Raw genomic sequence first — 121,896 nt, 5'->3', positions numbered from 1 at the left:
TTATGAATTTATGCAGAAAACAGACTAGGCAAAACGACCAGGGACCAACGAGACCAATTAATTCATTTGCAACGTGGGAGAAAGTCAGAGTACCCAGAGAAAAACCCATGCATGCACAGGGAGAACCTGCAGAATCACCCCGACTTGCAGAAAGAACCCAGGAGCTTCTTTCTGCAAGGCAACAGTGGTACCAGCTGCAGCTCATGAATTAATATTATCCAATAATCACAGAACTAGCAACCTGCCTCAGGAACAACCACAATGCATTGAAAGAGCTTTATTCTAAAACAGGTAGAGTACATCACAGTCTGGGCTGCAGACAGCATCACCCACTGACAACTTTACACAGACTGAAAATTTAACAACCGAGTCCACACGGTCCGAGTTTCAGGAGGAAACTGGATGGTGTACAGCGCCACCTGCTGGGCTCCCCCTCCCCACATTTTATCAACGTAATACTGAACATCATGCAAGAGATCCGTCTCAGGCTTAGCAAACATAAGCTATCATTTAATGGAAACTGACAACATATAAAATATAAATAAAGACAACTTTGATGCATTTTTCATTTAAAATACAACAGAGTCTTTGCAAATCAGCAGACACGTCTTCACCGCAGCAATCATAGACCTGCTTTAATCAGAAGATAAATGGACTAAAGTGGATATATATTCAAATATATAAACTAATGTGTCAAAAAACTGATCGACGAGTCCATCTCAGCAAAAGTTTGGACTCTGCCTGCTTCATGAAACATGGAAAAACACTAAGAGGTTGGATTAGTGCCAATATTTATTGTCCATAAGTCTAAAAAAGAAATATTTAGATTTTCTCATCAAATATTCACCACTTTTGTACAGTTAGGGGTGAATTTCATATCCAAAAATGGAGCTAATTTATCATTTCCCCTTCAAAACATATTTCTGTTGGGAGCAGCAGGAAAAGAGCTCAGTGCAGATAAAAACCTGGGCTTCAAAATGCTGCCATGTATTTTTCTGCTGATGCTCAATGAATCTGGATTGAGTAGGTAAACATAACTGGGGAAAAATATCTTTACATAAAATAATCTCAATAACAAATCAAAGCCCGTGTACAAGATATTCAGAATAATTCAAGCAAAAAATACAAATCTGACTTTGCTGCAGCTATGCAATGAGATGCATGAAAAACTTGGACAAAAGGGCACATGGAGATGCACCTGATATATTTATTTAAAAAAAAAAACAATAAAAATAATGCACATAAATTTGCATAGGCAGAAATGAGAGGTGCAGTGAGAGCAGGCGTTAAGGCAGCCCCCAGGTTCTGTTTCATTTCAGTGTCTGTAGCTCTTTGCTCCTTTTCTTGTCTTTTTATTTCCCGTAGAATTTCTTGTTGAGCAGAAAGATGAGCAGGTTGACGTTGACGGTGGCTTTGTCGAAGAGCTTCATCACAGCCACGCCTTCGTACTGCAGCTGGAGGAGATCCTGGAAGGCAAACGAAGACAAAAACATTCAAAAGATTGAAAACGTTCACAGGGTTTTCTCAGCACACATCAAATTTATGCAGAAATTCACATTTATATGCAATATTCTGACATCTGATGAAATTCTGAATGATTCTTGTCTTTATTGCTTGGAATGGTTCACAGTTTGTCCACATGCTTTACGAGATCTGACCCCATTTTACTGAAGATGCGTCCAAATTGGCAAAGCTCTGATCTTTTTCTCTGCATCCATCATGCAGAGAAAAACATCACCAGATTGTTCCTGACTTTTGTCTCAGGATTTTTTTGGAGATTTGACTTTAATCATGATGCTTCACTAACAACTGCTCACACAAAAGGACACTGACTTCACATCTGCAGAGAGATGTGGCGTAAAAATAATCCATATCCAATTTTAATAGATTTTTTTCTCCCTTTATTTTCCAAGAAATAAATTATAAATTATTTTGTATTTTCAGAAAGTGGCTTTTATTTCAAACATCCCTTCTTTGAGTTGTTAAACTGAGATTTGGGAATTTTTGTATAAATACTAGAATATAGTCATAATATTATCAGAAAATGATGCAACTTTACCTGAAAACAATTTATAAAAGTTACAAGAAAAGTTTTCATTAAAAAATCTTCTCTAAAGTTCTTGACCTGATGTGAGCAGCTCAGTCCGAGTTGTTCTTTCTTCAAAACAGAAACAGTTGTTTACACGACTGTTTCAAGCTACTGCTAAAATTAACTTCATTATGTGTTAAAAGATTAAGTATTTGTAAAACCTAAACTACAAGATGCTCCTCCATTGTTAGTTTTCATGTTGGATTTCTTAATAAAATCACTTTATTGTCCTATTCTTGTCATATTATGACTTTCTTTTACTAGTTAAAACGATTAAATAAAATTGCAGCTTGGCCCAAATATTTGACTGCTAGCCTGAATTTAACGTCCAAATAAAAAGAATCTGCAAAACAAGACGGCTAACACGCTGAACTACGGAAATCCAAAAAGTGCATTAAAGAAAAAATAAATCCAGATTTTTGATAAATGGAATCCTCCAAAACCAAACATCTAATTAATCCATAAAACTGATTTATCTCTAACCCCCGACATGGAGCTAGATGGTCATTTTGGGTCATATTAACATAAGCAAAATTAGTTTTTAGGCAACAATATTTTGAATTAATCTGCTTCAGATTGTTCTGCTCAACAAAAGAAACATTCACCACCAAAACCGGATCAGCAGAGTTTGTAAAACTCGGTGGTTTCGCTGCCAAGCCTCCTGGTTTGCTGAAATGCAGAGCAGTACCTGATATTCTAACGGTAACGTCTCCAAATGTACGCCCATGAACTTGGCCTTCACGTCGAACACGCCAACCGTCTCGGAGGGAGAGATCTCAAAGATGGCATTCTTATATCTGTAATGGGAAAATTAGATTCATTCATGAAGAATCTGATAGAAAACACAGTGAAGTACTCGTTTAAACTCTTTTAAAACGGCATGCAATAACCAAAAGCCAGACTCATTGAGACTCATTGAGCTGCAGTTCGTTACTCACTGGTTGGGCTGCAGATCATCTATTGAGATCAGAACTCCTTTCTCCTTCAGCCGAGCTGCTGTGTATTTCTGGGCAACCTGCTTACTCTTCTTGGCCTTGTTGTCGCCTGGTTTCCTTGACAACCTGAGAGGAAAACATGAAGTACGCTCTCAGAACAAAGTTTATAACAGGTTTTATAGAAATCCTTATCATCCTTATTCTCCTACTGGCTTTGTTGTAAAAGTTTCCAAATTAAACATTTTTTAGAGTTTATCAAAAAACAGCATTACACCTGATGGCCACTAGGAGGCGAAAACAACACGCATTTATGCAGAACTTATTTAGGAGTTTATGACTTTAAATCCTATTTGTCTGCAAATGAGTATCTCTTTTGACCTTCCACAACGGCTCTTAACGCTGGACAAACATTAAAAAGAACTAGCAAATATTTTTAATTTCAGATATAATAAAAACACGAGTTTTTAACAATTTTTCATTTATTCCTGCAATATTAGCATTGAATTTCCACAAAGAATAACACTAAAAGAACTAGTAAAATGTTTCTAGATCTGACTTGTCATTAGGTTGGAATCTATGCACTTTGTTATATTTTTTATTTTTTAATTTTTTTAATCTCTCAGAAAAAAGGTCCATCCTTTTTTTTTTTTGCTAAATTTTATCATTAACTTTATTCATTGACATAAATAATAAGTGATAAAAATAAAAATAATGTTTAAAAACACTCTTCCTCTAGTAAATATTTATATAATCTTATAAACTGTCTTTTTTCAAAAAATCATGTGACATTTTAATCTCTAAGCAGGTTTTTTGTGGCCGGCCTGAGAGTAATTATTAGTTTTTTGGTTATAAACATCTGATCTTTAAAGACTAAGTACAAAAAAGTACTGTTCTAAAAATGCTAAGGTACTGGACTGAATACTGTTAAAAAAACCCAAAAAGAAATAGAGAGAAAAACTAAATCAGTCCCACATACCCACAAAAAAAGTTTAAACACTCGTAGAAAGTTTGAAAAAATGGCCGCCAGAAAATCAGTTTCAGTCTGCTGGGGTGGTTTAAAACTTTTGCACAGCACTGTAGATGGATTAAAACAAAATTCTGCTCCTGGTTGGCTCTGATCTGGATGGGTCACTGACCACATCGCCTCAAATACAGGTGTAAGACTGGGGTGTCTACAGTCTGGCCCGGGGACATTTTCGGCCCTCTGAAGGATTCTGTGCGGTTCCCCAACCTCCACTTTTTCATATTGTAGAGCAAGATTATACATAACATCTTAAAAAAAACCTCTGAGGTACCAAAAACTAACTTCCCATTTATTAACGTTTCTATTTTGTCATAACTTTGGAGTAAAACCACCAACATCAACAAATAATCAGAAACTGTGGGCCTGTAACGCAGTCTTGAAAAATCTTTTTCTGTTTTGTATCTACAATGATTTCAAGTTTATTCCTGAGCCGATAAACTCTACAAAAGGAGCAGAGAGATTGTTTTAAATCCCTTTTGTGGCCTCTGAAGTACTTTTGGCCCTCATGGCTGGAGGTTTGGCTTTCAGGAGGATCACCTGGAGGACCACAGGTGTGGCGTCTACTTACTTGCCCTTGCTGGCCAGGTTGTCCATGCACGTCTTGATGTACTGGTTGTAGGAATCGATCTGCATGTTGTAGAAGGTGGTTTTTGAATTCAGGCCTGAGTTGGTCTGCTGAAGCTTCACCAGCTCGGCTTTCCTGCGCTGCCGATACCGTCTCTGGTTCCTGATGTCCTACGGCGCGCGCGCACACACACACACACACACCCCCACACACACGCACACACACACACACACACACATCACATTACAACCAGGGTAATGATGTGACCCTGGTCTTTAGGTGGCTTGCTGCCGCCATTTTGGAGACTAAACATAAACTGCTTGTGTGGGGAAAAATTTAAATTAATTTTACATCAGTTCAAAAGATCAATAAATAGATTAAAACACTAAAACAAATGACATTATAGCTGTAATTTCAGTCGGTTTTAATCTTATAAAAGCACAACATAGTTTTTCCACCCATTCATTACCGTTTTTATTTATTTCAGAAAACAAAAATGTTTAATTTCAGTTTCCATTATTTTGTTAGTTTTAGTGGACTACACTAAAACTGTTTTTTAAACCCCACAGATAAAGAGTTATTTTTCCAACCTTGGCGATGTCGTTGATGAGGTCCTGGTACCGGTTCTCTGGTTGGACCTTCCCAAGCTCGGCCAGCCGCTGCAGATTGCTCTTGATCTTGTCCTTTTTGCCCTGCAGGGTCAGGCTGTCGTCCACCACCGGCTTCACCTGCTTCATCTTCTCTGGGGTCTTTGCATCCCTGATGGCCCTCCTCTGCATGGCGCGCTGGTACTCCGCTTCCTGAAAGCACAAAAACAACATGGCCTCAATAACTACATGAAAAATGTTATCTTGGTTGCAACTTTTGGTCTTTTAAGGCCTGAAAACACAATGTGCAACTGCAATAATTGTTAGAAATCTCTTGGATTTGTTCACTAATGATGGGAAAGATGAAGAGGTTCTACAGGAAGGCCTTCCCAGAATCTGATTTATCCATTTCAGAACCAGGTCAAATGTGTGTTTTGAATTGTTTTCCTGTTGGGACACGAAAACACAGCACAGCATTCTGGGGGATATAGGCAGAGAAAAGGCTGTAGATGCTCAACCTCTCATAGCCAAGTAAGCTAGGTGGGTGGAACCAACTAACTTACTTGCTCCTTGGTCACCTAGCAACAACCTGTTGAGTAGCTTCTGGTCACTTAGCAACAACCTGTTGAGTAATTTCTGGTCACCTAGCAACAACCTGTTGAGTAATTTCTGGTCACCTAGCAACAACCTGTTGAGTAATTTCTGGTCACTTAGCAACAACCTGTTGAGTAATTTCTGGTCACTTAGCAACAACCTGTTGAGTAATTTCTGGTCACCTAGCAACAACCTGTTGAGTAATTTCTGGTCACCTAGCAACAACCTGTTGAGTGACTTGCGCAGCAGCAGTTTCAGATTATGCTACTTTGCCTCAAACTACTTAAAAATAAAAATCAACGCAGTGGAATGAAAATTGTGGATAAAACACGAATGGTCACGCCACCAGTTGGGCTGTGTTTCAGATATTTAAAACACAAAACTTATCAATAATTATTGATATCGGCTGAGAGGCAACGCTTATATCTAGACACGTTTTTCAGCCATATGGTCCAGCTATAATTGCTACTTTGTAGTTTTAAATTGGACTCCTCCAAATGTACTCGTCAATCTATGTCTTATATGGCTACCAAATCTCTAAACTCCGATTGTTCCAGCATCTTCTAGTCCACTGTAGACCAAAGTCTTGGTGGTTCCTAGGTTGTTCATGAACATCCTAAAAATTTTCTTTTTATCTGAGGTCAGTTTGAGTCAGATGTTAAAAATCTAGACAGAGCTCCAACTGAAATCCATCTAAACCTTTTTGATTTATCTGTATTGGAAAAGATGAATCAGGCCAACATGATGCTTCTAGAAGGACATTAACATCATCTCCAGTGGTGGGCACTGCTAGCTGGAAAGCTACTTCTGCTAACCCTAAAGCACTACTTGTAAACCTCAGTGCTACTAAAGCACTAAACCAACATGGTATTTCATGGAAGCTTGTTTCTGTACGTTTGTTTTAAATAAAGTTATCGGAGAAAAAAAGAGAGAGAACGTGAGGAAACGGAAAAGCTGCATAAACAGCCTTCACCCCCTTCAAAATAAGAGCATGAATATAAAAGTCTAATTTAATTTTTAATGGTTGACAACTAAAACTTCAACACAGATTTCAGGATTTATTCAACTGAAACTTTAAACAACAACCAAGTAAATTAGCGTTTGAGTTTATCTGAAAGAATTTATTCAAAGTGAGGTGCACTAAACGTTTTCAAAACTAGCAAAAACGGGGTTGTGCTAAAAGAAAAAATTGCTCATATTGGCTCATTAGCTAAAGTAAATTGCTGGATACTTATGCATTTATTTAGCCAGATTTTAGTAGAGGTGCTGGAAGAATAATTGGATTTTCTGAAGGTGTCTTTTCTTGGACTTTGGTTGCTTTCATGGTTTGTTTCCGCAAACCCTGATAATATCCGGTGTGCTTAAAAGCAAAATGAGGAAAGAAGACACGTCAGTCTTGAATGAATAGGACTGTCTGGTTAAAAAACAGAAGTTATCAAAACATCAGGAGTTGTTTTCTGCTCAACACAGTGTGGATATAACTGATTTGATGAAAATTTATAGTAGATAAACAGCAGAGCAATCAGGATTACTAATGACAGAACGACTCCATGAAGGAAATTCTCTGGGCCTTAAATTTTTAATTTTTAAAAAAAGAGGATATTGCCAAACAGATGGGAAGTGCAACTCTGTTTCTGTCACAAAGTGAAGACACCATTTGTCTTCAAGCATGTTAAGTTCCCATTTTGTGCCTCAGTTTAACGCTGTAGTTTTCCACTAATGAAAGAAAAACGCTGCGGACATGGCTAAATGCTGGGCGCTCTCTGGTGTCCGTTTGAAGCAATGACTCAAATCATTCATTTTCACCACATCCAACCTGCTCTGGAGACGCTGTTAAATCCAGGATCTCAGTCAGCGTCTCTCCGGGTTGGAACCGGATGACATCCACAATGAGCCTCTTGGTGCTGGAAACGATAAAACGAAGATCAAAATGTTTCTGATTACGCATCAGTAGATCTTCCTGTAGGGGCCAAACTCACTTGAGCAGGAGAGTCTTGGCGTCCATCTCTGTATTGGCCTCATCGGGAACGTCAAACTTGTTGGTGAGCGTGAGTGAGACCTCTGTCTTTCCCATCAGCTCTTTGTTGGGATCGTCCGGAGGAAGGGGATTTTCACCTGACAGGCAGATGGAGGGCAGAAACGGTCAGAAACTGCTCTCATCACCAATGTAGCCAAATCATGAAAGTAAAATGCTGCTTATTTCATTAAAATAAAATAAATAAAATCAACAATTTTGGTTCCTTCTGTGGTTTTTACCCTTACAGGAGACATAGTATGCTTCCTTGAACTAGTTAGCATATGTCTACGAGCTATACAAAACATATTCATTACATTTTCTTTGTCACAGAATCTGTCTTAGATAATGAGATTTTAGTCTGCTCATGTCTGCCTAGTTTGAGCTCCTTTCAGAATAACCTATTTTAGGGCGTCTTATCACTTTAAATCCAAATAAGCTGCTGCTAAAGGTGTAAATCTTTAGTTAAACCCCCAACTAAAGGTTTACACTCACACTGCAAACAGATGCACAATTATACAACCGTACATCTTTAAAAGGCAGAAGTGGAGCCTCCTGCACAACTAGCAAGAATGCAGCACGTAGTTTCTGGATAGTAAATTAGTAACAAAACACTCGTCTTTTCCAGCAGCCATTGTACAGCAAAAATAGCTGAGATACCAGCTGACCAAACAGGCTGCCATTCAGCTTGGGTTGTTAGGTAGTGAAATGGGCTTCACTCATTTTCCCAGCACAAAGAAACATGAACTTATTGCCAAAAACTGGCTGAGCTTTTTATTTTTTTGTTTGTTTGCTGTTTTTTTGAGTTTTTGATCTGTTTTTAGAAGCAGTAGAAAGACAAACTGAAGAACAAAAACATGCAAAATGTCAATTTTTGCATAATATGGCCACTTTAAAAATCTGAGTCAGTTTAGGGCCAGAACAGATTAGAGACATTTTAAAATAATCTGGTCATTTTAATCCACTCACCAATAAGAGACTCCACAGTGGGGACTTCCCCCAGATCCGTGAGCAGCTCATGGATGGGGTCATTGTGTTCAGGTGCGATGGCGTCCTGGTGATCCAGCAGCAGCTAACAGAACACAAAAGATCGCTTGTTTTAATCAAATAATCATGGAATAATCAATCAATTTTAGAACAGAGTGATTTAAACTCACAGTGTGAGTGTTTATGATCTCTCCAATGGAGATGTAGATGACAGGTTTGGTGACCGTGACCAAGTCCGAGTACTGGTCCACATTGAATTTGTCTTCAAGTGAGGGAACGTCACATGCAGACAAAAAGAAACGCCTGTGAAAGAAGGAGAAAATAATGAGTTTGAAAAAGAAAGGGAACATTTTTGGCAGCAGTATTCAGAAGTATTAAGATTTCAGACCTGAACTTCTGGTGGGAGGAGCTGAGATATTCGTTGATGGGGTTGAGGTGAGCGTTGTCTCCCAGGAACATCTTGTTGGACGCAGCGTGCTGAAGCATCTTGGCCACAGAACCCAGGTTCCTTCTTTGCTCAGTGGTAAGCTGACCTCCAGCAGACACCTCGATAATGTCGAAGGCATCAGGTGCTACAATAGCAGGGTTCATGTAGCGGTAATACAAAAGGTTCCCCACAATCTGCAAAGTTCAAATGGCTCCATCACTTCAATGATGATACTCAGAACAAGTGGTATTTGTGCAAATAATCTCTTTTCCCATTTTACAAGACCTTTGGCATAAATATGAAGGAAGTGGGGATTTAACAGTTCAGTCAATGCTTCAGAGAGATGCAGAAATGTCTAAATGATAAAGAGAGCAGCATGAAAGAAAGCCTAACAAGGTGGCTTGGCTCACCTCAGTGTCAGCAGAGATAAGGGAGCAGCTGAAAATCAACAGAGAGAAACTGGAGCTGGTTGGAAACGTGGAAGGAAGAGGGCAACACCAGAAGAAGATAAAGGAAAGAGATGTGTAACAAAGAAAGGCAGAACTGGAAGAAAATGGGCATGAAAAGTGTTAAATGAGTGGCAGCAGTAAATTTAAGTCAATGGCTCTTAAATGAGATAATGGGTCAATTAAACACACTTTATGTAAAAATCCTTTAAAAACTAATATTCACAGTTGATTACTCTGATAACATCCTTAAATATTGTTACCATATGATGAACCACAGTTCATCATTATGATTAAAGCAAACATTAGCATAAAGGCTTCAATAGTTACCTAGTGATTAATTACCATAAGATCATCCATAGTTTGTTATGATTAAAGCAAACATTAGAATGCCAACAATTATAATTGACGAGAGGATTCCAACATTCATGGTAAATTGTGATAAATGTTTGCATTAGCATGCTGATGTAAGCTAACAGCTTAAACACTGTCAGTACTGACATTAGCATACCAGCTTCCTCAGGATTATTATGATTAACAGCTACTAATATATATATATAATCATTTTTTTAATGCTAAAATCCAAAGTTAATCATGATCAACTTTAGCACGCTAACTTCCATGGTTAGTTGTTATGATTAAACTTTAGCATAATAATGTCCATAGTTGGTTATGTTTATTGCTAACATCAGAATGCTAGGATCCATCATTTTTACTTTGGTTGACATTACAAGGCCATCAGCCCTAAGTGATTATTGTTATTAGTCCCAATATTGATTTAGATTAATGTCAACTTTAGCAAAGTTAAGATCCAAAGGTTTGATTAATGCTAACATTGCTATGCTTTAGTCTACAGTTGATTATTACAATTGGTAGCCAGTCAACATCTAAAGTTGGTCATTATGACTAACATTAACATGCTAATATCCATGTCTGTTGTTACTATTAGCCTATTATGCTAACATCCTCAGTTAGTTATTGTTACTATTGCTGAAATCCATGACATCACCTAACCATAATTAATTCTGACATTACCGTTTTCCAAAGTTAACCGTTTTGATTTCCCAACTCATTAAGTAAGTAAATCTGAAATAATTTGTCATGCAGCATAAATAAGTTTTTGTTTTGTGGAAACTGACAGAAATAAGTTAATAAATTATGATGCAAACCTTAAGCAGCTCATCCTCCGTAGAATCTGGGAACTTCTCTTGTAGAGTGTCTTTTAGCACCTTGGAGATGAACCGCATTCCATATCTGAGACACAAAAATAACAAAGTGATGTAAAATTGAAAAAAATAAAATACAACAGATCTTTATTTTGATAAATGAGGAACGTACGGAATTTTATCCACAGAGACGATTATCGCTGACAGGAATTTATCAGTGATGCTCTTCATGTGCTTGATGGAGGCCTCCAGTCTCGTCCTAACCTCCTCATGAGACATAGCTTGTTCTGGAGTGACGTCATAAGGCAGCTTACTGTTAACAAGACAACAAAGAAACAAAAAAAATCAACAAGTACAACAAGGAATGGTGGAGTTGGGGAAAAGTTAAGGCAAACTGACTAGTAGTTCTTAAAAAAGAAGATTTTCCAGAGCAACTCTTAGAAACAGCTGTCCATAACTATTGAATGTTCATTTTGAAGTGTTTAGATATGTTTCATATATCTAATGGCAATAAAGACTTCTCAATTGAGAAAGCTATAAATAATTTGACAGCAAAAATGTTTCTTTGAAACACTGATGCAAATAAGTGGTTCAACAAAATATTTTTTTGTTGAACGAACAAAAATTTGTTCAGAAATGTCAGATATCTTGTAGCTGAATACCAGGAAATAACCCTGGACCATTGAACCGTAAACATCTTCCTTTTCTCAAAAGAAAGAACAGACAACATAGATAAAATAGAGGAATGAGACATTCAGTGCTCAGTGGTTCTGCTGTGTTTAATCAGAGTGAAGAGAGATAATAAAAAAAGAAGTGAGTGTCATCAGCATAGAGGGGAAACAACACACTCCATGAGATAACAAGCTGCTTTTTTCATCTTGCTTTATTACATGACATTCAAGAGGAACTGATCTGATAAAGACGTGCAACTAAACAAAAAACAAACAAGTTAAATCAACTATACCTAGAATGAAGAAGGACTCAAAACGAGCCCCATCTCATGATGCAACCCTCTATCTCACCTCGCTTCTCCAGTCTGCGACTCCATCTGGTTCACCCAGCCTTTGTAGATGTCCACTGGGTCCGTCTTGATGTTTAGCGTTTTGTCGTCCATAATCTCTTTGACCACAGGTGCCAGGATCTGCCTCAGTGCGTTCTGTCCTCGTGCGCCTCTGTGGAAGCTCACCACCATCTTGATTACTGTTGGATTTCCTGTTACAATCTCCTTCATCTGGTCCACTTTTGACCTACAAGCAGTTTAACAACACAGTGAGTTAGATAGTGATGTGTGTTGGAATATACAGTGTTGCATTAGGTTAACCATATAGGCATTCATCTGAACAGAAAGGCACTCTTTAAAATCACAAAGACAAGAGAACATGACATTTGTGTGATGCAGATGTGATTTCAGTTTTGTAAGTTGGGAAATGGTTACAAGATTGTTACCTGCATAAACTTGAAAAATTGCAAGGATTCAGGAACAACTGGAACTGTGACAAACGGGGACAAAGTCTCAAGTATACCTTTCCCCCATCCACTATGAGGGCGTCTCCATGACAACCCTTAGGCGCCAGCTACATGCTACCGGGTTGTTTTGGAGGGATGCCAGGAAAAGGCCTTTTCTGACTTACCATCACAAACGTAATGACATACAGCTTGCTGCCAGGAAAAACATACAACTTAACAAAATGTAGAGATTGAGACATTGTTATGAACAGTCACATAATCTGTTGAAAGAAACTCCAGATGTGATGATTCTGAGAAACTGTGGTGAAAATCCAGACTAAAGCAAGTCAACAAATCGACACAGGTTGGAAAGCCAGACTGGACAAAACTTTTTTGTTAAGATTGATCAATTTCCAACAAAGTTGGCACCCAACGTGGGACTTTACCCGCAACCCCAACATTAAAAGTCTCGAGCTCTACCGAGCTAACTGGAATGGAGATTATAATTTTTACAGAGTGCAGAGCAAGTTGGACGTCAAGTCTTTCACTTCATATGCAGACAGCATAATAAGCAGAATGGAACGACCGACTCATAATGCTCCTCAGCATTGACTGACCCATAAAAGAGCCTCAGTTAGACAGAAGCATTCTTCTCTTGTAAAACTAATAGTGTGAGTTATGACATCAGGACTTTGACTCTTACTTGATCTCTTCCTGCAGAGCAGTTTTGAAGAGCTTCAGGAGCAGGTACTCCTCCCTCTGGTTTGAGGCATAGTTATACAGGGTGAAGATGACAGAGTCCATGAACTTTGTAGATTTATTCTGTGGCATCTGGAAGATTAACTTGGCCAGGTATGTCGGGTTGGTCTACAACGAATCAGATGGAAAGAGAGGTGTTATCAGGCAGACAGGTGGATTTGAAACAGGAATTCAGCAACAGACCAATACTGTGAAGGATTGTCACCTGTAAAAGGTAAAAGAGATGCTGATAGGCCTCAAGCTTGACTCTCTTCTCCTTGCTGAGAGCCTTCAGGCCCCCCCTCTGCTTGTTCATCATCATCATGTCGGACAACTGGCCCTTATTCTTCTTGGTCAGCTTCTTGCTGTGGGACACCACCTCCTGAAGGGTGATCTTGTTCTTCACCAGCAGGCCGATCTTGATGTCCATCAGGTTCAAGTCGTTCTCCAGCTGCTGGTTGGAGCGGATGTTTGTGACCACCTCCTCACGGAGCCGCATCAGCTCTAGCTCCTCCTGGAAGTCCTGGTCACTGTGATCCAGCAGGTGGACGAACTTCCTCACCACCGCCATTGGGGGATTTTCAGCATTAACTGTGGAAAGTTTGCAGAAATGTCACATGACCACTAAACTCAAGAGGCCATTTGACAAAGTGGGTGACCAACTTGGCCAGGCTATCCCACCTTTCATCTCTTACTTACTCAGAGTCTTGTAGTCATCCCTCGCCTTGTTAGCTCTGATGAACGCCTGGATCTTCACCACATCATCAATCTGCAGCGCAAAACATTAATCAGTGAGTCACAGATTTCAATCCACATTGATTCAGAAAGTAAAGTAACGTTTCTGATGAGTTGATGTAGGTTAAAGATCTCAAAACATTGAGGAACAATCTAAAGATATTCAAAATCAGATAAAGTAATTGACCGGAAAAGGGTTGCCAAGTCATTCCTAAGGGATTCCAGGAGAACCATCAGCCAAAGTTACCCAAAGAGTTCATCAACAACTCATCCAAGAGAAATAAGAGCCAAGAACAACATTTTGGTGAAACTCTCCGAGAGTGAATGAATTTAAACAATCAGGGGGCGATTACTTTTCATAGTCTCAGGTTGGCGTAGAACTGCAGGTGAAAAAGACTCACGTGATCTTCAAAGTACTTCAGACGATCTTTATACTTCTTACGAGCTTGATGCATTCGGACCATGGACTGAATCTGAGACAAAGACAAATCTATCAGTTTTTAATGCTTTTGGTCTACAGTCGGGCGACAGATCACTGGAACGTCTTCCCAGTTTTACCTTGATGGCTTCGTCGGTGTGATCTTTCAGGTGCTGCTTGCGCTCCTGGAATGCCTTCCTCTGTTTGTAGCCTTTCCAGTGAGCCTGACAAGAAAAGGTTGGGTGTCAAACTGTCTGATAACATCTGGGTTTAATCTAGATGTTTTATAACAAATTTCTCACCTGGATGCGCCTCACAGCCGGGTCCTGAGATTTCAGGAAGTTCATCCGCTCCTTCAGGCCGTTTCTCACCAGGTAGCCGCGACATCGTGCTTGAAGCTTCGCGATTAGAGTCTCGTTAGCGAGCCAGAGCTGCTCCCGGTTGTAGGCCGTAGTTACCCCAGAAACGACCCCCTGATGGGAGAAAATAAACGGTCAAACGAGGCGTCCCACCTCAGGTGAGGCCCATACCTGGCAGAGACCTACCTGGATCTCCTCCTTGTTGATCTGCATGTTGTTTGGCTCGAAGGCGTTGGGCTCCACCCACGTGCCCTCCTTGGTCTGCAGGTTGTAGTAGTAGTTGTGTCCACCCTTCACCCAGTGTTTGACCCACTCACTGCCATTATCACCTGGACAGACGGATTGTTTTCATAAGAAAAATGTCTTGTTGTAAATAAAATTGTCTGCCAAAGGAACCAGAACGTAAAACAAGCAGCTACAGCTTGCTTAAAAGTTACTTGTAAGTTATTTTTGTCTTAATTCAAGTGAACTAAGCAAACTAAAAACTAAACCAAAATATCTTAAGATTTCATGTTTTTGCAGTGTAAGTGTGCTTTACTTTTGCAGTTATCAAAAAAATTTGTAATTCAGTACATTTATGTCTGTGTTTAAAACAAAATGTTCTAAGTCAACTGAGCACTGATTTTTCTGTATCAGATATGGGAAGAGAAAAACACTCTAAAAAAGCTCCTGCTGAAAAACTGCAGGCTGTTAATGAGAAATTCTCCTGTATTTAATCATAATTACATATTTCTACATGCTGCTGCTTCATTACCTCCTAATAATGTTCTTGTCTTTCCAGGATTCTTGGACACTCCCTTCTTTGGGTGGTTTATACTGTTAGCCAACAGCTGCATGCACCTGTGCAGGTGTGCATGCATACCTGTTTGTCGAGGCTTAAACTGAATTGTTTGTTCCTGAGTTGCAACCTATTGTCTCTTTCTCAGATCATTCTGTTCTTGCTAATTATTTTTTTAATCAATCTCCACTTGATAATTACACAGAGAAAAGACAAAAGCAATGACTCAAACCAGGAGTAGAATGAATCATTTCTGCATCTCCTCACCTTCGTTCTTCTTCTCCTCTTTAATCTTGGCCAAGTCGTCCTGATAGGTCGGTGCGCACTCCGCGGTGACGCCGTACAGACCGGCTCCTGGACTGCGCAGAGCAGCCAGAGTCCGAGCTGAATCTCCAGTATCCACCGCCTCGTTAATGGCCTGGATGGACTGGGAGACTGTGGGAACAAAACCAAACGTCAAGCATTACAGTTTCCCCGACATAAACAAGAAACGCTGGAAAGCAGAGGGTGTGTGTGTGTGTGTGTGTGTGTGGGTGTGTGTGTTTTCTTACAAAGCAAGGCCTCCTTTGTGTCTTGATTTGCCTTCAAAATGGCGTCCTGGATCTCATCCAGCCACAGCACCGCGGACGGATCCTGGGTTTCCTAAAAGATAAAAAAATAAAAGCAAAATTATTTTTAAAAAACACAGCAACAATAAAACCAAGACAAATGATTTTTAATGAATGTCAGCAATAAAGTTTGTTCTTAATGCACAAAAGCTACAAATATAATAATTCCTAATGAGAAATTTCACAACCTAAAAATAAATCAATAAATAGATAGAATTATCAGAGACAAAGAATACCCAAAGGTGAGACAGGGTGTCCCAGCAAAATGAGCGCAATGTCAGAACGTAGCAAAGCTTTCTAGAGTGAAATGTAAAGCCACAAACCAGCCTGGCCCAAACCTTGGGTCAGCAACAAGTCAATGATCAAACACCTTCAGCAAATCTTCAACAAATTGGCTAAAAAACAAGGAAATTAATCAAGACGTTACAATGGCCTAGTCAAAGTTCAGACTCAAACACTGTGGTGGATCCTTAAGAGAGTCAGACTCACTTCATTGACATTTGACAAATCAGAGATGCACTGCAGAACAAAGTTTCTATTAATATTACACTGTAAAAAGTATTGTTGGTCTCTTTTCCAGTGAAAATATTTTAGGACACTTGAAATGAAACTTACAAGCAACTTTTCAGTGAGATATAGGAGCTTATTTTATGTAAATTATTCCTCAATATTGATGAACAAGTTCCAGTTCCACTGGCAGATTATTTCACTTATAACATGGAAAATGTTTTGTTATAAGGGAAATAATCTAAAACTTTTTACACCAATATTAAATAATATTAAATAATTATTGACTTAAGGAAGTTCCAGTTTCTTGCTGTAAAGTTACTTGTAAGTTGATTTGTCTTATTTCAAGAGTTCCTAGATATTTGCACTGGAAACCAGAGCAAAAATACTTGTTAAGATGTTGTGTTTTTGCAGTGTATGTCACAAAAACATCTGGATGAACTACACCAGTATAAAAACAATATTATAGAATAAAATAAGATAAGAAGGAAGGCAGTATAAATACAAGTGCAATTTTTTTACAATTTGTTGCTTCTGCAACAGTTGTGCACAAACGTTTGCAAATTTGAATGAAAATTTGATAGCTGCCTAATCATGGGGTTTACTTTATTTTTTCACATTGCATTTTTACATTTTGGTATTTATTTTCTACAAGAATCCTGACAAAAAGCAAATACTGTGTATTTATAGATGAAGTAATGCTTTTGATTCATCAGAACCCGCACTAATTTTCCACTGCAGTGGTGCCAACCCGCCACCAGATGGCACTCTTTCTGCATAAAAGTTTATTTCTAGCGCTTCTCAGGTTGCAACGTCCCCTTTCATACCTCCCACCCCTCAGGGAACATGGAAGGAGGCGGGTAGAAGATGAAGAAGAAGAAGAAGAAGAAGAAGAATTAGAAGTGTGGGTAAAACTGACACCTGATCTTCATCTCTCAAGCAAAGGGGAAGAAAAAAACTGGGCGTGTTGGTGGATAACATCTGTAGACGCGTGCACAGAAAGTAGTAAACAAACCTGAGTGTAGGTTAGTGTTTGTGTGTTTGATTTGTAGTTTGAGGGAGGCGGTCGACAGGGTGTGGCCGGAGCAGGCAGGGGCCTGGCTGGAGGAGGAGGAAGAGGAGGGAGACTGTGCAGCTTAAACTTTATGACTGCATCATGGAAATAGAGGAAGTGAGAGCTGGGGCGGTTGAGTTTTCTAGAGGTGCATTAGTTCAACTATCTAACATTTTATTCTGCACTTCATCTCACTTCCTTAGAATCTGCCTCTAGAACACTGCGTGGGATGTTTTGTTTTATTTTTAAATTTTCTCAGTTACAGCAGTTGGAGAAGTTGAGCTAAATAAGTTTATTGAGTTCAACACTGATTGAAGATTTTTTTTTTCTGGACAAGTTAAAAGAAATACAAATGCAAATCTTTCAGTGTCAACACTATGAAACAAAATCTTGCCAGTAATTTTGGTTTGGTTTCCAGTGCAATTATCTTAGTACACTTGAAATTAGACAAAACTAACTTACAAGCAGCTTTTCAGGAAAATACAGGATGTTGTTTAAAGTAAATAATTCCTTAATATTGATGAAAAAGTTTTGGTTCCACTGGCAAGTTATTTAACTCAAGACATTTTTCCTAAGAGGAAAAATCCTCCAATGGAAAAAGTAATGCTTCATCAATATTAAAGTATGATTTACTTAAAATAAATAATTCCACCTTTAAAGACACTTTTAATGCAAAGTTGCATAAAAAGTCCATTAAAAGTGTCAACTTTGCATTAAAAGTGTGATTATTTACCAAATGACACTCCATGACTTCAGTCATAAACCAAGAAAATGATGTTCAACCCTGAAACATCGTCTTCATGAGACTGTCTTCAGTCAGAGGCCTCTTTAGATTCGCTGTAATACAGACTGCTACAAGAGGTATTCCCTCTGCTAACAGACATCCACATCTACAATAACACCTCAAGAATCTGAATTAATAAGAGTTATTTCCCTTTGGGATCAATAAAGTGCTTCTGAATTTTCATTAAACATTTATGAAGACTCCTTCATGTTCATGACAGGTATGTTTATAACAGTGCAGTTACACCCCTTCCAATAAGGCATTACCTCCTCTTGCCTTAAATAAACCAATAAATAAACCAATATATTGCAAGAACAGTTACTGCTTTATCTGTAATTCTGCAAAAACAATCATCTTCTGGTGCGTTCCATAATGAATGAAAGGTTGGATTTATTTCCAGTAAAGGATCAATTTAAAACCTGAGTATGCGCCGAGTCTTTCCATCCTTGGTTGGATTGCTACAGCAACAAAATAACGGAATAATAATCTGAAGAGAAACATGATTGAGTTAGTCGGTGGATTCTGGGCTGGACTTCAGCGCTGAGCTAACTTCTGCTTCCCGCCTCGCTAACCAACAGCTCTAATGAGACCAAAGCGAAACGCAGCCCCATGAGGTAAACACACTCGCTCCTTTGTTTCTCCAGCTCTCCTGAACGCAGATCAGCTGCAAACTCTAACTTCCAGTTTCACTTCATCTCGGCCACGAGGCTCGTCCTCCCGATGGTCCCGCGCTCTCTCTCTCTCTCTCGCTCGCCCGGGGAATACCTCATCAGAAAACGACAGGAAGCTGCTGTAATCACCAACTCGGTCTTCAGCCCAGGGATCGGTGTGTGTGCCCATGTAGCATTCAGCTTTCTGTCCTTTTAAGGAGTAAAGCAGCAGAGGTCCTGCTTGTTATTTCCTACGCATGTGAAATCAGCAGAAAAAACAGATTTGTGTTGTTCCTTACCATCTCTGTGGAACCGTTACTAGAGTTCCCCCCAAATAACCTACACAAACATGTCATGCTAAAGCCACTTTTTTAGCCCCTAAACACATTTTGTTGTGTACTTTGAGTCTGTAGGAGTGCAGGAAAGTTCATTTCCCTCCTGGTGCTGTTGAGAGCTTTAGATTTTGTTTGAGTCATATTTTTCAAATTTGTTTATATTTCTGTCTTCCTTATTGCAGTTTTTGAACAATTAGGTCAGACAGTATCTGCTGCAGAACTGCTAATCAAGGACTTAAGGCTAACCAATACAGAGCTCTCATTTGACATCACACTTCCAGGACTTTTGTAGTTGACAGCAATGCGGGCTAACTGTTAGCTCCTTGAGGACAGAACTGTATGGCGTGTTAAATACTACTATAATAAACAGTTTGCCATTGTTTTTGTCTTGAGGAACACATGATCCGAATGGAGGCAGTGACGTTTTAGTGTTAGCTAACTCGCTAGCTATGTTGAGATCTTGTTTGCAAGACCTGTTCAGTCGTGTAGCTGTAGCATTTTCTGTTTCAGACATGTAAGGTTTCCTTAGATTACAGCTGTTTCATATGAGTCGATATCAATAACTATTGATTAGTTTTTTGTTTTAAATATATGAAATACTACCAAACTAGTAGAGTGACTTTTCCTGTTTTATCCACAATTTTCACTTTACGGCATTTTTTTATTATTAAGCAGCTGTGAGGAACAGTGGTGAAACCTAAAACTGCTGCTGCGCCACTTACTCAACAGGTTGTTGCTAGGCAACCAGAAGTTACTCAACATGTTGTTGCTAGGTAACCAAAGAGTGAGTTAGTTGATACCACTAGCCTAGTTTAGCAGGCTGTGAGAGGTTGAGGCCTACATCTCCCAGAATGCTGTGCGGTTCTGGATTGAAAATTTTCTATGTATTTGATATTGTGTCAGGTGTAAACCTAACCCGCATGAGACAAAATTAACTGGGAAACATGCACCACTAACACAATTAACACAACCAGAGACACAATGGATATTTTATATGAAAGCAGCAACATAAATGCAGGTTGGTTTTGATTTCTAAACATCCCCAGTAACTGCAGGGACAACTATAAGGTTTTCCTTCAAAGTGTAAAATGTTAACTATGCACTACTTTGAGGTGGTTAATCACATAAAATCCCAGTAAAACATTGAAGTTTAACGCCATTAAAAGACAAAGTGTAAAAAACCCTCCAGGCTGAATGATTCATTATGATTACATACATAACAAAATGAGTGGCGGCTTCGTTTCTACACAAACTACGGACCAAAAGTAAAGCTGCAGCTAACACCTGCATGCCTATCTGCAGCTTGCCCTCTGCTTCCCCTCCCTACGACGAGCAAAACGGCCCAAATAAGGAGCTTCTGCTCACAACGTCACACACAAATGTGCCCTGCACTCGCTCTGCTCGAAAGAACCGCACTTTCCCTGATAACCCAGGCAAATGAGTCGGGGACAGCAGGAAGAGCTGCTGTCCAGGCAGACGGAGCTCCGGTCTGCTGTGTCTCAAGATTCACAAGCCGAGGAGGAACGGCTGCTGAGCCAAAGTTACACATCCTGTTTGGATATGGGACAGGAAGTAGAGGGGGAGCTGGGGAGTGACAACACCATGACATCAGCGTCTCCTGCAGGCCTGAGTCACATGGAGTCATCTGCACATTTCTACCAGCCCCACTGAACGCATTCACAGTAAATCAGCCTTTCCAAAGTTCTGTCACAATAAGGCTGGAACAATTAATTGACTTCATTGTGATTAATTGGAGTCTACAGAATCAATAAATGGCCGTTTAACCCAGAAGAGTGCAGAAATCTAAACACTTTGAATTTCTTAAAAAGCTACTTTGTCTTTCCTCAAGTGGCAGTTTTAGTTTCACCTGGTTCAAATAAACACCTTTTGCTATCAAATTACTAATCCAAAAAATAAAACTGACTAGTAGTCAGTATTATTTTTAACTGCAGATCCATCCTTTGTTGCAAATAATCAAGCATTCACCAAAGAAATGCTTTAGGTAACGATTGCAACAGTTTCCTAAACTGAAATACAATTATTATTTAATCATATAAGAAAGTTATTAAATGAAGTGTTTCTTTGCATGTTTTAATACATTTCTAATGTGTAAGAAACACTTTTGTGGCTAAATAAAAATCTGCAGAATGTGCCAATTTGATTTTATCTGATTGATTGTCAGAAAAATTAACATAATAAGTTTCAAGCCTAATCATGAATGAAAACTGGTGAAAAAACGGCCACAATGCAATACAAAAACTAAATCTTACCAAACATTTTGGTCTAGTTTTTAATGTAAATATGTTAGTACATTTAAGTGTGTACTAAGACATTAGCACAACAAAATAGACCAAAAATACTTATGATTTTGTGTTTTTCCAGTGTAACTAACACAAACTCTATAACATTGCAGCATATTTCAACAGAAGATGTGAGATAAACACCGAATCTCACAGAGCTGCATGTTTTTCCTCCTAACATCATTTTCACACCTGACCTGTTCATACAAGGTCTTCAGCTGGAAAATTCAAATAAAGTCGCGTCAACGTGAAAATGTGAGCAGCAGTAAAATAAAGTAACTGTAGTCTGGCAGTTTGCATGAGCCGTTTGCATAAAGCTCACTAAGAAAACCTGAAGAGGCAAATGATGAAGAAAGACTGGTGAAGCTGGAGGTAACCTGAGCAGGGAAGCATTCAGAAAGTTCATTTATTTACAGCTTTCTTCACAGAGAAAAAAAATACTACTTAATATTCAGCATAATATCATACAACTGCAAACCTCAGGCTACGAGCTCTTTGTGAATGTTATTATTGGAGCTAACAACACTACTGTTAATCTGCCAACAGCGAAGCTCATTTTTCATTTAGCCCAACCCTAACCTTTGGGTTTCCCTAAATTAGCTTTTACAGATTCATTTATGTGAACGTTTTGTAAAACTTTCAGCTGAACAAAGTTCAACATCTTTGTTGAAGTTTATTGACTGTTAACTTTTCTTCGCGTTTGTATTTATGCTCTTATTTTGAAGGCTGTTTACGCAGCAGCTCCGTTTCCTCTCCTGTTCTCTCGTTTTTTTTATTCCCAATGACTTTATTTAAAACAAGAAACAAAATAAAACAAGAGGTACACTCCACACCATGTTTGTTTAGCGCTTTAGCGTTAGCGAAACTAAGTATTGAATTATCAGCGTCTACTGTTGTAATTTTATGACTGTCAAATTATTTTGAGCCTTTTGTACAGATTTAGCTAAAGAAATTGAAACATTTTCTGTCTTTTTGACAAATTAAGTTCAGTTGGAGGCAGTGATGCATGTTTTTCAACTAAATAATTACCAAGTATTTTTTAGGTTTCTTTTCTGGCTGAAACCAACAATTACAATTAGAAACCCTTTTTTCTGACCCATTTACACCTGTCAGGTGGTTTAGCGAAGCCCAGAGTCAGCATGCTTCAGAGACATTTTCTTAAACAAAAGACAGAAGAAACAGCCTGTGGATCCTGATTCTAAAAAGAAAACAAAGCTGCAACATTAGCCAGGCATAAATGCAACAAAACGCCTCATGATGTGCTGCTGTTTGGGTAGAAGGTGCAGAAAAGATTTGCAAGTTTGTAACATGACTCCATGCAGGCTGCACAGAAATGCAAACATGTGCAGGTGGTGGAAACTGAAGCTTCCTGCATCATCTCAGCTACCAATTTCAAAACCCAGCTGTTAATATGATTAACCCTGCAACCAAGACACAGAAGGGAAACACATTTCTCCTGGGATAGAGCTCCAAATTCTCATAGAAAGACTGTTTTTTCTCTGAAGCAGGGATGCCCAAGACAGACACTTCTACTCACTTCAACTCCACTTTTACTCAAGAAAAATACACATAAAAGTGAATTTTTTCCAAAATGTTATTCAAGTAAACGTAACTGAGTAAATGTAACTAGTTACCAGCCAACTCTGGATACAAATCATGGCTCCCAGAGAGGAACGTGGATTTGTTGCATCACAATATTCATCTCTAATATCTCAGAATGAGATCCAGGCATCAAGCAGCTGATTTGATGACATTTATTTCTGCAGATTTTAATTAAAAAGTAGCATGAAAAGCAAACTGAGCCAAAAATCTATGAGGTAGAAAAACCAAATCACTATTTTCCAACCGTGTCAATTTAAAAAGCTGGTATTTAGCCAAGCTGTCATGTACTATGCATACACTGCAAAAACAAAAAACTAGACAAATATAATTGGTATGATTGTATGTCAGCTTTAAAAAAGCACTTTAAAACTAGCTTTTAACTGCACCAAAATGCAGTTTCTAGAGCAAATATATTAGTACACTTGGAAAAAGACTAAACCAAGTAACTTTTCAACAAGTTAAACGCAATTCCTTAATATTGACGAAACATTAAGGAGCTTGGGGGACCGGGGCCTGGCTAAGGGGACCGGGGCCCGGCTAAGGGGACCGGGGCCCGGCTAAGGGGACCAGGGCCCGGCTCGGGGGACCGGGGCCCGGCTCGGAGCGGCGCCTCTTCCTGCCGTCTGCAGGATGCTTCGTCTGACTTACATGAGCCTTCTCCCTGCGGGCCTCCAGCAGCTTGTCATGGTAGTGCTGAGCGATGGACGGATCCACATCTGTGAGCTTGGCGGACGGGTTCTGCAGCATGTCCAGGGTCTTCATGGGGTCGCCTTCGTCCAGCGCCTCGTTGATCAGTCCAATGGCAGCAATTCCTGCATGGACAAAGGAAACAGTTTACTACAACAGACTGAGATAATTTACCCTCGTTGTTTATCCTCATCAGCTTGTTGATGGTTATTATTTTTTCATGTTTTTATATTTCCATCTGAGTCTCAACTGTTTCTACATTTTTCCCGTATTACAAGTATTAATGCCTTGTTCCACTGGTGGATTATTTCACTAACATCAATATTGAAAATGAGTTTGTGCAAGAAAAAACAAAATGATCATGTTTGGTATAGACTGTAGACCAGTGGTGTCCAAAGTGCGGTCTGGGGGCCATTTGAGGCACGTGGGCTGATTTTGTGTTTTTGATCTACATTGAACAAAATTTCTCCCCTACAATATGAAAAAAACTTAAAAAGAAAAACTTTATTTTCTCCATTTGAGATTTTTATGTTTTTGGCCTGCAAAGATTTTTGACCCGATAATTTGGACCCTCATTGCAAAACGTTTGGACCCATCCTAACCTGTTCATGGAATCAATATGGGTCACCTTTAGGTGGTTTGGCTGACCAGTTAGAGGTCTAGTCAAAGTTTTTCTGGTGTGATTCTTACGTTCGTGTTCCTCCTGCACGGCCAGGTTGACCTGGTCGATGCAGGCCTGGATGTCGTTCCAGGTCAGATATTTGCTGCCCTCCTGTTTGGCTGCGGCTTTCAGGCGCATCAGCTCGTCCATGTACCTGAGCAGCAGAGAAAGCAAAACACGTCAGCCTTCCGTAAACGTCTGACTGGAAACGACCCGGGCGCGTGACCTTCGACCCTGACCTCTGCGCGTACTCGTCCTCCACGTTGCTGAGCCCGGTGACGGAGCTGGCCAGCTGCCTCCACAGGGCGGCCCGGTCTCCCACCTCCAGCGCCTCGTTCATCAGAACCACGGCGGACAGCATCTCCACGGCAACCAGCAGCTCAGGGTGGGCCAGGGAGCCCTGCAGGACGGGACGCGGCGAAAAGTCACATGACTGATGATGTCATCACTGGAAATATGTTACAGTTTGATTTATCAATTTTGGATGGACAGATGAATGATGGATTGATAGATTAATAAACTGATGGATGAAACGAGGCTTTAGTAAATCAGGAATTTGGGATTCGTCTGAAGAACTGCTGACTGATCTCTGCAGGTTCCTCTGAGGTCAGAATCGCCGAGTCATGCTAGTTCATGTTATAAAGCATCAGTTTGTGCTGAGGTCAGCAGTTTTCATGGAGCCTCAGGTCGGCGCCGTTTGGCTGCTGCAGGTGCGTCTCGTCACCTCGGCGCTCTGCTGCTGCAGACAGGCCAGCTCCTTCTGGTAGAGGTCGGCGGCGCCGGGGTGAACCTCGGGCAGCTGGGCGTCCGGGTTCATCAGCTCCTCCACCGTCTTCTCCGGCACGCCCGCGCTGATGGCGCCGTTGATGCGCTCCACCGCCTTCAGCACTGCAGCAGGCAGGGAGCGGACACAGGTGGGAGATAAAATGAATAGATTTTAGTGTCACGTGAATTATTGTACACCAATCAGTAATGAAACAATCACACAAAGAATCTGAAAAAGATTATATTAATTGTCAATATTAAGACAGTTAGTTGATAACGGGATCTTGTTTGTAAAGTTTGTAAAGTTGCATATTAGCTAAATGTTTAGCTAGCACCAAAACATTTAGCTAGGACCTAAATATTGAGCTACTAGAACTAAACAAATTTATGAGCTAAATATTTAGTTGGAAACCTAAATATAGCTTGCTTTGTAAAATAAATGTTTAGTTGGGAAAATAAGTTTTTAATTTGGAAATAAATATTTATTTTGAAAACTACATATTCAATTTGAAAGTTGAATATTTAGTTTCAAAGCAAACATTTAGCTTGAAATTAAATATTCAGTTTGGAACGCTGACATGTATGAATAAGAGAATAACAAAATATGACTGAAAAATTAACACCCACACTTAGTAAATTTACAAACAGCACAAAAAGACCAATAAAAGGTTTTATTTTTAAAAACGGTGAGGAAGCAGGTCAGTTACGACATCTTGACTATGATAACCGTAATGCTCCGCAGTTCGGTGTGTTTGGGTTCAGTTCACACCAACAGTCGGTGTGTGAAGCTCTTACTCTTCAGGTATCCGGCGGCGACCTCGTTCGCCACGTCCACGCCGCCCTGCAGCTCATCCTTCGTCAGAGGTTGTCCAGGAGACACCTAGCATGGAGAACTGATGATGAGGAGCCAGGAGAGCAAATCTGGGACAATCTGCGTGTGTGTGTGTGTGTGTGTGTGTGTGTGTGCGTGTGTGTGTGTGCGTGTGTGTGTGTGTGTGTGCGTGTGTGTACCTGCTCTTTGTTCTCCCTCTCGCCCTGCAGCTGCTTCAGGTACCAGTCTTTGTTCCCAGGCTGCAGGTTCTGAACTCCGACGGCCTTCAGAGCCTCGTACAACTTATCCTCGTCTCCTCCAACCAGAGCCTGCTCTGCTGCACTCAGGGCGTTGCTCACTGTAGGACAAGGGTCAAAGGTCAGCCAATGCATCAGGACAAACAGGGTATATTCATGAGCCTGTGCATGCAGCGCCTTGCAAAGGTTCTAACAACCCTACAGGCAAATACTGTGAACTGTGTGGCATTGAAAATGTTGAGCCCAATAATACTGTCAAGGAAAATGTAGAAAAAAATTGTGGAATGGAATCGATTATTTGGGATTTATGCAAAGAATAGAGGCTGTTAAAATGATGCTGATACTTTATTCAGATGACACCGAACCAACACCAAGTTAAATTGATTTAGTCAAAGATTTAAATTTGGTTTTGATGGATCTTACCGTTCACCATGTTGATGTTGCCCTGGATTTCTGCCTGAGTCAGAAGCTCGTCGTAAATGTCTCGCTCTGCCTCTGTATTCTCCAGTTGCTGCAACACAGACGACAACATTTTATTAGCTTTAGACAATAAAAACTGTTACTTCGAAGGCGGGGCTAGGTCCAACCTGCCGTTTTGGTTGTCATGGAGATTAAAGTATTTCTCAAACATCCAGGTACGATAAGCTACGACGTTGATTCTACGATTTCAGTTTTGCCATTCTTACTCGTTTTCGTGAGCTGGCCACCTTCTCCCCCTTGGCTTGGTAGAGCGTGTCGTGGTACGTCTGGACCGCGTCCGGGTCCAGGTTGAGCAGCATGGCGTTGGGGTTCTGCATGGCGGCCAGGGTTCCCTCTGGGACTCCCTGGTCGATGGCCTCGTTGATGGCGATCACTGCAGCGTGCACTGAGGACGGAGGAGCAGAGTCAGAGGCCGTTTCACTTCTAACTAAAGTTAGAATCAACTTCGCTGCTCTGAAAGTCTAATAAACACATTTGGACTCCCACAGAAACTGTAATGATGGTTAATTATTTAATGTCTAAATCAGATAAGTGTGGTTTATTAGTGAGCTGCAGCAGCTACACTACAGAGAAAAACAAGAAAAAAACGGCTGTATTTTTGTCGTTGTTTGGACTGCATAAAAAAATATTAGTATTTTAGGGGTGCAAATACATTAGTGCACTTCAAATAAGACAAAACTAACTCACAAGTAACTTTCAAGCACAATACAGAAGGTTGCTTTAAGTCAATAATTTAATATTGATGAAAAAATACTTGATTGATTGGCACATTATTTCACTTATAACATGTGAAATAATCTGCCAGTGAAACTAGTCATTTTTTTTCCTTGATAATAATTGAATTAAAACAAGCTCCTGTATCTTCCTGAAAGTAACCTAAGCATCAGTTTTGTCTTATTTTAAGTTTACTGAGATATTTGCGGTAAAATGGAGAGCAGTCTTGTTAAGGTTCTGTGTTTTTGCAGGTCAGATTCTCCCTCTGCTCACATGCAGCTTCGTCCACCGACAGCTCACTGGCCAGAATCCCTCCGATCTTGCTGAAGGCGGGCATCTGGATCCCATACTTCGCCAGCTCGTTCTTCATGTTGTTGATTTCCTCCTCTGTAGGAGACGGCACAGAGCAGAAGCAACACATTCAGGGACTGCAGTGGAAAAACCAAAACCAGTAAGAAAAAGCAGGGAGGCTGCAGAGGCGAACTGTTCCTGGCGACGTTTGACAGTCGGATTCCTGAAGCTGCCACAGACAGGAAAAGCTCTCACTGTTACTAATGACTTTCACATTTCCAGCTGCTCCTTCTGGCCGCAGCTGCTCTGCCCACCTTGTTCTCCTCTCTCAGGGTTTTACGGTGTGAACAACTCCGCAGTATTTAAACTTTCAACTGAACTTTACAAACAAGGGAACATCTGGAATGCTTACGAAGACACGGTGAGGTTAAAAATAGAAAGACTGACGGAAACAGAGGCAGAGATTCCTTCACTCACCTGTGAATGCTACTTTTCCATAAAGATCCTGGATCTGTGGAGCCAAGCCCAGCTTGAACAAGTACAGACTGTAGAAATAATAGAAAAACACAGAAAGAGGTCAATTTTATACAGAAACTATAGAACAATACATGCATCATCATTAATCAGATTAAAAATTAACACATTCTGCAAATTTTCCATTAAACTGCATAAAAAGTTTTTGTAAAATATTAGAAATACATTAAAAGGTGGAAATAAATAATTCAATTCCATTTTTAAATAAAATAATTAACATTTTATTGCCAAAAATGCAATAACAGCAGTCCTTAGTGAATTTGAAAATGCCACGTGAGGTTTCTTATATATATATATATATATATATATATATATATATATATATATATATATATATATATATATATATATATATATATATATATATATATATATACACACCAATCTGTATAAAACTCATCTAACAGACAGTAACAAACAGAAAACAATTACTGACTGTTCTTGATGGTAAGGAACCTTTTAAAAGCTGTTAAATTCTTCGTGTTTCCATACAAAGTCTTTCCATTCTGGCTTAAATGTTTGTTTTGGTTTCCACTTTTCAATACCTGCATTGTTCACCTCATGACAACATATTTAAACAGGTTTCAGCCCAACAAAGCTTCAATGGAAAGTTTTTTAAATAACTCCATCTTTCACAAACAAACAGCCCTTTCTGAGCTCAGCGCCTGGTAGCCAGAAAAATCAACCAAAAGGAGGAGAAACCCAAGCAGAGCTGTGAGTTTGACGTCAGTGTTTGGCTCTTAAACGTCTCTGGACCAACAGGCGGCGAGCGAACCAACCTGAGAGCGTGGATACAGTAGACGCAGCGCGGCATGTTCTTTCGGTCGTATATGTCTGTGGTTTCTGGGTAGAAGATCTGAAACAAAAGCAGTGAGGTAAGAAAGTCAGCGTCATGTTGGAGCATGTGTCCAGAAGATGAGCTCAGAGTGAGAATTACACAATGTTAATGATCATTTACACACCCAGCAGCAAAGCTCACTGCTTCTGCAGTCAAAAACGTTCTTTCTACTGGAAACGGGAAGCAAAGGCCCCAACTTTCCTCTATGTTACCAATCAGAGGTATCCTCGTGATGTTAGCGATTGATTTCCACATTTTTGGGAGCAATTATCAATTATCAGCATTTAAAACTCCACTCCTTGGAAAGAGTTGTGCTCACCTTGGGCAGTCCCTTTTCTGCCATGGCGTTGAGCCACTGGATGACGTTATCTGTGTGTCTGAAATGGAGGCCGGTTGCCTGCAGGAGAGAAACACAATATCAGACCTGAAGAAAACACCATTTCTGTCTTTTGAAGAGCTACCGTTACAATATGAACTGTAAGAGGAAACCTTATTCAGCAAAACGTGTCACATGAAAATGGTACAGGGTCTGGCAAAAGGATTTACATCATGAATCCTTTACACATTTCATCTTGTTGCACAGAAATCTGTGCATTTCACTGGGTTTAATGCTGCAGTCCAACATTAAAAAAACTGAGGCAAAAAATGAAGATTCCAACAATTAAAAGTGATACATTATACTTCTTTGAAACTCTAAATCCAAATAAGCTGCTGCTGGCCGCGGCCCCCACCTCAAACTCGCATGAGAATGGCTGAAAAAAGTGCAATTATACAACCGCACATCTTTGAAAAGCAAAAGTGGAGCCTCCTGCACAACCCACAAGAATACAGCAAGTGGTTTCTGGATGGTAAGTCAACAATCATTTGTCTTTTCCAGAAGCCACTGTAAAGCACATGCAGCTTGGGTTGCTAGGTAACAGGCTGAACTCCGCAGGGGTTGCTAGGTAACCGCACCAAGAAACATTAACTTATTGCCAAAAATAGCTTGGTGTTCTTTGGGCGTTCTTAAAGCGCTCAGATTGTTTTCAGAAGCAGTAGAAACCTACAAAATGTACATTTTGAATAATAGGTTTCCTTCTGGAATAAAAATTGTTTGTTTGTTTTTTTTACTGAGATGGAGAAACTTTAAGGCCTGCTGTCATTTTTAACAGATTACAATTCACACTCTCGGTGGAAATATTTTCTTCTGACTACTTCAATTGCAGAAATGTTCCCTGATTTCAAAACTTTGGCTGAAGTGGTTTTTGTAATTCCGGTCCAGAGCAGATTCATCCTTCAGACCAACATCAAAACCCCCAGAGAAGTCGTCTGAGGTAAAAGTCCAAATCTTCATGACCACAGCTTCTGCAGCAATCCTCCTTTAGATATGTGATTAAACTCAAACTGGGTCAGCAATTCCTGTCCATGTGAACCAGGAGAACTTATGAGAGAGTTCAGGCTGCAGCAGGTGAATCATTCATAATTTAACTGCAATCATTTAGTTTAATTGTTTATGTGCAGTTATTGGGGCCACAGTCAGCGGTTTCTGTCACTGCAGAGAAAATGTTACATTCATTTAAGAGCCACATTGTGAAATTACACATTAAGCAGATACATGATGCGTGTTACAGCTTCATCTGGTTGAATATTAATGAATATGCAAGATAAGCAGCTAATAGCATTGAATGACACAAACTAAAAGCTGTTGAACATGGGAGAACTTTTTCTATATTATTTATATAGTTTGTACATATAATAACAGATTAATCTCTTCCTGCTGCCACTGGTGGGAAAATATGAGACATCAAACTTGTTTACTGAACATTTTGTGTTTTTCAAATCTAAAATCTTCTCACCTTGTAGCGCGTCTGCTCACGATCGTAGATCTTCTTGAGGGAAACCGTCTGCGGGGCAAAGAAGTTGCCCAGTTTGGCCAGATAGACGCCATTTCTCAGCCCCTCCTCCAGCTCCGTTGTCGGGGGCAACTCCTCGTCCAGACAGGCCTCCATCCATCTGCGGAGGGAAGAGGAGGCACGGATGAAGCCAAACAGCAAAGATGACTTCCTCCACAACCAGGGGGACTGAGCTTAAAGGCTGATTCCGCACAAACATGAAGGGCTTTAACAGTTAATCAGATTAATCATGAATAATCAATTAGTAAAGTAATCATAAACTCATTCAGTGACTGAAGTATCCAGACTCAGAAAAAGGCCATTTGTTGATTTGTTGTTAATTGAAACAAAAATGTACAAAAAAGTAGAAATTGTGCATTAAAGGTAAAATAAAAAACTGAAATGTCTCCTCATGTGGCAGTTCTGTGAAAGTTTTTCTTGTCAAGCACTTTTTGTCATCTATTTAGTTTTTGGCTAAACTAAAACTGAAAACATCAGAAAAGGCTGAACTTTTCACAGATTGACATTAGAAGGATTTTTTTGTATCTTTTGCTTTTTGTATATTTTAGGCAATAAAATGTTAGTTTTCTTATTAAAAAAATTAATTAATTATTTGTTGATATGCATCTTTATGTAATATTTTATTATATAACAAAGGCTTGTGTTTAAATCTGCAGGATGAGCCATTTATTTGATCTGCTTAATTCATCAGAATAATCGATTACTAAAAACATGCAACATGAAGTCCGTAAAACAGCGAACCTGAACCTTAAAGTGATGTTCTGCACGTTCTCATGAATTCATTTTTATTTCTCATTACAGCTCCGTGCTGCTAACCGCTGGCCTGCAGCACGCAGTCAGGATTCCTCAGGCGTGACATTTCATTTCTTCTAGGTCATGTTATGAAATGACATTCCTGCTGAGTCAGCCCTGGGCCACAGAGGAGACGCGCTGCGCTCCCTCACTGGGAAGGCAGGAATGATCGGGTCTGGTCCAATAAAACCGCTCTGATAAACCTGCTGCGGTTACAGAAAGTTGGGATGTTTTCTTTGAGAGTTTCTCTGTTCATGCTGAACATAAGACCATGATTGGTTATCTTTTAATCTTGTGGTTCTCTCATGTAAAACTCTGCACTCACTCAGAAACCTTGCTGCTTATAAATATGCTAAACTCTCAAAACTATGCACAAACTTTCTGTCCTGTTTGAATCATTTGAAAAGCCAGAATGACATCAGGTCAGTTCTTCTGTGCAGAACTTATTTCCTGAACAATATCTGAGATATATAAAGTTTAATTATTGCAGTAGAAAAGACTTCTGAGATTTATTTTGATTTTCCACTTAAAAACAAAATCTTACCGAGTATTTTTGTCTAGTTTCTAGTGCAAATATCTCAGTACACTTGAAATAAGACAAAACTGAGTAATAACTAACTTTTTAGCAAGATTCAGACGTTTATTTTAAGTCAATAATTGCTTAATTGTACTTACAATACAGGAGAAATATCGGTGGATATTGTCATCAATTTGATGGAAATGTTATATTTAATGAATTACTGACCTAAAACAAGCTCTTATATCTTGCTGCGAAGTTACTTGTAAGCTATTTTAAATCATTTTTAAGAAAACCAACTAATTTAACTAGAAACTAGATGTTTGGTCTCTGACAGGAAAACTAGAACAGATTGGCGTTTCAGCCAATAGAATGACAGCGTGTCACTGTGACATCACTATGGCACGCTAGTTTCACTAAAAGTGTTCACTCCAGGCGGTTTGGATGAGACGATTCAACCAACTGCAGCAGTGAAGACGCTGCGCCCCCGGCGGACGCTGCTGCGCCCCCGGCCGACGCTGCGCCACTTTCGGTTTCATTCACGTTTGTTTAGGCTCAGTTGAAGAATCAGACTTCATGGTGACATCGTCCACAATTGCAGCAAAATTGCACACATATATATTGTGTTATACAACAGAGTGTCTTCAGTCAGAGGCTTCTTCAGAACCGCTGTAATACAGACTGCTACAGGAGATCCTTCCTGCCCATAGCCATCAGTATCTACAATAACTATCTGGAGGAAGTTGGATAATACAAACACTGAGTTAATCCTGAGGGAGATTTAAGTAATTCTACATTTCAAATCTTTTTTGAAATTAAAACAACTACTGTTTGCCAAAATGATTAAAATGCAAATAATGATTAAGATAATAAAAAAAAATACAATCAAATCTATTTTTATCATCATCATAAATAATAAAATTACAATTGTACACAATAAATATAAGTTTTTTATTATAAATAAATAGAAAAATAAAATCTACATTTACACACAACAGATTTTTACAGTTTGAGCCGAAACCTCGGCTCTCACTGGGAACGCTGGATCTCCATGAGGAATTTCCCAGTGCCAGAGCAGATTTAGTGAAGTCCCATTAAAAAAAAAAAAAAGAGAGAAAGAAAGAAAAACAGCCTCTCCTTTAATCTGCTGAGAAAACTCTCCCACTCCCCTGCAGCCTCAGCAGGTTACCTACATCCTGGGAAAGATTCCTCTGCTCCTGCAGACCTGCCTCCCTCTGCATGCACACACACGCATCTCTGCTGCAAGAGCTGCAAGAACAAAACGGGGCTTCTGAAGGTTTTACTCATTAACCTCATCTTAGCTACAGTTTCAAACAAAAGCCACACCCCAAACTAACCAACTGAGCTGCTTTTAATCTGCCTTGAACAGGACATGAAGGTCCCAGAGGCACTTTAACTCCCAAAGGACTTAAATGATTAAACGGATTAAATGTAATAAATGGATTATTGAAGTGATTGCCAAGTAATTTAGTAATTGATTAATCGTTAACTAGAGTAGGCCATTTGCTGAGAAAACACTCAAAAAGCAGTAACTGAGCATAAACTATACAAAAATATAAATATTTAGCATTTTAGGTAAATTAAACCCATTTGTTTGTAAATATGTTCAACCCAGAACTCCTGAAGTCACTTTTAGCTTCATTTAAAAATCTGTAATAATAACAATAATAATAATTTCCTACTAAACCTGCCATGCTAACTAGCCTTTGCATTCATTACAGGCTATGCTATCAGGAGGCAGCTGCACCGTTAGGAGTGGTGATTGGCAGCGCTAAGGCCCGCCTCCTGGCTCTGATTGGTTGTTTCTAGTTGGCACTGAGAGAAAGCAGAGGGGATCATTTTTTTTCACAGAATATCCGTCTCATATTGTACTGCCACAACATAGAGGTAGTTTCAACAAATGCATAAAAAATATTTACATACTGCAGCTTTAAAGCAGCTGTACAAACTGTGTCTTATTCTCAACGTGGCGCCTCAATTTCAGAGTTTCCCAACACTTTCCTGAAGTCTCTTGGTCTGCAAACAAATGTAAGGGCAAGCGGCTAACACCAGCTGAAACAACTTCCCTCTCAGGAAGTCGTGACACGGGGGCTTTCAGACAGGCCTGCCATTGAGGCCGGGGCGACCGAGCCGTGGCGCGGGGCCGGGGCCCTTCTCTCAGGAACAAGCCCCCACTTTCACTCTCTGCTGGCGCAAAGAAAGGCTCCATAAAGACTCCTAAGTAATGACTCTCTTTATCAAAGCTACACACTCCTTCCAGCCGAGCACAAACACGGTCACACCCTCCACTTAACCAGCAAGATCTGCAGCTATGAATGGGATTTCAGGATGTCTCTCTGAGAACAGCTCAGGAAACAAACGTACAGTTGTGTTCTCGACTCCAACAGGCATGTCTGCAATTCAAAATAAACCCACAGATATGAAAGTAACGACTGGAATCCTGATCATCACTCCAAATATGAAGGTGTAGCCGTCTAAAGGTTGCTGCTCCAACTCATTCCACACATTTTAAAGCTCTGAGCTTTGCAAAGAAAGAAATATGTGCTTTATCTCTGATGCCATCAGAAAGTTATTTCTGAACTTAAAATAGCAAGATATGGCTTTAAGATCATAATTACGTCAAACAAATTTAAATAAAATGTCATGAAAACTATTGATTGAAATTAGTTCCAATAGATTAACCAATAATATATTCTGTTTCTGTTGTAGTTCGGCCGCCATCCAGCAGAGGGCACTACTGGTTGGAAGCCTATTTAAAACAAGATGCATCGCTTTACAGGAGAGAAACTTTCCTAATGGAGTCCAAAAATGCTCCTTATGAGTTCTGTTCAGAAATATAAAAACTTAATAAGAGCCTTTAGTTATCGCCCTGATAAGACGACGAAGTAAAGACAGAAACGCGGAGCGGAGAAAATAATACCGAAAAATAGTAACTTGATCGACAACAGACATGATATGCCAATAAGGACGGTTGATTCTGAGGACTTCCACGAGTTTATAAATACATCCAAGTTTAATAATCTAAAAAAAATAATAATAATTCTGTATTTAATGCAGTTGATTTTTTAATGTGTTTTTAAATATGGCATGAAAAAATAGCCCTTCACTTTATGGAAAGACTATATTATGGAAAGTATTAGGGCCATTGTAGACAAAAAAAAAAAAAAATTCACCAAAAATTCTCAGATGTTTTCTAGAAGACTCAAAAAATTCTCAGATATTCTCAAAATTTGAGATTTTTTCTAGTTAAATTTCAACTTTTTAATTTAAAAATTAATTGCCTTTTCTATCGAAAAATTCTTTGACTAATCTTAAAATTTCTGAGTTTTTCTTTCAAACAAATATTTCACTTCAAACTCAGAAATTTCCAAGTTTTTGTCTAAAAAATTTCTAAAATGAATCAAAAAAAATTTTAGGCCTTTGGTCCAACTCCAGAATACAAAGAAAATGTAAGTTTTAGGAATCAATTAATCAAATTTAATTAAGAGCTACATTAATTAAGAGCTATTGTAGAAAACTATTATTTATTATTTTCTCAGATAGAAAATATTCTGGAAATAATTGTGAAATAAACTGACACATAAACAAACAAACAAACAAACAAACATATTGCAGCGTAAGGGAAATGTAGAACGTGCTTCCAGATTGCTGTTAGGAAGCTGTAATAAAACCAGAGGTCAGAGGTCAACCTCATAGGAAGAGATCTTCTGCTGACCATCATCTCTACAGGAAGACGCTCTGACTTCTTGACAGGAAACTGACGCGCTGTAGCCAAGTGCAAAATAAAGATGTTACATAAACTCTTTATTCAGACACAAAATAAATTAAAACAAATGACACAAAAATAAAAGACATTTTCCTCCAGGAAGATGAGAAATGTTGAACCTTTTGTGAACAGCTTCTGCTTCAAACAGTGAACAGATAATTAACAGACCGCAGGCCGTTTCTGTATGACTGTAAAGTATTGTTGTCCTGCTAAAGGGAGCGGCCCAAAAGGTTTGACTCACTGATTAAAAATAATTTTAAAAAAGACAACATCTTGTATCTTTTTCTTAAAGATGAACAGGGATTTTAATAGATATGATGCAACAGTTTTCAAAAAGCCACTGTCAACGTGTGGGAAACATTTTGAAACTGTTGCACCAGAAAACATTTGCTTATTCACACGATTTAAGTTTATGTTGGGCATTTTATCGTTTATCAGAAACTCCTGCTTCCAGTAGGGCAAAGTAAAAACCAGAAAACCAAAAGAACATTCAAGATAATGTTCGATACTGATGTTTCTGCACAATGTTTCTCACAGGATGCAGATTTATTTGCAGCACATTTACCAAAATAAGTGGATATTAAAAAAAAAAAAATTAGAAACAAAGCAAACCTGTATCACATTTTCTCAACTCTAAACTACATGAACTTTGCTAAAATGTTGACAATAGATCCAAAAATGTCAAAATAACAGGAAGCTGAGTCTAAAGGTTGGTCATGGTTCAGATTAATTTAATTTTAGAAGAACAAACTCCAACTAAACCTACAGTAAAACTGATCACTTCACATTTTTTAAAGCTAATTTCAAATATGAGATTTAAAGGAGCAGTGTTGTATAAAAATTGACTTTATCTTTACTGCCCCGTTAACGAGGAGAAGCAAAAGCAAATGAGGTGGATTAGCTGTTTGTTATCCTGGCTATGATTACTAAGACATATTGAACTTATGCAGCTGACTGCTTCTTAACTGGAAAAGGTCAAAACTCTTGGATTGTGGGTAATCAAAGGCTAGATGAGTCTCCTTGGACACCAGCTTAGACAGATCATCAGATCATCTCTGCTAGATTTGCTTCAGGATCATAGAAGGAGGTTTAGAGATTTTCTGGACCCGTTAGACAGAGAGCTGGTCAGCGGTCAGTCCGTGGATGTTGTGAGGTTTAGGGCGGGGCTGGCTGTTGCGTAACAACATTAACATGACAGTCATGAGAGTCTTCAGTCAGAGGCCTCTTCAGTTTCGCTGCAGGACTGACTGCTACTGCATCACCATGCATCAGTCTCTGATATGAGTTTGATAATATGAGTTAAAACCGCCATTTTTTCACGGATAGGCAATAAAATCCAACAGTTTTGGGTGCAGAGAAGGTTTTACCTTAATACATGTGCATTACAGGACGACTTCAACAGTTTGCCCACCAGCTGCCTCAATCCGTTTCTCCTAAACAAATGCAAAGCAGCGCTAGCTTTAACCTGGGAATCCCCTCCGATTTACATGCAAATACGAACACACGCATCACAAAAGCAAACACACAGTAACTCTGGGCAAACGGATAAATCTTTTCTGCATGCTGAGTGAAAAAAGGCGGAAGTGCGATCACTGAATAGCTGGAAAGGCTGATTACATGTGGCGGCGCAGACATCCTTCTCCTGCTCTTTTCATTTCCTTCTACCGTTAATTTCAACCCTGATTAAACCGAATGACTTTACCAAAGCCTGAATAAAACAGTGGGAGGAAAGTGAAAGAATGACAGCCAAGTTGTCCATTACATGCTTTACTGGAACACTGGAATCTGACCTTGTTCTGTCTGCTGGGCCTCCAGCAGCAGCTGGTTTAAAGAGCCTCTCGGTTTAAAGTCCTAACGATGCTGGGCGAGCTGGAAAAACCAAGACATGTTCTCTGCACAGCCTCACACATTCCCAGACTGAAATCTGAGACGTTTTCCAGCTGTTTCAATGGTTTCCATCAACAGAATGGCTCAAAACTTGAAAAAATAAGTCATTTTTAGTTTGTTCCCCAAACAAACATCCTGAAAATTCAAAATAAATATTAAAATCAGCTTCTGCTCAGATTGGGTAAAGGGCTTTTATTCTGAAAAGCTGCAGTTTTTAGCTAAATGTAATCAAAGGAAACAGACACTTTTTTTTTATCAATGAGACAAATTATCGTTTTTTTTTTATCAACAATGTTTCTAAGATTTTATTTTTCTATAAAAATCTGACTCTTAATGCAAGATTTTTAAATTATGGGGCCAAACGAAATTATCCGATTATCTGTTTTGGCAGCACGTACATGAGGATGATTGGCAGCTGTCAGACCCTCCTCCTGGCTCTGATTGGCTGATTTTGACCAGAATCTGTGCATTTTTGTCTCTTAACACACAGTCAGAACATGAAGGCAGTTTTAATCAATATGAGAAAAATATTTTTTAAAGTTAAATGATTCACATGGAAACGACATTTTTAACCTCCAAAGTAAAGGAACCCTCACAGATTACAAGTAGCCAGAAACCTGGAGAGGTGAAAGGTCGGAACAGAGACCGACTGTTGCTGCTCTGACAGGTGAATAGTTTCATGTTTCACCGGCCGCCAGGTGAGATCCAGGTAAGAGGCGGGGGGACGGCTCCTGATCCCTCTCCTTTCATTTCCTTTTGTCCTTCCCTCCCTCCGTCCAGCTTACCGCCAGCCCGGCTGACTCACGCTGACATGTTTTCCCGGAGGCGTCCCCGTTTCCACGGAAACAACCTTTACAAAGGATTACACAAAAACCACTAAGAGCAGCGTTTAACAGCAAACAAGCTGGTTTATGAGGCAGATTAGCAGGCAGACAAAGGTCAAGGTCACAGCAAACCGACTCAAACATGAAGGAGTTTTAAACATTTCAACAAATCTTGTTTCTTTTTGTTTTGTTTTGTTTGAACTCTTGCAGCAAACCGATAAACTGAAACAACCTGAGATAATCTGGATTGAAATCACTGGGAGAAGACAGATTAAGAATATTTTATTTCATGTTGATCTAGTTTTAGATTTAAACAGTTTCAGGTTTGGATGCGGCTCTTTGCCCAGGGTGCCTGTGTGTCTGGGGGCAGCATAAGCACATAAAAAGAAATCAAACCTGCTTTTTTTTTTATCTGCTAAAGCCATTATGGGTCTGAGGTTCCAGTTCAGTGATAAATTAAAGTGATATTCCACCATTTTTGAGGAATATTAACTGTAATCCAACCTGAGCTGCACTAGAGAAGAATCTCTAACACACAATCTGATATTTGGAGAATTTACGACAAAAAAAAACAACTGATGGCCCGATGGCTACGCCTGAAACCTTTAGATGTTCAAGTTCTGTTTGAAAATAGCTAATCCGGATTAAAAGAGATTAGCAAAGTAAACATAAAGGGAAAATTACATCAGAATAATGAATCTGCTCAGTGAACGGTCCGTTTTTTTCAGCGTGTTTCAATTTAAATGGGGAAATCTTTCTTCTCATCTTGAGTCTTTGAGTCTTTTCCACCAAAAAGTGTCATTACAGTTACACCAGTTAGCAATAAATCAATTAATCACATGACAAAATCATTTGCATAATTTCTTTTTCTCTCTTTCTACCAAAAACTGGATGATAAAAGTTTTCAGTCTGGTGCTTCTTTAGTCTTTTTTGAAGGATCATTTTGTTTACAGAAACGTCCTAATTGATTTTCTTTAGTTGTTTGTTTATTTGTTTTGTATATTTAAAATGTCTTCTGGTTCCAGTGTTAAATGTTCACTACAATCTAAAATGTATTGATTTTATGCTACTTGAAAATGTTCTGAGAACAACCAGAATATTATTTATTGCAATGATTTCTTCAGGGAAAAACAACAATTATTAAACAGTTTCAATATTTTTGCTCAGTTCAGACGGACTTTTCTGAGTGAAGGGGGTCAGAGGTCAGATGTTATCTCCCTCTGAAGGTTTTCAACACGTCAGTCTTGAGCCATTGTTCCCCATCAAACCAACACAATGTGGGCTTACATAATCTCCCCTGCAGCGGCAGCAGCACAGGAGGGTTTGAGACTTTTTCAAAAACAGGAAATTACAGGCAAACAGCTTCAGCAGGAACTGGGCTGGTCAGGCAGCCAACAGAAAAACTCTGAATGTTTCTAAAATAAAAGCCTCCATTTAGAGTCAAATCCTTCAAATCCTCTAATCTGTGTTTTCAGAGAGGATGAGTGTCATAATAAACACTTCAACATGCATGACGGATTAAAGATTAAACTTTTTGTGGCCAGAGATTAAACATCTGATCATGCAGGAAAAATACAGACGATTTGATTAAAATGAAGAAAACTGATTTTTATAGGATTTTATAACTTACAAATAAAATCAAGATTTTTAAAACCAGATCCATTTTTAGTCAATTTGTTTCTAAAAAAGACATTTTAAATGACAAAAAGTGACTTATTTCAATCATCCCTTCTGTTAGTTATATGACGGAAAATTACTATAAAAAATGACAATATTTTATTCTCTTTTAGAGAATTAAGATGCAATTTTACCAGAAGAAAAAAATCTTGAAAATTGAGAAAAATAATATATTTTTAATGAGAAAAAAAAAACTAAATAAAAGTGTTTTTATTTCAATCATTCTGTTGATTATATAACAGGAAAATGTTACAAGAAATTATCTCAAATAATTAAAAATATCTGAAGTTTTCTGAAACTATAAGACCAATTTGGTTTTCCAGATTTAGTTTCTATTGTTAATAGAAATTTGTGAAATATATGTTTGAATGATAATTTTGTTTATTTTGCTTCATAATTGACTCTATTTATTGTTTTGTTTATTTATTTTGGATATTTAAAACGTCTTTCAGCTGCAGTGTTAAAATGTTCACAAGAATTTAAAGTTTATTAATTTTTGAGAATGTCTTCTTGCATTATATAACTAAAAACAAATTTAAAAACAACAATATTATCGTTTTATCGCAATAACTTCTGGACAATAATTTATCGTCCAGCAACATTTGTTATCATGAATCATTTCTTCCTCCAGAGGCTAAAAATAGCTAAATAAATAACATTTCTAATTATCTACAACTGCAGTTGCATCTTTGACACCTGCTGATGTTTTCACACCATCAGGACATTCGTGACATTTACTGTTTTAGTTTCACTGTAAATTCTTCTCATTATTCGGTGACGGCTCACGTTAAACATCCCAACAAGACAAGGAGATTTTTGTAAAAGAATGTAAATGTTAGAATAAAAAGCAGGTTGTCGTCGTGATGCAGAACCAGAACAATAACAAACTTAATATTTCAGCAGGAAGGGTAAACCTTCAGTATTTTAATGTCGTAACCCGACTTTAATAAACGTTCTGCTCTGGAACAATAAAGATAAACTGAGTAACGACCCGTCAGAATAAAAGCTTAAGGTCAAAGTCGCCTGAACGGCGTGGGGGGGGCGAGCGGGGTTCATGACCGGAGAGTAAATATAGACTCAGTTAAATTCAGTCCCACACAGTTTTAGAACAATTAACACAGATGTAGCAGGAAATGACATCAGAAACTCTCACATCCATTTACAGCAAGAACTGGAGAAAAATGTGAGTCATATTTAATATTTAGTTTAATCAAGTAAGCTACTAAATATGGAAAAATCAAATAACATTTGATTTTAAGAATTAATTCTGACTTTAAATTGCTTCATATAAGAGCAGCAAACAAAAACTTGGTGCTGCATTTCAGGCAGATCTTATAATTTATTAGTAACTACGATAAACATCTCAGACATTTGAATAATTTAACTTTTAATCTTTGTTTGATATTTATAGGCATAGATTATCATTGTTATCATTTGTCATGATAACAAATTTTTTTCAGACGGTAAATTGTCTGGAAGTTATTGTGATAAACAATAATATCGTTGCTTTGACAATGTTCTCAAGTTATATAACGATAAAGGCATAACAATAATAATACAAACTTTCTAATAAACATGCAACACTGAAGCTGGAAGACATTTTAAATATTCAAAAATAAACAACAGAGAAAGTGAATTATGAATCTCTGTAGACTCATGCAAATGGAAATTATCTAAATTTATCATATGATTAATTTACAACAGGCCAGGACATGCATCATGCACTCTTGGTATAAAACAAAGTAGAAGACTTTTATTTTCATGTCAGATTGTTCTTTAAAAAGGTTTAAAAAAGGCCAATAAAACGAGACAAAACGTCTCAAACTGAAACTAAAAATAGCAGTAAAACTATTAAAAAGTGAGAAATATTTTCCCCTGAAAAGAAAATTTTAATTCCTGGATTCTAGTTTTGTCTCAACTGAAAGAAAACTCAGCCTGCATCAACCATCTGCTCTGAGGAGACAAATCATCCCAGGGCCGCACAAAATCAGTCCAGGGGCCGCAGTTTGAGCCCCCCTGCTCTGGAGGACATAGAAAAATATTTCCCAACTGAGATTTTGGGAAATATGCCAACATTTTCAAATCCAAGATATTCAGAAAGGCTGAAATCTCAAAAGAATAAAATCTAAAACATTTTTAACCATCCACACGATGCGTTCACTGCTCAGGGAAAAACTAGATTTTTGAGTCAAGCTTAAAATCTTGATTTCAGACTCAGAGGTTTTTGGAAACTGATTCAGGATTTGGTTTAATTTAAGGAAAAATCTCAAACCTAAAACTTTGAATAAAGCTGCTTGATTATTCTAAATAAGTAAAATTTTTATGTATTTTTGTCAAACTTTTCCCTTTTACATTATACTTTCTTTCTTTACTTAAGTGCTTTGAATGCTTCCCTGCTGTTTCTGCACTTTTCCCCTTTTTCTGTTTGTTGAAGCTCCAATTTCAGACTCAGCTGACTTGGAAAGATCAACATATTTTGTCAAACTTGTTGTTGAATTACAATCTTTGAAAACAATTTGTTTCAATCCTAGTTTCTCCTTTCAGACGACAGATTTCTTTTCTTCTTTCCATCAAATGTAACCGGACTTAACTGCACATTCTGACATTTTGTTTAACTCCTTCATGTGGAAATGCGTGAAAAGTTTCAGGTCAGTTACGTGAGGAAAACTTCCCTAAACGTATTTCATATCTTTTGATAGAAGAAGTTGCATATTTTCCAGTAGATTTTAATCTTAGCCGCTCCAAAGCTGCTGGATGCCGAGTTGTTTTGTTAGCGGTGGATGAGACAGCAAAAAATAAATAAACACTGATGATGTAATCTTCTGTAAATGCAGAGGCAGAGCTGGATCAACTACAACCAGAAGAGAATAACTAAAAGCAGCAGAACAGGATGTCCAGAAATAACCGACTATAAACTCACATGGAAATATAAATCTGCACCAAAAGACCTGGAAACATCCGTTACATGTTTTCATAAAAACCCCACAACCTCTGTTTGTTTTATATCTTCACATTTTCTTGTTTTTTTTTTAGCCCAAATTTGACTTGTGAACAAAAACAGCCGGAAACACGAGGAAATCATGTCAATGCAACTAGAGGTTGCTGTGGCGACATCGATGGAGAGGGACGGCTGCTAGCATCATCCACGGATCGATAAACAGCAGATTTCTGAAAACCCTTACAGCTGCATTCCCAGGAGGACTGGCGTGTGAGAAAAAAATGAAAACAATAGTAAAGAACATTTATAATTAGACCTGGAGCAGGAAAGGCATCCAAAACGACTGGCAGGTTTCAGTAGAGAAAACATTTGCTTTCATGTTAGACTGATTCAAATCTACTGAAAGGAAAAGTGTTGGAGGGGATCAGGTTCAGAAATGGTTAGAGTCAGAACTGCTGGTGTCCAGTTATGACAATTATGAAATTACTTGGAAGAATAAGTAGGATTTTGGATCTCCATAGTTACATTAATGACCTCAGTTAAAATCCATAAAATTATCAGAACTACAAACAAGGTAAAAGGATCAATAGCATCAATATTTGAGGAACGTTACAATACAGAAAAAAATTACAGATTTAATACAGACTGTTTGGAGAAACAGCTTGATGTCAATAGAGTTTTACACTAAAAAAAAGACTAAAATATTTGACTTAAAGAGATTATGTTTCCATTTATCCAAGTAGAAGTGATGCAGATCATCACTAATGAGGGATCTGTTCTCAGATTTTAAATTTTTTAAACATCATTAAAAATCTGAAGTCTCCCCAAAACCAATCCCAAAATCCAATATGGCTGCCGCAGGTACCGCACTGCAAAAAACACAAAATCCTAGTAAATGTCTTTGTACACTTGAAATAAGAAAAAAGAAACTTTTCAGCAAGAAAAAAGATAATAATTCATTAATATTGAGAAAAAAGTTTGAGTCATAAGTAAAAATTTGGCAATAAAACCGGAACTTTTTTATTACTTTAATGAATTATTGTTTTATATCTTGCTTTAAAGTTACTTTTTTGTCTTATTTTCACTAGAAAATAGAGCAAAATGCTGCAAATATTAATATGACTATAAAAACAAGAGCTGACATGTTTAGTCATAAATATAAACCTTTTAGATTTTAAATTTGTTAAATTTGAATCCATTAACTACAGAATCTTTTCTTTAAATCACCTAATCAACTCCAGCTGCACTTTTCGCTTCTCATTTGAAAAGTCAACAGACATGAAAATATCAGCGATCATTTAAATAAAGTTGTGATAATGGCCGCCCAAAGTGACTCGAGCTTCACTCCGTTTCTGTTGGCAGGAAGGTAATATGAAAATAAGAACGATAACACGGTTTGCATCTGTGCGCTGCGGCGGGCGTCGACCAGATCCACGACGATACGCCGACGGCCGTCAGAACGAGCTGCAGGGCATTCCTGCAGGCGCGGCTCGCGCCCGTCGCATGCATTCCCCTCGTTCCACACACATCAACACACCGTCTCACCACATGGTCTGGGTCTACCTGAAACTCTACCTGACGGAAAACCACAACACTCAGGGAGACTCCTGACGAAAACACACTGGATTGCCTTCAATAAAACACACAAAACCTGCAATTCATCCAGAACATCAACATTTTCTATTCCTCTCATCAAAACTGTTTAAAAATAGTGAAAAGGAGAATATTTCCCAACTGCTTCAAAAAAAAACCAACTAAATCTTACCAAGTATTTTTGGTCTAGTTTCTAATGTAAATAACTTAGTACACCTGAAATAAGACAAAGTAACTTTACAGCAAGAAACAGGACAATAACTAATTAATGTTGATGAAAAAGTACCAAGTTAAATAATTAGTACATTTATTAAGAAATTATTGACCTAAACAAGCATCAACATCTTTATGAAAAGTTACTTGTTAGTTTTATTTTAATGAAATATTTGCTCCAAAACTAAACCAAAAATACTTTATTTCCAAAACCACTAAATATCGTTTTTTTTTGTTTAGTTTCTAGTGCAAGTATTAAACTATTACACTAGAAATTACAAGTAATTATTCTGCAATAAATAGGAGTTAGTTTTAAGTCAATAACTCTACAAAATTTAAGTTCATCAGTATTAAGTAAATATTAACCTACATATTTTTTTAAAGTTACTTGGAAGTGAACACTTTGTCTAATTCCAGATGTACTAAAATTAGACAAAGTGTAATTTTGCACTAAAAATTGGTACAGTAATAGTTTGGGTTTTTCCAGTGCAGGTAACAAAAAATATGCAAACAAAGACGATTTTACTACATCAAACTGAGATACAAAATGTTGCTGCCTTTGGCATAAACTGCGTGTGGCTCATGAAAAACTCGGTGCTGAAAACTTCCACATGGAAATGATCAGAGGCGCCGAACACCGTAAGTCAGCGAAGGGAAAACAGAAGCAGCCAGCGGCAACCAGGAACGTCCAACACAGGAAGTTTTAACCAGCATCTGAAAAGTTTTAAATCCTCCACAAATACAAAAAAAATCCTTTAAAAAAAAACAACACCTAAAACTGCCCTAATCTTTCAAATATAAATTAACCATCGTTTATCATTTATGGTGATAAATTTTAATTTATTGTGGTCATAATAAATTCCAACTAATTAGGTTTAAAACTCCCAGAGCTGTCCTCACTGTCAGGATTCATATTTAATTATTTTCTGCAAAATGAGTTCAGTAGAAGCATCAATAAATTTAAAAATAAAAGTTACCATGTGCAAATTTGTGATACAAATCACCATTCTGGAGAAGAAGTGCATTACGAACAGAAATGTTTTTCAGGAGCTTTAATTGTGTTTGTTGGGGTTTACCTGCTGCAAAAACACAAACTCTTAAAGTATTTTGACTCATTTCTGGTGCAAACATCTTAGTACACTTGACTTAAGACAAATCTAAGACATTTGCTCTGCAAACTACACTAAAAATTGGTATAGTAATATTTAGTGCTTGTGCAGTGGACACTGATACGAGTTTGTTCAATAAAAACTGAAGTGCAGACATAATTCCTTCCCTTTGTGCACTTCCACATTTTCATCTGCAGGAAATATCATCACATCGATTTCTCAAAGAAAACAAAAAACGTGAACTGAGCAGCTGTGGAGGTTTATGTTTTAAATCCTAAACTTGAGATATTTAACACTGGAACCTCAAAACATTGTCCTGAGCCGTATGCAACGAAAGTTCGTTCTGTATACACCCTGTGCATGCAAAATGATAATAAAGTCAGTCTAAGTCTATTTCTACCACCTGCAGCAGCAAATGGAGCACAGAAATAAATCTCAGAGATCTCACTGCTGGGTGAAATGTGATTTTTTTTTTCTACTCCTACTTTGGTCAGGAAATGGCCCAATTTACACAAAGCATGAAGATGGAGTTATGATAACTTCCCTCAGAGTTCCTGCAGAGTTTTCCAGGAGAAAAAAAATCGACGTGGCTTCAGCCGGAGGGAAACCGGAAAACCAGATCAACCGAATCATCCAGGGATTTCCTGAACGTCGCAGATGGACGATAACAGGCCAGCAGGCGACGGAGCCGCCATTTTTCTTCTTCAACAGGCTTTGCAACAGCAGCCTTCAGCTTGCACCGGAACCTGTCGCCACGGCAACCTCAGGTTTCTGTGGCAACAGTGTGTGTGTTGGGGGGGGTTGTGGGAGTTATACCAAAAAAAATCAGCAATGACTGAGTCACTTCCTGTCTCGAGCGATCCTTCCTCTTTTGAACTTGCCGATATTTTTTCAACTGCGTCTGCTGACTGAGCCGCCGGGACGCAGACCCGACCGCGCCTACTTCATCACTCACTGCTGGTCCCGTTTTACATCAGGCTGGTTTTAAATACATGAAATATAAACCTAAGTTCAAACTCAACATTTCAAGATATCTGCTGAACCGCAACATTAACTTCTCAGAGAGAAATGTGAGAAAATATTCAGGAAACTAAAAAGAAACTGGGAATGATTTCAGGCTGAATATGGGTCAAATACACTGCAAAAACTAAATCTTATCAACTATTTTCTAATTTTAGTGCAAATATCTTAAGCAAGATACAGAAGCTGGTTTTAGGTCAATAATTCCTTAAAGTTGATGAAAAAGTTCTAGTTCCACTTGCAGATTTGATTTATAATATTTATAAATATATTGTTATAAGTTAAATAATCTGCCAGCAGAAGCAGAACCTTTTAACGATATTAAGGAATTATTGACATAAAACAAGTTAAAGGTCCCGATATTTACTCTGTTTAAATGCAAACAGAAAAATCTGGATAGATTAAATATACTTCAGAAAGAACATTTAATCTGCTAAATATGCTAGATTATATATTTTCAAAAAAGTTTGAATTTTTGCACAAGTTTCCCTTTCAGTGAGCTGCGCAGAAGAAACCGTGAGACGCAGATTTGAGTGGTGATTCTCTCTGTCGCTTCCTGCAGATTTCAAATCTGAAACCAACTCTTGGTTTTTCCAAATATAGATCATCATTTCACACCAAACACATAATCAGAGCCATTTATTTATCTGAAGTAGAAATCCACAGAAACTGCATGGATTTCCAGTTCACATCAAGTCCAGCATGAAACTAAAAAAATAATCTGAGATAGACTTAAAGTTTTATCTCGGTATTTTGTGGTATTGCTGTGATAAAACCAGAAAAACTATTTATTATTTCATTTTTACAGTATTTACAGCCCCACAAACACAAACACTGCTCCTAAAAAACATTCCCATCTGCTTCTTTAAGACACCAACCGCATAAAGACGTTTGATTTAAATCACTAACATGGAAAACTTGGTTGCATTTAGTCATATTTTCACATTTATTCATACTTACATTGAAGAAACAGTGGGAGAAAATAGTAAAGTTAATCATTTGGAAAGTTTGGACGGGTTTTAAACATCATTAAATAAAACGCCACCAACAATCAGTAAATTAACCATTTTCAATTTGCCTTTTTAATCCACCAATCACATAAAGATCATTAAATCTTAAATGCATTTAATCAGATTTTCAAATCTATTTGTTATTAATTGTAAAACGATCCATTTAGAGATTTGGGACCTTTAAATAATTAATTTGACGTTTTTGTGACAATAAATTAAAATTCTTTTCTTAATAAGAAATTTATCACAATAAATAATAAACGATACAATAAATGTCCAACTACAATCAACACCAGCAGCATTCCCTTTTGTAATTCCATTAGGACACAAATAAATCTGATTCTACCACTAAACTGCGTTTCGTAACGGCTTCTAATCATATTTTCAAATTCTGTGACAATAAATCAAAACTCTCATCACAGTAACAAATTTATCACGATAAACGAATCGTGTCTGAAATCTCAATCAACTCCAACTGACAGAGGGAGACTGGAAAACCCAAAACCAACAAACTCCCCCAGCCAAAAAGTCCATGAAAATGACTTTAAGATCAACGGATCATGAAGAAGTTGATCGTCATCATGGAAAATGAAACACAGCGGTTCTGGTTCTGGTTCTGGTTCTGGACCGGCCCAGCAGCCTCTCACCTTTTGGCTTCCTCCAGGTGACACAGATATTCGTAGGCCATGTTCTGCTGCCGCTGCTCGTCCATCTCCTCCGCCGTGAGCCGCTCCACGCCATCCAGGACGGCTGCACACAGAACACAGCGTGTGAAACCTGCAGGCCAGGGCTGCCCAAAGTGAGGCCCGCGGGCCTTTTGTGGACCCCGGACTCATTTAGCGCGGCCCCCCAACTGCAACTCAAAAATGATAGAACTTTTCCCCGCAGACGGAAACTTTGCAATCAGGGTAAAAATTGTTGCCAGCGGGCGTGCTGTGGTGGCGCAGGGGCTAAGCACAACCCACACATGGAGGCCTTAGTCCTCGACGCGGCTGTCGCAGGTTCGATTCCCGGCCTGTCAACCTTTGCTGCATGTCTTCCCCTTCTCTCATTATCCTGTCAGTTAACTATCAAATAAAGGTCACTAGAGCCAAAAAAAAAATTGCTGCAGAGGAAAATGTAAAGTACAACACAACCAAGTTTTAACAAAAGATAAAATCAAGTTTATCCAGAATCTTTTACTGAAGTCGACTTTACTCCAGAAAATTTTGTTTCCAGAGACCTAATTCACTTTATTAGATGTTTTATTTATTTTTGAATATTTAAAATGTCTTGGCGCTCCGGTGTTGAATGTTTTTAGAATTTAAAGTTTTTGAGAACGTTTTCCTCCATTACTATTATGTCACTTTATTATCATTTATCGCGATAACTTCTGGGACGATTTATCGTCCAGGAACATTAGTTATCATGACAGGCCGAGAAATGGAAACACAACAGAAAAAACTTCTGGAGGTTTAACTTCAACTTTGATTTTGACTGAATTATTTAGTAATTGATTATTGGGATGATTAATCAGACTTTTAAAAACCGACACATCTTTCATGTAAACACCAAAACTTTTTTAAAATAAGAAAGTCATTCATTTGTAGCAAAGGAGGAATCTGCAGTTTAAAAATAATCAAACATTATTATATTGATTATCATATAATAATATGAATTTATGGTTAATCTAAAAACAATTAACCAATTAATAACTGGATAGCAAAAGGTGCTTAATAGGAAATTATTATTTTTTTAAACTGAATTTAAACCAAGTGAAGCTAAAACTGCCTGTCAGGAGTTTTGTTGAAACTTTTTTACAGAAAAATAATTTATTTTTATTCTAAATGCAAAATGTATTTATTTATTGTTCAGTTTTGGCTTCATTTCTGCTCAGTTTTACTTCCAGCAAACGATCATTTCTGAGTCGGTGTGCTCCAGTTAATTTATCGATTACTAAATTAACTGACAACTATTCCAATAATCAATTGATCTGATTAAACAAATATTGTTAAAAAGTTTCAGATTCTTTGATGTTTTAAATCCAGATAAAGAATTAATTTAACTTTCCCGCTTTTAGACATTAAAGCTCAAACAAAAGTTTTAAAAAGTTGCTGTTTGAAAAACACAAAAGTTTGCAACAAGAAATGCAACAGAAACAGCTGAGCTTTGCCAGTCAGCTGGCTGAAAGCAGGTTGTCCTTTTACAAGACAAAAACCTTTTTATCCATGTTTTTTATTTTGTGTTTTTTCTCTTTTTGTTGATAAGATTGTGGGAACACGATGTTTTTAGTCAAGGTTATGATCCCAGCCTTCTTTAAATCCAGAAAAACGATGCATCAAAGTTACATTTTAACCAAAAAGATTTATAGTTTTTAGTTTTGTTACATTCAGTGACCAAAAATAAAAGTCAATTTCTCACAATGTCAGGAGAAATTGGAGAAATCGGCCCAGTTCCGGTCTGAGGAGAGAATCCAGACGATGATTATTTAATCTAAACGCAGCGATAAGATTCCAGAGTGGGAAAAAAACGTTTCCATCCAAGAAGGTGGTTCCTCCAAACATCTTGCACAAGAAAACGACCTCATCCATTAGTCATCTGCCAGTCAACACACGTCAGCATGCACTGCAAAAACACAAAACCTTACCAGGAATTTTACTGCAGACATTGTAGAACTTTTAAATAAGTCAAAACTAACTTAAAGGGAAAGTTTCAGCCCAGTGAGAGACTGTTTTAAATCAAAAAATCCTTTATTTTGGTGAAAAAGTTTTAGTTCCACTGGAAGATTATTTCATTATAAAAATACATTTTAACCCACGTCACAATTAAAATAATCTGGCAGGAACTGGTACTTTTCACATCAATATTAAAGAATCATTTACTTAAAACAAGCTCTCATTTTTTACTGGAAAGTTACTTTTAAGTTTGTTTTGTCTTATTTAAAAGTGATGTAAGATATTGTCAGTGGACACGTGACTAAAAGTACTTGGTAAGATTTAGTTTTTGCAGTGCAGCACTGATTCCTGAAGTAATTAACGGTTCATTTGTACTTTTAGCAGATTTGATTAAATTCAGTAACCTTGGTAAAAAGTTACTTGTAAATTTAATTTGTCTCAATTCAAGAGACTTAAAAACTTCAACATCAGACGACCTGCTATATTCCTAACTTAAAGTAACTTATATAAGTTTGTTTTAAGTCAGTAATTCCTTAATATTGATACAATGTTCTTGTTCCATTGGCAGATTTACTTTCTCAGTAACATTAAGGAATTGTTTGCTTAAAACAAACTCCTTTAAGTTACTTTCAGTTAGTTTTGAACATATTTACACTAAAAACTAGACAAACATACCTGGTAAGGTTTTGTGTTTTTACAGTGTGCCAGTGAGACAGCAGCTTTAAAATCCCAAATTAAAGTGAAGGGAAATATTTTAGGGCTCAAAGCCAAAAATGTTTCACCACAAATGTAGTTACTGGGGAAAAGAGAGAGAGGAGTGACATGTAATTGCGTGAGAACGATTTTAAAAAAGAGTTAAAATGACTTCGAAATGTTTCCAAAAGCGAAATAAAGTTTGGCTTTCAATGTGTGTTATGAAGTTGTAATCAATAGATCTGGGGATATTGATGTTTTATTGGTGGAACCGGATCAGTTCATTGATTTTCTCCAAACTTTGCCACCTGGTGACCCAGCCGCCGACATGTAGGCGGTGGAAACTGGTTTCCTGAGAATCTGGGAAACTTTGATCCTGACTCATGTCAGTATTAAATGAATCCATAGAAATTAAAAACTTGTAAAGGAAAAGTTGTGCAGAGTGTGAAAACGGGCCTCCTCCCTCCGCACTGCTGAGGAGAAACGCGGAAGTCGTAATAAAAGCTGTGAACACGCTGTCAGAGGTAAAAGCCAAACCTGGAGGGCTGGAGCCACTTTTAGGGAATCTGTTAAGAGTTTGCATGAGCAGGAAACGAGCTGGAGCGCCAAGCGGCTCCGCTCTGCGCCAGTAGAGTCTGAAAACTGCGCAGATTCATTCGAAACGAAGCGTAAAGAGTCAGAAACTTACAGCCATATCTCGGCCGCTGCCCGTCTACGTCGTCTGAAGTTGACATCCTCCCGTTCAGAGAAACTCTCCGCGCTCCACGGCTCGCCTCACAAGAAGATTTCAAACTTTGCGCACGGATTGATCCGCTCTTTCCAGACTCTGCACTGCGCCAAATTCCGACAGAAACCCGTTCAGGACCCTTCGGCCCTCTTGTTTCCTCTTCTGCACAGTTTGAACGGAGACTCTCTTTTTTTCTGCTTCTTCTAAGCTCACTGATGTCACAGCAGCAGGGTGTGTTCTTAATCCTGAAGTACGCGTTTCAGGAAACACGGCGGCGCGCAGCGGCTGAAGAAGCAGCGCCTCCTGCTGCTCATTACGCGAACTGCACCACAAAACTTCCTAAAGTTAAAATTTACAATCATAAAGCATTTATTTTATTTTTAGTGAAAGACCAACAACAGGGCAAAGATGTGAAGTAAATCTGCTTTTAGTAAAAAATAAGTCCGTCCCATTAAATTAAATCCAGTAATATAATAATACATTACTGGATCTATAATACTAATTATATATATTTAGTTTTATACTTTGTGTGTATTTGCATAAATATGTAAGTATACAATTCTATATGTATTTAAATATACAAAAAATATTAAATAAATATTTCAATATTCTTTGTATATTTAATTAAATATGAATTTATTTTTTATATACTAAATAAATATAAAGCATTAGATAAATAGGTTTAAATCTATAGTGGGATTTTCTCCCTTTCAGGGTAAAATATCTTAGAGATTTATAGTGTCAATGTGTCATAACTTATTATATAAAGATTACAATGAAACAACAAAAATACAGTTAAAATTAGAAATTTGCATACTCCAAATAAAAAGACACATGTTTTCTTTTTCTCAGTAACTCAAGATAATTAAGATAAATCAAACCAAATGTATTTTTATTTTAGTTCAGTAAGAATTTCCAGGAATAAAATATCATTTTTGAGATTATAACTTCATTTTTGAGCGAAGGGGGAGCTGCACTGTGAATATTGTGATTTTCCAGTGTAGTCTAACATTTTTAGAAAAGAAATCAGTGTTGGTGCAAAATATAAACACGTCTTGGACAGTTGCCACATTTTAAAAACTTACACACTTCAGTCGTGCAAAACATTTAGTTGGACTTAGCTCCGCCTTCGAAGCACAGCTCCTCCCCACTCTGCTCCTTCCGACTAGCCAGCAGCAATTAGCAAACACCTGGTGGAACTGCTGAGTTCATTACAGGAGCTGCTGCTCAGAGCAACGCTGGTAAAAACATTGTTACAGGGTTGATGGAGGAGCCATGTTGGGATGGATCTTAAAGAGACAGAAGCCCAATTTCAAGATGTTAAATTATGAGTCAATTTCTCTTAAGCTATTTTTGACATATGTAGAACATTTGTGTGACACGTTTTTCTTATCTTAAAAGTGAAATAATCTGCCCGTGGAACTAGAACTTTTCCATCAAGATTAAGGAATTATTAACTTAAACAAGCTGCAATATCTTGCTGAAAAGTTACTTATAAGTTATTTTTGTTTTATTTCAAGTGTAATTTGATTATTGCAGTAGAAGCTGAACCAAAGTCACTTGGCAGTATTTTGTGTTTTTGCAGTCTGTCTTTCCTTTTGGCCTCTCCCAGGCGGAGCTTCACCGTTCTGCATAAAACAAGAGAGAGAGGTTCTGCTGTCGAAGCGGCCGGGTCTCTCCGTTCCTCCATCTGATCTGCAGCCTTCCTCCTCCTCCTCCTCCTCCTCCTCCTCTTCCTCCTCCAGCACCATGGAGAGCTCCAGGTTGCTCCAGGCTCTGCTGCTCCTCAGCCTGCTGTCGGCCCGCTGCCACGGCCAGGCGCCACCGGACAACTTCCAGGATGAGAAACTGGACCCAGCTGCAGACCGAGACCTGGTCAGTGACTCCAAAAACACCAAATATTAAATAATGAAAGCTTAGTTCCTCTGGCAGATTATCTCATTTGGAACAAGATATATAAGTGAAATAATCTGCCACTTTTTAAAGATATTGTTTACTTAAAACCAGCTCCAATATCCTCCTGAGAAATAACTTGTGAGTGAGTTTTGTTTTATTTATTAACTGAGATTTTTGCACAAGAAACTAGACCATAAATACTTGGTGAGATGTTGTGGTTTTGCAGTGGGTGTAATAATATCAGCTGTAATGAGTGTGAAGTGCAAATGTGGCTGGATTTTTATTTATTGTCTTATTTTTCAGAAATGCTGCTTGTTTTAAGTCAATAATTAAATTAAATTGAATATTGATGAAAAGTATTAAATCCTCTGGCAGATTATTTTCTTTATAACATGGGAAAATGTCTTGATGTAAGTTAAATAACTGGTGTATTTTAAATTAATATTAACGAGTTATTAACTTAAAACGACCTCCTATTTCTTGCTGAAAAGTTAATTTTTAGTTAGTTTTGTGTTATTTCAAGTGAACTAAGAAGCTTGATAACAAAATACTTGGTAAAATGTTTTGTTATTCAGTCTGATGAGTCTATAAATGATTTGACATGAAATTTGTTAAATTATTATTAATATTGTTTATTTGGGATCTCATTTTCAGAGTTGTTATTTCTCCGTGCCTCAGGTTTTAAAGCTGTTTTCTACGACAAAATTCACATTTTGCATAAATACATTTTAATTATTTATATATTTACAATTAAAATTTATCTTTCAAACTGATCTATATTAATAGTTTTATCATTTTATTTGCTCTGGTTTCTCTGGCTGCATCAAGCTTTTTGTTTTTAATTTATTTATTTATTTTTTTTTTAACTGTCAGTATGAAAACAGGAACCAGCTACAAAATGACCAAAGGCGCATTATAGATATAATTTACTTCACAATCTGAATAAGATATAATAAAGTATAATTCTACTCACACCCCAATTCTGTGGTCCATAAAGAAACTGATTAAACTAATAACTCTTCAATAATTACTGAAGTGACCAGACATCATGTCACCACACTGTGGAGGAAGATTCAATCTGTGAACATCTGTTTAATAAATCAATAAAAACGAGAAAAAACTTCCAAACAAAAACAAAAAATATATAAAAGAGATGAATATTAATGAATAATTTGCATTAGATTGAAAAGAAAAGAAGAACAGAAACAAGAGACGTTTATCTAAAATATGTCACTTTTTAACAAAGAAATATATACATATTTTTTTAATTATATCTTGATATAAGTTAAATAACTTATATATATATTATATATTTCACCAAAAACTTTTGCACAATGATGAATGTCCGTCTTTTGTGCAGCAGATTTATACCAAATGAGTTAATGAGGAAAAATGTTTAAATTTACAACAAATCCATAACATCTCCTTTACATTTTTCTTCTCTTATTCAGAAAAATAAATTTCTCTAAACCGTAAAAATCTTGTTTTGTAATCTTTGTTGCTGGTTCTGCAGGTGGAAGCTCTTGAGGTTCTGCTGGGTCGGATCCACAGCCGGGTTTCTTCCACGGAGAAACGAGGGAGCATCCCGCTGGTGAGCGCCGCTTCCTGCAATAAACTGATGCAGTGCAGCTGATTTTAAAGCTCCATTCACTCATTTATAACGTCTGCTGAGTCATTATTCTGTGCTGCAAACATCTTTCTGCTCGTTGTTCATTAAAAGCCTGCAGAAAAGCAAACCTGCTGCCACTAATTAAAAGATAACAATCCTCTAATTACGGCTCAAATGAAGATGAAACTCTGATTTCAGGCCATAAAAACCTCTCAGAAAATCAATCAACTCTGGAACTACAGACTCAGTTTGAGGTAATGAGCGGGATCTAATTATTCCGATGAAAAATGTTCAGCTGATTTTCCCTCTTCTGACTCTGATTTATGCTTTCAATTTATTCAGAGGAGAAACATTTGAAAGTTTAATCAAAGGTTGAAATAATAGACAGAAATGACTAAAGAGGTCAGGCTTCCTTATCGCTGCAGCATGTAACTTTTATAAAACAATGCTTTTACATATTTGTTAAAATTCTCTTCATTAGCTGTAGAAATACAGCACTATTATTGACAACCAATCAGGGCCAGGAGGCGGGTCTTAGTGCTGTCAATCACTATTGTGCCACAGCTAGTTCACATTACATAGCCTGCTACATATGCTAAAGCTAATTAGCATAGCCACTGATGATGGAGGAAACAGTTACGGTTTCCCTGCAATAAGTTAGCACATTGAGCAGCGTACAGTAGGATGATTGACAGCGATAAGACCCGCCTCCTCGTGTTGATTGGTTGATTTTGACTGGGAGCGATGCATTTTTGCAGACTGCGATAGTAATTCAGGACGGAGATGGAGGAAATCATTTTTCTGCCTCACAACAAACTGACAGAAATCTTCTAGAAGAAACAAGTAAATATCTGAGTTTGAAAAATATTTAAAATCCGCTTTAAAAAAGCTCAAAAAATTTGAGAATCATCTCAAAAATTTTAAAAACTGGAAATAAAATTTTTAGACTAATCTCTGAAATATTAGCCTCAAAATTTGAAATATTTTGAGTTTAAAAACTCAAAATATTTTACTTTTTAAACAGATTTTTCAATATTTGTTTTATTTCTCTCAAAATTTCAAAGTTAAAATATTTTTACTTTTCGATCTCAAAAATGTTCATGTTTCTTCTTGAAAATTTCTTAGATTAATCTCAAACTTTCTGAGTTTATTGTCCTAATACACCAATAAGTATGAGGGAAAAAACATATTTTTGTAACAGATGCTTTAAACATTTAGTTCTGACTCAGTTTGGAAAGTTTCACCGCCTGTCTGTCCCCCTCAGTGCGGGATGGGGGGCCGCTGCGCCGTGAAGTTCGGCCCTCGTATCGGGAAACTCTGCGACTGCGGAAGAGGCGCCAACTGCAACTCCTACCTGCTGAAATGCATCTGAGGAGCGTTTATTTCTCCTGACTTCCTGCAGGGCCGAACATCCTTCAGCTTCAGCTTCCGGTCGCCCAATTACCGTCCACATCCGCCGTCATTTGTCTTCCTCCGTGCGCTGCCGCTGCTGCCTGAGGACTAGCATGTGTTTTCCGCTCCTGACAGCGGCCTGAAGCATGCAGATGCTTCCTGTCCAATAAACCCATACGTCAACATGCACACCAGCAGCTTCCGTTCCTTTTATTTCTTACAGCAAATTTCTTTTTCAGGTTTTGGTTTGGATTTAACTCCAGAAACTTGTGTCCATAGAGATAATTTAAAGATCATCTAACAAAAAATTAAATGTGTTTTTGTCATGAAATCAAGCTGGAAAGAACATCTGGAATATTTTTTGACCTCATCAATCTATAACCCATAAAATCAGTTTAGTCAGTTTACGTAATTATTTAGACTGGACAAAACTACAATTTGACAATCTTGAATAATAATTTAAAATATCAGAATTCACATTCTGGCTATATTAATTTAAGATATCATCTTCAATTGCATTTCAACGGACGAAAGTTCCTTTCTAAATATTTCAAATGACGTCACAAGACTCGTCAGACATCTGTGTTAAATATGGCGATGAGTCAAAGTTAAAGTGTTAAAGCCCTTTCAGCTCAGCAGCTCAGCGCGTGCAAAGAACCCAAAACTTTGTCAACTTGTAGACTGCTTCAGAAATCTGCAAATAATTTCAGTTTTATTTTCTTCCAATAAACACAATTCTCATAAAAACGGCTTAAAGTGCTGCTGCCAACTCACTCCAGAGCTACAAAGTAAATGATGTAAAATGAACCTTTTTGAGCGTTACGTCATAACATGATGTTATTCCACCATCAGAAACAGACCTGTTTGCCTCTCAGACCACCAGTTTCCATGTAGCCAGCAGCTGGTTGCCATGGAGACCAGCTGCTGGCACCAAGATGCCTCTTTCTGTTGCCGTTTTCCAACACTGGCTGCGTTTCCATTGATCTGTTGTTTGGCCGTCATTTGGCCGCATCGAACCAGCAATGGAAACGGTTTTTCAAATCACATGAGCCACATGATCAACCAGATGTTGCTACTGGCGGAAGCGGCAAAGAAGACGACAGGAAGTAGCTGGAGGGTGATGCTGCAACATGTTTTTAATGACTTATTGCGTGAACAAATTTACTCAAGTGTGATTTTAGTTGCGTTTCTTAGTTAATGGAAACACAGCAAATGCAAAATTGTGCTTTTTTCCCCCCACAATTTGCGGATTATCAAAAAAAGTTTTGTGTACATTTGTAAATGAAATCCAGTTTCTGAGTTTTTGGAGATAATTTTATCAACTTGAATGTTCTCTCCTTTTTCCAATTTTATTCATTTATCTTTCTGAAAACTGCAGATAACGAAGTTTAAATTAAAGTATAACTTCAGTTACATTAGAAGGACTGGATGACTGTTTTTGTTAATCATTTGTTAATTTGTTATTTCTGAATATTGGATTCTCTTTTCTCAAATTAAAGGTTGGATTTTTTCATATGCCAATCTGAGATTAACCTGTTGGAATGAAAACAGAAACTCTTCTGTCTTCAATGGAAGTTGATCAAAACCGCTAAGCTCATCAGAAACATTCAGTTTGTTACACTGATAACTAATTAAATATTTCCTCACTTTACAGTAAAACTTTTGTTTCAAAGACAAATTAAAAGAGAAGTTTTGCAGCGACCATCCTGTGAGAGGATGTTTTATAAACGAAGTTTGAAGTGTTTTTACGTCGATTTGTTTCGCCTTTTTAATGGGTTTGAAACTCCCAGAACAACTCGTGTTGCGTCGGTTTGGCACTTAGCTTTAAATATGTAAAATATGTTCGTCTCATGAGCGACTCAGAGCTTATGAAACAGATCCATCACGCTCGTCTCCGGGCAAAACGCAAAATGAGCCTCTGTGTTTTCATTATGAATGCTGTGAGTCCATTAATTTAAATATAACTCAAGGCTTTTAAACTTTCATCTTCAGATCAAACCAGATGGATGCGCAGCAAAAAAAGAAAAAAAGAAAGTTTTCCTTTTTATTTAAGGCATCAACTACTCATTCCGGCCAGAAGATGGCGCTGTTCCTTTAAGAAACGTTTCGGTAAAGTTGGCTGGTCATCGGCAGAAATGTGCAGGAAAACATGGCGCACCGCAGCAGGTGACTCCACTAATGAAGCCCCAGTTTAAAACACCAGTTCACCCATTAACGCATCCAGAATCCCAGCAGCGGTTTTATTTGAGATTTTATGCTGAAAAAAAAAAAAAAATCACATTAGACACAAAGCTTAACGACTCTTTGACCTAAAAATGTGAAACTGTGAAGCTCTTTTTAAATTATTTCTTTTGGAAGAAACTGGTACACTTTATTTTCTCATTTTGACAAAACAGAAAAGATACATTTCACAACAATAAAAAATAATAATAATAATTAGTACCTGATTAAACCTGAGATGGTCAGTTGGTATCAACTGATCAAGAATTTAAAAAATATTTTTTCTAATACATTTCTTTTTCTCTGTCTGTCTATTTATATTTAGAAACAGTTTTATAATAAATCTTTGAGAAGCAAAATCTACATCATACAGAAGATAAATAAAACAAAATCTATCTATCTATCTATCTATCTATCTATCTATCTATCTATCTATCTATCTATCTATCTATCTATCTATCTATCTATCTATCTATCTATCTATCTATCTATCTATCTATCTATCTATCTATCTATCTATCTATCTATCTATCTATCTATCTATCTATCTATCTATCTATCTATCTATTTATCTCATTTGTCTCCCATTTGACTTGAATTCAAAATCATAATCAGCTTTTAGAATGAAAAAGATCAAAGAAAGAATTATTGTTAAGATAAAACATCTTTCAGTTCATTTTAATGTTTATGTTTAAAACTGGTAAATTGAATCAATAATAAATCTTACTTTTTTGTGTAATGGATTCCAGGTTTTTCTAACTGTATCTGCAGAAAACGCAATAATAATGATAAAAAGCCAAAGTTTCAGATTTATCTCTGTTCAGGATTAAAATAAAAAACCCACACATCTAAAAACAGACTCTGCTCCGGACTGAGTCAGTCTGATATCGGGTTATGGTTGCAGTTCTTCATGCAGACTCACATGAAAATGTAGAAATGTAAGCAGCAAAATGAGACCTTTTCCTTTTCAGACCCTAAACAAAGGCACGGGTTACCATGGCAACCTCAGCTCCACCAAAGGGCAAGGGAAGTGACCAATGCGTTTCCTCTTAAAGCTTTTTATCGACATGTTTTTAATGTCAAAGCAGCGGCTGAATAACGACGGGCGTCCCTCAGGACCGCACTTTGTGTTTGGACCTCACCTGGACGCAGGTGAGGCTTTTGTCAGAGAGTAACTGGGACCGGAAGCAGCTCTCTGGTGGGACATAACTCCACTTTGAGTGTCGAACAGAAATACTTTCCTCAGGTCCGGCAGCGGGTGACGAATGTCCTCATTACATCAGCCGCCATCTGGGATTAATTATTCAGGGCCTGTAATTGGTTTTGGATGCTTGTTGAACAGCGTCTTATTTTGGTTTTATGTGTTGGTGTGAAAGATGGTTTTAATGACTCCTGATGAATGAACGACTTTTACTAACTCAGCATTCTGCTGCGATTGCAAACTGGCCCCATAACTGAAGGGGCCACATGAGTGTTGGAGCCACAGCCTGTAGACAGAAAAAAGAGAATAAAAAGAGAAAAAAGAAAAAGTTTCTCACAATCTCAGAAAGTTTCTGAGATTTTTCTGAGATAAATCTCTTAAATATCCCAGATAAAGACCTAAAGAGTTTAAAAAGTCAAACCTTTGCAAGAAAAAAAGCCAGAAATTTTGAAATTTATTTCAAAAGTTTTTGAGAAAAAATATGGAAATATAGAAGTTTGAAAAGTCAAAAATTTTAAGAAATAAATAAATTAAAAATTTAAAAAAATTTTAGAATAATCTCAGAAAAAAATAAAAATTATTTAAAAAGTCAAAAATTACTTAAGATTTGAAATGTCCAAAATGTAAAAAATTTGGAAACAGTTTCAAAAGTCAAAAGTTTCCAAGGAAAACAGAGAAATTTTGAGAATAACCTCAGAAAGTTTGTAGAAAAAACACTTGGAAATGTTTGAGTTGGGAAAGTCAAAAATTTGCCAGAAAAAAAAAAAAACATTTTGCAAAGTCAAAAATTAGAAATTAATTTCTAAGTTTTTCAAACTTTTATCTAGACTTGACTTTCAAACTCGGACATTTTCATGTTTTTTCTAAAAAATAAAAAAATAAAAAAATAAAATCTGAGTTTAATCTCAAAATTTCATTTTTTACCTAAAAAGATTTTGAGTGTTCATACTCAGACAATTCCATGTTTCTCTCTCTCTCTCTCTCTCTCTCTCTATATATATATATATATATATATATATATATATATATATATATATATATATATATATATATATATATATAGATCAATCTCAAAATTCCGGTTTTTTTCCTAGTAATTTTTCCAGTTTTCAATCTCAGAAATCTCCTTTTAATCGTTTTCCTCAAATTAATTGAGTAGCTAGACGTTGCGACAACCATAATGTTAGGTTTTACAGTGCATTTGTTGGTTAAGGATGAGCTCTTTTATCCTGGTATATTTTATAGTGCAGTGACTCAATAATGATGTGAATAATTTAAGAGTATCAAATAAAGCATGAGTGACTCTGAGTCGTATTTCTTCCAGCTGCCCTGACATTTCGGGCGTCTAGCTGAGGAAATATTACAGTTTCTCCTCGACCTTTTCCTGCCCAGGTGAAGGAAAACTCGGTTGTTCATCAGCAGCAGCAGAAACAACCGCCAGACACACATTTAGGAGGAGGATGAAGCCGAAAGCAAAGCCCTGCTGTGCTCACAAAGTTTCCCCGCTTTCACTGAGTCAGCATGTTTTACGAGTTTCCCAAACTCAGATTAGAGTTTGACGAGCCGCATTAAAAAAGCAGAACCTGCGTTCAGGTTAAATATAACCAGGCCTCTTATTTATTTATTTTAAAAATACATTTATATATTTTACTAAGTTTCCCCTTCGGGGAGGTGAAATCCTCCTTTCATCAGACGGAGGAAAAGCTGACTCCGGGTTTCAGCTGCTTTGATAATTATCTTCTCCATGTGGAAACAGCTGCTGCTCTTCAGTCTGGACACAAACCCGGAGATAAACACGCTGCTGCGCGCGCACCGCGTTCAGTGCTGCGCGCGCCGTGCAGCGATCACTGCGGCGCGCGCAGCTTCCGCGACTCACAACAACAACAACAACAGTAATAATAATAATAATAATAATAATAATAATAATAATAATAATAATAATAATAATAATAATAATAATAATAATAATAATAATAATAATAATAATAATAATAATAATAATAATAAAATCCACAACAAGATGAACAACTTGAATTCTTTCACCAAACTTCATTATTTTTGAGGCTCACGAAAATCAGTAACAGCTGCAGAAATAATATTTTATCTATTTATTTACATATTTACAGTCCAGTCGTGTCTGTAGAACTGTTACAGCATCATGCGTTGGATTTTCTTCCTTCATCATGAGATGTGCAGTGATGTGAAACATGGTGTTTGTGTAACATGACAGCTAATCTGCGGTAATTTGACGCTTTCAAAGCTTTTATTTCTTTGAGCTTACATTTGGCAAATGAAAAGGTTAAACATGTTCTGGAGGTTTTAAAATGTTTTAATAAGCTAAAAGCAAAAAGTTGCTGCTAAATGAATCTTCTGTACGTTCCAATTTATTTATTCTTATATGGTAATTACCATTTTATCTCAGGGTTCTTAATTTTTATGGAAACATTAGAAAATATGAAGAACACAAACAAATTTATTATCCAAAAATAACCTTACAGCAGTAATATTGATTATTTTTTATTTTTTAAACATATTTGTTAAAACTGTCACCATGTTGTGACAGTTTAATGAGAGATCGATAATCTGTGACAAGATCGATGTCCTCCAATCGCTCCCGAATGAAAAGCAACCAACCAGAGTGAGGAGGAGGAGGGTCTTTGTGATGCCAATAATCCTCATGACCACGCTGCTTAATGACCATTTATCTGCAGTCATTGGTTGCTATGCTAACGAGCATTAGCATTTGTGTCAGATTCAATAAGAAAGACGCTGTAACATAGCAGAGAGCAAGCTGGGAAGGGGAGCAGCGCTTACATGAGCATGATTGACAGCGCTAAGACACGCCGCCTGGCTCTGATTGGTTATTTCTAGTTAGAACTGGAAGAAACCGGAGAAGACTGATTTTTTTTAAACTATCTGTTTCATGTCACGACATGGTGACCGTTTCAAATATGTTAAAAAATATATTTGATAAACGTTACATGCTGCAGCGTTAAGCATCCATGTCTGAGCACTTTTGAACATTTTTAAATTGAAAGTTTCTAAACTTCTGGCTGAGTATAACAAGATGGTGTGGTCACATCTGAACCAGAAGTGATCTGCGCCATCTTGGTAGGTAAGTGCAGCGAAATGCAGATCCAAGGCTTCAGACTAACAAAAGAGAAATGTGGACACTCTTGAATAAAAAGAAAGAAAAATACATGATCATGGTTCTGATGAATAGCAAAGTAAGTGCATGTAGTAACAAACATGTAGGCTACATGTCCATCTTAGCTAGCAGACAAAAACTACATTAGCTAAGCTAACTTTGCTAGTTCGGTAGTAAGTACTACGGTAAATATCACTGATATTTATCTTAGCATTACACAGCGGAGGGCAGAGAGTAGTTATAATGTACTTATGATGTTTATAGGTTAGACAGGAACAAGGTGAGAGCTGTTAGTTGTTGTCACAGCAGAGGTGTGATGTTACATGAGAATGATCTATTCTTTAAATTGAACTCACTGCGACCTCCATGTGTGTCGTATGTAAGATACTGACTGCTTCTGATTACTCCACACAATCCCGTTTTCATTAAAACTCAAAATAATTCTTATTGGAAAAATCCCAAAAAGATTAAAAATCTGATGAAGCAGGGACTTAATTCAACATAAAATGATGATTATAAGAATACATGAAAACCTGCCTGGTTTGTTTTTCTTTTCTGGCAGGTTGTTTTTGGTCCTGGTCGTCCATCCGCAGTGAATCCAGGTATGACGAGGTGTTTTAACTCAGCAGGAGGCATGCAGCTTTTCTGTTCACACAATTATCAGCAGAGAGCAGCTTTCTGTTTGAGCTCTAACTGCAGCACTAGCATCTATAAAATAAAAATATTCATCTGCAATTAAAAATGTAATCACAGCAAATTTTGGCACTTTTTCTTCCATTATTTGTCCTCAATCAGAATATTTTCCACCCAATCAGCTGCAGAAGGAAGGAAATCCTTTGATATGAGTCTGACTGTCATTAAAGTCTCGTTATTTGACATGTTCTGTTGCGTTAACGTGTCGAGAGGTGTCTGTTGCAGACCTGAGTGGGTGGAGGAGATAATAACTGCATAACCTGTCACTCCTCACCAATAAATAATAAGTCCTTTAAAGGCTGCCAGGCGCGATGGGGACTCAGGATGTTTCTGCAGAGCATTTCAAGCCTGTTAAAGGGATGATGAGGCAGCTTTGATCCTCCGTCACTGGGATTAAGATTTCAGCTTTTAAGGCTAGAAATTATAAAAGAGCAGAAAAATAACTGACTTTCTATGAACAATAAACTCTTTTTGGAGGAAAAGTGCTGAACTCCACCCATTGCTTTTGAATCCAGGGGGACAAAGGATGAGTAAATAACGTTTCGCTCTGTCAGCCCTGTGCGTCATTGTGAGGTAATTAAGGGTTGCGGGTTTGGGACCTTTTCGCTTCTGTCTGCCTACACGGTGAACATTTGTCCTTAAATAATGCACACTGTTCATCCTTGTGTAATTGCAGTGCGCAGAAACTGTAGTGACATTTTTTCCCAGCAATGAGAGGAATTTTTTTCCTCATCCCTGCTGCTTCTCTGCATAAAACGTTTGTGTCCAGAAATACAAAAATACACCCGCCTTCAGTCTTACGCGCAAACAAAACCTACAGAAGCAAAGGAAAACATACTTTTATGCTGTTTTTGACAGAGTGGGAGTGTTTCGCTTTCGTAACAAGTGGCTGTTAACATTTAAAGAAAATGTGAGGTTCTCAAAAAGGGCACATCTTTAGGTAGCGTTTAACAAAACCAGAAAAGTTGAGGCTGTTTTATAAATTCTTTCAGGAAATCTTCTTTTCAATTATTGCACATGTGCAAGATGATGCTTTGCCTTCCCAGTGTTTTCTTTGCAGCGTTGACATACAGTCCAGAAACATGTTTATAACAGCCACAGCAGAAAGGACCTACTGACAGCTTAGTCCACCCAAAACTAACCTGTCAGATATATCTTTAATCAGTTCTGTCCCCACAATAAAGGCACATTTAAAAACTAGTAGAATACCATAATGTGTTTTTATTTAGAAGCATATTACTTATTTATCATTAGGCTTCATTTAAACAGCTGAGATAAATCTTCTCTCCTCTCTGTCCACCTGAAAACTCCTGGTAGCATAAAGTGCAAAGCTTCAAGCACTGACAGATTGAAACCACAGATTATTTTATTCCCATTCCTTGTTGCAGCTGCAGAGTCTTCTGTTCTTTACAGATTTCTCCATATAAGTCTGTAAAAAAATCAAATTTTCAGATTAACTGTAATGTCTGCAGATGAAGCTCAGCTGCACTGCAAACTAACAAACAGACTAACTAAAAATAAATAAACTAATAAATCCAAATACACAAAAAAACAGAACACAGGAATAAACCAAGAAACTAAGAACAAAGAAATGAAATAAACATAAATGGAAAAACAATGAAATTATCAAAAGGGTTTGAAGAAATCTGCCATTTTCTTTTGACAGAATCTTGTTTTGTAAAGTTTAAGGATCAAAATGGATCATTTTCATTTTTCTTCTTTGTGTTTGAAATGAAGAACTGACAACGAGGTTTTTCCTGGATTCTGGAATAATTCATGCAGTTGAATGAAATATTTCCATTAGAAAATAACAAACCTTCATTACTGAATCCACAGATTATTATTGATCCATTTTAAAACAACCTATCAGGAGTCACAGTTTTTTCCCCCGGAGAATGTTATAAATTAAACAATTAGGAGACAAATCTAAGATTTAAGCTTAAATTTATTTAGTATTTATTAGGTATATGAATAATAAATAATTTTGTAGATGAAAAACAGATGAACGATTGCTGCAGGTTAATCAGTTCAACCCGTTACAAAACAAACAAAAGAATCCTGAAACGTTTGTGTCCAAACTTCACTCCGACTCAACTGGGAATTAAATCAATTCCAATCTGCCGTTTCTGAGATTGTCCGCAGATACGAAGCCATCAGTTGCCAGTCAAAGGTGCAAAAGAAATCAATACCGCAGAAATATTTCAGGCTTTTCAGAGCCATAAGTGGGAGGTCAGCTGGACGAGACGAGCCTGCAGGCTGCAGAACGCCACGTTCACTTCATCATTCAGACAGAAAGAAAGAAACGGTTCAGATAATGAAGAGGAAGATTCTGCAAACCTTTAAGAGAAATATAGAAACTCATTTCACAACCAGACGAAACATTTCTCTACTTTTAATTGGAATGCAGGTAAAATAAATAAAATAATAAAAAGGTTTATGTTTCATATCCACATGAACCTTTATTAACAAGAAACTCTTTAAACCTTAAATGAATTTATAAAGAACCACGGTCAGATCCAGAAGAAGTTCAATAAAGTATTTTTATTCATTCATATTACGTCACTGATATTATGGGAAAGTCTTGCTTTTGGTGAAACATGTATTGTTGCAAAAACACAAAATCTTAACAAGAATTTTTGATCTGGTTTTTGGTGCAGGTTGTTTTAATACACCTGAAATAAAACAAAACTAACACGAAATATGAGGTTGTTTTTTTGAGTAAATAATTTCTGAATATTGATTAAAAAGTTCTGGTTAAAGTGGAAGATAAATTCACTTATAAGATAAAAATGTCTACAAGTGAAATAATCTGCCAGTCGTTCATTAATATTAATGAATTATTTACTGAAAACAAGACAATTTTTCTTGTTGAAGAGTTATTTATAAGTTATTTTGTCAAAAGAAGACGAAACCAAAAACTCCAGTTTTGGGCAAAATCCTAATATTATCAATAATCCCCAATCTGGTTCCTCTTTTGGAAACTTTGGGGCGTTTTAGGCTGATTCATGATAAATCCATCATGAAGGAGCTTCAAGATATTAATAATCAAGTCAAACTTCTCTCAGTTTTGCTTCCATGAATACTAAATACATTTTTAAAAAATGATATTACGTGGAAAAAACTCAATTTGTGCTGCATAATTCAGCCTGTGGTTGGAATTTCCAGGTCTGTGTTCATTTCACGCCTGTTAATGGAAACTTTTAAGCATCCAGTTGAGCAGCTGAGTTGTTGGCGCCTTGGGTCACAAAGAAAGAAATGACAGATGAAATGACAGATGAAATGACATCTGCTGGAGGTTTATTTTAAATATTTATTTTAATTCTTGGAAAAGATTAAAGGGTGAAAACAAAGAAAGAAAAAGGAAGAGAGACAGAAAAATTAAATCTGAAAGACTGACATGAAGTAGCTCATCGCTGTGAGATGGAAGGAAAATAATGCATACAAAATCTGAAAAGTGTGGTGTGTATTTGTGTGTAAGGAATGGATGGATGGACCGGCGGACGGACGGACAGATGTTTTGTTGGATGTTTGTATTTCCTGTGAATCTTTATTGTTGTTCATCTCTGTGACTCCTGGAAACATAACACATCTTTTCCAGACAAACCAATAAAAACACTGATCAATAAAAACACTGATGAAGGCAGCCAATCAGAGGGAGTGTTTCTTCCACAAAGATCAGTAAGATAACTTACTAACCCAGAATAGTTTTGATCCAGACATTATCTCAATAATCCACTAAAAAACATAAAAGAAGAAGAAGAACCAGAACCGTAACATCCGGGTGTGAATGGCGGCCAAAGCCTTGAAACCATTTTCTGCTTTCATGGCAGCTACACTGATGAGTCACTCAGTCATGAAATGAGTTGTGACGGCGGCCGGTGAAGTTTGCGTTGCGGCGACGTGACACCGGCGCTGTAATGATGCTCATTAATCATGCTGGTCTGATTCCTGCTCAAACGACTCGTGGGACTCGAGATGCAGCAATTAGTGATGAGTCACCACGTTAACGGCCGACCTCGACCCGCGCAGCGCCACGACCAATCAGAAAGGACGACACTCTTCCTTCCTATATGTGACATCCGGTGGGTTCATGCAGGACGGCTGACGCTCTGCTTTCCCACTGCAGGTGTTTTCTGCTGGACGGCTGCTAACAAGAGAACCTGCCAGACGTCAAATCGATGTGAGAATAATCCTGGAAGTCACTGATAAAATCTAGAACTTTTAATCCGCCATCTTTCTCTGCAGGTCTAAATCCAAACTTTCCCATGTAATAGCCCTCAAACAGGGCCGGTCCAAGCATTTTGGGGCCCTAGACAGGTTTTTTGGGGGCCCGTCATACCAACATGTGAACAGCAGATGCTTCTTTATTCCTATGATGCTCTATGAGTAACAAAACTGCCATCATTAGCATAATTTGTAATTAGCTTACATTATACCAGATTTTAACGTTTTGTCTAGTTTCTTGTGAAAATATCTTAGTACACTTGAAATGATGCAAAACTAACTTACAAATAATATTTAAAATAAATATTTAAAGCCTTTGACATGCATACTAAAAGACTTAAATATTTAGTTTGAAAAGCTAAATATTTACTTTTGTAAACTAAATATGTAATTCTAAATATTTTGCTTCAAATAATTCTTTTGCTTACTAAATATTTAGTTATTTTGTTTCTAACTAAATATTTAATTTGAAAGTGAAATATTTAGTTTGGAAACTAAATATTGCATGTGCATAATGTGCATTCTGGCATAACTGACCATTTAAGAACATTTATCATTTTAATGTGGCACAAAATGAAATTATTTTTCTTCTCCTGTTTTAGGGAATCAAACATGGAGGATTATCTTCTGCATTTGACCTGCAACAACACAAATACGTTTATAAAATTAAATAAACTACCTGGAGTATTTTTGGTAAATTCGGTTTCTTTCCTTCCTCGTTTTTCACAAACAGCCACATCACAGGTCAGGCTGAATGCAACCCACGTTTCTTTTTTTTTTAGCTTTGATAGAATGACCTTTGTGAGATCTGAGGTCAAAAATAAAGCTGTTATTTTTTCGACACTGGAGTAGTGGGTGTTGATGTCAGTGAAGATCAAATGGGAAAAAAAAGACAAGGAGGTTTTATTTTCGCTGCAGCATTCACCCAAAGTAATTCAACGTGTTTTATAGATGTGATGCAATAAAACACATGAAGAGTGAAGATTTGATAGATATGAACAAATCTAAACCAAAAGTTTCAGTTTTCAGGGAGTTTGTTTCAGAGTAGATGAGAATAGTAACTAAATGCTGCTTCACTTTGTTTAGCCAGTCCAGTGATTTAACAACAAAGGTTAAATATTTAATAAAATATCTCATTTTCTTGGTGTTGTAAAGGAAATCTCATCTCCAAAAATAAATACATCCACCATTTTCTCTATTAGGAGTTCAGATAGAAAACATTTTATTCTGGCAACATCTAATGGTTTGTATTAATTGATCTAGTAATAGACATTGATTAGTTGATCAAATTAAACTCTGAATCCAATAATGACACCAATTTTTTTTTTAGCTTTCTGGTCTTTAGCCACATTTCCAACCTCACATTTTTAGGATCATAAACCAGGTATTTAGTCCATTCTGAATAAATGCTTCAATTTTTATCCAAATGTTCAGAACATTTGATGCCAGTCAATTTCTTAGAGATTACACATTTGAACACTGTAAATTTCATAAGCATAAATTTAGGTATGATGCTAAGTAGATCCATTGGGCACTTAACAAATGAATCAGACTGTTCTGTCTATAATATATATCTTTATATATATATATATATATATATATATATATATATATATATATATATATATATATATATATATATATATATATATATATATATATATATATATAATATATATGGTGGTGCAAGAATGGAGCCTTGAGGACCTCCAGATCTGATTCTCGTTTTGTTTTCTCAGGTTTATATTTACCAAATAATTCAAAATAGACCAAAAAGTTTAGTTTTTATGGTGAAATGTCTTAAAACTGTTTGGTCAGATATGTGGCTGTCATTACTTATTATGGAAGCACTAGATTAGGTTTCTTTAAAAGAGGTTTGATTGATGCAATGAGAGGCAAAGCAGTTGTAGGTCCAACATGGATGAATGAATGTATGACTGCAACACAAACACAGACTGACAGACAAACAGCTTGATTGGATGCTTTTGGGCTAATGGCTGCTGGAGATGCTGGAGGCAGAGAGCTCATTAGACTGTCTGTCAGTTGGTGTTAACTCACCAGCCTCAGACACACGGAGCCGCAGTAAGCAGAAGAAGAACTTTAAAGGATTTAAGGTCTAATAAAAGGGGGAAACAGCTGTGTTTAATTAGAAATAAAATGAGTTATGATTATATTTGTGTCACTGGGCAAAGTGTCAGTCTGGGGGAGTTAGAGGAAGGTGAGCGTTTCTCTTTTCAGGATGGTGATGATCAAACAGATGGAAACGGTAAGCAGAACGACGTATCGGAGCCATTATAGACATTATAGACATGAATACGTTTCCTCCAAAAAAGTCTGAAAATATGAGATCAATCTCAAACATTTTCTAGAAAAAAATTGGAAATCTAAGTTTGAAAAGTTGAACATTTGCAAGAAAGAATCTCAGAAATCTTCAAGAAAACACTTGTAAGTTTCTAAATTTGAAAAGTCAAAAAATGTTGAAGTTTGGAAATCTGAATTTCAAAAGTCAAAACTTTTCAAACTGAGAAATAAAAAAAGAGAATAAAGTCATAATATTATGAGTAAAGTTATAATATGAGAATATAATCATATATTTAGAAAAAAGTGAAAATATTATGAGAATATTCATAATAGCAACATTTTATGAGAATAATCTAAAACAAATATGAGAGTAAAGTCTAAATAACACAAGAATAAAGCCATAATATTACAACTTTAATCTCTGATTCTTCTTGACGCTGCAATATATTCAATAAAACTGTTTAACAAAACATGCAATCACACAAGAACGTTGTCAAAACAGTAAAAAAAATCTACGTCAAAATATCAGTATTTTTTCAATCTGAATTTTCAGTAAATGTCAGCTTGTTGTCAGTGATAACTCCCAGGTTCTTACAGAACTCAACGTTCTCCACGGGTTCGTCTTTAATGGGAGCTGAAGGTTCTGCTGAGTCTCAGTGAGAGAAACACCAAACAGCCAGAACACAAATCTGTGTGCATGACAACAGGAACACATACAGAAAGTTTAGTACAAGGAAGAAGACCAGTAAAAACACAAAACCTGTAAAAACACAAATACAATAAATAAATCCTTCTTAAAAAGGGCATGTGTGATATTAAAACTTAATATAATCTGCAGCTGTGTCTGGTGAAGTTTTGGTTTGTTTTTCATCCAGTGAGTCAAAAATCCAGAAATTATATTCATGTAAGAGAAGAAATACTTCATAATAAAATTACTCAAGTAAAAGTAAAAAGTACAGCGCAGTAAAAGTAATTTTTTCAAAAAGTTGCTCAAGTAAATGTAACTAGTTACTACCCAACTCTTCCCAAGAGACAACATCAAATAAACTCTGATTTATCACAATTTGTCAGTGAAGGCATAAATTGATGGCATTTAATATATTAAAGAATAAAAACACCAGATAAATTGAAGGTAATAAAAGGCCAAAATGGAAATAATGTGTTTAAAAGTGGAGCTGGACTCTCATGCTGTAACACGGCGAAGGCTGCATGTTGTCATGCTGTTGCTCCAGTCGTGTCCTTCATCCTGTTCTGGACTGATCCAGCTTTAAACCCGCCACTGATTGCTGGATTCGGAGCTGATGCAGAAAGAGGAGCAGGAAGCTTTGATTGTGCCTGAAGCTGCATGACTCACGTCTCCCTCCCAACACCGGCTTTAACGACTGAGACTCCAATTTAACGTTTCATTCAGGACAACCGGGCCATTTCATTCACAAACATGACTTCATTAGTTTTTTGTGCGGTACGTCGTTTACAGTCAATGGCTCGGTTCTGTAGGAGACGCTTCCACGCTCTCGTTTGCTCCTCTGCACCGCCGAGGTCATTAGGTGATTAGACTCGACTTTCTGCAGACTGCAGTCCTTACAATAAATGATCAGAAAAGAAAACGTCGACTTCTCTGAGTGAACGCTTCACGTGTAAACAAATACAGGCTGGTGTGAAGTAAATGAACTCCTTTTCATGGACTAAACGTCACGTCAGAGGAAGGTAAGCAGCAGCTTTATGCTCCAATAGAGGCATACGCTGCAAAAATACTCAATTTTACCAAAAAATACTCAATTTTACCAAAAAATACTCAATTTTACCAAAAAATACTCAATTTTACCAAAAAAATACTCAATTTTACCAAAGAAATACTCAATTTTACCAAAGAAATACTAAATTTTACCAAAAAAATGCTCAATCTTACCAAAAAAATACTCAATCTTATCAAGTATATTTGGTCTAGTTTCTACTGCAAATATCTTAGGCCACTTGAAATATGACAAAACTACCTGATAAGTAACTTTTAAGCAAGATATAGGAGCTTGTTTTAAGTCAATAATTAGTTATGATTGATGGAAAAGTTCTAGATAAACATGGTGATTATTTCACTTATAAAATTAAATGTTTCCCATTTTACAAGTGAAATAATCTGCCAAAGGAATTAGAACTTTTTCATCAATATTAAATTATTGACTTAAAACAAACTCCTGTATCTTGTTGAAAAGTAAAAGTTATTTTGATCCTTTTTCAAATGTACTAAGATATTTGCAGCAGAAATCTTACCAAAAATATTTGGTAAGATTTAGTATTTTTTGCACTGCAGGAAAACAGATCTATAGAAATCAGAAAGTTACGGCAGTCAGATGCAATTAATTAACTGATCTTCATTAGCAGCTGCATTTCCCTTGACCGAATAATTATACAAATTTCAATTATGAAAATTAATTTACTTAATGGAAACACAGGGATAAAAAAAAAACTTACATTTTCCATAAAAATTTGAGTTTCACAAAACTGCAACAGAAGCACAAACAGAAACTGCACAAACACAGAAACAAACAGGTGTTACTACTGAGGGAAACGACAAAGAAAACGGCAGGAAGTGGTAGGAGGAAGATGGTGCAACGTGTTTTTAATAACTTATAGTGGGAACAAACTTATATAAACTGCAATTGCAAAGTTGGGTTAATTTTGCAGAAAATGGCTAAAGTTCTGCACACATTTATATTGGAAACAGCTAATGTGATCACTTGTATTTAATCACAGTTCTGTGATTAAAGTGAACTATAGTCAGGTGGTAATGGAGAAACATAAAGATGTGTCATCAGCATAGATGTTGTAGTATTCTGAAATACAAACTGGGACGCTGCCAGTCAATCTGGAAAAAGCGTTTCCAAACTCTCTGAAACACATCATCGCACAGAAAGCCAATTAGAAGAAGAAAAACAAATTAAATATTTCTTATTCTTCCCAAGAAAGGAGAATTTGAGTAAATTTGTCTGGTGAGAATGAATAAAGGAAGAAGTTCTCTGTTTTTTTGTCAGAGAAATTAAATGGAAGAACAAGAACTTCATCTCAGCATCAACATGTTCTGCAGGAGAAGAACAAACTTTCTCTCAGGCTCCTTCACCCTTTAGCAGTTTGATCACAGCTGATATTCAGAGATTCTTTCAGCCACTTTTCAGTGAGGCTGAAGACTAATTTCAAGCTTGAGAGGAATTATTTTGCATGTCAGACAGCAGCCTGTTGAAAATGTGATGGAACAAAGGAAGATTATGATCATTTGCACAAGAATAACCTGAGAGTTTAAATGCAGGCCACGCTGGAAATGAGCCACAGAGAGAATCATCTGACGTACTGAGGGATAAAAAAATCTCACTAACTGTGTTTCCATTAAAATAAAGTCAAAAAACACAATTATTTCCATTAAATAAGAAATACAGTTTGTATTGACTATTTGTCCAAAACTCAAGCTCAAAAATAAAAAAGTCAAGACTCAAAAGTGATCAAAGCAAAGTGAATTAAACTCTGATAGTCAATATAGTGCACTGAGGGTTACGCAGTCCAAAAAAAGGATCAAAACAGTTCAAATGCAGCTCCTTTGTTAGTTTATTCCATTTTCCAGATAAAAACAAGTTACAGGCTCCACAGGATCCTATAGTTCTCCTGTTCTGACTCCTGGACCTGTTCTGATTGACTGAGACTGACGTAACTGGGACTGACTGGTTCTGGTTCTGACTGGTAAAAAACCTGCTGACCACCCACGACCCTAATGACCTTCCTGAAACCCTCCTGTTTATACTGTGACACACCCAAACTGAAATTAATTAACTAATTGAGTGAATTGCTAACCAAAGCAATTCACTTTGGTTATAAATATTTGTTTATTTTCTAAGTCAACTAGAAAATAAACAAATAAAAATGAACTAAATTTTAACAGAAAACAGGTAAATAGCTCCTTCACAGTTAAAATCACACTTGAATAAGCTGGTTCAAGCAATAAGTCATTAAAAAGCCTTTTAAAACTTCTTCCTGTCGCCTTCAGTTTGCGGCAGTAGCAACATCCGGCTGCCGATCACGTGACTGATGTGATACGAAAACAGCGTTTCCATTGCAGTTTTGCTAAAATCATCCATTTCGATACAAAAAACTCCCTACGCTTAGCGCAAAAACTTTTTTAAAATGAACAGTTTGGTTGTTTTTTTTCAAAATTAGCCTGTTTCAATTTAAATAAATTAATTTTCCTGATTTCAATTTGAGCAATTTTATGTTTAATGGAAACGCAGCCACTGATGGGGATTTTTAGGGTCATTTTAAAGATTAAATGTTTTACTGCTAGTTTGAGATAATCTGGGAATAAACTGCCTGTTGTTTACATAAAGCTGCTATTTATTGCTCAAGTAATCCATTACTCTGTCAGTAACAACCCCATGCTGTTATTGTTGACTTCTCGGAGCTTTTCTTGCCCAGCAACTTTTACGGGATGACTCACCCAAGGCGGCTGTTACGCATGACAAAAAAGAGGGGGGTAAAAAAAATCAAAGAATAAGGTGGAGCAAGCAGATGGAGCATCTCACATAAAAAGGTGTTTGTCGCGGAGGACCTGACTACTATCTGAGATCCGGGGAAAGGGCCACATGTTGCTGCGCACAGGGACCATGCAGAGCTCCAGGCTGCTGAGCGGGACGCTCCTCTGCGCGCTGCTGCTGCTCTCCGCCGGCGCCGCCGGAGCCGAAGCGCAGGGGCTGCTGGATGCGGAGTCCGAGGAGGAGCTGAGCCCCAGAGCGCTGCGGGATTTCTACCCGAAAGGACCGAACCTGACCAGTGAGAAGCAGCTGGTGAGTCCTTGCAAAAACCAGGATATTTAGACATTTTAAAGCAATTTTTCACTTGAAATTTCTTCACATAAATTTTCATTTAAGCCCAATTAAAAATTAAATGGCGTAAATTGTAGTTTTTAATGTGTAAATAGTGACATTTTGCATCTGAACTTTCTGTTTCCTGCAGCTTGGAGCTCTCCAAGAAGTTCTTGAAAAGCTGCAGGCTAAACGACTTCCATCGTGGGAAAAGAAATTTGGTCAAGTCCCAACGGTAGATGCAAAACACGCATTGTATTTTTTTTCACCAAACTTTTCATATATGTGTTTATAATTTAATCATACTTCTTCTGTTTTTGTCCTCTCGTCAGTGTGATGTTGGAGAGCAGTGCGCGGTGAGGAAAGGCGCACGAATCGGGAAGATGTGCGACTGTCCCCGGGGAGCTTTCTGCAACTTCTTCCTGCTGAAGTGCTTATGAGCCTCTCCGGATCGGAATGTAGCTTCTAGAAGAGAAAACTTTCACTGAATCCCTTTGTAATTACGCCCAGATTTTTTTTTATTGCACAGCTCAGGCGCAGCTGGAGTGACTGTCCAACACTTACAACAAAGAACTGTAGAAATTGTGTTATTAGGAGTAAAACAGTCCGTGTTATTTTACAAAAAAACGACATGAGGATGAGAATATCATAAAACGTTTCTGTAAACGTTTTATGATAAACTCAACCCGTGGGACCATAAGCACACTGTAATGTCAAACCAGCAATATTATACCCTTCATCCGCTGTGTTTTGTTTCAGCTGAATGTTTTATGTGTCATGATAATAAAATCCTGTTGTTTTGTAAAGCAGCGGAGTGGCTGTGTTCTTTAAAAATGTGTTAAAATGAGCTGGATAATCAGGTGTTGTGACACCAAGCATCCTCCGGCTGGTCAGAAAATAAAATATCAGAAAAAGGTTTAAAATTAAACCCAGATGAGCCTCAGAGGAAGCGGAGATGAGCCAGAAAGTGACATCTGAGTCAGGCTGACACCGCGCCAGAAACACCGAGCCTCCTTTCATTTCCCCCCGGGCAGCTGCAGGATGCTGACGACAACACGTGTTTTTAAAAAAGAAGCCTTAAATAAATCTGAAAAATGATCTATGGTTAATTAGTTGGCGCATATGATTAGTTCCCCCATATGATTCAGTAGTAGTCACATTGCGCTACAGTTAGCAATAAGTATTTCTGATTACGTCTCTACCAACTTTCCACATGTAAAGACTTACAATTTTGAATAATTTTGTTTTAAAATAACTCAAACTCCGTCAAATGTTTGTGAACAAAACATGACAGATTTTCAATAAGACTGAAGCAACATAGCATTATGCTAATTAGTAAGGCAGCATTATGCTAACAAGAATAATTACAGGCGTGTAGCATTATTCTAATAAAGAAAAGCATAACCAGACAAAGTTTTGAAGGTAGGACATAAATTATATTTTGCCACGTTAATGTTCCATAAATTACATAAACACTAAAGATTAGCTGTGTTTTAAATATTTGCAGAAATAAGCAGAGCTGGATTTGAATAAGCAATATTCTCCTTCACCGAACAGCTAAATTTGTAATAAAGAATAAATTATACACAACTGGACTCTATTTATAATTAGCTGATTTTTTTAAACCGCATTGGATTCATTTAGAACTACCACTGTAAAAGGTTGTGTACAAAGTTCTGGTCTGTCATGAAACCCCAATAAAATGCATTAATCTTAGTGGTTGAAACATAATAAAATATGAAAACAATCAATTTGCAAAACGAAAGGAAGTACATTTAAACTGAATGCAATGACAAAGATATGATTCAAATCAAACATTATCATACAGCACCATAAAAGTCTGTTTGGGGGTTTCTATCCTTTTTCCCTCAGTTTCTGTCCTTGTTCTTGACTGACAGCTTTCTGAACTGTGTGTGACAAAAAAAAGACTAAAGTTTAGGTAAGAAAATGAGCTAGAGATTAAAATAGTTTCAACAGTTGAACAGTTTTTGTAAGACTGAAAAAGTATCCAAAATATCTGAAAAATGAGCCGAGTGAGGATTAATCCATGTCGACTCTTAAGCTCATTGGAAGAAACCAACAAACCTGCAAACCTCGGTCTCGGTTCTGTTGAAGAGAACTCTGCTGTGGTCCGAATATGAACTCCAACCGGACGCGACACCGCTCCAAAAGTAGGAAGCTGACTACAGCGCAGGGCATTCTGGGTAAATACAACAAAACAAACGCGTTAGCATAGCGCAAGTGGGAGAAATGGCTTTTATCAAAAGAAGAATCCTATAGCCACTAAAATCTGACGGCGCTCCATTTTGTTTGCATTTTGTGAAGAAGGACGTGCTCAGAGTCTTCAGAGGTTTTCGCGTCGTTTCCTTCAGTGGTTCTTCGTGCAGCGCCCCCACAGACGAGGAGGGGAACGCGTTTTTCAAAAGGTTTAGAATGATTCAGATATTTTGGTCCCAAATCGAACCGAGTCTACCAGACTATCAGATATGAGAATAGAAACAAGTTTGATTGAAGCGAAATAAGAAACTGAAGCAAAACTAATAATGTAATTAGAAACAAATAATCAAAATAATCCAAAACAACTCAGTCCTGACATTTGAAACCAAGAGAAGAAAAACTTCTGCACACTGCTGCTCATGCAGGATATTTTACATTACAGTAAAATAACCCTACCATCTCCTTTATTATACATTTTCAATTTTCATTGAATATCCACTTTTCTGTGAAGATAATGCCTGATTTTTATGTTTTGCTAATTTAAAGCCAATCGCATGTGAAAATACATTAAACACATTAGAAAACTTAAAACTTAGAGTAGCTGCATGGGATTCCTGGCAGAGCAGCTTTCACAGAGGAAGTCTGACGAAGCTGCAGCTGTTGTAATCACACTCACCTGGCTCTGCTTCCTAAACCTCCAAATGAGCCAAAACTCACACGACTTCAAAAGGCTGAGCTCTATTTATAACGTTTGGCTCCAAAGCTCCTGAACAGCAGCTGATTTTTCAGAAAAACCAACAACAAACCAGCTGAGCTTAGTGTAGACACTGGCAGCAACCCTCAATTTAATTTCTCTGTGACACAACAAAGTGCAATGCTTCAGATAAAACATAATTATAGAGCATTCTGTGGTGTTGTAAACCGCTAACACCATCGATTTAACCGGAATTTCATGAGACTGACAATGAGTCGAAACCTTCAGCCGTTCATGCCCTCACTCTAAATAATTAACTTTTGTTTAAAGCTGTGAGACCTTCATAAAAATTCAAAACAAATAGCTCATGCACCTGCAGTATAAAACTCACTTGTTTATGACTGAACAGCGATAATTTTATTTATGATTTCAGGGGAATTGTAAACTCTTCTCAAGAAGATCATAAAATATTTTAGTCAATGAAATGTGGGAGTAAAACTGCTGGAACTGATTTTGTTTTGCATATTGTTGTTATATTTTAAAACCCGGTTCTGCTCTTTTATCACTTTGGATTATTAAGAGCCTCTGATTGGGGCCAAAGAAAATACATGTGGCTGCAGAAATTGGAAGTGAAATTATCACCAGTTTTCTACGGAAGACAATTAGGGCCACTGAAAAAACCCCAGAAAGAATTCCAACTTTTTTCCAGATTTCCATCTCTTAAAATTCAGAGTTTGTTTTCTGAAAATATGGATTTCAATCTCAGAATTCTGATATTTTTCTCAGAATTTCTTTTTCCTCAAAATTCTGACTTTTTTCAGAATTTTGACTTCAATTTCAAACTTTCCGTAGGCTTCAACGTGGGTAAAACACACAAAAACAAAACAATGCTGACAAAAAACAAAGGGGAAAAACCCCCAAAACAATACAAAAATAGATTATAGATAAACAATATCTAGAAATGCCAAAAAAAAAATGAAGTGCAAAAAACATATTTTACAAAGAAAATATAAAAAAAGGGGATATTCAATTTCTACTCTGATATGCTAAATAAAATCATGTCTGACTTTCAGACTAGTGGCTATGAAAGAGTATCAATAATACAAGAATAAAGCCATAAGACGTCCTGCTTTGCATGCAAATAAACAGCAAACATCTGGAAGAACTGATCTACTTAAACAACTAATGCTGTAAGCAAAGACATAGATATGAAAAAGTTCAAGTGCAGGTGAGCCTGGTAAAAATTAAATATGACAAATTATTTACCAGCCTTGGAAAGAGAATGAGAAAGTAATGCAGCTTACCAACATGAGAAAATATCAATAAGTGGAAGAGAAGAGAAGAAAGAAAATGAAAAACAAAGATTAAAATAAATTCAAAAGTGAAGAAAACAACAGAGGGAAAAGAAAATGAATACTGAGAAGAATAAAAAGGGAAAAACAATCAAAAGAGGAGAAAGATGGAAAAAAACAAACAAACCAGAAACAGCAGAAGAAGTAGAAGATGACTAAAAAGGACAAAAGAAGAGGAAGATAAAAAATAAAACATCTGCCAACAAACTGGGATCGATTTTGTGAATCTGAGGCGGCTGAAAAGAACAGAACCTTTACATTTTCAAAAAGCAAGTCAAGAAACAGAAACCAACAAAATGGCCGGACCCGAAACTCCAACAGGACCAGACTGGATCCCCTTCAGTCACCATCTGGTCCAGAGTGATCAGCATTTCAGAGACAGTTCACTTAGAAAGAAGCTTTAGGTTTTTACATTTTTACTTTTTTCACCTCAGAAATGACGACGTGCCTCATCTCCCTTCACAGACTTCACAAGTTTCCTCCCAACCCACAAGGAAAGTTTATTCATTTAGAAATGAATAAAAACAGAAATCCATCCTCTCCACTACAGATGACAGAGTGACATGAAAAATATTAAATGTATTAGTAGATATTTCCTTTAGTTTTGTTCATGTCCACCATTAATGTGTTTATTCTGTTTTCTCAGCTGCCTCTCATCAATGATGCACAACGTTCTGTTTGTTTCAGCTCCTACAAAATCCTCCTTCCTGTTTCTTTATTTGTCCTGGAAGAAACAATATAGTAACTAATAAATCATTGATAGCTGGACAGGAACTCACACAGAAAGAAAGAATATTAAAATTCATATTTATTCTCACCCAAATCGGAAACTGCTGCTTATAGAACATAATTTACCCTGTGAAAATATCTGTTTCCTCTCACTTAGCATCAAAACAATTTATTTTTATCAGCTCTAACTCAAGTAGTTTTTACCTGCTGAAATGATTGTTTTTTCTGCAAACGTTCACACTTTGAGGCTCTCTGACCTTTGCTACAGAGACGCCAACAGCCAATCTGTCAAAAGCTCTCATGCTTGGATTGACAAAACATTCATCATGGATATTATTGCATAAGTCACAGCTGCTAATTAATGTGACCTGCTGATCTTTTCTTCTAGCCCACAGACAAATGTCAAAACTGTTAGAAAGTCATACGGGGTCTTTACCAAAACTTAATCTGCAACTTTTGCATGCATCTCTCCAGCACAGTCCAGTAGACTCAGTTCGACTGGGAACCAAGAAGTAACATTTGTTACATTTTCAACTACTGCGATTCTTTTTCTCACTGCACCGTCAAGCCAAACTCTGTTCCCCTCCTCGCCTGTGGGGGCGCTGCAGCAAGAACCACTGAAGGAAACAACACACAAACCTCTGAAGAAGACGCCTAACACAACTTCCTTCTCCAAATGGAAACAAAAACAGAGTAGCGTCAGATGTTAGCGGTTGTAAGATTTCTCTTTAGTCTTTGGTAAAAGGCCACAAGCCATTTCTCCTGTTAGTGCTAATCTAGCATGTTTGTTTTGATTGTATTTTCCCAGAATGCCCTGTGTGATAGCCCACTTCCTGCTTTTGGAACAGTTTCCGTTCAGCTTAGTGTTCACATATGCTTTCAAACCAAACCAGACTGAGACCAAACCAAAAACGACGAGCTTTAACACAAACCCAGACCGAAGTTTGTAGGAAGAACAGAGTCTGATTTTTATGGTTGATTAGCATTAGCAGCTCTCTAAAGAAACCAGAGTTTCTAGGCAAACAAACTGGAGTTGGATTAAAGCAGACTAAACACAACTGGTGTGAATGACCTCTTAAATTACCTTTTTTATTACAAATGCTTTGAATTTTGACAGCATCTTCCAGGAACAGCAGTAGAGACTCTGATCTATTCTAATGCCTGAAAATGAGACACTAACAGTGTCACCCAGTTTACTCAAAGCCCCTGAAGCTGAAGGGAATTTAACCATCCCTAATTTTATTATTTACACTTATTTAAACATGTCTAAATGCTTCACATAAACTGAGGCATTCATTGCTTCTCCTGGCTTCACTTTCTGATCTCCACCATCGAGTCAAAATGCAGCAGAATCAGTTGAATGATTAAAAGATTTTACTTCCATGGATTCCTGCCATTTTAGCCTCCAAACATGGCCGTCCTCAACACATTTAACTAGCAGCCTGTTTTCTATGTGCCACGCTGACTCATTAAAAGCTTTCGTCTTTTTTTATGTGCCAATGACGGCGTCTAATGAAGCATTCGGAGGATGAACCGTTCCAAGAACATTGTACCATCGTCCTTTCATTAAATTCATCCACACACCGAGCCAATGAGACGGCAGCTTATATAATCACGTAACTTTGAGCTGCAAAGTTAGATAAGGACGTGATGCGAGTCTGTGAATAACTCCAAGTTGTTTCAGATGTAAACATAAGAGATGAGATGCAGTCGGAGGAAGTAAGCGTCTCTCGTATGAGAAGAAATGCTTTACGGTGCGGCTCTTCTGTGCTCGGGTTGTAAATTGGACCGTTTATCTTATTTCTTGAAAAGCAATACTTTCAGCAGACAGAGAGGCTTTTCTCTTAATTCCTCTGAGGATTCACTGGATTCTGTCAGAGACTGAAATGGAGGATAAAAGCTTTTGTGCTCCAGACAGACACGGTCTGTTTATTGTCTGATGTTTTCACATCATAATTTTACCCTTCCTTTAATGAGGTGAGGAATGTTTGAGTGACCTTACGATCCTAGGGGTGATGTTAGAGGTGGTATGATCTCCTGTGGCCCAAAAGAATAACAGGAAGCTCCCTCCATGTGTTCCCATCACTTATTAGTGAGGAGGAACAGAAGCTGGTCCCAGTTCAGTTGTGACCCTGATTATCTGGAAGTTGGAATGAAGTCAAGTCACCTCATCAGTGATAAAGGAGCGGAAGATGAAGTGAGATTCATTAATGCCAGTTACCATTGGTGCACACCGCAAACTACAAAATTAGTTGTGCTAACCTTGAAGCCCTAATAAAGAACATTCATTCTGCTAATGCTAAAGCACTAATCGCTTTAGCTTTGCTAACCCTGAAGCACAAGTCATAAATATTAATTCTGCTTACTCCAAAGTGCTGATCATAAACATTTGTTCTGCTAATGCTAAAGATTAATGCTAGTTCCACTAACCCTAACCCTATGCTAAAGTGTGATAAATCTGGTATACCGGTTTTTATCGGCCTGTTTCCATTAAGTAAATTTGTTTCTGTAATCCCAATTTGTGGAATTTTATGATCAATGGATACGCAGCTACTGTTAAACAGTTCCCCACTGAGATTCGCCCCGATGTTCTGAACCCTCTGGACATTGTTGGGCCGCCGTTGTTGACGTTTTTCTTCAATAGCTGCGTTTCCATTGATCATAAAATTGCACAAATTGGAATTTAAAAATATGAAGTGGCTTGTCGGTTGCACCAAAATTAGCTTATTTTGCAAAACTGCAATGGAAATACTGTTTTGCATCTCACGAGTAACATGAACACCAACTGGATGTTACTACTGGCGGAAACCACAAAGAAGATGACAAGAAGTGGTAGGAGAATAACATGTTTTTATTGACTTATTGAGCGAACAAACATATTCATATGTGACTTCAATTGCAGTTCTTATTTAATGCAAACACTGCAACAGTGAGATTGTGTTTTTTGACATTAGCGGAATATCAAAGTTTTGCTCACATTTGCAATGGAAACACAATTCATGAGACATGAAGGGAGACATTCAGGTTGCTGTTGCCGGTTCAAATGATTGTCAACCTCCTTGGGAAAGAAAGGTGCTAAAAAGAAACAGTGATTAAACGTAATGATTGCGTAATTCTAATGTACACAATTATATGCTTGATGGAAGCACATCTAGTGACATATACCTTACTGTTAAAGATTCTGTCTAAACTAAGTACATTAACGAATTATAGAGCTGAATATTTGTTTTTGCAGGATACACTTTGCAACCTCCCCAATCCTTCAAGGTTATCAAGACAATCCTGATGGGATCCAATCGAAATGACCATCTGTGGAAATCTAATTTCATCACAAGCATCCTGCAGGCATCACGGAGCAGCAGCTCCTCTTGGATATATCCTGACCTTTCAGCCAGAAAACCATCGGATCAGAGACAAAATACAGTAACTATAGAATGTTGTATGCTGCAAAATAAGGCATATTTGAATTGCCACAAATGGTTCTGAAATCATCATTCACAAAGAAAAACGTTGCAAAAGCATTATTGGTCAAGTTTCTACTTCAAACATCTTATTAGACTTGAAATAAGACAAAACTAACTAATATAGGAGCTTGTTTTAAGTCAATAATTTAAGTCAGATGTTCTAGTTCCACAGTCAGATCATTTCACTTACAACATGGGAAAATGTATTGTTATAAGTGAAATAACTGGTATTGGAACTGACACTTTTTCATCTATAATCAGGAATTATTTACTTAAAAAAAGCTCCTGTGTGTCCAGCAGAAAAGTTACTTGTAAGTTAGTTTTGTCTTACTTCAAGTGCACTAGAAGCTGGACCAAAAATAGGCTACCTGATGAGATTTTGTGTTTTTACAGAGGTGCTCTGACACAAGGCTCAGTTCATAAAAACAAATTTATTTACTGAGATATTTGCACTAGAAACTAGACCAAAAATACTCGGTGAAATTTTGTTTTTTGCAATGAATGGCAGACATGAAAACACTGGAAGTCTTACTGTTCCAACTGTTAGTTGGAAGAGCTTAAAAAAAACACATAAAGAGTTTATTACTTTGTTGTCATTGATTTGGTAAGAGGAAACATTTCTTTTTTTTTTTGTTTAGATATACCACTTTTCTTTCAGAAATAAAAAAATAAAAACCTTCATCCTGAATGCGCCTCTGTGTCTGAACAGAGTCCATTCTCTTTTCAAAGCAAACAGCTCGACTATTGAAAAGTTTCTTTGTGGCTGGCTGGGGAAAAGGCTGTTTATCTTATTTCCGGAGCAGCAATACTTTTCCCCGACAGCAAGGATTTGTTATTGATTCTCTGGGGAATTACCGCTGATTCCGATAGAGATTGTTTACGTGGACAAGAGTGTTTCTCCCCACCCACGTCGCGGCCCCTCCAACCTGCGGCGATTGCCCATCGGTGAGGACGTTTGTTTGTGTTTGATAATTCGACAGAATGACAGATGGCGATGTTGACAGAAGCAGGAAGAGGCGCGCGATGATTTAGAGAGTGATTGATGGAGACAAACGACGCAGCCTGAAATAGAGAGCGGCTCTGTGAGAATGATGGTGGCTGCAAAATGCTCGATACGACGAGAGCAGGCGATGCTTCCGGCAGGCCGGCTGATTTATGACGTCTGAACACACGTAAACACGATCAACCTAATTTCCTATCATGTTAAATAGTTAGAGCAGCTCATGTTTGTTTGTAAAGGATAAATGTAATCAAATCAACGAAAATACGTCAAAGTTTGTTTGGTCAAAAATGCAGAATGTAACTTTAACAAAAAATTGTGTCGTGACTGTATGATATGAGACACATAATATGTGAAAAACAATTGAGCTACTATCACTGCGCCATTCAGTCAAAAATAACCAATGAGAGCAAAGAGGAGGGTTTTAGCGCTGTCAATCATGTATCTGTACGCTGCTCAATGTGTTAATAATAGAAAAATAACTCACTGTTACAGGAAAATTATTTATCTGCCATCAGTGGTGACTATGCTAACTAGCTTTAGCATGTTTGGCAGGCTATGTTGTAATGAACCAGCTGGATTTGCAAATAGCAGGAAGGTGATTGATAGCACTAAGACCCTCCTCCTGACTCTGGTTATTTCTGACTGTTTCCATAAAGCTGCAGCATGTAACATCTACAAAAATATGTATTTTCCATATTTATTGAAACTGTCGCCATGCTGTGTAACATGAGACAATCTGTGAAAAAAAAACAAAAAAAAAACAAGCTACTCCTTGAGTTACTATTGCGATCTGCAAAAATGCACCACTCTGGATCAAAAACAACCAATTAGAGTCAGGAGGAGAGTCTTAACGCTGTCAATCACCCTCCTGCATGCTGCTCAATGTGCTAATCGTGGAAAACAGTAACACCATGTTTTTCCACCATCACATAGAGAGTGCTATTTACTTTGTGAATTAGGAAATGCTAAGACATATGAGACAATGAATAGAGCAGATTGACTAATATGAAGCTCAAAATGCTACTTTCAATATATAAATAAGACTTTAAAAATGGGCTAAGATACAAAGAGTTCCAGAAATAAATGTAATAAGAACTGTAATAACTGAAGTGCACTTGAGCACTGATTAATTTCATGCTATTATAGCAGAAAATGTCAAGCTGTTTCAAAGAAGCTGACTCACCTGTGGCATAAATATTAAATACTGTATAGTAATTATAAGCACTTTAATCTAATGGCCTAAATACTTTCCCATTATCAGTCAGGCTGCAGAAATCTCGATGAAAAATGTTTCTCTGTCAAGATTTTTGTTGCTTTATTCAGTTAAAACCAGTTTCTGTTGCTCATTGTCTATTTTGAACACCCTGCTGTATTCAACTCAGAAAATTGCTCCACAAACTGGACAGTTGGGTTGTAAACGACTTAAACATGTAAACGTTTTATTCAGAGTATAAAATGTTGGTTTTTTTAATATTTTGTACAGGTTAAATGTTGGGAAACAGCTGTTAAAATTTTGTTTAGCCGATAAACAGAAAAGCGGGAGAAATCCGAGCTTTATTTGAACGCTGTTGCCCTCTAGTGGTTCATCCCCAGATTTACCTTCAGTACCTAGAATCAGTTTTTACACCTGCTCAAATTTTCTACTTTCTTTAACCACAACTTTAAAACAAGACACCCTCTTGTTTTCATCACGTTTTTACTGGTTGTCATGTTTTCTTTTTGGTTTGAACCGGTTTCTGGTGAATATCTGGGATAAAAGAAAGAAAAATTATTATTTTTCAGGTTGTTATTTTTGTCCTTTTGTCACCAGCTCAATCATCAGGCTTTCTTCATGCTGTGTTTTAATAATTTGGGAAGGTATGCGCCGGCTTTCCCTTCACCTCACAACTGAGTCAGTTTCTCATTAAAGATGATTGTAGTTGTCAGCATCAGAAGTAATCTGGTGACATTTATGTATGATATCCTCCTCCAGTCGAACGCCTCCAGCCCTCATCAACACAGCTGACCCAACATGTGCTCTGTGAGTGTGTGCGTGTGTGTGTGTGTTTCTCCTTTCATTAGTCGATGTGATCTGCTTGTCACTTCCTACGTTGTTGCGTTGAGGCACATTTGTACTTCAAAGAGAAGCTCCTCATTATTTCCCTGATGGCTTGTATAAACGTAGTGATGATCTGCAGACAAACACAAACCAGCGCATGCAGGCAAAGCGGAGAATGAAACTTTGTTTTTAACATATTTTACTACTAAAATTTTTTTTTAAAGTGGTATGCATGATGGTCACAGATATCACATTGAGACTTGCTATTGGTCACCAAATGTTTGCAAAAACTATTCTATTTTGTATGTTGACCTGCTAAATAAATGAGCATTCAGCGTTTCAAAGTAAGCAAAGCAGTGAAATTTGTGTATCAATGTGTAAATCATTGTAGATGTTCAAGGTTTGCAAGTTAAATTTTATAGATCTTTAAAAATCTTATTGGCAACAAAAGCAGGATGTTGCTGATTCTTGTTTTATTTTGCTAGGTTTATGAAATTGGCTTGTCCAAGACTGCAATTTAGGAAAAAACACTGGATATTTTTCTTCACTATTACTAATACATTTTATAGAAAGCAAAAAACTGGATGAATATTGAGGGGTCCATGGCCCCGCCTTGCCCCCTCTTGGGGACACCACTGTAAAAACGCAAACAAAACAGAAAAAAGATTGCTTATGATTGTTTTCAAGTTCATTCAAATATTTATTTTTTGTATGTTAATCTAACATTTATAGAAATATTAAATCAAAATTAAATTTTCTATCTATTTTATTATTTATTTATTATTATTTAAAATTATTTATTTCCTAATCGTACTTGATTCAAGCAAAATCCATTAATTTTAAGTAAAGACAAAAAATAAAACATTAAGTCAGTCCCATAATTTACATCAAATTAGTTTTTATTGTCAATAGCAACACAAAGTACCTAAATATGAAAATACAAAGATTAATTTTATTAGACTCAGGTTTGAAGTTAAACGGATAAAGTTTGGCAGACAGATTGACCGCAACCTTTTTGGCTATTGTTTTTTTCTTTTGCTACTTTTTCTTTCTTTTTTTAAATTTAATTTAAAACACCAAATATTCCACCAACTGAAAAATTGCTGCAATTAACATTAAGCTGATTTAATAGTTTTTCCAAATCAACAAAATTTATTTTTTTTACACAAAAAACATTGCTTTACTGTAATTAAAAATTTTAAAACTTAATTCCTTCTATATTTTCATCATTTGATCTTAATGCAGAAAAGTCCATATTTTCATTTCTAGTTAACTGAATTATGAATGTTGTTTATCTTTAAATTTACTTCCTGAAAAAGTCCAGAGATCAACACAAGTCTGTTAATAATTCTCTTTTTAATCCAAAAAAACACACAAGTTGCTCAAAACCAGCCTGGAAAAGCCAGAACTGCTCAACGCTCTCGGTTAAATTTTATTTAAAAATATGTAGAAACAGGAGCACATGTGTAAACACACACCAACAGGGGAGACGCTCCTCTTCAGCATCAACCTGAACCGGAACGAAAACCACAAAAAGCAAAAAAAAAAAAACTTCACAGCAGCATTTTCACTCCCTCAAAGTAAATCCTTCCAGCTCAGCGTGTTGCACATCACAAACCTCAACAACTTCAGCAAACATTTTATCCTGAAAAACAAATAAAAGCCACAGAGTTTAACTATTCGCTGTACAGAAACGCAGCTACTGCAGGAATCTGGTAAATGATTGGAGACCCTCAATTCTGCGCAAATGTTTGCACCTTTAGCTCCTATTTTTTATTAGAACTAAAAAAAACTAAACTTCAGCAGCACCAGAGACCTCTACACTGCAAAAACACAAAATCTGAGTATTCTCATCTAGTTTCTAATGCAAAACCTTGATACACTTGAAATAAAAGAAATAACTTACAAGTAACATTTCAGCATTTTTTTGGAAACAATTCCTGAAAATTAAAGAAAAACTGGTAGTTCTGGACGATTATTTCACTTTTTTTTCTTAGGACAAGAAAATTATTTTAATAATTAAAACAATTATGTACATCTTTTCTAATCATATTTAACTTTTTTAAAATAGCTATTGCTTATGTTTTAGAATTATTGAAATAATCATTAATATTCAAATAATGATTTAATTATTTCAATAACTATTTACTTCAATAAATACTCACATATTTAAATAAGCAGTTATTTAAATTTTTCATTTAATTATTCAAGTACAATAAGGAATTACAATTTAAATAATTCCTTTTTAAGGAATTAAATAATTCAGTTATTTGTTTCAAGTAAATAATTGAAGGAGTCACTGACATAAAATAAGCTTCTATATTTTGCAGAAAAATTACTTCTAAATCATTTTAATCTTTTTTTCCAAGTGCACTAAGACATTTGCACTATCAACTAGACAAAAATACTTGGTAGGATTTTGTGTTTTTGCAGTGCAGAGAGCTCCAGTCCTGGTCAAAAATAACTTAAAGTGCAATAGAGAAGGATGAGGAAGGAAACCCTAAAATTAAAGAGTTTACTGGAACCGTCAGAAAGGAAACAGTAGCATTTCTAATCTGCTTCGTTTGGATGTTTACCGTCACTGAAAATGCTGAAACTGTTCAGAAACTGAAGTTAAAGTGACAGTTTTATTTCAACTGAGTCAAAGGTTCGACTAAAAATCAGCAGCAACTAAACCAACAACATGGTTGCTCGTTACTGGTTGTAATCAGTCAAGAAGCCATTTTTTTTTGTAAATTTAGCGCTTCCCTTTTGTTCTAAGAAGCATCGGGTTTGGCTAACAGTCTGGACCTTCATCCTGCGGCTCGTCCTGGAACGGGTAGCTGAGCGCCGGAGGGAAGCCCTGAGTCCGCGGCAGCTCGTCCAGCAGCACCAGGTCCTCCACCTCCCTGCCTCTGTAGCGCCGCCTGCAGATCTTTACCGTCACTTTCCGGCCCTGGAACACCTTCAGCGCCTCTTTGGAAGCCATGGCCTTGGCGGCGGCCTCGTCGCGCCCGTAGCCCGTGCCCATGTAGACGGTCTGGCAGCGGATTTCACACACGTGGCCATCCTTCTGCGTGCGTCCCGCCGGGAGGCCTGCGATGTCCTTCAGCGGTACGAACACGCACGTCACCGTCTGTTTGCACGACTCCACGCAGCTGCGCAGGATCTCGAAGTGGTCCAGGTTGGGGCCGAAGCCGCCGGCCGACACCAGCTTCCACGCCACGGCCTTGTAGAGGCGGTTGAAGAAGGGCTGCTGCTCCGCCGGAGCCTGAGGTGGCGGCCCAGACTTCTGGATGGCAGACCGCGCCGCCGCTCTCCCGGACGGCCGGCTGTCAGCCTCGGTTCTGGATCGTTTCACACAACCTTCAGGGTCGCCGTCTGGGAACGAAGACAGAACGTTGTTGATACGGAAGAAGACATGTTTGATGATGAACAAAAAAACACAACAAAAAAACCATCAACTAGAAAACTTTTCACCTGGTCACATCTTAAATCATGCAGGGATGCAAACAATTCATCAACTTATGATTAATAGTTGATTAATGGTTTAATAGATTAAAATTAGTTCCAAATGTGCCCTGCAACAGACTGGCGACCTGTCCAGGGTGTATCCCACCTCTCAACTGAAACGTTCGCTGCAGATAGGCACCAACACCCCTCCACTAGGGATAAAGGTGTAAGAAAATGATGGATGGATAGTTCCAAATGATTAGCTAAGCTGTGTTCACACCAGCCCTGTTCAGACCGTTTTAATCCAACTCCAGTCTGTTTGCCGGTTCGTGTGATGTGTGAATGCATAATTGAAGTCTGGTCTGCCTCTAAACCTCGGTCTGCTTGAAGTGAACTCTGGTTCAGTTTGAATACATATGTGAATGCCAAGCGGACCGGAGACCGCTCCAAAAGCAGGAAGTGGACTACAGAACCGACATTCCCAGCATTCCTGAAAAGATTATAGCATGATAAATAAAAACATCATACCTTTAAGCAAGGTTGATTTTGAGGACTGTCCAAGTTTAATAATGTCATAAAAACACAATTTTATATTCATTCAATCAGCATTTAACCATTTAATGAATTGATTTCAATTGAACAAATTTGTACAAATATGAATGAATATTAGAAAACTCAACATATTATGAAAAATTTTGTCTAGTAATAGAAAGAAATCTCAATTAATCCACAACACGAATTTTATGCACCACAACTCTGGAACAAACTTCCAGAAAACTGCAAAACTGCAGAAACTTTTAAATCTCAACTAAAAACCCAGATGTTTAGAGTTACTTTTGAATCATAACAAATGAAATACTGACCAATATTTTGAAGTGGCATAATGGCATTTAGCAATATATAAAATGCTTCCTGGTTTTCTCAATTGTTGACTGTGTGTTGTCTTTAATAACTTTATATTTTTGTGTTTTTGTGATGTAAAGCACACTGAACTGCCTTGTTGCTGAAATGTGCTACATAAATAGACTTGATTGACTGATTCATACGTTTCTTTTTCTATTCAGCATATGGTCAAAAATGTTTTCCTTTATGAAGACAATCAGTCATCTTGATACAAGAGAAAACTCAGGTTTTTAAGAAAATGGCTGCCATTAGCTAATGAGATCAATCCAGATTCATTTATCCTAAGGCTTTTTAAAGAATTGCAGGCCAGTAACTGTGCAGGACGCTGTAAACACTCCATCAAAATTAGATGTTCTTTTTAAAATCCCAAGTTAAAGCAAACATAACTCAAACTGCTCAATAAAACCCAACCAGCGTCACTTTTATGATTCACAATAATGAAAATGTGGTTTTCATCACCGTCTGGGGCGCTGCGCTTTCCTCTGGCTGTGATTCCGTCTTTTGTCGTTTTGTGGACCGGCGGGTCCTGGACGGCGATCCCTTCGCCCATATCCTTGATCTTGTCCATGACGGCCTGCGGGTAACTGAGACAGAGAGGAGAGCAAAGTTACATCAGCTGGATGTGCAGAGAAGTTGGAAAAGCTCAGAAGGTACCGTTTTCTGGTGTTTGATTTCTAAAATTACTCCACTTTATTAACTGCTAAAAAATGTTTGACTTCATTTCTTGATGGTAAAGCTGAAAATTGTTTCATTTTTAATAAAATGGTTAATAAACACAAAGTCACTCGACAGAATATTAAGGCTAAGCAATGATTCTGAATTAGAATGAAGTAGTAATTTTATGAAAACTCTACACAAATATTAAAAAATTTAAATGAGGAATGTTGAGCACCTTGTGAAGTTATACTTTGGTATTGGTTTTAGAGATAAATACTTCATCTTTAAACTCATCAGCATCAAATTATGACTGGAATTTGAAACTATGTAGCAACAACAGAGTTTATTACGAAGAAAAACACACGGACTGAGCTGCTTATGTCAGTCCCTGAAGGACCTACCTGCAGCCGAGGAAGACGTGGTTGGCCCAGACCATGGACAGAGACAGCAGTCTGTCCAAACTGCTGTTGCAGGTTCCCGGCTTCACCGTGGGGAAAGCCTCCATGTTCCTCAGGATGAACTCCCTCCGAGCAGACCACTGCTTGTTGCTCTCACAGTAGCCCCGGAATGACTCGATCCACTGGGCCAGCTGCGGATTCTGGCTCAGGTACTCCGAGACGTCATCTCCACATCTCACCCCCGCCATCCCTGATGGACACAGGAACAGTGATTTCCAAAACTTCCACTCTGAATCAAAGCAGCACCCAAGTTAGACCGACTCAGATTAGCATTAACCAACATGAAAAACAAGTAAGGATAGCTTAAGCCGTTGAATATCTCGTGTTGAGCTGTTATTACCTCACCTGGTTGTTTTAATTTAACTGACCAGTAATGTTACAAAGTGGCACTCACCTGCTGACGATAAGTTGAACCAAACGTCAAGTCGAGAAACATTAGCTAGACCAGAAGTCCCACGAAGAACTACAAAGCATTGTTTATCTTACATGGGATAAGCAACGAGGCCGCCATTGTTTTGGAGTCAATATCTCCTTTAACAGTAAGAAACTCACATGCTGAGCTGTTTCTGTCGCGATACGCTGCTAGCTAGCTACATTGTCGAACAGTGACGTAAGAGCCGCGACTTAGGAGAAAAACTACAATTCCCACAACTCGGACATAAAATACCAGCTCCTATTCGCAAATGGCATAACATTCGCAAATTAAGAACAACTTTAAACCACCCAGTCTGATTTTTGAGGCATATTTATTAATATTTTTAAAACAGACACAAACGAGTTAGCGTTAGCTAGCTTACGTTCGGCTGCTGTTGGTATCCATAGCAACCGCGGAAGTGCTAGCGTTCATCCAGTGACGATTTCCGGTTGTTCTCAAGTCTAATGGCGGTTTGTTTTTGTCCGTGAATGAAAAAATAAAATTCTGCTTTGATTTATCGGGCTTTTTTCAAAAATAATAATTTAAATATTAAATATGATTCACGAGCTGCTGTTGGCGCTCAGCGGATACCCCGGAACCATCTTCACATGGAACAAGCGGACAGGTTTACAGGTAAAACTGATGCAAAATGGATTCCAGCTAGCTATTTTGTGAATTTTAAACCCTTCATTCATACTTAGCTGTTTTTTTATTCCATGAGAAAATTATTTGAGTAATTTAATTAAAAAACTAAAACACAAATAAATATATTCAGTCCACAGAGTTATTTGTCGTGGCTTTCAGGAAGCGAAAATCCAATGGTCAGTTTCTCACAGACTTTAAATATTACATAAAACCGATGAAAAATTTGAGATTTTGGCCTACACAATCATGACTGCTGAATAGACAGTTGTCCAGCAGACAGTTCAATAAAAGGGAGTGCTACATCCAAGCATCTTAATCGGAAGTTGAGTTGAAGGAAAAAGTGGTTGTGAAAAGTTAAACAAGCAGCTGCAGATTTTCAAGAGTCGCTGTTCCGAGTATCCGGGACATGAGATGCAAATGTGAGATTCCTTGTGTGAAAACATACTAGATTCTGAAATGGCGCTTTAGTAATTTCTCCACTTCCGGTAAGATTGATAGTTATCTAAATTGCTTTTCCACTTGGTATTGTGAGCAGACTTTCCTTTTAGGATTAAGGACTTCAAATAGTTTAGAAATGTCCATGTAACCCTTCCCAGATTGATGAGCCGCAGCAGTTTCCTCTCTAAAGCATCAGGAATTCTGTGTACACTGCAAAACACCAAATCTTACCAAGTATTTTGGTATAATTTCTAGTGCAAATATCTTGGTAAATTTGAAAGAAGACAAAATTAACTTACAAGTAACTTTTCAGTAAATAATAATTTAATGTTGATGAATAAGTAGAAGTTTCACTGGCAGATTATTTCACTTTTAACAAGACATTTTTCCATATTATAAATAAAAAAATGTACCAGTGGAACTAGAACTTTTTCATCCCTATTAAGGAATTATTGACAAAAGTTACTGAAAAGTTACTTGTTTAGTTTTGTTCTATTTAAAATGAACTAGGATATTTGCACTAGAAACTAATCAAAAGTTCTTGGTAAGATTTTATGTTTTTGCAGTGCTTGGTGCGGTTATCTTAGTTTGACAAACTGTAATTTTTTATCCCAGCTAAACATCATATGTGGTTTCTCTCCTAGGTGTCCCAGGACCTTCCCTTCCTTCACCCCAGTGAGACCAGTGTCCTGAACCGGCTGTGCAAACTGGGCTCAGATTACATTCGCTTCACTGAGTTCATAGAGCAGCACACTGGCCACGTTCATCAACAAGTGAGTCTCTATGTTACACAACTTTACTTCCACAATAAAGTTAGCAAAAATTACAAACTCAATGAGTCCAACTGCCCGTTTAATTCATGTTTACCTGGAATTGTTTAACTTTGAATTAAAATGTTGTGTTTTTCAGGAACATCACACCAACCAGCCGAACCAGACGGGTCTTCATGGAATCCACCTGCGAGCGTTTTGCACCGGACTGGACTCTATGCTGCAGCCGTACCGACAGGCGCTGTTGGACCTCGAACAGGAAGTAAGATCACCGCACAGCCAAAGACTTCGCCTAGCTTAGCACATAACAGGACGCTCGTTTAACTTCCGCTTATGTTTCAGTTCCTGGGAGACCCACATCTGACAATATCACATGTGAATTACAAACTCGATCAGGTAACTCAGGGAACAAACGATTATGTATTTTACAAATGTGACAGTTTGACTGAACTTTTGCTTTTTTTAAATGAAGTTTCAGTTGCTGTTTCCCTCCGTTATCATGGTGGTGGAAACTATAAAGTCACAGAAGGTAAGAAGCATTTAATGAGGAGTTTATGATCTAAAACATTTCATTTTGATGTATACTGATGGCCACAATAACACTGTGATGATAATTTTGATTTTGTATATAATGCAGCTCTTCATAATTTAACCCTTTTCAGAAACTCAGTGGAGATTTTTTGCTGCTTTTTGACATATTCTGATATTAGAAGACTGGTTTTCTTTTATCTGAGTGACAAGGACTCCATTTCTCTGGTATGGAGCTAAATTAGGGCCATACAATTTGTAAAAAATAAAAAAGTAAAGAAAGTAATAAAATATTTTCAAATTAAAATAAAGTTTGAAAGTAAAAAAATGAATCTTTTAAAAAGTTTCACTTTAAAAACTCAAACTTAAAAAACTGAAAACTTTTTTCCAGTTTTTATCTTTATTTTCAGTATTTTTTTCAAGTTCAAAACTTTATTTTTTTCAGTTTCAAAAATGTTTTTCACTTTTAAAACATTTTTTGTCTTTCAGATTCAATTAACTTTTCAGTCTCAAAATTTTTTTTAGGTAATTTTTTTTCTTTTGAACAAACTTTATGGCACCAATTTAGCTCCATTCTCATGTTTTTAAAGCACAGTCGGTTAACAGAGTCGTCTGGATGTTTTAGATTCATGGCTGTCAGATCCTGGAGACGGTGTACAAGCACAGCTGCGGGGGGCTTCCTCCGGTGCGCATGGCTTTAGAAAAGTAAGTTCGCTCCCGTTTCAAACTTTGTTTCTGTTTAACTCTGAGATGCAGAACGAAAATCTCCTCTGGTGCTTCTCTTCATGCTTCCTGCAGGATTCTGGCCGTGTGTCACGGTGTGATGTACAAGCAGCTCGCCGCCTGGATGCTGCACGGGCTGCTGCTGGACCAAAGCGAGGAGTTTTTCATCAAGCAGGGCCCTAGCGCGGGAGGCGCCGCCGCCAACCAGGACGAGGAGGAGGAGGACCTGGGACTGGGCGGTCTGAGTGGAAAACAGCTGAGAGAGCTGCAGGACCTGGTGAGGCGCCGCAAACAGAACTTTACTGCTTCAAATCTTACCTAAAGAATGGGAACAAATTTTGCTGGACGATAAATTTCCTCAAAAACTGTTGCTATAAATGAAAATTTCATTTTAATGTAAATGTAATGACATAATAATAATGACACATTCTCAGAGATCAATAAACTTTAAATTCCTATGAACATTTAACACTGGAACTGGAAGACATTTTAAATATCCAAAATAAATAAACAAAACAACAAATAAAATGAATTATGACATTTTTTAAATTGTTCTTCAAAAACGGTCTAGTTAAAACAAATTTATGTGTATCAGCATCACATAAAGACTGTTACAAAGTCAGCCTTCTCTCAAAATATTTCTATCTATCAATCAATCAATCAAATTTTATTTGTATAGCACATTTCAGCAGCGAGCCATTTCAAAGTGCTTTACATCAAATCAAACACAGAAACACAATTTCTAGGATTAAAGTGGCATCAAGATCTGCTGTTTTCTGTTTTTATGATGTAAAGCACTTTGAACTGCCTTGTTACTGTTAAAATAAAATAAACTTGACTTGATGGTTTCTAACTTCTGTCTTTTGCTCAGCGGCTGATCGAGGAGGAGAACATGCTGGCGCCGTCTCTGCAGCAGTTCTCTCTGCGAACGGAGATGCTGCCGTCTTACATCCCCATCCGGGTGGCAGAGAAGATCCTGTTTGTGGGCGAGTCTGTTCAGATGTTTGAAAACCACAACCACAACCCGTCCAGAGCCGGTACTGACCCGCAGACCTGCGCCCAGCATCGTGAGAGCGCCCCCTGGTTCTGACCACTGTTCTGTTTCAGGCTCCATATTGAAACACCAGGAGGACGCGTTTGCTGCCGAGCTGCACAGACTCAAACAGCAGCCTCAGTTCAGCCTGGTGGACTTTGAGAATGTGATCGACGGGATCCGGAGCACGGTGGCCGAGGTCGGTGCAGATGTTTGAAATAACACTTTTCTTTTCCAGCAGCCATTGTACATGCTGGAACTCTGCTTGGGTTGCTAGGTAACAGGCTGGACTTGCTAGGTAACGGGGAAGCACCTGCTGACCCATCACATTACAGCTGACAGGTTTTTAAAACGGATCCAAAAACACTTTTAAGTTATTGCCAAAAAACTGAAGTTTTTTTCTTAAGCTCTTGGGTTGTTTTTTAGAGTAATAAAAACCCAAATGGGAGAATAAAATTATGCAAAATGTGAATTTGTATAATTAAAAATACATTTTTGGAACTTTGAAACCCCAGGAGATCATTGGTGGAAAGAAAATCCTGATTTTCCAAAACTGAAATCTCCAGAAAGCAGTAATTTGATTGATCAGTAACGGGTTAATGGCGGCGCCCTGCCGCCGGCGCCCTGCCTGCTGGCGCCCTGCCTGCTGGCCGGTCCAGATTATGTCTTTTTGCTCTGCAGCATCTGTGGACGCTGATGGTGGAGGAGGCGGATCTGCTGGAGCAGCTGAAGGTTTGTGACCATGCCGTTTGTTTTCTGGAGCAGAAATCTTTGAAGGGTGGATGTGTGCTGACGTTTCCCGGCCTCTTCCAGATCGTTAAGGACTTCTACCTGTTGGGCCGCGGGGAGCTCTACCAGGTTTTCATCGACCTCGCCCAGCAGATGCTGAAGGCGCCGCCAACAGCCGTCACTGAGCACGGTAAATATGGCTGCCGAGACTCTCGCAATTATTTCTGTTTGTCTTTCTTTTTTCTCTGTCGTTCTTTATCTTTCTGTTTGTCTTTAACTTTCTTTCTCTTTCCTTCCTTCCTGTCTTCCTTTACTTTGTCTCTTTTTCTTTTTTTTGTTTATCTTTCTGTTTGTCTTTTGTTTTTCTTTTTTACTTTACTTTGATTTTGTTTCTTTCCTCTTTATGCTGTTTGTTTTCTTGTATTTTATATTTTTCTCTTTGGGTTTTAGTTTTTTTTATTGTCTCACTGTCTGTTTATTTTCCTACCTTCTGGCTGGTAAATGTGTTTAAAGTTATTTTTTAAATTTATTTTAAAAGTTTTCATGTTTCTGTGCTTTCTGCCTGCAGACGTTAACGTTGCCTTCCAGCAGGCGGCGCACAAGGTTCTCCTGGACGACGACAACCTGCTGCCTCTGCTGCACCTCACTGTGGACTACCAGGGGAAAGAGGCCAAAGGTCAGCTCACAACTTCACTGCTAACAACAAAACATTCAGCCGATCAGCGGAGAAACATCGTAAACGCTACCCGGTGATTTAAAGTTTGTGAGGCAGAAATATTTGTTCTCGTATATAAATTTGTTTAATTTATTTTGGAATAATTTATGCCTTTTAAGCTGAAAATGTGGTAGTTATGATGCCAGAAGTTTACTTTCTGGTACTTATTCTGCAGTACTTTCTGGTACCGTGGGAGTATTTTAAGAACATTCTTCTGCTACTTCACAAGGTTCTTTGTTTAAAACTTTTATTAAATTCTAGTATACTGGAAAAAAAAGCACTAGCCGGTTATTTTTATGTACTTTCTGTAACATTTGAGGTATTTTAAAGTTTTTGGGGGATTTCAGGCTGCATTCATCGTCTTATTGTGTATTTTGTAGAACTTTTTTTGAACGACTGAAACAATTAATTGTATTAATAATGATGAATCGATTATTGAAATTATCATCATCTAACTTAGTAATCAATTAATCGTTAGTATACAGACTGTCAAAAAGGCAATTTCCAGAAAGAACAACACACTCAGAGCAGTAAATAAACCAAAACTACAAAAATAAATAAATTAAAACTCCTCAGTTAAAACATTTACAGACAAACGATTCCTTTTCAGAAGAGCCTAAAAACATTTAGAGCTTCTTTAGTTTCATGTTTTCTGCAGCTGGTTCCAGTGAGGGGGATCAGATTTATTCTGGTTTGTGTTTCAGAGGCGTCGGCTCCCAGAGACGGAGCCACTCCTCCTCAGGACTCGTCTCCTCGGGAGGCTCCGCCCACTGGCTGGGCGGCCCTCGGCCTGGCCTACAAGGTCCAGTGGCCGCTGCACATCCTCTTCACTCCCGCCGTCCTGGAGAAGTGCGTATCATTAAAGGGGCAGTACCACGTAAAATCTACTGTTTGCAAGGTTTTATGTAGCATAGGAGGTGCTAAATACCTGCTAATACATTCCTGTCACTCTTTAACAAAATTAAACTGCCCCATAACACACTATTTTACAAAAACAGTGTTTTAACTGTCACTCATGACACATAAAATACACTTATTAAGCACAGAAAAGACTTCATGCCTTCTCTCAGGGGATCCAAACGGAAAGAGAAACCGTCTGGTAGCGTGGGAAAACATTTCACCCACCGTAACGGTTCAATCCGTTAAACTCACAACAACCTGAGAGGTTAATATACTCAACAGCAGAGATAACAATTCACAGTTACAGTCACAACAACACATTAAATGCAAATTAAATCATGATTTCAAAACCAGAAATTACCCTGTTGTTTAGCAGTGAAACTGTCGTCTTTTCAAAATAAAAGCTCATGTAATTTCCTCATATAATTTGATATGAAAGTTTACATAATTACTTCATTATGCTATAAAATGATCATTTGTCTGTGGAAAACACAGAGCACCGGCCCTTTAAGGGTCGGCCCTCTAATGTCTGGGTTTCTGACGTCGGCCTTCATCTCCACTTCCTGTGCGTCAGGTACAACGTGGTGTTCAGGTACCTGCTCAGCGTGCGGCGGGTCCAGTCGCAGCTGCAGCACTGCTGGGCTCTGCAGATGCAGAGGAAGCACCTGAAGTCCAGCCAATCAGACGCAGTGAAGTGGAGGCTCCGCAACCACATGGTGTTCCTCATCGACAACCTGCAGTACTACCTACAGGTAAAACTGGATCTGGGCGATAAGTCCGTTTTATTGATTAGTACATTTTTATTTTCCTTAAATATCTGGATTTTTTTTTTTTACCAAAGAACTCCTTGCTGATGTCAGCAGGAGGCCATCTTGTTTTACAGCCTTTATTTGTTTGTAGTTTGAATTCAGATCAGCTCTACAGCGTATGATTTGGGCCGGGCAAAGATTTTAAATACGAGAATACAGAAGTAGAAGAAGAAAGCTGAAATAATATGAGAATAAAGTTTTAATGTTACCAGAATAAAGTCATAATATAAGGAGAATGAAACGATGTTTTGCACAAAAATACCAAAACATTTTAATGAGGAATGTTTTTTTAAGTTATATTTGATAACTATAGAAGCGTTTTCCTTATTAAAACATATTTTTGTCGTAATATAAGATGTTCTGATAAAATCTCATCTGTATTCTGGCAATACTACAACTTTATTCTCGTAATTAAACCACAATTCTCTTATCCTGGCTTTCAGTCATCCTTCTTATCCACAGGAAGGATGACTGAAATAAAAACCTCTTTCTGGAAATATTTTCTGTCCTATTTAATTTCTTTTTTAGAAAAGAAAATGAGAAAATCGGGTATGAAAAAAATCAGATGTTATTTTCCAGGCTAGATAAGATATTGGTTCAGAGTTGTGCTGCTGGCGAACAGTCAGATTAACAGTCAATTAATCGACGACTCGATTAATGGTTTATTAGATTAAAATGAGTTTCGATCTATTAACTAAAAGTGTCCAATTAGACCTTCTTTTAGTGTTGCAGTACGACCGTATTCCAGCAGGGGGCGCTGCTGCTCATCCTTATCCAGCTGTTACGGAGTTAAAAATGGCGGCCATAACAGAGTCTGGAGTGGGACGACAAATGCACTTTATGCAGTTTGTTTTGAAAGATAAAGCTATAAAAATCTGATTCACAATGAAAAATTATGTAAAGTTTCAGGCTACATGTAAAGGAAATGCAGTTGATTGTCTTCCTAGAGGAGAAAACTCAGGTTTTGAAGAAAATGATGGCTTATAAATTAACCATAAGCCATCTTATGACTGAGTGATCTCATCGTCAGTCAGATCAGTCAGCTTTAGATCAATAACTGATCATTTGAATGGCTAACAGCTTGTGGTCTCCAGGTGGACGTCCTGGAGTCTCAGTTCACTCAGCTGCTGCAGCAGATCAACTCCACCAGAGACTTTGAGAGCATCCGGCTGGCCCACGATCATTTCCTCAGCAACCTGCTGGCTCAGTCCTTCATCCTGCTCAAGCCGGTACGTCTAATGAACATCTGCTGCTCAAAAACGTCATTTGTGCTGCTTTTGTTCTGAAGATGTTCATGATAGTTTAAAGATCAAAAGTTCAACCACAACATTTTACCCAAATCAAATTGGTGTCAAGTGTTTGTGCTGCATTTGTTTTGAAAATATTCTTGACAGCTAAATGTCAGGCTGGAGTGGGAATGGTTGACCTCTGATGACCTCTGTAAGTATTTTAATTATTATCTTTAAAATAATAGCAGCACAAATCATTTCCTCAGCGCAAACATTTTTGTTTGATTCAAACTTTCATTAATATCTTCAAAGCAACGGCATCACAAGAAAAACAGTTTTGCTGCACAAACATGGCTGAGTTGATTGACACTAATTTGTTAGACTTGAAGAAGGTCAAAGGTCGTCCAGTCGGCGTCTGACCTCCGGTGTGTTGGCCTGCAGGTTTTCCACTGTCTGAGTGAGATCCTGGAGTTGTGTCAGAGCTTCTGCTCTCTGGTGGGGCAGAGCGTGGCGCCGCTGGACGACCGCGGAGCGGCTCAGCAGCTGGACCTGCTGGTGAAGGTAAGCCCCGCCCACCCGGCGCCGGCCGCGGGTCCGACTCGGTGCTGACATGGTGTCGTTTCAGGGCTTCCGGCGCCAGTCGTCCCTGCTCTTCAAAATCCTCTCCAGCGTGAGAAACCATCAGATCAACTCGGACCTGGCGCAGCTGCTGCTGCGTCTGGACTACAACAAGTACTACACCCAGGCCGGCGGCACGCTGGGCGGGTACGACCCACACCGCAACCAGAACCTCCTACAGGAAGTACCACGGCGACGCAGGGCCAGTGGACATAGGAAGGAAAAAAGGAGAACATTTGGAGAATAATCTCAGACATTTTCTAGAAAAAACTCAAATTTTGAGATTAATCTGTCTTTTTTTTTATTAAGAAGGAAATCTCTGAGTTTGAACAGTTGAAAATTTTCTAGAAATTTGAGTTTCAAAAGAAAATTTGAGTTCTTTAAATTCCTAATAACATTAAAACTGCAACTCGACTTAAAAACCAAATTTTTTGCTTCTTTTCTTTTTTCTTTTACTAAAATGGTAGCAAAAAAACTTGCTACCCTTTAGCAACTTTAGCAAATATTTGACTTTTTAAACTCAAAAACTTATTTTTTCTCTAAAGGTTCAGAGGTTAATCTCAAAATTTCTGAGTTTTTCGGCGTAAATTTTCTCCTTTTTTGTTTTTTTATGTATAATGGCTCTGCTCTGCTGTCGTAGGATGATCCAAACTGTTTCTCTAATGAAATCTTTCTCTCCAGGGTTTAAGAGGAGCAGGAAGACGATCAAATAACCAGAAGATTTACCTCGATCTCAAACTCCTCCAGACTCGTCGCTTCAGGCTCCGTTTGGACTTTTCACACGATTAAAGCAGCAGTTGAGGCTCATTTCTCACATAAAAAATATTTAAGGAAGAATTTAATTTATATTTTACTGGGAATGTTGCACATAAGGCTGGGCTTAAGGTTCATTAAGACAAGAACAGATAAGTCATAGTGAAGAACTTCTATCTGAAAACTGTAATAAAATTTGAAAAAAAAAAAAGATTGGCTGATCTATGAATCGATCAGTTGCAGCATTGCAACTTATTAGATGCCCACATGTTGCTTGAAATAAAATTTATTCAACTTTCAATGTTAATATTTAAACATATGTTCAATTTCATAAAGAATCATTTTTAATCTAACTTATTTAATGCCTTTACATTCTTTTTCTTTTCATAAAGTATAAATATTTATACTTCATCTTGAAGATGTTTTGTGGCTCTTGATGCCTGCAGTGATGTGAGGATTTAGCGTCTCCATCCAGGTGTTAAAGGTTTGAGATCCAAAATGTTTAGTGAAAATGTTTTCTTTTCTAGACAAAAGACAAGGAATCTTTTTCAGTGCTAATAACGGATCATTTGTGAGAAAAAAAAACAAAACTGAAATTTCTCAGTTTGAAATAGTTTTAGAATATTTCTGATTAGTCTCAAAATGAGTCTTTTCTAGCACATTTTTGACTTCAAATTAAAACATTTCCAAGTTTTTTTAAAAATAAAAGTTAGGAGATTATTCAATATTGTTGAATTTTTCAGCTGGGAAGTTTACTTTTTATTTCCTCAAAAAAGAAATGCAAAATAAGTGCTGTTTTTTTTTAATTAGCCAGTTTTTGACTTTCCAAGGTAAAACATTTCTGAGATTTAGCTCAACATTTGAGTTTTTTCCAGAAAAAAAACAACTTTCCAAGCTCAGAAATTTCCAAACATTTTCTAGAAAATTTCAGAGAAAAAATCTCAACAGCTGAGTTTAGGGAAATTTCCTCTCTTCCTAAACATTTTGGGCCATTTATATGTGATCAGCTTCCATCCAGACTCCAAAATGAGTTTATGTAATTAAATACCAACATGAGAGTCTCTTTTGTGCAGACATCCTGTCCAGCGCGTGACTGATTTATCTTGTGTATTAAATGTAAATATATCATGTAAAAATAAACCCAGGCAAGTTAAAATGAAACATGTCACAATTTATTGTCCCATAAAAACACATTTATGTACAGCAGAGGCATGCAACAAACACTGAGCTTGGTCGAAGGCCTTACGGAGTCAGATTATGAGGAGGAGGAGAAGGAGGAAGAGTACTGAGGCCGGCTGTTAAAGTCCAGACGCTCCCCACAGATTACGCTGTGGACGAGCCACTCCGGAGACACAATGGGCACTTCCTGTGATGTCACGCTCCGTTCCACCGCCGCCGGACAGGTGTGGTCCGCCACCACCACGTCGTACTTCCCGGCAGGAATCTCTGTGGAAGGAAGAAACAACAGTCAGCCATGTTTAGTCCAACAGTCAGCCATGTTTGGTCCAACGGTCGGCCATGTTTAGTCCAACAGTCAGCCATGTTTGGTCCAACGGTCGGCCATGTTTGGTCCAACGGTCGGCCATGTTTGGTCCAACGGTCGGCCATGTTTGGTCCAACGGTCGGCCATGTTTGGTCCAACGGTCGGCCATGTTTAGTTCAACGGTCGGCCATGTTTTCCCCTGAGATTTCAGGGAGAATTTTGGGATGTGGGTCCGGTACCGGTACCAGATGCATCGCTGTCGGTCTGGTGCTGCCGTACAGATGAAGCTCCGCCCATCGTCACCAGCTGGGCCCACAACTCATTCGGCTTCTTGCACACCAGGAGCACCCGGAGTGCTTTGAATGGGCTGCAGCGCGGATGCCTGAGAAAAAAAGACTTAATTAAAATCACCTGAAATGATTTTAGAGGAGGATCAGGACCACCGAGAGAAACAGATTCTGAAGAAATTCTGATCCTCCTCTAAAAGAGAGAAAAAGTCAGAATTCTGAGAGAAAGTCAGATTTTTTCCCTCAGTGTATTAATCCAGAACCTGCGGCCCGGTGGCCCGGCGGCGCCTCACCACTCTACGATGGCGTCGTCGGGGCCGACGCCGGCCGGCAGCAGGTAGTTCCTGTAGTTCAGCAGCTTGTTCTCTTTGCAACAGTCACGCACCCAGATGTGGGAGACGCACGGAACGCCGCTGGCCAAACACAACAGGTACTTCCTGGTTCGGCAGTGCTGGTCGGCGATGAGCAGGCTCTGATAGGCCGCCTTGCACTGAAAAAGACAAACGGGTCGATACGAGACAGAACTGTGGTGGAGCTGAATTAGATCGAACTGGTGCGTCACAATGTTTGTATTTTCTTCCTCGTTCTTGAATATTTTTATAAATTAACTGCTTCAGGGTAATTTGAATAATATCTTTAAAAAGAGCTGCACTAACTGAGGAACAAGGAGGGAAACTTGCTGATATTCGTGAGATCATACCTGCTCCTCGTTGAAGTCGGGCAGGATGAAGCCGCCGCCGGCCTGCAGCTGGGACTCTGTGTACGGTTTGTTGTACGGACCCGTCTGGACGTAATCTGGGCCGGGAATAAAACGTCATCAGAACCAAGAAATCATCCAGGAAACTCCACATCAATCATTAAACCCTAAAAAAAAAAGAAAAAACTTCTGGATCAGCAGCGCTGATGCAGCTCACCTTCCTCGTCGTCGCTGGTGACCTTGTTGGTCATCCGGTCGACCTCTGACGACGCCGTCAGCATGAAGGCGAAACCCATGAACAGAGACGAGTTCTGGGGCAGCGGGCCGTGGGTCTCCACGTCGTCGCTGGGCCGACCCGGCAGGTCCGATCCGCTGCCGGACGTGTTGCACACGCTGAGCCGCTGGCCTGAAGAACCGCCAGGAAGCAGAGAGAGTTACAGAGGAACAGGAAGGGCGGCCATTTTAAAACAGAATGAGCCAATCCCAGGATTCCTTCACGTTCTCCATGTCTGGATCTAAAACCGATGAACTCAAAGGTCTACAGAACCACTTCAGAACACTTTTAATGTGTAGAAGAAGAAAAGTTTTGGATGGATGTTTGGATGGAAAGATGATTTTTTAAAATAGATTGATGAATTGAAGGCCAAACTGATTATATTTTCTAGTTTTTTAGACGTTGAGGCAGAAATCCTGAAGTTTCCTTCAAATATCCCATAATTCCAGAGTCGATGCTGAACGCTGATGGGAAAACTGAGCAGGACAAAACAAACAAACAGTTCTCTAAAATAACTCAGAATGAGTTAAAAATAAACATTTTAATCCGATCTTCTTTTCACCACAAAACGCATCCCGACAGGGTCAAAGGTCACAGACACCGGGTGAATTGTCCCTCCACCTGTGCACACACACCAATCAGCAGCTCGTTACCCGCTCAGCCTCAGCAGCAGCCGTCACTCAGGAGGATGGAGGCGCCGGGCCGAGAGTGGGCCAGGTCGTCATGGTAACGGGTCACACTCAACAGATTTCACAATCAGGAATCAAAGCCTTTAAAACACTTTCTGATGGAGGAACTTCAAGCAACCCTCAGAGAAAAGATAAAACCCTAAAAGTCCTTCCATAAAATATTTTACTGGAAACGTTATAATATCATAATTTAAGTTAAAATCCCTAAAACAGAGACGAGGATCAGGGCCAGCGAAGGAGAAAAAAAGAATTCTGACTTTTGAGCTCAGAGAATTAAACTTAGGATTCAAATTTTAAAAAATAAGAATTCTGTGAAAAAAATAATTCCAAGAAAGAAAAATATCAGAAGTTTGGTAAAAACATCAGAATTTGGTGAAAAAAAGTCACAAATTCAAAACAAAAAAATCCTGAATTCTGAGATTAAAGTCAAAATTCTGACAGAAAAAAAAAATCCAGAAAAGAAAAGAAATTCTAAGATTAAAATCAGAAAGATTTTTGTCCTTCAGTGGCCCTAATCATCTTGGGTACAAAAACAATTTTCCAAATTTCATCCAGTGGATCCATGAAGCCCCGCCCAGTTTAAGCCCCTCCCCCAGTCCGTTTAGATCCAGTCAAGGTCCAGGTGGGCGGAGCCCCGTACCAGCTCTGGCTCCTCCCCCTCTCCGCCCCCTCTTAGACGGCGTCTTGTTCTCCTCCGACGGAACCAGCTTCCTCTTGCCGGACGGGCCGGGGGTCCGGGCGCCGCCGGGGGAGCTGCGGCTGGGCGTGTTGGCGCCCCCTGGGGTTCCTCTGCGCCGCCTCTTCCCCTCCACCAGGTTATCTGAGGAAGACAAATGATCTAACTTTAACCACAGAACACTCTTCAGTGCGGACGCTGTTACTGAGTCAAACCTTCATATAGAGCCATGTTTCTGGGGAAAATTTATACACTTTTATGCATTTGGGCCTTTCAACCACATGAAAACTTAGTTTATTATCACTGATCTTTTCAAGAAATCACAAAGTTTGACAAAATGTCAAAAGATTTCTTGAAAAAAAAACCAAGAAATATTGAGATTAATCTCAGAAATATCTGAGAAAAAACATGGAAATTTTCAACTTTTCAAACATTGAAATTTCATTTTTTCCTAGAAAATGTTCTTTTCAAATTCAGAAATGTCTCTTTTCTACAAAAAAAAAACAAGTTAAAAGTTAAAAGTTGAACAATTTCAACTTCTGAAACAAATTTAAAATTTTTTTACTCAAATATTTTAGATTAATTTAAAAAAATTGTTTTTTCGAGGAAATTTTTAAACTGAAATTTCCATAATATTTCTAGAAAACATCTGAGATTAATCTCAAAGTTGTTGAATTCTTTTTGGGGTAAATTTACTCATTTTTCTTTTTATCTACAATGATCATACAATCAACATCATCTTGTGTTTTATTAACTTTATACACTAATACATTATTTTAAAGTATTTATATATAAACTGTCCACACAAATGAACCTTCTGGCCCCAAACAGGAAGTCATGGTTGTTTAGAAGTAATCTGATTGGCTGAAACAGGTTTAGCGCTACACCGCCCCTGTGGGTGTGGCATGTTTAGAGCAACGCTGTGGGTCCTCAGAGTTTGGTACCCAGGCTGATGTCGGAGGCTTTGGTCAGCGGGGTGGTGGGCTCGTAGGGCCCCAGGCTGTGCTGCTCCCTCAGCTTGTTGCCCTGATCCAGGGACAGGATGACCGCCGTCCGGTTGTGCCACTGCCTCTGGCCGTCCTTCTCCACGCTGTAGAACAGATCCTGGCCTTCCGTTTTGTGGCCCTTAACGACCCCTGCAGAGGACAGGAGCACCGTCACAAAAACAAATGTTTCTGGATGTTAAATTGTCCCAGAAGTTATTGCCATAAAAAATGATACCAACCATTTTCAAACAACATAATGGAAGAACAAATTCTCAAGGATCAATAAACTTTAAATTCTAGTGAATATTTAAAAGTCGGAACTGGGAGACATTTTAAATATCCAAAAACATCTCCTCTGATTGATTAACCTCCTCGTCTTCCTCACCGATGCTGAAGTACTCGTCCTCCAGCAGCGCCGTGACCTCCGTCTCCAGCGGGATGGGGTCGCACAGCAGGATGTCCTTCCCCGCCACCTCACACTCGTAGCCGTCGTCGAAGCGGAGCCGGAAGCGGCTGTCGCCGGCGTCCTTCACAATCCGGCCAGAGTAGAAGTAGCCGTTGGACGACCACTTGGCAACGACGCGCAGACCGACGAAGCCTCTGCCGGCCGACAGCGCCGTATCCGGCGACGAGCGCAGGGAGTCGGAGCGGCCGGGCGGGTCGGCGTCCGACGGGCTGGCGGGGAGCCGCGGCGGCATCGTGCAGGCGATCGGCTCGTCGTCAGAGAAGGTGTGAGTCTGGGCGAGAGCGCCAAGCCTCCGCAGCGGGCCGGCGCCGCCGCCCCTTTAAGAGACGGAGAGAAACAGTCAAACATCGTTCCTCCGCCGTTACACTTTTCTTTGACTCTCTCTAAACCTTCGTTGTGTAGCTTTTATAGCAAATATGTTTTTTACATATTTGTTAAATCTGTCATGTCGTTAAGTTTAACACGAGAAAAAAAATTGTTCTCTTCTACTACCGTCTGAAGAAACGCAGCGCGCCTGACCAAAAACAACCAATCACTGCCTTAGCGCTGTCAATCTACCTCATGTATGCGCTGCTAATTGTGCTAATGGCAGAAAAACTATTTATCTGCCATGCTCGCTAACTAGCATTCATGACAGCCTATGCTAGCTGCAGTGCAGCAGAGAACAAAGCGGAGAGATGATTGACAGCAATAAGACCCGCCTCTTGGCTGTGATTGGTTGTTAGTTATTTTGATGTAAATTGCTCATAAAGAGGTCTCCAGTCATCTTTAAATAGTACCATTAACAGCCATAAAAAATGTTACAAATCTGAATTAATCAAAGATCTGCTGTCTGAGTGAGACGTTAGTCAGACTCTTCATTGACTTCTACTGATTTTGTTTCTATTTTTGCCAATGTTTGTGTTTTTAGAGCTGCACAGAATTATTTGAGCTTATTTAGTCATTCTGCTGATTAATCAGGTAAAAAAAAAATTGGTACAATTTGCTGATTTTTTATTTAAGCCTTAATATAAAATATTAGATATACATTAATAGATGCAAATAAACAAATAATTCACTTTTTAAATAATAAATTAAACGTTTTATTATCTAAAGGTAATAGTTCAGTCAAGACTTTTTATTTGTAATCAGGTTAAAATTATTAGACATAATTTTGTTCGAATGGAAAATAAAAGAGTTTTTATAAGTAGAGCGATGTTTACCCAGAGACTTTTACTGAAATATTAACTTTGTTGCACCAAAATCAGCTTCTAATATAAAAAATGGCTAAATATAGCAAACATTTTGAAATAAAGTGACTCAAATCTGTTTTCATAACAGATTAGATCTTTTCAATTTGAGAAATATGAGAAAACTAAATGCCTTTTTATTAAAACAGACAACATGCAAACATCCAATTACATCTCTTTCCTAAAATGTGGAAACAAAAAGATTGCTTTATTTGTTTAATTTTAGTTTTGAACGTTTGGACACCACTAGTTTAAGAAAAGTGATTTTCATTGAGATAAATAATTTTTGGGTTATTTTTTGATTTTTCCAATAAAACAAAGCAAACAGTTTGGTGATTCTCTGTGAGGCGTGTTAGTGAAGAACAGAAGGAAGCGAAGGGTTAATTTGAGGAGCGGCCTGCCCTCCTGCTGTGGGCGGAGCCTCAGGCCGGACTCACCTGGACGGGGAGGAGCGGGACGGGGGCCGGCCCCTTCGGGCCCTTCCTCTGGGGGTCAGCGGGACGAAGCTGCTGCCGCCTCTGACCACAGTGACCACCGACCCCGCCCTTTGACCCCTGTGACCCCTCTGTGGATGCCCACCTCCCCTCCTGGGGCTGCAGACACACAGAGGGGACGAACGGAGTCGGACCGGCTGCACAGGTGTCGACCCGAGCGGACGTCTTAAAGGGGCAGTATCATATTAAAGAAGCTTTTTCAAGCTTTACATCATATTTTAATGTTGCTTTGATTCTTTCATGCATGTTTGAGAAATTTTTTAATCTCCATGGCAACCATTCAGTGTGTAAAACGCCTGGGTGGCCCTAGCCCCGCCTTCAAGGCACAGCTCCTCCCCCACTCAGCTCCTTTAGACTAGCCAGCAGCAATTAGCTCATTAAAGGAGCTACATCTCTGGTAAAAACATTGTTTACGGGTTAATAGAGGAACCATGTGACGACTTCCTGAAGGTGGAGTTTCAGAGCAGGAGCTTCTTAAAGAGACAAATAACCCTGAAGGGCAAAAAGACGATTCTTCTACATGCCATCTGTAGCGGCGCTGCCGCGGTAAAACGATTCTGCTCAAATGAAATCTGGAGGTGTAGGTATGATTAATTCAGTGCAGTGTGCCACAGAAAAGGAAAAATAGTGCAGAAAAACAACTAAAAATCACTTGTATTCTCTCTCTTTCTCTGTGTTGGTTACACTATACACAGACCCGTTGCCATAGCAACAAACTGACAACAACTCCACTAATGTATCATCATCATTGTAATGTATTCAACACCAAAAAACACTCAAACATTTCCCCCACAGAACGTTCAGTCCGTTGCAGTAGTACATTTTTAGTCTTGATGTTTATTTTGCAATTACTAATATGTGATCGCCGTGTTAGATTAGCTACTGCTGCTAATAGCTGCTAGTAGCTACCACTGCTATTAGCTAGTCTAACACAGCAGCAGTTGATTAGCTAGTTTAAACTCCTGCTTTACTGATGGTCTGAGAGTTGATGTTTAGGTCGGCTTTTTTTAGTTTTTAAATGAACCGGAAAACACAGAATTCCACATCACATCCACATGTTGAGATAATCACAGTCAAGCTAGCATAACTGACCTACTTTCTTCTCACTCGCTATTTTAAAATAAATCTTGTTATCTAGATGTTGTAGTGTTGACAATTTGTAACAAAGCACTGCGTCCATTTTTCTTTTATATATCAGGTTTACATTTAAGATTTAGCATGGTATTTTAACAGCAGGACAGCAAAAAACAAAGCTAGCTATCATCGGCAGGCAGGTTTTTGTGCGCCGTCGCGCTGCAACATGTTCACATTAACTGAACGTAACATAGTTAGCCTGGAAGAAACGATACTGCCCCTTTAAACGGACCCAGACTGACGCCTGTGGCAGCCTGGACCAGGCGAAGGTCAATGAACCACTGAGATATCAGGTTAGAAAGTCAGAAGAAGTGAAGAAGCGGCGGCTCTGCATGCAGGAAGAGGACAGAAAAAAGGAGGAGAACCGGGTCAGGGGGGTACCTGATGGATCGAAACGCCCTGCTGGGCGGCATGACGAAGTCGGGTCTGCCGCTCGTCCCACTCGTCCCGCTGGAGCTGTGGTGCAGGCTGGAGGCCTTGGAGGACAGGGAGCTGATGTCGCCAAGGTCACCAGAGGTCATGGAGCTGCTGCCAGTGCGGCATGGAGAAATGTCGCTGTCCAGAACCTGACAGTCCACCACAGGCTCCTCGCTCTCCTGACAACAAACAGGATGGGTCCAATACAGAGGGATTCTGATGGATCTTTTTCCTTCCACTCAACTTTCTATGAATAAGCTTAAATGCACTTGAGCTTCTTTAGCAGAGACTTTTTTCTGGACATCAAGACGTCAGTTGTTTTCACCAAGACGTCTTAATACAGGAGTTAAATTACATTTAATCCATTAAAATTATTATTTTAGGTAATATTCACATTTCTCTGAATTCTGGTTTTTCAGAAACGGTAAAGAATATTTACAAAAGTTACACAATCCGAACACCAAACGGAAACCAGGAAGGAGCTGTCCTACCATAACAAATGTAAACAGGAAGGGAAGGACGAAAGAAGGGGGGAAAGAAAAAAAGAAGGAAACAAGGAAGGAAGGTAGGAAGGAAAGAAAGAAAGGAGCAAGGAAGGAAGGAAGAGTATCCGGCGTCACGACCTCTGAACTCTTCCAGTAAACTGAAACATTTGGTACCAGATCAAGTCAGAACTGGTGCCAGTCCCCGGTGACCTCTGACCCCTGGTACCTCTGTGACCCTGCGGTCCACCTCCCTGCCGTCCTCGTAGTAAACGTCTGTGATGATCCGCGTCACGGTGGTCCGGACCTCCTGGATGGTGCGGACGTGCCGACGGTGGGCCGGCGCCGCGGTTCTCCTGAACGACGGCGTCTCCGGCTCGCCCTTCAGAGACAAACGCAGAGAGTTAGAGAGAGCGACGCACTTCCTGTCAACCATCAGGGCGACGGCGAATCCGTACCCGGCCGCCAGGAGAGCGAGGGCCCGACCCGTCCACACCGGTCTGCTGGGAGGAGATCCGCTGCCGGGCCTGAAAGACACCAGAGGTTCTGATGAGTCCAATTCCGACAGACTGAACCTCCAGCAGACAACAAATCTCACAATAAATAAATACAACAATCTGCTCAATGATGCGGCTAACTCTGTTGCTGCTGCACTTTTTCTTTCCACTCAACTTTCCATGAATAGGCAGCACTGCAGCTTCTTTAGCAGAAACCTTCGTCTGGACTGGGAGGAATAAAACAGGAGGAAAGGTGTAAAACAGTTAATGGATGGATGAAAGAAGAAAAGATTGAAGTCATAAAAATTATGGAAGGAGAAGAAATATAAAAATGGACAGAAGGAAGGAAAAGCAGACAAAGGAAAGTAAGAAGGTAGGACAGAAAGAAGTTATAAAAGGATGGAAGAAAAATATACAGGAAGGAAAGGAAGGAAGTTAAGGAAAATTTGAAGGAAGGACAAACGTCAGTCCTACACCTTGTAGAACCACTTTTATCAAATCCCCCATCACCAGCCCTCCACCACCGTGCAGTATGTGTTTTTATCCAGATCATCTCTGTTCTCCATCCGGTCCAACTCACCTTGCTGGGCGGAGTCACAGAGTTGGCGCCGCCAGGTGTCTTCTGGGACGCCTCCTTCTGCCCCACCTCCACGCTGGTTGGAGGACGGAGGTCCGGAGCTTCCAACGGCTCTCGCCTCTTCCTGTCCGGCTCCGCGGGAACGGCGGCATCTTTAAGGCTGTTCTGCGGCGCCCACAACGCGTCTGGCTGTGACGGCTCTGATTGGCTGTTCGGGAGGCTGTTGCATCCCGGCGGGGAAACCTGGGAGTTCCTCTGTGGCGAGGCGAACAGTTTCCCCCTGAAACAGACAAACGAAGCTGTTAGCGAAGCTTCTCAACTGAACCAAACAGATCAGAGGCGTTCCTCAGGGATGTGAGCTCAGTCCTCTGTTCTTCACTCTGCTGACGTTTCAGCCTAATTTATCCAAAAAAGGTTCTTGCCTGAGGACGGCGTTGTTTCCAGGGTGAGCGTCGTCCTCCGCCCCCTGCTGTCGGTGAGCCTGTCGAACCCGAGTGAACACCGACGGGCTGCAAATAAACACAGTAAACCCAAATCAGTTCTGCTTGGGATCAAACCAGCAGCTAAACATGGTTTCCTCAGAAACGGGGAAGGATGGTAGGAAGGAAGGAATTTTTTCCGTCCTTCTCTAGACCTAAAAAACTCTGATATTAATTCTCTGTCTCAGAACTCGGCTCTGTGAGCCTCTAGCGGTGAAATCTTTCATGAAGGGTTTCACTACAGAGCGAATTCAGAGAGCCCCGTTACCTGGTTACAGCCGTGGAAACCGTCGTAACCGTGGCAACCGACTCTTCCTCCTCCTCCGACAGCGTCGGCTCTAAACAGAAGAGTCATGTGAGTCAGAAGGCGACAGGAAGTCTGGCGGCGTGCGGCCGGACAGGCGGGCTCTTACTCTGCAGGCTGAAGCGTTCGGAGCCGCCCTCCTCCACCGGCGTCACCAGCTTCATCCTCAGGCTCAGCTTCCCGTCTTCCCCATCAGTCGCTGCGTCGTCGCCTGCACCGCACGGCTTCTCCGAAAAGGGAGCGATCTCTGCGGAAAAGTCAAATAAAATTTTTTAAAACGTAGAAACAAACCTCCCAGATCCTGTCTGACAGCGACCGGCATGGAAAACCCACCGATGGGCGTGCTGTGTCTGAGCGTCTGCTTCAGCTGGCTGACCGGCGGCGGCGTCGACCCCACGGCCGGACCAATCAGCTCACCCTCTTTAGGAAGAGTGAAGTGGAAAGAAATGTCTGCGACAGAAAGGAAGACGCCAGCTGAGAGGAGCAGGAAGCAAAAAAAAACAATAAAATATACAAAAAAAAAACAAAGAAAACTAAATATAAGAAAAGTTGGTAGTGATTTGCAAAAGTTTTCATGCAACTTTTTCAGTGTATCTCAGAACATGGCACTGAGATTTTTGTTTATTTTTAAACATTTTTATAAATAAAAATCTGTCATATTTATTCTGCTCATATTTAGACAGAGGACAAACCAGAGCTAAAATGTTTAGGTCAAAGTTCATATTTAGTCCCGTAATATGGAGCTAAGCTGGGGCCAAAAAGTTTGTTCATAATAGGATTTGAAACTGGAAACAATAAGTTTACATGGTTGAAAAACGTATCACGATATTAGCATTTCACATCCTTTTATATCAATAATTACTGATTAGTTCTTTAGTTTTAATTATCTTAAATATTGCCATACCAGTGGCACGACCGTTCCTGTTTTATCCAGTTTTCTTTCCATGTCGTTATTTTTCACTTTTAAGCAATTATGAGGCAAAGCGGGGAGACTTGGAACTGCTGCTGCGCCAGTTCATCAGCAGGTTGTTGCTAAAGAACAAGTCAGTTGCTAGGTAACTAAAGAGCGAGTTAGTCGATTCCACCAACTTTGCTTAGCTAGCTGTGAGAATTTGAGCAGCTAACGTCTTTCCTCTGCCTACATCTCCCAGAATGCTGTGCGGTTCTGGATCAGAGTTCAGTGAATATTCTAAATATTGAACATTCTACCAGATGCATTAATTATTGATATTGATCACATGTCAATCACTATATATGTTGTTATTGATTTATTGTCCAACCCTAATTATTGATAGCAACTAAAATGAAACTCCTATATTATTTTTCTGCCATATCATCCAGACATTAAAAACTCTTTCAGGCTTTTCTACGTGAATAAAAGCAGCGCCAACCTCCAGAACTGTCACTCAGGCTCTTGTCTTTGACGCCCTCCATTTCTCGCCCGCCCAGGGCGTTCTCCGCTCCCTCTTCCTGGCTCTGCTGCCGGTGGCCGTTAGCCGTGACGGTCCGTTTGGCTCCGTCGCCCTCGGAAACGCCGGACTCCGGCTGTGAGGCTCTGTCTTTCTCTTTGTCGGTTGCAACGTCGACGCTGTCCTGAATCTCCTCCTCCTCCATTGGCTCTGGGGACATCAGCTGACTCTCGGAGAGGACCAGCGCCATCGCTGAGGCGCCACCGGCTTTCTCCTCCTCTTCCTCACAGTCGTCCATCTTGTTTTTGTCCGTCGAATGGTTCTGTTCCGTGGTGCTGCACGGCGTCTCCTGCACGCAGCTGTTTGCCGCCGCGTCAGAGTGGTTAGTGTTGCTGCTTTCGTTCACATTAGTCTCCGCTTTCTGTTGCTGCCTGTCGGACTCATGCGGCGGGTCCGGCTCAGTCCGGCCGGGTTGGTGCGACTCCTCCAGAGCCGGGGCGTCGACGCCCGGCGGCTCTTCCAGCTCCTCTATCTGCGTGTCCTGACTGTCCTCCTCCACCAGAACTGGGTCGCCGCAATCGGCGTTCACAGAAAGCTGCAGCGCCGCGGAAAACGGCGCCGACTCCCGGAGTGGAGACTGGGTCTCAGAAGGCGACGGAGGAGACTTCCTGCTAGCTTCTTGGCTCTGTGTTGGAACAAAAACATCCTGAAACAAAGAGAAAGGTTTGGATGGTGAAACCAAGTCTTTAATATGAGTTAATAAAGAGCAGTGAGTGTTGCTGCTTTCATTCTTAAAGGCCCATCCTTGAGTTTTTTTCCTTTTTATGGCACAGTCAAGCAACTATGCTAACTTCAGTTGCTAAACAAAATGCTACATATATCAAATCTGACTTAGATTAAATCTGACTTCCTAATTCAATGACTAGAAGTTGGGCCTCTGTCTCTTTAATTCTCTTTCTGAAGCTCCGCCTCTATTAACCTTTAATAACGTTTTTACCACTGACAAACAGCTAACTGCTGCTGACTAGTGAAGTTTTGGTTAAAACATGTTTGTTTTTCATTCAGTGGGTAGAAAGTCCAGAAAATTTACTCAAGTAGAAAGTAAAGCGCAGTAAAAATAATTCTAAAAGGACATTTTTTTGAAAAAGTTACTCAAATAAATGTAACTAGTTACTACCCAACTCTGGAAATGCGTACATGAGAGAACTCTGGCTGTGACGGCACAGGGAGCGCTCGCTCTGAACCAGAGGCATTCTGGGAGATCGGAGCAGAGGTAGGTGAGTGTGGCCTCGAGGCGGCGTCCGTTTCCATCGGCTCGTCCTTCGCCGCCGCTCGCTTCTCCGGCGGAAGCGAGGTGTCCATGGGTTCCGCTGCACATATTCAGGTCATTAGAGCCGGTTTTAATTCGCTCACCGGCCGATTTAAATTCACTCACTCACCATCGCGTTCGTTTTCCGCTTCGGTCGGCGAGCTTGGAATGATTAAAGGAGTGTGGGGGAAGTTGTCCGGCGTTGGGGCGACGAAGTCAACGGAGCTCCTGGGCAAACAGAACCCCAAAAAAAAAAATAATCATTGCAGCCCTAATAGAAATATGAATATAAATTGATCATTTTTTCCATAAACCGATTAATAATTGGAATATTTACATAATTAGAAGCAGGTAAAACTAAAACTGCCACTTGAGGAGTTCAACACATTTACAGAAAAGTTTTGAATATTTTAAAATGTAATGTATTTATTTTTTATAGAGTTTGGCTTCATTGCTGCTCTGGGTGTTTTTAGAGTCTGTATGCTCTGGATAAAAATTTATTACTAAAACTGTTGGTGATTATTTAATGATTGATTAATTGCAATTAATTGAATTTATTCTGATGGATTCAATTAATCCCAATAAATTTGACTAATCAATATTGTTTAGATTAATCATGATAGTTTCAATTAACTGTGATATTTTAAGAAATTCCAATTAATTACAATTAATTGGATTAATTATTTCAGCCCTAATCTAGTTACTTTTTCAGGATTCCTAATCCCTTACTTTGCTCTTTACTTGAAAAAAGTAATCAGATTACTGCTGGTGACTTACTGGGACAGACTCTCCTGGACCAGCGTTCCCTGTCCGGACAGATGCAGCAGCTGCAGGCTGTGGGCCGGCGTCGAGGTGGGCCGGGCCGGCTGCTCCGGTTCCGACACCGTGCTGTCCACAGCGGCGCCTGAGAGGTTTCAACCAGACGCAGTTATTTACCGGTTCTACACGCTCACTGCATGAACGCAGCTCGCCAAACGAACATACCCGACTTGTCGGCGTCGAACAGATCTTCCTGAGAGGACAGGACGTCGCAGTCCTGCTGGTCCGGCTCCTCGGACTCCTGCAGATTCTGGGAGTGCAGCAGAACCTGGACGGTCAGCTGGCGACCCGACTGGCAAACGGACTCGGAGGAGCTGCTGGAGCTAACCTCTGACCTGTAGGAGAGCGATTTTTATCAGAAAGCGCTAAACCGAGATTTGATGTTCCTCAGGGCTCCGTTCTTGGGCCGCTCTTAGTTTATGCCTTCTTAAACATTTTATTAATGTATTACAGCTACATTTTGTACCATAACCTGCATAATTCTAACACACTAAACCAAAACATTAGCTCCACTATAAGCGGAGAATGACACTCTACATTATGTAAACTTTACCAAACTTTCCTCTGCCACAGCAGACCGGGAAAACATTTGCAAACCAATACAAAATATGCAGAGGAACACTGAATTAAACTGTTCTGTTGTCACTTTTATTCTCTATTCAGCCATTATTTGCGTAGAAGAAATGCTAACCTCAAACCTTCTGATTTTAGCTAACCACTGGTTAGCATTTGAAGAAGCTAAAAAAGAAAGACTAAAATCTTATTATCTCAAAGTTTAGCAGCTTTTAATCTGGTCAATTTAAGTTTATTTTTAATCGTTGAGAATTAAAATGGTTTACCTCACTGATTTGTTATCTTGATGCGTCAAAGTTTTGGGGGCAACACACTGCTGCTCTGAAATAAAAACCAAGAACAAAAACACACAGATGTTGGCCTGATGAGTGTCAACACTGTTAGCATGCAATAAAACATTTTCATCTAGCAACAGAAACAGCAAATACATGTAAATGTGATCATTTCCTGCTTTAAAATAGGAGATTTCTTTGGTTTTTACTTTCAGAGCGATGGCTGAGATCCCCGCCAGCTTCAAGGTCCTGACTCTGTGAGAGCTCCAGAAACCCAAACTGAGATGATCCACCTGGAAACACACAGAAGGAGCTGATATGACGCATAAAACCAGAAAATATTTAGTTTAAACTTCAGTGTTCAGCAGGAGGAACACCGACCGTCAGACTGAACACAGTTAGTCGTAGAATCGGCTCCAGGATCCATTTCAGAATCCTCAGGTACAAACCTGGAGAGATCAATGGAAAAAACATTGTTATTCCACTGGATGGATGGACAGAAGGAAGGAGGGATGAAAGAGAGGAAGAAAACCAGAAAAAAAAGAAAAGAGGGAAGAAAGAGAAAAAGAAAGAAAGGAAAGAAGTAAGGAAGAAAAGAAGGAAAGTGTTGAGGAAGGAAGGAATGAAACATTTTAATGAAAATAAAACCTGTAAATATTTCCTCCATTTTTTATCTTTATGTGTGAAGTTGAATCGTTTCCTCGCTCCAGAGAAACTCTGCTTGAATTATACATAATATAAATAAAGTCTGTTCTCCTTTTCCTACTCACGTGTATAAACTCTGCTGTGACCAGCAGGTGGCGCCATTACAGTGGAAAAAGTTTAATCTTACAGAAAAACCAAACAAAAAACAAACCCATCATAACATCTGAACTGGTCCTTTATGTAACTGGAAACCAGCAGCACCAGTTCTTAAACATCCAGTACTTTCCTCCACCCTCATTTATTTCACGTCCCATGTAATATTTCCACTAAATGTGGACCAGAACCAGGACAGGAAGCAGGGAGTACTTACTTATTCTTGCTGGGATGCGGACAGACGTTGATAACTTGACTCTCCTCCTGCAGCGGCGAGCTGGGGTCAGCTGCAGCCGTGACCTCTGAACCAAAAAAACAAAACATTTTAAAACATTACAGGTAAGATGAAAATGCAAACGTAGTAAAATATGGATTATTTCACGTGCCTGGTTCGACCTGGTTGTTACTCTCTGATTGGCTGTCAGTTTGGGAGCATCTACTTCCTGGTGGTGATGATATCAGTTCCTGGAAAAAGAAAATAAACAACTTTAGTAAAAAGATAATAATTAAAATTTTTTTAAAATAAAGCATCAAAGTGTTAACAGCTGCTCTGAATAAGCACTTAATTTATTGCTCTGAGTTTATTTATTACTACTTTTTAAAAGTTAAAAAGTGGGAAAAGCTACTTTTTACTTTTACTTGAGTAATTTTATTATGAAGTATCTCTATTCTTACTTGAGTACAGTTTCTGGATTTTCTACCCACTGAATGAAAAACAAACATGTTTTAACCAAAGACACACACCTGCAGTTTTTGCTAAAGTTTCATAAGTTTTTTTTTAATTATTATTATTGATAGAAACTGATTTGGAACATTTTTTCTTTTGTCTGATTTTGTTATTTATATGAATTATTGTAATTTTGGTCCTTTTCCAATTAACTTTATAGTTTGGTCCATCTGATAATATAATTTTTAAATATTAAGTGATTGATAATTTGGCCGGTTACTCAGAACTTGAGTAGACTCTTCTCCAAATACTTTTTTGACTCTTACTTGAGTCATTTCTTGGATGACTACTTCTTACTTTTACTTGAGTAAAAATATTTTGAGGTAGTTTTACTCTAACTCGAGTAAAATTTTGGGGTTCTCTGCCTCTGATTAAGTATGATGAATATAGAGTAAATACTTGTAGCTGTTGGGATGCCGCTGGGATACTAACTAGTAAAGAAGGACTTGTAACAGAAAATAAACAAAAAAATAAAGTAATTACTATTAGAAAGTTGCGGGGAAATAGCTAAACATGTTATTTACTGAGATACGTGCTACTTCTTTTTAAGTGGGGTGATAATATTATTTTTTTTTATCCTAATGTATTTATTTTTCAATCTGACTGAAATAAACCAGCAGCTTTTAAAGATGCATCTCACCAGAACCGGGCTGCGGGCGGCCGGTTGCAGGCTGGACAGGCGGCGGGCTAGCAGCGCTCGGTAGCTACTCTCCGGGTCGTCCTCCAGACCGACGCTGTCCGGCTGGGAATCTTCCACTATCAGGCACGGGTTCTCCGGCTGAGGCAGGCTGGAGTCCAGTTCGCTTCCACCGGGATCCATGAGGTCAGGCCGAGGAAAGGAGACGGCGACTGTTGTGAGCTAGCCAAGCCAGAAGAGAGACAACAAAGCGGGCGACATGTGAGACCCCAGCCGCTACTGCTACCTGAGCCCACCGGTGTTAGCATGTTAGCCTCAGCTACAAGCTAATGGCTAACGCTCCGCCCATCAACATTTCAGGATTTGGCTGGTTACAATCCCAGAGAAAAACACATTAACAGGGAAGGAAAATCATTACAAACCGTACCACCTTTATACTTACCTAAAGAGCTCAAAAGTATTAAAATACGGATTCACATATTCCTTCAAGAAATCATTGTGGATCTTTCAAAACAGAAACACTTCAGCTAGCTTCGTCGCGGTAAAAATTTAACAAAAGCGATTTCATTGGTTTAACGACACTGACGTCACGAAACGTCGATTAGTTTTATGGTTGCCAGGCGTCAGTCTGATAAAGTATGGGAACGATTACGTTTAACGATTTTTCACATTCGCATTTTACTTTTTTACTTACCGACTGATGGTATCCTCAATTCAAATATAGAACAAGCCTTTTTACTGCTTCACTTTTAAAATAATTCATGTTATAAAATGATTCATGTTGAAATTTGAGCCTATTTTCACAGTCATGCGAATTTGTATACAGAATATTATTGAAAGTTAAAGATTTAAGTTTTTTTCTCTTTTTATCCAATCATTTCCAGA

The 121,896-nt window shown here is 38.5% G+C and overlaps 6 protein-coding genes across 13 annotated transcripts in view; 3 read left to right on the top strand and 3 right to left on the bottom strand.

Annotated features, from left to right (window-relative positions):
- Positions 1 to 262: 262 nt before the first annotated feature.
- On the bottom strand, positions 263 to 52,610 carry iqgap1 (IQ motif containing GTPase activating protein 1). Its single transcript, XM_044105825.1, has 37 exons — positions 52,481 to 52,610; positions 49,093 to 49,195; positions 31,022 to 31,178; positions 29,506 to 29,583; positions 29,128 to 29,204; positions 28,292 to 28,359; positions 27,797 to 27,910; positions 27,016 to 27,194; positions 26,753 to 26,840; positions 26,273 to 26,430; positions 26,057 to 26,141; positions 25,221 to 25,384; positions 24,736 to 24,896; positions 24,526 to 24,650; positions 23,797 to 23,960; positions 15,860 to 15,950; positions 15,576 to 15,743; positions 14,717 to 14,859; positions 14,474 to 14,644; positions 14,312 to 14,395; positions 14,155 to 14,226; positions 13,718 to 13,787; positions 13,245 to 13,609; positions 12,984 to 13,147; positions 11,857 to 12,081; positions 11,007 to 11,147; positions 10,838 to 10,922; positions 9,184 to 9,416; positions 8,966 to 9,098; positions 8,778 to 8,880; positions 7,774 to 7,909; positions 7,611 to 7,698; positions 5,204 to 5,413; positions 4,617 to 4,783; positions 3,028 to 3,150; positions 2,778 to 2,886; positions 263 to 1,466 (listed from the first exon to the last, which is right to left on the bottom strand). Exons 1-37 carry the CDS (start codon positions 52,524 to 52,526, stop codon positions 1,353 to 1,355), a joined length of 4,962 nt encoding a protein of 1,653 aa, XP_043961760.1. The 5' UTR covers positions 52,527 to 52,610; the 3' UTR covers positions 263 to 1,352.
- Positions 52,151 to 57,425, top strand: cartl (cocaine- and amphetamine-regulated transcript-like). The gene is made up of 4 exons (XM_044105839.1): positions 52,151 to 52,750; positions 54,132 to 54,394; positions 55,929 to 56,006; positions 57,289 to 57,425. The coding sequence occupies exons 1-4, from the start codon at positions 52,735 to 52,737 to the stop codon at positions 57,394 to 57,396; spliced, it is 465 nt and encodes a 154-aa protein (XP_043961774.1). The 5' UTR covers positions 52,151 to 52,734; the 3' UTR covers positions 57,397 to 57,425.
- Positions 57,426 to 75,713: 18,288 nt separating this feature from the next.
- LOC122824912 (cocaine- and amphetamine-regulated transcript protein-like) lies at positions 75,714 to 76,842 on the top strand. Its single transcript, XM_044105811.1, has 3 exons — positions 75,714 to 76,026; positions 76,196 to 76,279; positions 76,377 to 76,842. Exons 1-3 carry the CDS (start codon positions 75,826 to 75,828, stop codon positions 76,482 to 76,484), a joined length of 393 nt encoding a protein of 130 aa, XP_043961746.1. The 5' UTR covers positions 75,714 to 75,825; the 3' UTR covers positions 76,485 to 76,842.
- A 12,036-nt stretch (positions 76,843 to 88,878) lies between these two features.
- Positions 88,879 to 93,866, bottom strand: LOC122824906 (CDKN2A interacting protein). 2 transcript variants are annotated; one of them, XM_044105788.1, is made up of 4 exons: positions 93,386 to 93,782; positions 92,935 to 93,181; positions 92,336 to 92,460; positions 88,879 to 90,901 (listed from the first exon to the last, which is right to left on the bottom strand). In XM_044105788.1, the coding sequence occupies exons 2-4, from the start codon at positions 93,177 to 93,179 to the stop codon at positions 90,318 to 90,320; spliced, it is 954 nt and encodes a 317-aa protein (XP_043961723.1). In that variant the 5' UTR covers positions 93,180 to 93,181; positions 93,386 to 93,782; the 3' UTR covers positions 88,879 to 90,317. The 2 variants fall into 2 exon arrangements, with proteins under 2 accessions (XP_043961723.1, XP_043961734.1); XM_044105799.1 differs by lacking the exon at positions 93,386 to 93,782 and adding an exon at positions 93,789 to 93,866 and having other exon boundaries at positions 90,150 to 90,901.
- Positions 93,867 to 93,902: 36 nt separating this feature from the next.
- Positions 93,903 to 104,453, top strand: tubgcp4 (tubulin, gamma complex associated protein 4). Its single transcript, XM_044105773.1, has 18 exons — positions 93,903 to 94,039; positions 95,134 to 95,262; positions 95,399 to 95,521; positions 95,602 to 95,655; positions 95,732 to 95,788; positions 96,413 to 96,492; positions 96,586 to 96,787; positions 97,382 to 97,547; positions 97,618 to 97,742; positions 98,225 to 98,275; positions 98,357 to 98,462; positions 98,841 to 98,948; positions 99,692 to 99,836; positions 100,462 to 100,639; positions 101,791 to 101,925; positions 102,367 to 102,486; positions 102,551 to 102,690; positions 103,225 to 104,453. Exons 1-18 carry the CDS (start codon positions 93,962 to 93,964, stop codon positions 103,229 to 103,231), a joined length of 2,004 nt encoding a protein of 667 aa, XP_043961708.1. The 5' UTR covers positions 93,903 to 93,961; the 3' UTR covers positions 103,232 to 104,453.
- Positions 104,447 to 121,896, bottom strand: part of tp53bp1 (tumor protein p53 binding protein, 1) — a 21,399-nt gene continuing 3,949 nt past the window's right edge. Inside the window, exons 1-29 of one of the 7 annotated variants that reach the window (XM_044105708.1) lie at positions 121,454 to 121,573; positions 121,015 to 121,233; positions 120,034 to 120,112; positions 119,865 to 119,949; positions 119,231 to 119,298; positions 119,059 to 119,142; positions 118,844 to 118,898; positions 118,170 to 118,339; positions 117,963 to 118,089; positions 117,316 to 117,413; positions 117,074 to 117,246; positions 115,859 to 116,582; positions 114,801 to 114,941; positions 114,577 to 114,714; positions 114,432 to 114,501; positions 114,107 to 114,193; positions 113,688 to 113,964; positions 113,069 to 113,137; positions 112,840 to 112,992; positions 112,093 to 112,307; positions 110,521 to 110,676; positions 108,774 to 109,171; positions 108,347 to 108,538; positions 107,367 to 107,546; positions 105,981 to 106,169; positions 105,767 to 105,861; positions 105,360 to 105,556; positions 105,019 to 105,161; positions 104,447 to 104,742 (exon numbers count right to left, since the gene is read on the bottom strand). In XM_044105708.1, coding sequence (XP_043961643.1) covers positions 104,552 to 104,742; positions 105,019 to 105,161; positions 105,360 to 105,556; positions 105,767 to 105,861; positions 105,981 to 106,169; positions 107,367 to 107,546; positions 108,347 to 108,538; positions 108,774 to 109,171; positions 110,521 to 110,676; positions 112,093 to 112,307; positions 112,840 to 112,992; positions 113,069 to 113,137; positions 113,688 to 113,964; positions 114,107 to 114,193; positions 114,432 to 114,501; positions 114,577 to 114,714; positions 114,801 to 114,941; positions 115,859 to 116,582; positions 117,074 to 117,246; positions 117,316 to 117,413; positions 117,963 to 118,089; positions 118,170 to 118,339; positions 118,844 to 118,898; positions 119,059 to 119,142; positions 119,231 to 119,298; positions 119,865 to 119,949; positions 120,034 to 120,112; positions 121,015 to 121,194 — 4,734 coding nt within the window. In that variant the 5' untranslated portion in view covers positions 121,195 to 121,233; positions 121,454 to 121,573 and the 3' untranslated portion in view covers positions 104,447 to 104,551. Of the gene's footprint in view, positions 104,743 to 105,018; positions 105,162 to 105,359; positions 105,557 to 105,766; positions 105,862 to 105,980; positions 106,170 to 107,366; positions 107,547 to 108,346; positions 108,539 to 108,773; positions 109,172 to 110,520; positions 110,677 to 112,092; positions 112,308 to 112,839; positions 112,993 to 113,068; positions 113,138 to 113,687; positions 113,965 to 114,106; positions 114,194 to 114,431; positions 114,502 to 114,576; positions 114,715 to 114,800; positions 114,942 to 115,858; positions 116,583 to 117,073; positions 117,247 to 117,315; positions 117,414 to 117,962; positions 118,090 to 118,169; positions 118,340 to 118,843; positions 118,899 to 119,058; positions 119,143 to 119,230; positions 119,299 to 119,864; positions 119,950 to 120,033; positions 120,113 to 121,014; positions 121,315 to 121,453; positions 121,574 to 121,896 lie in introns of those variants that run through there. The other 6 variants (XM_044105726.1, XM_044105744.1, XM_044105717.1 and 3 more) reach the window with 6 other exon arrangements.

Source organism: Gambusia affinis, linkage group LG02, assembly GCF_019740435.1.
Source record: "Gambusia affinis linkage group LG02, SWU_Gaff_1.0, whole genome shotgun sequence".
NCBI classification, from domain to species: Eukaryota; Metazoa; Chordata; class Actinopteri; order Cyprinodontiformes; family Poeciliidae; genus Gambusia; species Gambusia affinis.
The sequence above is the reverse complement of the archived record's forward strand: the minus strand, read 5'-3'. Positions and strand labels throughout refer to the sequence as shown.

What these genes read in the sequence shown, in the direction of transcription:
- LOC122824912 (XM_044105811.1), top strand. Translation starts at nt 75,826, where the DNA reads ATGTTGCTGCGCACAGGGACCATGCAGAGCTCCAGGCTGCTGAGCGGG. An exon ending in TGACCAGTGAGAAGCAGCTG is followed by an intron (nt 76,027 to 76,195) that starts GTGAGTCCTTGC and finishes TGTTTCCTGCAG; the next exon opens with CTTGGAGCTCTCCAAGAAGT. An exon ending in AATTTGGTCAAGTCCCAACG is followed by an intron (nt 76,280 to 76,376) that starts GTAGATGCAAAA and finishes TCCTCTCGTCAG; the next exon opens with TGTGATGTTGGAGAGCAGTG.
- iqgap1 (XM_044105825.1), bottom strand. Translation starts at nt 52,526, where the DNA reads ATGTCAACTTCAGACGACGTAGACGGGCAGCGGCCGAGATATGGCT. An exon ending in GTGAGCAGACGCGCTACAAG is followed by an intron (nt 29,584 to 31,021) that starts GTGAGAAGATTT and finishes TCTCTCCTGCAG; the next exon opens with GCAACCGGCCTCCATTTCAG. An exon ending in AACCTGGCCAGCAAGGGCAA is followed by an intron (nt 3,151 to 4,616) that starts GTAAGTAGACGC and finishes TTTTCCTCTCAG; the next exon opens with GTTGTCAAGGAAACCAGGCG.
- LOC122824906 (XM_044105799.1), bottom strand. Translation starts at nt 93,179, where the DNA reads ATGGCGGGGGTGAGATGTGGAGATGACGTCTCGGAGTACCTGAGCCAG. An exon ending in CACGTCTTCCTCGGCTGCAG is followed by an intron (nt 92,461 to 92,934) that starts GTAGGTCCTTCA and finishes TCTCTGTCTCAG; the next exon opens with TTACCCGCAGGCCGTCATGG. An exon ending in AAAGCGCAGCGCCCCAGACG is followed by an intron (nt 90,902 to 92,335) that starts GTGATGAAAACC and finishes CTTCGTTCCCAG; the next exon opens with ACGGCGACCCTGAAGGTTGT.
- tubgcp4 (XM_044105773.1), top strand. Translation starts at nt 93,962, where the DNA reads ATGATTCACGAGCTGCTGTTGGCGCTCAGCGGATACCCCGGAACCATC. An exon ending in ACAAGCGGACAGGTTTACAG is followed by an intron (nt 94,040 to 95,133) that starts GTAAAACTGATG and finishes TTTCTCTCCTAG; the next exon opens with GTGTCCCAGGACCTTCCCTT. An exon ending in AGCTGGACCTGCTGGTGAAG is followed by an intron (nt 102,487 to 102,550) that starts GTAAGCCCCGCC and finishes GTGTCGTTTCAG; the next exon opens with GGCTTCCGGCGCCAGTCGTC.
- cartl (XM_044105839.1), top strand. An exon ending in CAGCTGCAGACCGAGACCTG is followed by an intron (nt 54,395 to 55,928) that starts GTCAGTGACTCC and finishes CTGGTTCTGCAG; the next exon opens with GTGGAAGCTCTTGAGGTTCT. An exon ending in AACGAGGGAGCATCCCGCTG is followed by an intron (nt 56,007 to 57,288) that starts GTGAGCGCCGCT and finishes TGTCCCCCTCAG; the next exon opens with TGCGGGATGGGGGGCCGCTG.